The following is a 122,326-nucleotide window of genomic DNA, read 5'->3' as shown; positions in this document are numbered from 1 at the left end:
TTTGATAGGATTGAACAATTTAGAGCAATGTTTGGATTAGATGTTGCACTACATGAAGGTCCGATTATCCTCGACCTCGACAATGACTGACTATGTTCTCTTTTTGCATGTAAACGACCCATTTTTTTAGGCCTGTGAGCATCTAATTTATGTAATAAAACTATAGATGTAATTATTTGATATGATGTATTTCTATTTTGTTGTTACTTGTAAAGATTGAGTATATGTGAAGTGAAACAGAATTTTGATGGGAAATATAATTTAAAAAAGTTTGATCTCTATTCGGTACCACACTATCGGTTTGAATAAAGCAGTTTCGGTGTGTACCTACCGAGTGGTCAATGCAAATTTTGGTGCAGGGGTACTGAACAGAGATTGATAAATTTAAAGTGTTTATTCAATACCCCTGCACTAAAATTTGCATTGACAACTTTGTAGGTACTTACCAAATACATTGTACAAAATTCAGTACTGGATTACCGAACAGACCTAAAAACTGTTAAAAAAAATACGACTCGATCCATACAACTTATAGAAACATCAAAATTATATTTAGCATTGTATCCGACCTCCTTTTTGTATTAGACACCCAAGGTGGATTTCTCCTTGTTGATGTGTCGGTACCCGACATCTCATTTTTCCTCATCTTTGACTGCGTGTTGTAAATGACCTTTATTGTTGGTGGGGTTTAACTTTAAAAGACACTTTCACCTAAGGTCTAAGGGATCTCCCCTTGTTGATGTGTTGGTACCCTACATATCATCTTTCCTCATCCTTAACCGCGCATTGTAAATGATCTTTATTGTTGTAGCATTGCATTGATCTCTTTGCTTGATTGCTTGGAGAATGTGTCTTGAACTAACTTATGTCATTATCATATTAGACAATAGTTGCTTCTCACTGGGTAATAGTTTCCCAACAAATGAATGCCTGGCAATAACGGGATTGTGGGAACCACATATCATTTTGATCTTCCACTGATCATCGTTTGGTAGTTTCATACCTCTCACAGAAAAAGAGCATCTGCATATCTTAGTATCCGATCGTCTATCAGATTTTTCATCTTCACCCATTTTGGACCCTCTACAAGTTCCACCCATCTCGCAACCAAAGAATATTCTAGGGTTCTTACCCTGTTGATGATCTGATCTTGAGACTATTAGGATAGTCCCAATAGTCCTACCAGTTTCTTTAACCCATCTACATAGGTCATCTCGACTATGAAACATCTCATCCGATTCAAAGTATCTCGTATGATCGATTATTGCAGGTGCATTGACATTGTTGATGAAGTGAAACAATTAGTAAATAATAAAAATAATTTTAAAAAAAGTCAATTTTGTTCAGTATCTACATACTGTCATTTTTCAAACACATTCAGTAAGTACATATCGAACATGTTTGAACAAATTCAGTAGTACTGGGGTACCGAACAAATTCTTGTAAGTTTTCTAGTTATGTTCGATACCCCTGCATCGAACTTTGCAAGGTAGACTTATTATGTACGTACCGAGTCTAATAAAGTACGTTCAATATGTATCTACTGATTGAATATCTTATCAATCTATTTGGTATGTACCTACTGAATCTGGTCTTCCACATTGCATCTGAACCTATCGAATGGTACTGGAAAAAAATGATTGTTTCTTTATTAACATTTGTTGCAAATGTTAATAATAAATGAAAATGAAAAAGATTTCATCTCATTATGTTCTTTGGTCATTCCTTAAGAGATAAAACTATAAAAAAACTAAATAAAAAGAAGAAGATGAATCGTAAAATGCCAATAATACTTACCTCCATTGATTTATGCTGTTATCCACGCAAAAAACGGGAGAAATTTATTGGTTTCAATCGGTGGGAGTGACGGATTTTTTTTTGTTATCGATGGGATTTAGGTATACATCCGTTAGTAACTGAAGGTGGGTATAATGTGTAATAACAAAAGGGTAAAGGGTAATTTAGATATTTTTTATTTTACAAAATTCACTTAGAATGGGTGCAATGAGTCATTTCGGTGTGTACAATGAGAGTGTCCCTTGTCCTTATAGGGACCATTTGAAATATAATTTCATCAAATACTTAAAATAATTCAAAGCTTTGAAAAAAAGTGTTCTTTCCTTGAAATGACCCCTTTGACGATAATGATGATCTACCTCATCAAAGATATGAATGGTGCTTTGGTTAAGGAAACATTTTTTTTTTCAAAGCTTCAAATGACACTTTAAAGGGTTTTTCGGTATTTAATGAATAAGGTTTCAAAAGGTCTTTGTAAGAATAGTATTTTAAAAATGGACCTTTTGGTCTATTTTTTAAAAATATGAAAAATTACTTAAAGGACCCTGGTAGAGGGACTTTTTTCTAGATAGTCCATAAGTTTTGGGCGGCATCTTAATAGTCCATTTAGTAAAATTTTCTTTTCTTAATAGTCCTTGAACCTAATCTCTTGTTATAATATTTTTGAAATACCCAAACTACCATTTTTCTCATCTTCTAAACATAGTTGGATTTTCCAACGGTGATTGCATCCATTTTTGACAAATTTTGATCGTGAAGGACAAATGGAGAATGATATACTCTTAATTTTGAACATTTAAATGTATTTTTTATTTTTATTTCGATGATTTATAAAACAAAGTAAAAACAAAGTTGAGAAGCTAAATTTTTTTTGTGATTACGCTGGAACTTTTGATTTAAGTGTCCATTTCACAACTATGATGTATGCATTTTGGATATTTTGAGAAGATTTACCCAATATTGAAGTTGAAAAAATGAAAAAAATCTGGATCACATTTACAGTGTCGAGTTCGACGGTTTTCTTATGAAAGTAATGTCAAACTTGACAGTGATTAAACATGTCTAAAACCGTTGAGTTTGACAATATTAATATTTTGAGTTCAATGATAATTATTGATGAACTTGGTGTCTTTAAGCATGTTTAATTACAGTCGAACCCAGCTGTAGAAAGTTGTGAGTTCAACCATAAAAATGTTGAACTCGACAATAAAAAGTTGTTGAGCTCGAAAATAAAAATGTTGAATACGACAATAAAAGGTGGTGAATTCAACACACTAAGTGGTGAGCTCGACAATAAAAATGTTGAACTCTACAATAAAAAGTAGTGAACTTGACACTAAGTAGTAAACTCAACAATTGAAGTGTTGAAATCAAAGATGTAGTGAACTCGACATTGTAAATGTTATCCATATTTTTTTCCTTTTTTTTTATGATTTTGATATTGGGTAAATCTTCTCGAAATACCCATAATGCATATATCATAGTTGTGAAATGGACACTTGAATCAAAAGTTAAGACTTAATCATGAAAAAAATTAGAATCTCTACTTTGTTCTTCATTTTTTATTTATTTATAATTTGTTGAAATAATATATATATATATATATATATATATATACCCTTAGTTTTACCACACACTTTAACAAACGCGTTTTGTCTTACATGGGTTAGAAGTTTCGGAATGAGCTGATTTTTGGTGAGGATGATCTCTATGGTGAGGAGATCATCCTCACCAAAAATCAGCTCATTCCAAAACTTCTAACCCCATCAAAATTGATTTACAAAAAATGGACGATCCACGATTTTCCAACGTATAAACATGGGGCTAAACATTTCGGAATGGGCTGATTTTTGGGGAGGATGATCTTCTAATCATAGAGATCATCCTCACCAAAAATCAACTCATTCCAAAACTTCTAACCCATGTAGGACAAAAACGTTTGTTAAAGTGTGTGGTAAAACTTAGGGTGCTGAACATTTCCCATATATATATATATATATATATATATATATATATATATTATATATATATATATATAAATGTTCAAAATTAAAAGTATATCATTCTCCATTCGTCGTTCACTATAAAAAATCGTTGGAAATGATCACTATCGCTGTTGGAAAACCTAACTATGTGAAGAAGATGAGAAAAAGGTATTTTGGGTATTTCAAAAAAAATTATAAAGAGAGATGAGGATCAAGGACTATTAAGAAAAGAAAAGTCACTAAATGAACTACTAAGATACTGCCCAAAACTTAAGGACTATTTAGGAAAAAGTCCCTTCACCAAAGTCCTATAAGTAATTTTCCCTAAAAAATATGGCCTTCGCGGTCATTTTCCGTAACTACTATGTATTTCTATGGCCATTCTCTTTTGTTGGACATGATGGTTATCACTCAATGTTTTTTGCTTACTTCGAATGACATGTTTCGGTTTTATTTCTGTTACAAGTATCTATTTAGGGAGCAAACAGAACTTTATCCCTGCTTTCTTTTGAGAAGATTAAAAGTGATATTTTTTTTGGGTTTAGGATACATTCGCAACTAGAGTATTTTTGTTTATTAGTTAGGATTCTATTCATTTGGATCCCTTCTAAAATAATTTTATGAACTTCATTTATAAAAAATAAAAATAAAAGATTTTAATGAACCTTATGATTCCTAAAAATGATCACAAATCTTGCAGATTTTGTTTGGGCCTACATTGTGATATAATTTTATCTTATGTGGAAGCTTCCTCAATTCCCCCTACTCAATATCTTTGGATTTGTCTTAATTTCTTGAAGGAATCTACATAAGTTGAGTGTAAGTGGGACTGTATTCCCATTCTTATTTTCTTGATTTTTTTTTTCTGCTATAAGAAACCTCATGTTAATGTGGGGACTATTGGACATGTTGATCATGGGAAAACTACTCTTAACTGCTGCAATAACGAAGGCTTAATGTTGTTGATATGCTGTTGAAATTTTATCATATCTGTTTGGTTTGGTTTTTCCTGAATGAGAGTGTATTGAGTATGGGGTTTTTATAGTATCTGACGCATGGTATGAACTATGAAGCTTATACGTGCTATTCTTTTATTTATGATTATGCTTTAATCATGTGAAGTGTTTAATTGATTCTTCTGCAATAATTTTTTCTCAGGTACTAGCAGAAGAAGGCAAAGCTAAGGTTGTTGCTTTTGATGAAATTGATAAGGCTCCTGAGGAGAAAAAAGAGAGGAATTACCATTACAAAGGTTAGACTATCAGTTAACTCAATGATATTAGTTTATCATGCCATTGAGTAACTGAGAATTTTCCTAACTTTAATCTATCATTGACACAATTTTATTCCACTAGTAATGAGGCCCTTCTCACACAAGATTGAAGTAAGAAATAGGTAGCAAAATGAGTGGGATAGGTTTGCAGAATCTTTAGGGTATAGATCTTTGGTAGAACAAATTCTCAAGAAGGATACCACCATAGAGTGGAGGTATTTACGTGCATTTTGGTGTAGATAAGATTTAATGTTGAATCATTTAACCATCTCAAGACGGTGTTTCGTTACCAATATAGTCTGCACGAAACCCATGAGGAATGAGTCCTTTTTTTTTACTAGTAAAGATAATTTATTGAAAAAAGAAAGTGAAAGGGAGGCTGAGGTGATCAGCCTGAGAATACGAGGAAGCAAAAGCAAAAAAAAAAAAAAAAAACCAACAAGGACTCTCAACCTGACCCTACCATCTTACGAGAAAGTCTTCAAAGAAAACTCCCCTAAACTTTTTAAAAGGTTTACACCAGTAGAATAACAGAGCCAATCAAGAAACAATAAAATCCTGCATAGAGAACTCCTTCCCTTTAAAAATACATCTGTTTCTCTCCTTCCAAATGCTCCATCAAATGACGAAAGAGACCAAGCACCACAATGTCTGCTTAGATTTGGAAAACAGTCTTCCCCAATATAAACAGGAACCAAAAAGAGAACTGATAGAGAAAGGGAGACACCCCTCCACTCCAAATAACGACATAAAATGCGTCCAAATCTGACTAGCGAACAGACAATGGATGAGCACATGATTTGTCCATTCCCCATTATTCTTACACATAGCACAGAAATTAGGAGAAACAAACCCCTGCCTTATAAGCAGACGTCGTGAATCTGGAACTGAATTTCCTCAAGATTTTGGTATGTTGCACTAGGGTTGGTGTTTATAAGCCGTGGGATTTGCATGTGCCATGTTGTGAAGTGGCCACTTCTGGGACTCAAAACAACCCTGGGGTTGTGATCCTGAACAACTCCTACCATACTTGAAGGCCTCAATCTCTGCTAAGAATCTCTCAAGTTCCATTATGAAAACCATATGAACTAATATTCTTCATTTAGCAAAAAAAAAAATAAATAAATAAATATGAACTATTCTTATTTCCATTGGGGGGAAGAAGCATTACTGCATATAACAAATACAAATTAGAAAATAAAAAATAATAATTTACAGTACAATGAGATCCTATATGCGTCGAAAATTTAGCTACTATTTTCAATTACTCACACAATATGAATACTAGAAGCCATTTATTTTTTAGCCCAAAATGGATTCGATGTAACCGTAAAGCATACTTCTATACACAACTTTTACTTGAGTATCATGTCCCTGAATTTTACTCATTCTCCAACAATTGTAGTGCTGTGTCAACGAGCGAGTGGATTGTTATGCTATGCCGACTTAGTCCAATAATACCAGAGAAAACATTGAAATTCTCTAACTCTGATGTGGTCTCTGTTACACTCTGAAGTTCCTTCACCATTCCAAGTTCCTTGAAAATATGAATGTGTTTTTCTTTGTCTCTCATCATCCAAATCACTAGCTCAATTGCAAACCGTCTTATTCTTGGAACCTTGATTGCTGGGTATTGGTAATGTTTCATAATCTGGACTAGTTTTGTCACCAATTCGATCTCCGTAATGCCAGTTTTTTCAAACATGATGCTTGTTTCTTCAGAATTCATGAATCTGAAACCCTGTGCTGCTAACCCAAGCATCACTTCTTGTAATTTGTTCTCTTCTGACATTATTGCCTGAAGAACCTGAGGAGAGAAGGAACAAAAAATCATAATTGACACCTCCTAACTGTGAAAAAACGAAACAGCAAAGAAGAAAAAAATTGCACAAAACACAAGGATTTACGTGTTTCGACAGTGTGCCTATGTCCACAGATCAGATCAAGAATAATTATTATTTTCTTTCAAGTTTTACAGTCCTAGAGATCTCTATTTATAAAACTGGGGGTTGCTAAAATGTGTCTATCTCCCCCCACAATAGAAACCCCCCAAAAAATAAAAATCCTTTAGAAAATATTACATAGTTTCCTTTTTCGTAACCCTAAAAAATTTGGTCTGGGGGCTCCATTCCCAAGCCCCTAGGATGGGGGCACTGCCCCCTTCACCCCCACCCTGGCAGGCGTCACTCCCCCCTGCACCCCTGCAACTCAGCATACCACCAACATAATACAAAACATTTACACAACACTATGTTCAATTTTAGGCTGCTAATAAAGAATGGGAAATAAAAAAATTTTGTTAAAGAGAACTCACAATGGGTGCAGCAGTAGTGACTGCCCTTAACTTGATGAAGCAACCAGGTCCACCATACGCACATAGATTCCGTAAAATTCTTGCTGAATTTTTACGGAGGACCGGTTTCTCCAATGCCGCGACAAGCTTTGCCACCATATCCAATTTCAATATCCGATGACAATTTCTCTCACTCTCAAATGCCAGCATTGCAAGTGCTTCTCCAGCAACAACTCTCACATGATTCTGACTTTCTGGCATTCCCTCCTTAAAGAAAATGTAGAATAGTTCTTTTAGAATTCCTCCCGTGCTTCCGATCCTCTCTGTTGCATCCTCTTCCAATGCTAAACAAGTTAAAATCTCAATTCCCAACTTTTGCAGCAGTGGGTGGTTCCCACCATACCGTAAAATGTCTCTGATGTTGCTGATCGTAAATACAATCTCCGAAATCTCTTGGCGGAGAAGCTTCCCCGTGGTGCCTGTCGTGCTCACGAGCATCTTCACAAGTTGGAGCGATCGTTTCACTGTCATAATTTGAGATTGTGTTACACTTTCATCCCGCAACGACCTCTCTCCTGCTTGCGTGAAATCAATAATCTTTGGTAAGAGGCCTCTTGTGTTCCCAATCTTTCCACAATTATCGTGATCACGGGCAAGTTTTTTCAGAATGAGAAGACCCAAATGATTAAACGTTGAAAACTCGTAATTTTCATGGTCGCAGATGACGTGTTTTTGGCAGATTTCATCAGCTTCACTTGTCGAACTCCTGTTGTTGTAGAGTAACGATGATATTGATTCCATTGCACCGGGGATTCCGGCAACCCGGAGAGAATTTTGCTTTTTTCCGGCTAGTTTTGACAAGATTTCTGCAGCTGATAGTCGAATTTCTTCCTCTTGTGTATCCTTCCAATTCAATATCTCAACCAATCTTTCCATAACAGATATAGAGATCCCAATCTTCTGAAGTGTATCATCAGAAAACCTCTCATTTGTCGCAAACTTTCGCAGAATTCTGGCTCCAGTGAGCTGCTCATCATAGGAATCAGAAGACAAGAGTTCCATTCCAAAAGAAACCAAATCCATTTTCAAGCCATCGAAGATGCTTCCATTAACACATTTTGAATATGCATCATAAAAGAACCTTTTGATTGAATTCATACCCGAAGGTCCGAACTGACACTCTTTGTTTACTTCTTCCAACAATTTATAAAAGATAACGTTGCACTCCCAATACACTTTCTCCAATAGAAACAACATAGCTTCAGAGAAGGCCAATCCATAGAAAATATTCAGAGCAGAATTCCGATTCCTCTTGTCAGAATCACTTTTGCTTACTTCCCCAAAGTTCTGCTTGATAAGCTTGATCAGAGACAATGTTACGCAGGCCGAGGCCGATAACAATTGAAGCCAATAGAGAACCTTACTGACGTTTCTCGATAGAAAAACCCATCTTCCATATGGAAGCAGAGGGACATCTGACGTTTCCCATGTCCTCGTTGGCGATTTTTGGTGAATCCGATTGCTGGGGTTTTCAATGTGGGTTCTCTGTGTTATCTCTCTATTGTGGTGGCTTTGCGGTCGAATTGTGATAATTGGCCTGAACATTGACTTTATGGTTTGAAGGAAGAAGTGTGAGCTGGATTTCAGTGCTCGAAAACTATTTATCCCAGCATCCGTTAGTGACCAAGTTGCCTGGTGTTGCCATTCAAGTTCATGACTCCTACTGAAAATTCTTGCCCCCTCGATTAGAAGTATTGTAGTAATGAACCAGAAATCAGTTTTGTCTAGAGTAATGGCGAAGCCACCGAGAAGAACGACGGTTGCCCATATGAACCCTAAGGTTCCTAGACCACTTGCAATTTTTTCAAGAACCGCTAGCCGAAGAGCAAACAACGTCAGCTTCTTTTCTGGTGCTGGTACAGTTGGTGTCTTTCGAGAACCCGAATTGCCATTGCTACTGTCTATCTTTTCAATTGGGTTGGTAACCTCTCTCCGGGGTTCAAATATGGTGGCGGAACCCCAGTTGTCGCTGGTCTGCTTGTGCTCGATGATCTGCAATCGAACACTCCCATCGCCTTCTATCGATTTAGGATCCCCATGATCCATTTTTGCCTGATTTTCACCACTTAATTGGTAATAACTTATTGAGACTATAGGGATATGGGTTCTTTAGTTCATATGATTGAAGAAAAACCTGCAGAGATCAACTCAATTATTATCAGAAGTTGGATGGATGTCAAGAAATTTGTGTTGGGCAGAAGAAAGAGTTGATGTTAAGGGAAGATAATTGACTTGTTGAGACTAGAGAGAAATGGGTTCTTTCAAGATTGAAAAAAGAGATGAAGAGATCAACTGAATTATAGTTAGAAGTTGGTGAGATTTCAGGAAATATTTGTTGAGATGAAAAAGAAGAAAGATTTTAATGTTAGGGAAAGATGATGAACATGAGGAAAATTGGGCTTGGCATTTATGGTGTGGGAATTAGGAGAAAGAGTAAGGGCAAGTTGCTTCTAATATCTTAGAATGTTTGTGTTGCTATTGTGGTGTTTGTTGTCATTTTTATAACTTGGGGAAGGGGTTTTTGTTTTGCTGTGTCTTGGGTGTTTCTCTTATCTTTTCTGCTTGACTTTTAAGTATGTGGGTGTCTTTGTGTTATTGAGTGAATCAAACTAAAACTCAAAAGCCTCTTTTACCCTAAACTAAAAAGAGAAACTATATTCTGTTTCACCTTTTTTTATTTTTTCTCCCATCATTCTCTCTTTATTTGAACAGACTCATTCTTAAAATGACAGTTATGCCCCTTAATTAAGAAATGGGTGATCTAGACATACAATGTGAATATTTGAGATATCCTGTACTGTATAATATTTGACCTCAGTTTTCTCTAAATAGGCTAATAGAAAATGACCTAAATACCCAAATGTTCAAATTGTAACAAAATATTGTTGATTTTTCTTCCCAAAACCATTCATCTTCAACTTATTGGGTAAATTTTTTTATCCTACTCTTCAACCTTGCAATTCTGTCTATTACACCCGTCCTCCTCAACCTTGAGATTCTACCTAGTTCATTCTCAAGAATAATGTAAGATTTTTGAAGAAGAAGAAGATACAATTTTGGAAAGAAAAATCAAGAGTTTTCTTCAGGAGAAGAAGGAAAAGTTGTAATAGATGGATGGAAGGTGTTAAATAGATTAAAAATAATTTACCGTAGAGATTGGAGAGCTAGAAGATGGCTGGTTTATGGAAGAAAAGTCAAGGATTTTTAGTTGAAGATGAGGGCACTTATGTCATTTTCCATTGGTCAGTAAGAGAAGACCCAAATTAAAAAGGCATTTATCAATTTAAAAACATGGCCTCAAATATTCACAAGGGGTATGTCTAAATGACCTTTTTGTTTTTAATATTTTTTCTTTCTTTATTTGAACAAACCCATTCTTAAAATGACAAATATACCCTTTGTCGATGTTTTAGGTGGCTAAAAACCTTACTACCCTACTATATTTATTTAAAAAAAAAATTTATGAGGGAATAATGGTAATATAAAGATATTGCTTGTGTTTTGTTTTGTTTTTTTTTTTTTTTTTTTGACTCCTTTGATCTTCCTATGTTTTGTTCTTTAGAAGGCATTGACTTTTATATTTTATTTGTATATTGACTTGGTCAATTAAGTCAAATATCTAATAGCTATTATTTAACACTAGTTGCATTGCTTTCTTATCTATTATTCCAAGTTGGAATAATTTGAATTCGTTTGAAACATATCATTACTTAATTAATTTGATCACGTTACCGATTGATTATCGATCAATGTACATTTTTATTCAATTTAAGTTGTGTTTGGATTGAGAGAAGTGACGAGAAGAGAAACTCAATTTCTCTCCATTGTGTTTGGATTGACAGGATAGAACTTAGGACAATTTTGGGATTTTAAAATTTCTTAAAAGAGATTTGGGGGCAGAATTGGTATTATAATATATTTTAAAAGAGTTTATCTCCATTTATCTTTTTTTTTTTTTGACATTTTATTTCTTTCAAAAAAGACCCATTTGTGTTACAAGCCGATAAATAACCAATCAGGCTCATTTTCTGGTGTGTTGGTTCATCAAGATGTGAGCCTTAAAAAAAAAAAAAAGAGTGCCACATGTCATGAAAAGGAGTGGAAAAGTACCATTGCAACCCAACTTCTGGGAGTATAGTAAATGAATTCAAAGAATATAGAACATTATTTTATTTTTAATAAATTAAATAAACTTATTTGAGTCTTCCCTCCTGGGCCTCTCGTTGTGGATATTTGCTGTCTGTGTGCAAGTCAAGTCTTGCTTATCGTCCATCGGTGTGGAATTATTTCTTGCAAGCGAAAGGTCTGTGGGGCCCTTTTTCTTTGTGTACGGAAAGGTCCACCTGTCATAATATCTATTTAAATTTTTTTATTTTTTTTTGTCACACTTATTAAAAGAGGGATGTCATGGTGCTCGGCCCCTTGCGAGGCATCTTACAGCTTCACCCTGGTCCACTTGTGTAAATCAATCTGCACCATTGATTGGTTAAAGATGATCATCTTGTGGCCTCATTTTTCAAATATATTTAAGTTAATGGTATGTTAGAATATAATTTCGAAAACATTGACAACCAATTAGGAATCATAATCGATTTGACGTTATCCCGTCGTGGGGGTACTCATAGATACCCAAAGTCTATCTGTTTCGTTATTTCATTTTATATTATAGATGGTTGAAGGTTTTCTTATTTTTTTAAATTAATAAATATTATATAAAAATTATAAAAATTAAATAAATAAGTATATGACATTATTCACGTTTTCATGTAAAATATTTTATTTCAACTTAAAATGAACTTAAAAAAAAAAAAATCATATTTTTACGATTACAAAGTGTAACTATCTTGTTCTTGAGGGGATTTTCTTGTTTTGCTTGTTGGAATGATTTGTAAAAAGACATTTTCTCCTATTTTGTTATAGAAAAAGATTTGCTACTTTAGTTCTTCGTTTTTTTTTCTTCAAGAAATTGCAATTTTTTGTGATCTCAAATTCCATTCCAGCTATATTGAAGTCAAAATCATAATCGAATATTTGATAAATCCAATTCTAAGTACCCAAAGGAACATTGACACCCTAGATAGTGTGGAGGATCAGCTCATCACCAATGCCAAGAATCAGATTTTTTTTTTTTTTTTCATAATTGACCCCCATAGATTCCAAGTTGGATGTGTATGCTTTACATCAAATTAGATGTAAGACATTGATGCAGCGTGAAGCATTCAATTGATTAATAAGAAAGACAAAAGGAGGCCTAATATTGATCCGTACGGATGACTTGTGCCAAATGTTCCTGCACTTGGACAAGTTACATATCTGTATTATTAGGTTATAAAATTAATAAAATAAAAATATATTACATTAAAAGGTCGGGATACGTTACTTATGACAAATGATTGATGAGAAAATACATGATCGTAATTACTCGAATACAATATCCAACAGTTGAGATTTATGCATATCTTGAAAACACATATATCAAAAATACTTTTTGATGATAAATCTCAATTATTCAATTTTGTGTTTTATCGATTGAGATCATGTGTTTTTTTTTCATGAGTCAAGGGATCCTGACCTTTAATTAAAAGGAATAATAATCAGTGGTCAAGACAATAGAAATTATATTGTGGGGGTGAATTACCATTTCATAAACTGAAAATGAGTTATTTACAATTCCAGCCCATTATTCATTTTAATTACCAATAAGTGAGCAGTCATGTTTTCGTTAAAATAAAAAAAATCAGAACGAATTGACTATTTCACAGCTTTAAAGTTAAACCTTTGAAATAGTCACTTTAAATTCGTTATCATTCACGTTTTGATCATTAAAATGAACAGTGAATTAGCCAGAATCATAAATTCGTCAAAAGTTGATTACTTTTCGGTAGATATCTCTATATTATATGCTTTTGGCACCAACTCTTTATAATTAACTTTGTCAAGAAAAGGATTGGTGGGACTGGGGAAATTATTCTTAGATATTAACCCAATCAAGTTTACCACGTAAGCGTAATAGACTTACTTATGAAGAAAAAAAACACGAAGTTGGTATCCTGACCCCATCATCATCATCATCATCGTGAATATCGTTAAGTCTTATTTATTCTAAAAATTTAGAAATCGTTGAACAAGACGTGTTCCTCTATATATTTTATATGAAGTTATGTCTTATCTACTGTCATTAGCTCAGATACATAACCCTTTGGAAGGTTGTCCTATTTTTTTTTAGTGTACGGCTTTGAAGCAGCCAACCTGTTTCAAAATTCTCAAAATGATGATATATGCCCTCTACGTTTTTTTTAAAATATTTATATTTATAATACCTCCTTATTTTTCTAAAATTGATGATATGATCCCTTGACCTTGGTCTTCTCTTATAAATTAATGAAAAATGGCATCAATGCTATCATTGTCATCATATCTAAGAGGTTGAACATGATCAATTTTAGAAATAAAAATAAAAATAAAAACTATAAGTCGTTTTTCGTTAGTTGATTATAGAAGATTAAGGTAAAGGGCGTGCCACCAAATTGAAAACATAGAGTATATTCACCCAAACATGGAAGAGAAACGTGTTGTGTAAAAGGATGGTTCTACCAAAACTTTGAAGCGAGTTGGCCACTTCAAAGTGTTTTTTTTTTTTAAATAAATTAGTCGTGGTAATCTGACTCCCCCACGTCGCATACTCAAAGTACTCTCCTGGTGTGACATGTGCTAGAACCATAAATCTTTTGCCTTGGGATACACATCCCCATAAATATGTGCAGTTGTGTATCTTGAGGCAAAAAAAGAAATATTATTTTAGCACATGCCACATCAGGAGAGTATTTTGAGTATGCTACATGGGGGAGTTAAAAAATCATTACTCTTTTAAAATTTACAAGTTATATGATCAAACCATCTCAATCGATTCTTTTTTAATTTTTGTCTATTGAGACCTATGTTACCTAGTTTATTCGTTTGGAACTTACTTGGCATGATTTTAAAAATTGTTTGAGACTGAGATGACTTGCCCACATCATCTTGTATCGTTCATGAACGAGCGGAATTTCCAATATCAACCTTCAGATTGACTCATCTGAAATATGATATAACTTGGCAAATATTTTTGAAAACTCAGGTTAAGTCAACCAGGTGTCGATTTTTATGCAATCTTGTGACTTAGCATTACCTTATTATCTAGAAAGAAAAATTATAGTTATTCTAATAAAAACTATATTAATAAATAATTTTAAACTGAGTCAAATGGTTTATCTATTTGAGACCAAATGACTTAGGCAAATCAATTTGAATCAATAGCGGATGATGCCCCTTTTCTCCTTTTTTTTGTTTCAGGAGGTGGTAGAGGTCTTGGGTAGAATGGTTGCTAAAGAGGTGGAAAATGGAGATTTGAAGGGGTTTAACCATGGTACTAGTGATCCTTTGGTTACTCAGTTACAATTCGTGGATGATACATTAGTTTTTTTGGATGTAGATATTAAACAGGTAAGACATCGAGGAGGATTAATGTGTTGCTTTGAAGTAGTATCCAGGTTGCCAGTCAATCTTCAAAAGAGCAAGGTCTTTTCAATGGGACAAGTGGTTGATGTGGACTTTCTTGCAGCGTTGCTAAGGTGTCAAGTGAGTGTTCTCCATGCATCTTATTTGGGCCTCCCCTTGGGGCCCCCTTATAAGAGTAAAAGCATTTGGGAATCCGTCATAGAAAAAGTAACTAGAAGATTAAGCTCTTTGTGAGTGAATTCTCTCTCTAAGGGTGGTAAACTAACATTGATTAAGAGCATTTGTTTAGCATCTTAGTTTACTACTTGTCTTTATTCTCGATTCCTAGAAGTGTGGAGTTAAGACTGGATAAGTTATTTGGAGACTTCTTGTGGCATGATAAGAAGGGTAGAAGTAAATTACATTTGGTTAGCTGAAAAAATGTGTGTATGATTAAGAACTAAGGGGTCTTGGGTTTAGGAAGTTGGGCATTTTAGTGAGGACCCTTTGGGTTGGAGAGTGGTGTTGCTAAAAATCTTTTTGGGTGTGGCATGTTGAAGTGTATCTTAAAGATTCTTCATCAGTTTAAAAGAAGAATCACTTTCAAAGTGGGGAAGGGAGACGGAGAAGGTTTTGGGAGGATGCTTGGTGCGGGGGAGGCCCTTTGAGGGATAGATTTCCAAGATTGTACAATATTTCTAGGAAGAGATACCTCCTGGTAGCTAACTTTCGAGTGCTAGATCGAGGAACCACAGGGTGGGACGTGGGGTTTAGGAGTCTTTGAGCAATTGGGAGGTGTTGGAGGTCATAGGGTTTATGGGTCACCTTGATACGATGTTACGTAGCTTTTCGGTGGAAGACTCGAGATTATGGGTTCCTAATAGCAAATACATGTTTTTTATTACAGACTTCTACAAAGATCTCACTAGAAGTGGAGACCCATCTTTTCCTTATGTTGTTGTTTGGGGACCTAGGGTGACTTCCAAGATAGCGTTCTTTGTGTTGGTTTGTTGTGTGGGAAAGGATTCAAATGCTAGACCTGTTGAGGAAAAGGGGCTTTTGTGGTTCTAATGATTGTTGTATGTGTATGAATGACGAGGAGACTAACCATTTGTTTATTCATTGAGTGGAAGCCACTTAGGTATGGGCTCATTTAAGCTATTTGTTTGGGGTGGATTAGTGCGGGCACAATTAGCGATCTTCTTGGGGAATGGATTCAAGTAGGGGTGAGCTTCCATCATTCTAAGAGATTATTATGGAGTTTAACACTGTTCACGATCTTGTGGGGCATTTGGATAGTTAGAAATGTTTTAACTTTTGAAGAGATCAGGAATTTGAATCATGAGTTGGTCCTCGATTCTTGATTTTTTATTCTCTTGGTGCAAAGTCTTCAAAAAATTAAAAGAGGTGTTCTTCGAGGATTTTTTGGTCCAGTGAGACTGTATTTGTAATCTCTCTTCTGTTTAGCTTGTTGTTTTTCTTTCCTTTATGTTTTAAGTTGGGTCAACTCGACCTCTATTTTCTATTTTTCTTTCCTTTTATCAATCAAACAAGAAAAAAGAAAAAATGGATTTTGTGGCGTCCCGCCAAACGCTAACACAAATCCCCATATCAAATATCGAGGTACTAGGTGGCACCTCAAAATTTTGGCATGGTCTCCTCTGTTTATGTTAGCATTCCAAAGCGATTCAACCTGCACCTGATAAACGGCATACAGTCCTGCATATATATTTACAAAATATAATATTAGCGGAAGCCTATATACATCTAATAACGTACGAAAGATCAGAGTGCGAAATAATAACCAGAATACAGGATTTTACAAATATTTCTCACTCTAACAAAAGTCCTAACGTTTAGAACAAAATCTATTATACTCCTTGACAAATCGACCCACTAGGGGGTGTAGCCCTAGTACTCACCAGGTGACGAACTCTGGTTGTCTATCTGACCCACCAGATAATCCTCACTCGTGCTCTATACCTGTCTCGCCAAGCTTTGAATCTGAGACTAAAAAAAATGGAGAAGGAAAGGGTGAGTAACAATGGTTACCCAGTAAAGAAACAAACAATTTCTGCCAATAACCCCTCCTAACATGAACGAATAAGCATACTGAATCATTTTAAAATAATCAAAGTTTTACAGAAAAAAATTACGATTAACTGGTACATATAGCCAGGGATGAGCAACTAAACACTTTAAAACTCACATTACATCGATCAACATTACTCACTATAACATTCTCTTTTATACAAATCTAATTGATCAAATGGAAACATTAAACATGTATTTCATTTTATATATCAAAATAAGACAACAGATACATAATACACTATGGTGGAGTGTTGGAATTAAATAGTTAGGTTTCACGACTGGATCGCTCCTAGTCGGGACATGATATTACAATTCTTCTATGGCTTTTAGTTCCTGATTTTGTGGCCGGTCGTTGCACTTACCACGCTTGGTTGACCATTTATCCGGCTCAGGCTGACCGTTTGACGTGACCGTAAGCAATGGGTCTCTTTTCAATGTGTCAGAACGTTCGACTATTATAGATTGTTAGTGATTACTGACTAATCATCTTCGTCTATGTCTATCAGGGGGGCATGTGATTCCCAAATATACAAACCATTCGTATACAACCACCTTTACAGTACAAGTTCACTGGTAAAGATAGAGAGGAATAAATTCGGATTCCAGTTATGACTCCACTCTCATATGCGTCCCATACCACGTATAAGCTTGGTGGTCCCTACCGTACATCCTATGACAGTACACCACTCCGGATGATATGACGTACTATCCCTTCAGGCATTCACAGATTCTTTAAAAGCTCACAAAATAGCTACATATATATATTATTTTTATTTGAAAACAAAAGAAAAATTAATAATACAAAGTTGAGAATGGATATCCAGTTTCCTACCATGCAAGTGTGGCCACCCGGCCTAAAATAAATAACATAGCAGAAATGTAAATAGCGCCTCGCGCTAACAGAAATTTAAATAAACATGCAACCAACAATATTATCCCTGGATATCTGTTCACCAACCTATACATAACACAACAATGTGAAATGCAAACATCACCCCTCGGGTGTGACTCTGACATTTTACCGTTTCATACCCTTTTTCCCTTTTTCCAATTTTTACAGTTTTTAATCTCTTCAATAAGATATCCATTTTTTGATATTCATCAACTCAATATGAGTTCATTGAATATTAAATCACATTTTCCAACTATAGAATTTATTTTTATCAATAATATTGAAAAAGAATACAAATTTTATATCAAAACGGGGTCCGAACAGTGCACAAGACCCAATTTATGGAAATAACCCGTCAAAATACCTTACCCACGTATAATTTGTTAAAAATACAATTAAACATATCAAACATGCAATTTTTGGCGTGAATTTTTAAATAACAAAAGAATTCTATATTTTAGAAACACATCAAAAAAAATTTCGATAAAATCTTAAATGCAATTTTAACAATCTACGATTACTAATAGAAATTGAAAGTTCCTTACAATCTCTAGGCGAAAGGATCAAAACGTGTAAGCGGAAATCGAGGTGATTGGCACGGAAAGCGAGACTGATCAAACTTCGAAGGGGCTGATTTTCGAAATCGACCTGGTGGTTTCGAAGATCTCGATGTGCTCGTCCCTTCTCCCTTCTGAGGCGGAGGACGCTTTGACCCTGAAACGGATGAAATTCGAGGTCGAAGTTACGAAATCTCCGTATACACGTACGACTAATTTTCAACGATATCGGGTGAAAAAGAAAGTGAAACGAAAAAAGGTTTGGTGGGTTTTGTAGATGTCGAGGCTGCGAACGTTTCTCCCTTCTGCGTCGGTCGTCGGTGAGCCGTTTGCAAGAGATCTGAGGTGGAAGTTTTAAAAAAAAAAAAAAATTTTTTTTTAAACGTTGGTTGTTGGACGGTTGGAGAAGACGAAGTAATAAGAAAAAAATTAAAATTTTATTTATATAAAATTTGGGACAAAATCAGTATTTTGTCTATTGTTTTGATCGACGATAACTTGACCGTCCGGACTCCAAAACTGACAAATGAATACTCTATTTCATCTAATTTTTCGTTCCGGATCTAATGGTATGGTCAATTTCTACAAATTCTATCTCTAACAAAAATTTACATTTTTGGCTTGAGGTGACCCCTAAATTTGACGTCGTTTTCGTTTTTGATGATAATTCGACTTCCTGATATCCAAAAATGACAAATAAATAGTCTATATTCAATAATTTTTCGTTAAAAACCAAATGGTATAATCGAATCTTAATAATTCTTGATCTAACAAAAAGTCATTATTTTAGCCTGGTTTGACCCGATAATCGAGGATTTTGCAACTTTTATATTTAGACTCGCATTTGAGCGTGCTTACAGGCTAAAGTATGTTTTTCGATCATTTTGAATCCAATGATTAGGTCAGATTCTATTAAAAATGATCAGAAATATCCTAAAATTTTACTCCTATGTCCCACTTTCAAGATTTTATCAAAATTTTAATATTTATTTTTCCTCGAGATATGAATCAAGAACTCGGGGTTTTACAGATTTGCAAATTGGTAAGGTTTACTATATTCGACAAATCTAATATAAATCATCATGCGAACTCATTAGCTTATACCGGTTAACAATTCCACTTAGTAGAAATGAATCTAGTAACATAGATTGAAACTTACATTTCCACGATATTTAGTTTTAGAGTTGGGATCCATAGACTCATGAAAGTGAACTCATATATTCATACACAATCTTGACCATTACATATGAAATCCAACAATTGAGATTTATCTTAGAGATTTGTAATATATTAAGGGACACATCTTTTATCCCAACCGTAGGATCTCACATATACATTGTCGGGATTGTGTGTGAACATATGAGTTCACTTTTCATGATTATAAGGATCCCGACCCTTATTTTTAATGTCATCTTTTGGACCTGTAGCTAGTTCATCTCAACATTTTGATGTTGATTGTGCTTGATATACATGTATCAACATATCGCTTCTATTATCCAACATTCAACTTCATAAAACTTAAAGTGAATCAATGCTACCGCAAAAAAAAAAAAAAACGAGTCAATTGTGAAATGAAATCTAATTAATAGGCTTTGTATATCAACTTTAAACTGAATATGGTTACGATTATTAGTTGTTTTTCTGTGAGAAAACTAGTAGTAAGTTACACAAAAAATAATAATTGATATTTTCTTTTTCACGTGCAATGAAAGTCAACTATAACCCAAAATGAGACATTCGAGTTAAAAGGTCCTAAAAGAGAGAGATAAAAAAAAACAAAAAAACAAAATCCTAAATACATTTGAAATAAACTGAGACAAAGATGATTTCACACATGTTGATACCAAGACTTAGGTACAAAACCTGCCCTTACCTACTTATCACTGACTTGTCAAACATAAAAAAGACTTCTAGACATATTTGATTGGAATAACAAGACTAACTTAGCTAATACCATTGTTTTAAGACACTATTTCATCTCCATGGATCCAAATTGCTAATCTAAATCATATCCTCGAAGATGAGATAAACCATTTAACTCAATTTACTTAATATATATTTATATGTAAATTTTTTATTTTTTATTTTTTATTTTTAGATAATAAATATTTAAATTATATAAATTAATTATTTTAATAAAAATATACAAAATCTGGTTGATTTGGCAGATAATATTTTCAAAATATCGATCAAACAAGACAATGTGTGGGACAATTCCTGCTTGTCCTTGAGCGATACCTAGAAGACTCAGGATGAGTTGCGTCGGTCTCGGATGAGATTTGAAGCTATGGCCAGCACCATATTTTTGGAAAAGACTCCATGAAAATCGTAACGAAGACTACAAAAGTTCACTCTTTTTGGCATTGTCATCCACTCCTTAAAAAACCACATCAACTGCCACAAAAGTAAGCTTAATTCATCCACCAAGGATTTCCAAACTCTAAATCAACAAAATATTACTTCTAACCATTTTACCATTTCTTGCTCATGCCAGGCTTAGTGTCGCAATTTCCATTATGGTTGCAGCCATGAAGAAAATCTCATTCACACTTGTATCCAGAATTTCTTATAATTTCCTTTTCCTTGAAACCCCAACTTGGTAGAAATATCGAAAAATATGGCCAATAGTGTCTCTTAAATTATTAACTGTCCATGACAGATAAACCAGCCCAAATTCATGTTAGAGAATAAGATGTATTAAGGTGCATGAGATACACTGTATATCATCACAAATAGGTGGTTGTGATGGAGATTGATATATTTAGAATATAAGAATTAGTATTTTCTATATTAAGAGTGATTAGTAAGTAAAATGCACTTGATGTATCAAGTTTCAAGAAAATTGAAGGAGCCAAGGAGAATCACTCACAAACACACAAGATTTATGTGGTTTGATAGTTTCCCTACGTCCACAGATCAAATCGAACTCTAATCACCATATTCTTGGAAGTTATAGTCCTAAAGATCTCTAGAAAATAAGAATAAGAAAAAAAATTCTTCATCTTTTCCAAAGAAAAACCGTAGACAACTTTTCCAAGAAAATATAGGGACTCACAAACAATGTTAGGAGACAACATTTGTCCTGGGTGAGTTAAAAGTTTTAGAATGAGCTGATTTTTTATGGGATGATACTCTCACCATAGATTTCATACTCAAAATATTAGCCCTATCTGAACTTTTAAGTCATATTGGACAAAGTTTGTCTCTTAATGTTATATATATATATATATATATATATATAGAGAGAGAGAGAGAGGGAGGCGTTCGACACAAAACATTTTGACAAACATTTTGGCAAACATTTTTAAGCCGTCGGATATAACGCAAATGAACAGATCAAATTCAATTTAATTGTCGATCGGTTTAAGTTATAAAATTATAACATAATTACAGCGCCACCCTTCTTCTTTTCTGTAATTAGTGCGAAGTCCCTCTCTCTTTAAAATCATTTTGAAAAACCAGAGAGTTTAACACTCTCTCTCTCTCTCTCTCTCTCTCGCGAACTCTCTCATTCTCTCTCGGTCTCTCTCTTGTTCTCGCTCGGTCTTGCTCTCTCTCTCTCTCTCTCATTCTCACTCGGTCTCATGCTCACTTTCTCATTCTCTCTCGGTCTCGTTCTCACTCTCTCATTCTCTCTCGCACGAACGACGAAGATTCCATCTCCCTCGCAGACAGGTACTCTCTCTCTCTCTCACTGTATTAATTTGAGTTCCGATTTGATGAAGACAAAAAATCCGAAATTATTTAGGGCTTTTTTTATCTTCACTTTGGTAAACTAACAATAGACTGTGAACCTAATTGAATAACAATTTAGGTATTAATTTGAGTTTTTGTTTTTTGATTTGTTTGCTTTATAATCCTTGTATGTTTCAAAATCATATGGCCTAATGAGTTGTCAAATAGACTGTGAACCTGATTGAATAATTCCAACAATCACATTTCAAAGAAAACATCTCATAAAGAAGAAGGAAATCAATTTAGACTTGGAAAATCTCAAATGAAAGCTTGGGGGCATTGAGAAAAAATTTGTTTTAGAATTTGATTCAGTGTTTGTTATTGTGGGTTTGTGTGTATTTTTAAATTTCTGGTTTATATCGTTCTTGTATTTTCTTTTTATTTCTTTAAGAAATTCAGATAACTTATATTTCGCTCAAAGTATGATTATAATCTTAACTTATTGCTTTCTTTTTAAGTTCTGAGTTGTTATTTTGATTCATGAATTTAGTTGTCTTTTCCATTTTGTTTTCTGTTTGTCTGAGAAAGAGAAAAAACTCTCTGTTCTGTAATAATTAATGTTTTGGGTTTTGTGTGATTGAGGGGGGTGTAATTAAATAGATAAACGTTAAAGGAGGCTAGAGTGAAAAATGTTAAAATTTATCACTTAAACTTAAAATAGATTTGAGTCGTTAGATCGAACACGATCTAACGACTGAGATTGTCTATGCGGATATGAGTAGCTTTATGCGTATATGGATCCTGATCCATATATACATAATATATATTTAGAATGTATGTACATTGACTTACTTGATTATGTACATACATGAAACGATGGGCAACCTCGCTACAAGAAGAGGTGGTTGCGATAGAACAAGCCATAAGAGAAAACATCAGTAAGACACAGTTTACTCAAACGCTCATATTTTCTTTATAGGAATTATAACAAACTTGGTGAAGTCAAATACTTTTGTGTTTTTGAAACAGAGGACCAGTGACCGAAACTAATGGAATGTGAGAGAGACAAGGAAGATTTGGAAGGTTCGAGTTAAGAGCAAGTTTATGTCGACAACCATAATGTGGCTACCCAAGAGGTAATTTTGGTAAGGAGAATTTATGAGATGAACAAAAGTATACTCGAAACCTCTCTTGAGATAGAGAGCTCTAGAGAACCTTAACTAGTCTGTGGTGAATAAAAAAAGAGGTTCTCTTTTTTTGGTTCAATGGGGTATAGTGAAAAGAGGGAGTAATTTGCTAATAAAGAAAGAGTTAAGTTGAAATGTTGAAGATAAAGGTACTTTAGTCAATTCACATGAATTACTATAGCATTTTGATCTATTTTAGATATATATAAAAAAGTTGCCTGATTTTGCAAATATGCTAAACTTGTGGAATTATTTTGTAAAATGTCCTATATTTAAACTTCAGAGGTTTAAACTCCAATCACCTACATGCAGAGAAAAGAACTTTAATCAAAACAAATCACATTGATCTTTAAGTAAATAAAATGTATTTTATATTGGGAGGTGGGGGGTGGAGGGGGGATTGTCCTCCCTTTTTATCTAGATAATGAAAAGATAAAAAAAAAGGTGAAATAGTAATGTAATGAGTTATCATAATTTGATTATCTTTTGTTATATGCTATTTTTACGTTTCCTTTAGAGAATTGTAAATCCTTTACTTCGGGATACACAAAGACAAAGATTTATGATTTTGTGGAGTGTCAGGTGAGAGAGTATACAAAGAGGGTATAAAAAAGAGCGTCAGATTATCACGATTCTAATGTATTCAATGCCAAGGGCTTTTAATGGATATCGTATGATAGAGAGTTTGAATTGTAAAAGAACCATATAGAGCAAGTCTCTTTGTAATATATTTAAACTTTAAAGGTTTACTTGAAAAATAATTGAGTCACTTATATACAAATAATAGAACTTTAATAAATAAAAAATCGCATTGATCTTTAAGTAAATAAAAGGTATTTTATATCGTTTATAATAGGGAGAAAAGATCAAATAGAAATCTATAAATGAGGAATTCTAATCTGTGTGGGTCCCACACCCCAATGTATGCCCTACCTATTTATTTTCTATATATACAACTAAGATCGATCAATAGTTCTCCGTGAACAATTTTTTTTTTTTTTTTTCTGACGAAGGTGTTTATACCCTAAACACAACTAGAATGTTGGGGAGAGGCAACTAGCCTCTTAGAACACCATATCTCGCCCAAATCCCTTGAATACATGCAATACCCCCACATACCACACATACCAGGTAAGTCAGAACAAATCTTAGTGGGTGGTTAGTGAGGGGGGATTGAACTCAAGATCTCCCCCCTTTTAGGAGGGAGGTCCTGGCCACTACTCCCAACATTTGTCGGTGACTCGACGATTCTTTCTTGACTTTTGGTGGAGACGGGACTCAAAGATTTGACGTGTATTTCTCTGGAGATTGAAACGAATCTAATCATTTTCTCAGCTCGATCTTCGCAAAGGTATTTGTGTGTGTGTGTGTGTGTGTTTATGTTTTTTTTTTTTTTTTTTTAACTTTTAATTTGCCTTAGACCCTCATATGGTGATTATAAAATATTAAATATATGCCTCCTTAATGGTACCATTCTTCTTGGGAGTCATGATACCCCATCTAGCTTACAATGCATGGTATAACAAATATGGCGTCGTTGATGCAAAGTAGATCACGAAAGTGCAGAATCAAAAGAAGAAAGTTATAGTTTGCAACTAATATCAATCTTGTTGATAAACTCATATGCCAATTCATGCATAATAGATCTCGATGGCCCTACATCAAGATCAATAGCTTTTGGCTAATTAATGATTAACAATCGAGATTGTAAGGAAAAACAAATTATTTTCTTCCTAACCATACACAACAGTTAAGATCAACGGGATAGGATGCTCCTGATATGAATGTTAATTAGGATCAAGACTTATCATCTAGGTCAAAGTTACATATGAAAACCGAATTGGGGATAGTCCTGAGAACGTGTCAATCTATGAGTAGAAAAACCGAGGAGACACTTAGAATCTTGAAATTAATCTATAAATATAATTATGTATCTAATTCACTAGATTGTTTTTTAACTTGAGCATTCGATCATCTTTTACATATACATGATAACTAGAAATCCAAGATATCAAAAAATAGGATCAAAGTAATTCATGATATATATTTGAAAATATATGTATTTCGAATAACTAACCCACAATATGGATTTCGCTAATGATTTTCTCACTCGAAATTTTCACTCGGTCAATACTTGGCTGATGTGGCAAAGGATTTGAACCATAAAGTCTTTTCCAAGTCTATGGCTTGGTATCCTTGCCACGTCATTCGAGTATTGATGGAGTGAAAATTTTTAGAGTCGAAAAATCACAGCCTTATGGATTTTGATCTCAATCAATTGGGAGCTAAGAGCAATAATATCATTTCCTTATATTAATAGATATGATCAATCTTGTAATAATGCAAATATGAATACATACAATGAGTAATACTTAGGATAATGAGAATGTCGAAGGAATTATCTAGAAGTGATTAATTCATGTATTTGGATTTGTAAAACCACCAACGATGTAATCCTATCAAAATATATCTAATATTTGGCGTGGTTGGTGACCAGTTGGGCTATTTACAAATTAGATTTCAAAGATATTATTATACACCATTCTCGAGATACCTACCTACCAATATAAATATAGGGGCGTCAATAGGTACCCATTTAACTGAAACCGAACCGAATACCTTGGCTCTAGATCTCTTTTTATTGGAATCGATTAGAGCTGGGTCTAAAATATAACCAAACCAACAGGAACCGAAATCATTAGATTCTATCCAATGGGTACCCATGAGTAATCAGAATCAATTTATTTTGTAATTTCTTTTCATTATATAGATGATTTAAGGCATTTTTTATTTAAGAAATAAATGCATGTTATATACAATTCTTTAATTTTTTATATAAATTATCGATCGAAATTTAAAATGAGTTATTCTTCTAAAAAATTATTACTTTTAACAAAGATAAATTTTTATTTTTGAAAAAAATAATTAATTTATATCTATGATAAATTATAATTAAGCTAACAATTTTGTTGATACTATGTTAATTTTTTGGAAGAAATTTTTTTTATAATGATTTAAAATATTTTTTTTATTATTCAAATTTTGAGAATCAAAATCAATGATACCTGTGATTTTTGGTGGTTTGGATTCTGTTACATTTATTTGAAAATCCGGCCCGAAATTGATAAGAATTAGAACCAACCCATGGACACCCTACCCCTATATAATAAATATAAAGTAATCGAATCTCGAGGTTACTATAATTATATTTTAAAAAATCGAAAATCAAGATGATGTCAGAGTACCTGGTTGTAAAAATCAAAGATAAATCCTAAACTGACTTACTACAACATTGTGTTCAACACTAATCTGACGTGGCAATGTGTACAAAACAATTAATGTTTTCCTCGACATACGTGTAAATACATCTACGGTAAAATGCATACTGCCACGTCAGCCAAATGTTAAATGTAATGTCGCATTACGTCAGTCCTCAAAAATAATGTGCCATGTGGCTTACAAAAGAGACCCTGAGTGGGTTTGAAGAACATGTTTCGGGAGTACAAGATCCTCACTGTTTCTTTTGTATTTAATTAATGCCAACGTTTATTTTCTAAATCCTTCCAATTCGATCTTTCTTCTCTTAAAAGTTTGTCTCGAAAGTCGAAACCCTAGTAATCTCATTTGGAGAAAATCCTGTACGAGAAACCCAAGAACATCAAAATTCAACTCATTTGGACGATTAAATCCTTAATTCGAAGTCAAAGCCAGTCCAATTCCTATAAATATCGAATCTTGCAAGTAAAAAAATACCAAACCAGGGACCCCAATTTCATCCAAATCAACCAAACCAAGTTCAAGACCTCCACTACTGTACTGGATGAACATGGATAGTAGGGTATTCAATGGAAATTCCAAACCCTCTCCTTCAATCACAGTTTCAACCTCTATCACCGATACAGTTAATGGTTCCCACCAATTTAAGATCTCAGGGTACTCTCTTTCAAAGGGACTTGGGATCGGGAAGTACATCGCTTCGGATACTTTCATGGTTGGTGGGTACTCTTGGGCTATCTATTTCTATCCAGATGGGAAGAGTCTTGAAGATAATGGGACGTATGTTTCTTTGTTTATCGCACTTGCGAGCGAGGGGACGGATGTTAGGGCACTTTTCGAATTGACCCTTTTAGATCAGAGTGGGAAGGAACGACACAAGGTGCATAGCCATTTCGGTAGGGCATTGGAGAGCGGACCTTACACGCTCAAATATCGTGGAAGCATGTGGTAAGTTAGGGGTTTTTTAAGCTTTCCAATTGGGCTGGTGTTGAGGTTTTTGAATCGTACATAATTATATTTTTAATTGGGGTTTTAAATTTTCTTTTGAGGTACTTTTTTACCATTTAAATTAGATGCAATTGAATTAAAAAAATAAAAATATATATATTTTCGTTATTGGGAATTAGTATTGTTTTCTTACTTTGTTAATCTTGTGTTTCTTTTTTCATAATTTAAGGGTTTTATGGTTTATTGTATGGGATATTTGGATAACTCAAGACCTTGAGGCATCTGATTGAAAGCACTGTGAAAAAATTCGGTATTTTTTTCTGAAAATTTGAAAAACAAATCATGGAATAAGGGAACAGCTGTTTAAATTGGCAAATCAATAAATAAATTGGCGAGTTCTCGGTTAATCTCCCCCCTCCCCCCTTCAACCTCAAGGGGGTTTGAACCTAGGACGCGGGAACAACACTCCACACGTCTTACGTTATTTCTTTCTATGTAGATCACTTATACAGGGGATGCTGTACATGATCCTTTGATCAAGATTTCGTTATATCCACCAGCGCTACTGTCTCATCTTCCGTTACCCATGTTCACATTGGTGCTTCTTTCGACTCTGTCTTGACCTCCAGGTCTCAGTCTCTAAGAAGTGGAGGGCTAAGCCATGGGAACTGGAATTGTTTTAACAAAATCCATTGGTGCTGGTTCACTAGCGCCAACAGCTGGCTCTGCAACTTTCTACCCTCTTATTAACAATTTTGGGAATCCCGTATAGAGTCTGACCTGGATCATATTGATTCTTTTTTTAATCTCCATACATGCAATTCCCTCAGCACCTGAGGATATTCTCATATTTTTGTTTTTTTGGTACATAAGTCTTGATAAAATCCTGTATTTTTTTATCTTCTTGCTTGCCGGTCCTTTGGGAATTCTTCAAGCTCTAACAGATTCTTCATGTAGCATTCAGACCAAATGACTCTATGAAATTACGTCGATACTTCCACTTATTATGGGTAACGTAGGAGACATCTCTATTTTCCCCCGGGGAATAGAATTAGCACTGCTTTGCTTTCAATTCGCCTCTGACCATCAAATGAAATGTGAATAACCAGTTCTCCTCTCTTTGAAACAAGGGTGTGCTGCATTAAAGTTCCCCCAAGACTCTTGATAGTTGCATATCCCGCATGTAAATTCCACTATGGATCTCTTTTGTAATCTTGATCCTATTCAGGATTTTTCCTTTGTCTGGATTCTTTATTCCATCTAGATTTGTGCCTAAGGTCCCCAAGCTTGGTAGTAAATAGATGCACAATAATTGATAAATAAAAAAATCAGGGATTGGTCTTTATCCATAGGTTTTTGTGATGTGATATGATGTTCATGATGTATGTCAAGTAGGGGGGATTGGGGTTCTGGAATCCGCCAGTTCATGAGTTCCATAACTCAAGCTAAATAATCGACCTCTAAAGCTGAAATGGAATACGTATATTTTGTGTAGAGCTTTCGTTCATGCAGATAGCTACAGGGGGAGGAGGGGGGGGGTATTATTGGATATTTTACGCCTTGTGTTATCATATGGGAGATATTGCTAACTACATATAGGTGGGAGACCACTAAACCCTCCTTTCTAGAATCCACTTTCATCTACAGTTCCACCTACTAATAGGAGACATTAAACTTGTTTGGAATCATAAGAAAGAACATCTAGTAAAAGGGTATTTGACCCTGTTTCCTTGTAGAACTTTTGGAGTTTGTAGAAGCAACTATAGCCCAGTAACCAATTTCATCTCGGGTAAGGTAGGGGTGCAAAGACAGCCAGCAAGTTTGCCTACATCATTGATCAAGGCATACCTCAGCGAGATTTTTTGTGAAGCTCAAGTATTTGAGCCCATAACCGAGGTGGCTTTGCTATTGAGTGGCCTTTTAGAGCTCTTGAATATGTGTAATGGATCATATAATGGGGAAGAACTTCTTATGGCTACACCTGTTTTTAATCTGTGCCCACCACTGCAGTTGATGTGCTGTTTCTTTTAATTAGCCGTTTTATATATATTACTAGAATCTGATTCACTTTTCTAGACTTATTTTTTCCCCAAGTTATACAATGTATATAAGTTTGTGTGTGCGTCGGCGTCCACGCCCAGACGAACATATATGCCCGGTTTCTTACTTCGACATGGTGTAAGTGTAAATTTCACCCTTTGAGATACTTCTTCAGATCCGTTGCCGATACTTAGTATCAGTAGAAAATTTGTATCCTTTTTCATGATATCATTATGTATCAGTCGGATATATTGTGACTATTTCAGCAGTTTTTTATTTTATTTTTACATTTTTGAGTATCTTGCTGCATGCCCGAGTTAACAGGTAGCTTCGCATTGACTGCATAGTGAGTGAACTGGTTGTAGATGATGAATGTAAACATAATAGGTCCAATTGCTCAATCTTGCAGGGGCTATAAACGCTTTTTCAAAAGAACTTCACTCGAGACATCAGACTACCTTAAAGATGATTGCCTCTCAATTCACTGTAGTGTGGGTGTTGTTAAATCACAGACAGAGGGACCTAAGAACTACACCATATCAGTGCCACCTTCTGACATTGGTCAGCATTTTGGGGAACTCCTGGAAAGTGGGAGAGGAACTGATGTGAATTTTGATGTAGACGGTGAGATCTTCACTGCTCACAAGGTAGTGCTTGCTGCTCGTTCACCTGTGTTCAGAGCACAATTTTTCGGTCCAATGAAGGATCAAAATGAGCAGTGTATAAAGGTGGAAGATATAGAGGCTCCAGTTTTCAAGGTTGGTTCAAATTTTCTCAATCTATCGAGAGTGGATTGTGCAATTTTTCTTTCACTTTTCTAACTTATATTATCTAGTTTGCATGCAGATTCTTCTTGTTTTCCTTTCTTAATTTCTCATGATAGCTAGGGCTGCAACTTGGGCGGTTTGGTGCTTGTCAAGTTATATATATTGTTACATGAGGAAATAATATGTATTATACTTTGTTATAATAAAAAATAATAATATGTATTATACAGTAGATTACAAGACTTACCATATGGTCGTCTCATATCTTTTCTATTATTCGTAGGACATGATGGGTGGTCGATTGTTAGGTTTGGGTTTTGCATCATAGAGACTACTCATATATTCTTAGTTTTGTCTTTTGTAAAATTTCTCTTGTAAGTGACTCTAGGAGAAATGCAGATTTTCATTTTCAATTCATTTGGTTGTGATAATTCTCATTTAAACATTTTTCATATGCAATTATCTTATAGTGTGGAAATGTTAACTTGGCAGAAAAACCAGAAAGTCCATGTTCTGTATTGTTTATATTTTCTATAGCTATGCTTCAAGATTTTATAATGAGAATGACTATTTATTTATGCCAAGGTTTGATATAACAATATCAATTACTGAGGTTCTTATTCAACCCTTGAAAATTAATAGTTAATATGCATAACCAAGTATATTAGATCTCTACACAACAGTGGGCTTAGTGCTGTCTTTTTAGATCACCTTGGTTTAATTCTTCTAGCATCCCCAGAGTTCTTAGGTCCAACTCGTCTCCTCCGAAATTGAAAGAAAATGTTTACAAGAGTTAATTAAATTTTCTCTTTCTTCTGGTTGTGTATTTGCAGGCCCTGCTCAATTTCATATACTGGGATGACCTACCTGATATGCAGGTGCTTACTGGTTTGAACTCGAAATGGGCTTCTACATTGATGGGTCAGCATTTGCTTGCCGCGGCTGACCGATATGGACTTGAGAGGCTTAGGTTGTTCTGTGAGGCCAATCTCTGTGAAGACGTTGCCATAAACACGGTGGCAACCACTTTGGCATTGGCAGAACAGCACCATTGCTTCCAGCTGAAAGCTGTGTGTCTCAAATTCGTTGCTTTGCCTGAAAATTTGAGAGGTATTTGCTTCTGCTTTCTTCTGTTAATTTCTTTTTTATCTTATGTGTGAGTAATTTATATGGGGCTTTTGTATGTTAATATTTCAAGGGAAGGATCATCCTCTCCTTGAAGTTATTGTTTCTATTATGGGGCTTTTTCGTATTTTTGGTGTAAATTTTTCAAGGAATTCAAATGAGTCTTTTCTGAAGAAATTTGGGAAGATGGGTTTGGGTTTATAGTATTCAAGTTAATATAGAGAATTAAGGTTTGTTGTGAGTTTATTTCCGAAAATTCCATATCAAATAATGATCATCATGAAGTAACTTCTCTATAATTTGCTTTTAGTTGAAATGGTCCTAACAGTGCTTTCATATGCCCTCTTCTTATTTCCAATTTTGTCTATGTAATATACCATAAAAAGACTGTTGAATTGTTGTTGTTTGCAGCCGTGATGCAGACGGACGGTTTTGAATATTTGAAGACGAGTTGCCCCTCAGTCTTGACCGACCTCTTGGAATATGTAGCAAATGTTGGAGAGCACTCTGTCCTTGCCTGCCGCAATGGGAATGAAGCCAACCTTGACGGCAGTGACCTCAATGGAAGGCGGGTAAAGCCGAGGACATAACAATCAGGTGCTTTGCAGTTTCTCTTGCATTCCCCAACAAGAAGAAAAAGAAAGAAAATGGAAAATAAGCATTATAGGTTTTAGCAAGATTTTTTTGATCAGTAGATTTAGGAATATTTTTCTATAAGTCTCATATTTCCATTTTTTTAAGGGATGTAAAATTAGTGGTTTAATGTTGTTTCATGTATGAAAGTATTCGGAATAAGTCAGCTTTTTCTATAATAATTATTCTCTTGGAGTGCACCCTTTGCTTCAAATTTCAGGAACATATATAAAAAGCTGTGAGTGCATTAAAGGTTCTATTATAAGTCATTGTTTCTTTGTCTGTCTGTGCGAGTAAATTTGATGGAGATATTTAGGGTCTGTTTGTTTGTGAAAGGAAAATGGGGTTTCCTTGGAAATGTGAATTTGTGTGTGATTTCACATTTTTTCTAATGTCATTTTTTCCATCTAAAGTGATTTTTCCCTTAAGCGAAGAAAATATTTTCCCCCTCCAAGCCTAGGAAAATTATTATTTTTCCCATCCTAATGCTAATCTCTCACAAACTAACCCCACCCACCAAAAGTTTAAAAAAAAAAAAAATACATTTTTTATTTTACTTTTTTGACATTTTGTTTTTCCAAGAAATTCATTTTCCCTTGAAAAGGGATTCCATGCATCACGACCAAACCCTTGCAATCATTCTTACCCTAATTATTTGGCGGGGCACCATGAAAATATGAATAAACTCAAATGATTTTGTTATAAAATTAGAGAGCTGCTATTGGCACCAAACTTTTACTTAGTACACTCCAACTAAAAATAAAGAAAATAAGTGAATGGTTGAGAATAACTACAAGCATTTACTTCTAGAAAATATTTCATCATGTTTGAAGTGTGTGTTTAAAATTTTTAACTGGGGGTGTGATAAATGATTTAAGAAATTGGGGTGTAATAAGTAAAAGTAAGGGGTACAAATAGCAGCTCCGTAAAATCACATAAGTGAATGGATGCTACAATCACAAATACCATTCACTTATGGTGTGATTTTATAACAAAATCACTTATGATTTTTGTTCATACTTTTATGGTGCATTAATATCATGACTTTTATTTAGATGTGAACATTTGTATTCAAAAAAGTCCAGAATGTTTCTTTTTATTAATTAATTATTTTTATTCTTACATTTTTGGATGAAATCAAGAAAATCGTTCTTCCCAAGAACCAATGGTTCAAAAAATTTCTGAGAAGAAAACGGTTTCCAATAACCAGCCATCATCATTTTTTATTTTTCTTTTAAATAACTGCCCTTAATTAACACTATTTTAGCTTTTAAAAAAAAACAAGTTTCATCTTGAAATAGTTCTAGCTTTTTTAAAAAAAATTATTCAATCCCTTAATTGATATTTGTTAATCCCTCTCTCTCTCTCTCTCCAAATGAACTGGTCTAGTTCTACTTATCTCGCAATTTTATTGAAATTTCTCTCGGATTCCTTCTTGGTTTTCTTCAATTGATCTCTATTCTAACCATCCCCTAATTGTATCCTTGGAGAGATCTATTAATGCACTTGAAATGATCTTATCAATAATAATATAAAATATTTAACGATACTTTTATTCTAAGAGCCTACAATTTTGAAGAATCTTTATCCCCATCCCAGTAACACGTGCATATCACGTGTCCCTTCCACAGAGAAGTTAATAGGGGAAGCTTCATCATTCCACTTGACAACTCAAGAGTTCAGATATGAACTTTGCCTTGGGACATATTCTACTGAAGTTCAAGGAGAGGAGATATTCTATACCGAGTGTGTGTTTGGTAACCCATTAGAAGTCTGAATGGGAGTGGTCCACCATTAAAATTTCCATTTGTTTTATTTCAGATTTCAGACTTCAAAATTGAAATTCAGAAGATTTCGGATTTTTAGTTTTTAGACTTCAGGCTTCAGAAGTGTTACCAAGCATAGCCGTTGGGTTGTTCACCTCTTATAAGTCCACACCAAATAAATGTGTTTGACAAGATATTTATGGCCATTGGATTTAATCAACCATAAAATCTCAAATTCAACAACCATAAATCACCCTTCAATTTAAGGTATGCTCATATCTGCTCTTTATATATCAATTCGTCAACTTTTTGGACTTTCTCTCATTTTCCTTGAATTTTCAAGTTAAATAATTCTAACTGTGATTATATTTCATCCTTGAAATACTCAAATTGAATAGTTAGGAATCACCAAACAATTATGGTGGATCAAATAATCATGTGGTCTATGTGCAATCACTGAAGAGAAAATGTTTCCGAACAAAAATCAATTTCCAAGGAAAATACTCCCAGCAAGATGTATTTCCTCACACAAAAAAAAAATGCATTATAGTTACGAAAATGTTAAAAGGACAAATGGCTTTTAGTTTTGGGTGTATGAGGGGCAATCATCCCCGAATTGAGAAAATTATTTTCCTGCAAAGATGGGAAAAATCTTCATTGCAGGGAAAATGATTTTTCTGTGAAATGTGCGATCATCCACAAGAAAATCACATTTTCCTGCCAATTTTCTCGTGCAATTATACAAAACCTAAAAGAGGCAGTTTTGAACTTGTTCATTTCATCACAGGTGATGATTCACCGACAGCACAGCCAATTTATCGCAAGTGAATTTCTTTGTTCTGTTTTATTACGTTGGCAAGAAATGAGGCACTTTTCAACCCAAATCCAATGCAACCATACTAAAAATTCTCCTGAACAAATTGTATTATATATTGGAAGTCAACATGTTTGAACACTTGAACCACCTATGTGTGGACATTTCAGGAAGTGATGAATATAGTTAGTAAAATTTGTATGGCGTGGCTCTTACCTGACTTGTAGTAGATTCAGGTCTTGCAATTGCAACAACAATAAACCTACCATCCAAAAACTGAACAAACAAGTCACAATTAATAAAAATGCTTTCTGATTGCCCATGAAGCCAATAAAGAAAACCAACAACATTTGTGCAAGAAACATACCTTTCCGTTCATCTGTTCCATGGCTAATTGGGCAGACTCTTCACTAGTAAACCATACATATGCAAATCCCAAAGATTGTCCACATTTCTTATCTGTTATGATTTTAACTACAAGATGACAACAAAACAATTAGAGAAAGAAAGCAATGGGATTGAAAGAACCTTTTACAACCAATAAGAGTTACCAAGTGGGAATTGCATCCGACAAATTTCCCCACTACAATGATGCTAAATAAGATGGATAGAAATTTCACCTCTATCAACTTTTCCAAAGTGTGAAAATGTCTTAACCAAGCATCCTTCAGTCGTCGAGTGTGGCAACCCTGGATCAATTATCTTGAAGGTTTCATTAACATGGGTTACTAATTGCAAATTTGAAAATGAAGACATTGACTTATAGATGGATAAAGCTATTCATTTGTATCGGGTACATGTCCAAAATGATTCATCATTATCAAGGCATCATCCAAGATTTGGTCGTTTGAATGAATCGTGTTCCTCCATACAATTCTTTCTAAAGCCATGACTTCTGTCAATTCAAGTGTGTTCATCTCTGCTCTCACACAAGACAGAAACTCCAACTTGTATGTTTCTTCTGTCTGGGGTGACCAAACCATCTCAATTGAGTTTCCCTTTAATAATGGATCACTAACTGAAGGTATTCCTGATTCAAAGTGTCCTTTTGGATAGCTGATATAATTTTAGAGTAAAAATAAATCATCCTCTTTATTTCTTCACAGCCCAAAGAAAAGGGCAAAAAAGATGGGTTCTCCACAAGGTTTTATCTCTTTTGTCCAAAATATGACTCCAATTAGACTTAATTGATAAATGATAAAATCCATTTCACAGATAAAAAATAGTTCCTTTGGATAAATAAAAACTAAGGTTGAAATGAACTATTTATAGAATAGTAAGAGACATGGTGTCTCTTGAAAATAGAAGGTTCTAAGAGACATAATGTCCCCCAAAAAAACAAGAGGTGAATTAGAAAATTCAAATTTAAGCTCAAGCCCAACACGTAAATTAGCAAAAGGGCCCGTCGCGCAGTGAAGCCAAATTGTCAAAATTTGCACCCCCCCCCCTATTGCGCGCATTAAGGATTTTTTGAACCAATGGTTTAAATCCTTCTTGAGCCCATGGGCGCGTACGTGGACTTATCCAAGTCTCTCTCTCATATTCACTTAAGTGATATGAGAAATTCAATATAAGAATTAGACAAATTTCTTATTCCTATCCGATGTGGGACTAAAGAGTTTCACTAATAAACTCAATAGTTCTACAAACCACATACAACAAACCGTGGCTAATAGGGGTTGTTTGAAGCCAATTTCTCATTCACCCAAAAAGGATTTTTGACAATAAATAAATGAAATTATTCTCCTCAATGAGAAGAATAAGTTTCCAAGTGGTCAGATCTCAAATAAAATATGGAACCCACTTAAATCGTAGCTCAAAAAGACACCACTTGGTCACAAAAATCTGGAAAATCTGAAGACTTTTTGCAACAATTCCAGCAGAAAACCCTTCCATATAAGCCATCCAACAAACGAATAGCAATTGAATTAAGCCATAAGATTCTCTAACTCTTTTAAATCCTTGAACAAAGGGGTTGGGGTAGTAAATTACACATACTCTTAAAAAAAGGGTTTTCATGTAAAAATTTTTGGAGTATAAAAAATAAATTTATTTAGCAGAAAGCAGGGTTTTCATGTAAATTCCAATAGCTAAGTCCCAACATAGTAAACTTTGCAACAGAACACCCCCATATCGGTCAGGAACAAAGCTTAAAGAAGATAAAATTGAAAAAAAAAAAAAAAAAAACAATCATTCTAACTAAAACTGGAACATAATCATACCCTAAAAACATGTATGAATCTACGGAAGAGTTTGAAGCAAGTGATATGAGCTTTTCAATCACAGAATTAAACAAAGTTAACTCGAAACAATCCAAATAAGTTTTTTTTTTTCTAAAAAAATAAATAGAATTTGATTAAAATCATACCTTTGATGAAGATCCTCGTTGAAGGAGATATCTCATCCTCAGCCGAGTAACCAGAGCTCGCGCTACAACGAAAAATTGGAACAACTGTGTAATGGGGATTAACTGATGCAGAGATAAAAAGTTTGGAAGCTTTTAGAGAAATTGTTTTTTGAATTAGGGCTTTCGAAAATGGGGGATTCTGGATTTCAGATGATCTGTGAAGTAGAAGTGATGAGAATTGAAATCCAGAGGAGATTAAGAAGAGAGCCATTCAAAACCCTAATTTGGAAACCATGGAAGGGAGGGAAGAAATTAGGATTATTATATTTCCTTTACCCGCCAAAAAATTAAATGGATAATTTAGATGTACCCCCTCCATTGTTGGTGAATGTTTGAGAGACCCCCATGAATTCAGGGAGTTGAGAGTTGACACATTCCTTGACCCTAGTCTCTTGTTTGAGACTAATAAAAACTGACCGAAGTACCCTTGTCCATCTTGAAATAGGATTTTGTGACTTTAACAGTTTAACTTAAAACTCTTGTTTGGAGAGGTTTTAAATAAAAGAAGAGATCGTGAAATATATATCACATATATTCATATAAAGATTTTTACTAAACATATTAGGTTTAAATAGAGCTTAAGCTTTGATATTAGGATGGCACTTCGAATAGAGTTTAAGCTTGGATACCATGTTGAAAATATAAGTTGTTATTAATGGGTTTGAATTCAGATTCGTGGTTTGCCACTAAAATATTTTCAGGAATAAGTTGTTATTAATGGGTTCGGCTTATACCAACTTGTAGTTTGATACTATATCAACGAAACTCGTAACACAGGTATAGAACATACTCATTCACGGCGTGGTTCATTCTATATTTATTGCAATGAGTCGCTTACTAGTATATTTTTTAACCCAATCACTAAGATTCAATGAATTTTTTTTATTGGTTTCAGAGTGAAATTTGTATAACAATTCAACAAACCAAAATATGAAGATATAATTTATTTGTTTGATAAATTTGATTATGTCCCCATCTTTCATTTCCCCCTCAAAGACACATTTTAGCTTCTCTTTAAGACATGATTCATCATAGATTAAGAGTCTACTTGAATATTTGTCTTCATCTTTTAGTCGTCACTAAATAAATATTTATAAATAAAAAATTTGCAATTTTTTGGAATGTGAATACTTGATGGCTATGATTTGATTAATATGAAACTTAATCTTGATATGAAAATGATTGTAGCTGTCATTTATTTTTTCAAATATTAGTTGACCTAGATCACTGGGATAAGGCTTTGTTGTTGTACTTTATTTTACATTTTTATTATTTTAATATATATATATATATAATATTTTTAATACTTATTTATATATTTCATATTTAAAATTTGAATTTTTTAGGTAAATATTTGTTTTTTTATAACTCAAAATATTTTAACATTATGATTGTACTTAAACCATCTTTATGTGCTTACATTATGTCAGCCACGTACCAAGACCGTGTGCATTCGTCATTATTCTTATATGTACTAGCAGGTGGCATGTGCAAATGCACATGTATTATAAAGATCTTTTAGTAATTTAAAGTATTTCATCAAGGAGATTTTGAATATAAAATAAAATAAATATATTTATAATTTTAAAAACTGATTGATTAGATTATAAGTTCATGCAATTGGAATTTTATTCATTATTGACGAAAATGACCCTAACAATATTAAATTTAAATGAAAAGGTGAGGGCATTTTTAATCATTTTAATTTTGGTGTCTAAGCACTTTTACTCCACTTTCTCTCATTATAGTAGTCAAGATATGAAAAAAATCAAAATGAATTGAACTAATGTATCTGAGGGCCCAGAGAATCCAAATTGGACTCATTCTAAAGCATGGTTTTAAAACTCGATTTCGCATCTCGTCCCATCCAAGCCCGATACTGACTTGTCTCAGACGAGTTTTCCGGTACGTTTAAGACGTCTCATTCAAAAAAATAAAAAAATTAAACATGAGATATTAAATCTTAGTAAAAAAAGTGACTTGTGAATTGATCTCGTCTAGCTTCGATACCGAGTTAACTCGGGCGATACGTCTCGGTCTCGGGCGATACCTCTCGGTCTTGGACGAGTTTTAAAACCATGTTCTAAAGTGGCGAACTACAAACTACAAATCCAAATTCAAATCGAATAATCAACGAACCAAATAAAATGGATCATTTAATGAAGTGTGTCAAATATTCACCAAATTTTGAGGAAATTATGCCTAAATTTCTCAAAGGCAATTGGAATGTCATTGCACCATCTAAAACTAGTTCCCAATTGCCCAACAAGGCCTACCAAGTTGGTTGATCCGAAGTCCACCTTTCAGACCCAAATAATACGGGTCTTGTCTAGGTATAGTGGTACCCAAACCCGACCATTGGCCCAATTAGGTGAAGGATAACTAGTACCTCACCTAATTACTGCTAAACCTCAGGCACAATGCATGAGTCACCTTTCATGCACCCTTCCAACCAATGTTCTTCAATAATTTAACATATTAAATTTGTTTCTTTTGTCGTTCAAATTTTTTCTACCCTAAAGAAATTGGGGAGGCCAATAAAATGTGACTCATATAGAAGCAATAAAATGAGAAGGCCAAAAAAATGTGACTTAGACTACAAGCATAACTAGAAACAAGGAGGCAGAGTCATTCTCACTTAAGGACCTAAGACCAAACAATTATGGAAAGAGTTAGGCTTGGAGCGCTAACGTTTGCGACAATTTTTCTAATGTTGACACCGAAGATCATGTCAACTCCCCCTCACCCACTTTGCTTCTCGGAATTTGCTTTGGCAAACCAAGCTTGTTCACTATTGCCGATCCACCACGAAGATCTTCCAACAAATACTAAACAACCCAACATAACTCCACAAGTGGCCCATGAAAATCAAGGTGGTGAGCATGAGCATGAGCATGAGCATGAGCATGAACATGAGCACGAACATGGGCACAGGCACAGACACACGCATCGACACCACCACCACCACCACTCGGAGGCAGATTCGGATTGTTGTAAGTGGTTGATGCAGGTGGATTCAATGTGTGTGTGCAACTTGTTGGTACACTTTCCTTTCTTCCTTAGAGGACCTGACCATAGCTACACTGTCAAAGTCGACGACTCGTGCTCTGTGACATATGATTGCCCCAGGACATTTCCTTGACGAGTTATATCGGTAATAAAATTGTTGGGAGTATAAGATTAGTAAATGGAATGTAATTTCTGGCAGGGGAAAGTAAGAATTACTAAGCCTAGTACTATAAAGCTTTTTCTATTATATGAAATTAATTACAACCTTAATAAGGTTTCATGATGCATATTCTGTGGTATGAAAAAATGTTGTCTTGGAAAGGTTTTTGTTGTTGCAATGTGATATCAAATAGGCGGTTTTCAACACAACGAGTTGCCAATTATACATGAAATTGTGGTGCTCAAATAATTCAAATAATTTACGATACAAAGGGAAGACATGCATGCTTGGATTTGTTGTCAAGGATTGGTTTTAATTTTTTTAAGAAATGGAAGGGAATTTAGTCCTTTTTTCTTCATGTTTAGTTTTTGAGGGGTTTATGTTTTTTATTTGAAATTAGCTGATATGGCTTGAAGATGATTGCTTCTAGCAAAGTTTGGTCAAAGATATTAAAATACAAATTGGGACATTAATTTGCTCGGAGGCGCCTTTGCTATTGATGGCACCTAATGTGTAAATTTGAGAACCAGAATCTCAGCGTTCTGACTGTCTTGGAACAACAATAAAATAAAGAGTCATGATAATCTGACTACCCCACTTGACACATGCAATCGACCCTCTTGACGTGACAAGTTCAGAAATCGTAGGTCTGTTTCTCTTAGGATACACAAGTCCCTCGGAATACACATTTTTGTTGGGGGAAGTGCAGTTTTGTCTCCTGAGGCTTACAGATCTATGGTTCCTAACTTGTCATGTCAGGAGAGTCGATTGAGTGTGCCACGTGGGGTAATCAGATTATCATGATTCTAAAATAAAACAATATTAATGAAACTTAACGTTTTAAAAGAGAGAGTCTTTAATTTTTTGATGATGGAGAATATTTTTTAGAAAAATAGCAACTTTTCGGAATGATAACCCAAGAATATGAGCCATAATATTGTTGTAAATCTAGACAACAAAATCGGTCCAATTAGAATCTTGGATAAGATCTGATAAGTAAATGAAATTAGACTAATAGGCCTGAAATCTCTCAATTCCGTCGCCCCTTCTTTTTTCAGAATCAAAGTAATGAAAGTCGAATTAGAGCCATGGTCCAGAAAGCCTTCCTCGTAGAAAATTGGGTCGAGCCAGATAAAAATCACCTTTGTACACCCAAGCCCAATTCAACACGGCCATCAAGCACTCAGGCCTGCGCCAACCTACAAATTTTCTTATATTTATAATTATACATATTAGCATTGCTCCTCTAGCCATGTGTTTGAAACTTGGTAGTCTCATGACTTATCCTATTGTGCATTGGGAAACTTCTGTGGGGTTAGGATGTGCCAGCATACAAATAGCCCATTCCAAAATGCTATGGGGAAAATTTGTAATATCCAAACATATAAAAGTAGGGCCGAGCGATACCTAGCTAGCTCCCAAGCCTTAAACATGAATCAGGCCTAATGGCCAAACCAGATAAGTAAGTGTAGTAATATATCTTTGTTGAACATATCCAAACATCTCAATTGATTTTTTTTCTTTATTATGGTTTATTGGAGTTATTCTTACATTTTTTTTTTCTATTAAACATCTTCATCTTTGTTATACTCAATCTATTAACATTGTGCTTATTGATTACCCAACTTTCAGTTCTATAAAACATGGTTGATCTTATTACCACTTTATAAAATATCCTTTTTAATTTGATTTATAACACTCCAAAAACACACCTCCACTTTAATCACCCAACTTTGATTCCTGTTTGTTAAATCTATCTATCTTTATATATAATGGACATAAAAATAATGAACCTAATCCCTTCAAAATGTTTTTAAACCATCAATTTTTTTTTTATATAATCATAAAGCAGCTATATATGTACAAGTTTTTTTTTTTTTAACGTGAAAGATACATGATTTTTAAACTCGTCCGAGACCGAGACGTATTGCCCGAGTTAACTCGGTATCAGAGTTGAACGAGATCAACTCACAAAGTCATTTTTTGACCGAGTTTTACTTCTCATAGTGTAATTTTTTGAGTTATCTCACGAGACGTCTCAAACGTATCGGAAAACTCGTCCGAGACGACTCGGTAATGGAGCTGAACAAGACGAGACGCAATATCGAGTTTAAAAACCATGGAAAGATGATTTATACATGGAGGTAATAATCCTAAAGCATGAAACTAAATGATGAAAGTTAAAAGCAACACTAAATAATACCTCATCATGAAGCTTGAAAATATATGGTTTGGATAGGTTGCTTTTCCTTTCAAAATAAAACAAAAGCAAGATTTCCGGCATATTAATTGGGTTTGTTTTCAATATGGTAAGCAAGTTGAGGCTACGAGGACTCCACCAATTTCTTTCTCATAATCAAAACGAGGGCCCAACATAAAAATTCTAAATTATATCTAAAACCTTTTGTAACAACTATTTCTACTCGCAAATGATGAGGACCATCTAATCTATGTTGGGGTAAGGTGGACTCAACTGAGTTTTGACTCCACTCGACTCCAATGTCCATCAAGTCCAGTCAAGTTGAAAACTCGCAAATCGACTAAAATGAGTCAAATAAACATATTTTAGATCTATAACTATTTTAGAAATAATTTTAATATTTTAAAATAAATTAATAAGCTGATATTTATGTTTTATTCTTCACAAAAAAATATATATTATACATAGCTGAATAACTCGGTCGAGTTTCTGATTGACTATGCCATTTTTTAACTGATTCGGCCGAGTTGACGAGTTAATTTAGTGAGTTACTTCCAAATACTTTTGGGGATGAGTTACCACAAAATCCAATTTAATTCGAGTTGACTCACTGTGTTCTGAGTCGACTCGACAGTTTGAAAACATAATTGCTATCACTTAAAGTGATCATTTTACAATATTTATATGGATGTGAATCTCTTGGGCTAAGTTGATCAGAAGAAATGCTGAAATTGGGCATTTTTTGGGTTGGGGGGTGTATGGATGAATGTCGCCACCACACCCGAACTGCCGGGCTAGGCACGAGGGTGTGGAACTTGACCGATAGGCCGATCGAATTGCAGATAAGGGTGGGATCCATATTGAAGAAGGGCCACACCATTAAACCAGGGTCATCAAAGAGGCTAAAATGCAAGAACATCTACAAGGCTTACATGCCAAACAGTGGTGGTGGTAGTGGTGGGGGTGGTGGAGGGATGAAGAGGTTGTTATATTACTATGATGAAACATGCCACCCATATGTTTGGATACATGATAGCTTGGGTGATTTCTCAAGGATGGTGAAGCAACAATATATCAGTCTTGAAGACTTGAGAGATTGTTCTGAGATCAGGATCTTTAGAGATCATCACAGAGGTTGCATACTAGTTAGGAAGAAACCAAGGCAAGACTTGTGTTGATTTTGTTTCATTTGTAATTTTTTTTTTCTTTTGGTTTGTTTGTTTGTGAAGTTTTTGGATTTTTGTGTGAAAAGATGTGTTTTGGACACATTTTAACATGGATGTGATGTACCCATGTAGGATAGATACTTCATTTTCAACTAGAAATGTTGTGTCAATTAAGTGCCCAGCAGTGTCTCTGCCATATACCTCATGTAATGCTTGTTTTTACAACAACAACAACAACGACAACGACAACAAACAAAAAAATTTGAAATTTTCTATTGGTTAAAAAAGTTATTTTGGCAAACAAACAGTTAAAACAGGAATTAATGTGGGCATCCCTGTTATTTTGATGAATGGAACTCCATTTTTTGTCTTGGTTTTACCAGATTTTGGACTAGTGAAAAAATATGGTGTTTTGGGGGTGGGGAGTGGATAACTATTTTATTTTCTTAATAAATGCATCCTGTTTTTTCATTTTCACTTTCTTTCTTCTCTGAAGTTAATTTGATTTGAATTTCAACTTGGAATAGCTCTTCAGCTTTAAAGTGACTGATTGTTGGAACAACTAAGAAATTAAAGGTTGGCTATTGTTGGATTGCTGTAATCTGTTCTTCTTCAATCTTTTATTTCTTCTTCTCCTTTTGTTTCATAACCCATTTTGTTTTTTCATTATTTGGTGGTATTTTTTGGTATGAGTTATTAAGGGAGCAACTATTTGCTGATCACAGGCAGTCACCTCTTGCACCTCCCCAACATTCGTAAAAAAAACCTCTTTTTCTAATTCCAAAGAGTTGCACCTGTGTGTGTGTGTGTGTGTGTGTGTGTGTGTTTTGATGGAAAGACTAAGAAGATGAAGTGCAATTTATTTTTTTGGAGTGCAATCGTATCAAAGGGTACCAAGGGAAAAATTTTAGGTGATTGGGTGCAGTCGGTTCGGAGTGGTCTGCAAGTAGTAGCTCCTTTCATCAGTGGTCGCGTTATAAGAAAAAAAGTCTCTGATAATCTGACTCTCTTTTTTGTACACTCCCTTCACAGAACCGTAGATCCTTTACTTTGGGATACACAAGTAAAAATATTTATGATCCTGTGAACTGTCTAGTCAGGAAGAGTACAAAAAAGGGAGTCAGATTATCATTAATCAAGAAAAAATTGTGATTATGTAAGTTCTCTTAAAAAAATTATTATTATTTTTGGTTATTAAAACAACTAATATTAATCAAAAACATTCTTCAGCCAAGCCTTGAAGAAAACAGTCAAGTTTTTAAAGAGGAATTGGATGAAAATGAGTCAATGATTAGAGTGTTTTTAATCATTGTAATGAGGACAACTTTGTTTTATCACTAGAAAGGGCGCCCTATTCATCAAACATATTGGTGCCCCCAAACAACTTTCCAAAAGAAAATAAAGAGCTAGCGATGTTTTGGTTTAAACTTCCAATTGTGTCAAAATGAAAAAAAAAAGGATAACCTCCATAATTCTTAGATGATCTCAAGAAAATCAAGATGGTGCCATAATTCTTATACATAAAAAAAAATAAAAATAAAAAATGTCAGTCAGAGATTAATAACTCAGGGAGCAAAAAAAAAATCAGCTTTGAGTCCTAGAGAAAATAATCAATTTGAACAAAAAAATATAGCAAATCTAATAAATCCTTCCTCCCAAAACATCTTGAATGTCACAAATGAAATCATGGACATCTCCTAGGAATGTGATGTCCATTCTGTGCAAAGGAAAACGGCCCAATCGAGAGAGGAATATTCTTTGAGGATTATGGAAAGTTTATTTGCCTATGCATATACACTAATATGGGTACGTTATCTAACCTTACATGTTAATAATATTCTAGTAGAGTGGTTAAACTGACCTAGTGGTTATCTTACCAAACTAAGTAACTTAAACATAACATACAAACAGAAAAAACTTTGAAGCAGGTAGCCTGCTTCAAAATTTTGAAGAAACTCTCCATTGAATTACACATGACATTTCCAAGGAGGTGTTTCAAATTTTGACGAAAATGTAAGGGGCACGAAATAAATTAAAAACACCACCTGTCTTATAACAAAGAGCTGCCCGTTTCAAAGTCAAACCACATACGATCTGCAACGACGACGCCACCCATAGTTATGAGATGGTCAAACTATGTAGAATATGCTAACACATATCTATTCAGCCAATTGTCAACACCCAAAGTCATGATATTGCCAAAATGATTTGTGATGTACTTAGGTATCCAAACTCTATTATATAGGGATTCATTTGAAGGATAACGTATAAAATTCTCTCGATCTAAGTAAAGTAACCATATTTTATATCCACAACAAAATTAGCAATTTTTAGGACTCTCAACTCATCATTTGGGTTATATGTTTGGTCTTTTATGGTTTAAATGCTTCAAAGAATTATGAGGTTTGTTTTTTAGAATACTTTGTACCAATTCACTCCGATACTAAAATGCAAATAGATACATAGCGAACTAGTTTGTAATACAATTCGCTTTTAAGTTCATAGTGTACAACAAACCACATACCAACAAAGAAAAAATTGTGACAATGTAAGCTCTCTCATAATTTTTTTTTTTTTTTTTAAATAAGTTATAATCACAAAATCTCATTTTACATTAATAGTAAACACTAAAATGCTATATGTACAAAAAAAAAAAAAAAAAAAGCCTAAATTGATCCAAACCAGTCTCGATTCCGCCAAGCCTTCAAAGAACATGCCAAGTTTTTCTTGATTCCACGCGCCAAAGACGTTCAAATTAAATCAGATTGGAGTGTTTTTAATAATTGTAATGAGGAAAACTTTATTTTTTCACTAGGAAGTGCACCCCATTCATCAAACATACATGGGTGCCCCCAATGACTAGCCAAAGAAAATAACAAAGCCTAAAAGTCAACAGCCTAGAGCGATCTATTTCAGGATTAAGGAGTAATTTTTTCATTTAAACTTTCAACTGTTTCAAAATGAAGAAAAAGATGACCTCCATGCATTAGAGTTTGGAATTTAAGTAAAATTAGATGTTTAGATGATCCCAAAATAATAGAGACCCTAATAATATAATTATTATAGCATTTAAAATATATATATATATATATATATATATATATATATATATATATATATATATATATATATTGTTAGTTGGAGATTGATAAGATAGCGATCTGTAGCTAGGACCCTTAAATCATCATTTATATTAAAGAATTGGTGTTTGGTAATTTAAATGCTTAAAAGAGTTTTGAGATTTGTTTTTTTAAGGATTTTGTACCTAAGTTACCGAATTCAGTACTCTAATTAAACTGAACAGCAAACCAGTACGTAGTGAACAAGCTCGTGGTACAGTTTTATTTGTGTAGGTTGGATACAATAAATTAACCAAGTACCAATAAAATTGTGAATCCAATTAATTATTGTAGTTTGGTTTATTGGGTTTGTTGGACTCAATATTACATTTGGACAAGAGTAATGCAGGCCTGACATGGAGATTTACTGCGATTTTCACATTTCTGACGTGGTGGTACGCACATAACTGTAGATGGTTTTTTACTCGTATCTCAAGAAAACACGCCTATGGCTCTATCTAATCCCTTTTTAGTAATTTGGAATATAGAAAAAATTTGAGTTCTATTCGATTTTGGATTGCAAAGATCCAATCTAAAATTCGATAAATGGAAAATATGCGGCATATGCTTTATATGTGCATTATCAGTTTCATTTCAAAAATTCGAAAATAAAAAATTCGACCATATAATAGTGATGTTAATAGTGATGGTGATGATGAAATTGGTGATAGAAATAATGATAGTGGTGATAATAAGGACATTAAGGTTATTGTTCCATTGATTTTTAAAAGAAAATCGAAGTCAAAAGACAAATCATCAATTTGAAAAATTAAGGTTTAATCTCAAATAAAAGTAGAGGGACATATCATTATTTTTTAAAGATAAGAAAGACATTTGTCAATTGTCATGTAAAAACGAGGATTTCTTTAAAATTTTGAAGCATGGCCGTTTCAAAGTCGACTTGTGTTACATGTCACAACTTACAAGTTTACACTTTGTAACATACAACAAATTATTGTAATATTTTTTTTTCATTGAATTGAATTTTATAAAAATTCGTAAAAATACATGTTTTATTCTTTTCAAACTTAAAATCTGTGAACTATTTATAATAATTCAATAATCTGGAGAATAATAGCGAAAAATTCATGATACTTTGATTGAAAAATTCATGAATTTTTCAAGAATTAAACGGGAGATTACTAACATGGATCACATCAACACAGTGAAACAAAGAACTTTCATTTGGACAAACCAAGTAGTCAATAATTATTTGGTGATGGTCAGTTTTGAACTCATATCCAATCAAATTGTGTGCGTTTTTTTTTCTTCTTTTAGCTAGGCAGTCGCCAAATGACAAATTTGGCCACCACACCAAAAGAAGCCCAAAGCTACTAAAGAGTAAAGAGGATGGAAAGAATACTAAAAGTCTTTAGTTACCCTCACTTTACATTCTAATCTTTATAAACGTCATAAGAACACTTTAAGAAAGGCTTTGAAGAAGATGACCGACTATGGGAAAAAAAAAAGTCATTTTTCTTCTCTAAGTAATTGATATTATAAATTATATAATTCAATGGGGGTAGCATTGGTCATTTTACACATTGAATTATCGACCTAACTAAACTATTATTATCTTAATTCAATGCATCTAATCATCAAGTACCTGTGATTATTACTTTTTAATTCTCAAAGTTGAGAGACTATGATTTCCTAACCAATTTGGTAGAAAGAAATAGGTGGGGGAAGAAAAAGCATCTTCCACCTAAACAAAATATGATTCAATAAATTAATTATCTGATCCAATTTTCTTGTTTGTTCCAACTGATTTTGGCTAAAGCTTGGATTGGGTTTCTCCTAATATCGGTCGGAGTGGGACTAATTTGATATCTTATTGATCACAAGTCCATGATGCAGTGGACCTAATACCTTTTATCTTAAGAAGTCAGTAATATTGGATTTGGATCACTACTGAAAATGTAAGAATTGAAGTCCTATTAACAACACCCACTTCTGTTGCTCATTTAATTCTCTAGGACTCAACATCCGTGGATGGAATTAAAGACCAACATCATCACTACTGAAAATGTAAGCCAAACTGGATAATTGGAGCAATTATTCATGTGGGTCTCTCCTGTTTTTTTAGAAAATCAAACTGTGATTGTTGTTATAAAGGGTTTAAAAAGTTAAAAGCTATAACAGTTCCTTAGGTCCACCAACAAAGGCGCTTTGAGATCATCAAAATGAAGCCAGTTTTATTATTATATACCATACAAAAGAGAAAGAGAGGAAGGAAAGGGGAGCACAAGTGTGTGAGGGAAGAAACTTAGGTCAGTCCCAACTCCATAAAGAACATCTGGGGTCTAGTGCTGTTGTTAGGGGATTGGACATCAACCTTTTTCTTGGAATCTAGTGCAGTTTTTATTTTATTTTTAAAAGAGCTGCTATCAACACACCAATTGTTTTACTTATAAGACGCCAATCATATGTAGAAAACCATTTAAATTCACAGAGAAATTTCCGCATGCCAATACACTGTTCATTTTTATTCCTGAAACATGTTTTCTAGCGAGATCATTACTTTTATAATCACCGATCTCGCTGACAAATAACCAGCGAGATCATCACTTTTATTATCAACAATCTCGCTTAGAAATAACCAGCGAGACACAGGTAATGTTAAAGTCAAATACCCAATCAATGAACAGTGTATCAGAACCGGATTTTTGCCATATTCAGTGCACAAAATGGTAATTTACCCAATTTCACAAGGATTGGAGTGTTATAAGTAAAAGTTGGTATGCCAATAGAATCTCTCTTTATCTTAAAAAAGTAAAAAAAAAATCTTTTTTTTTTTTTTTTTTTCCAAACAATGAGATTAACATAGGTTAGAAGTTGGAAAAAAAAAACAGTGGTCAAAAAGCTAATGATCTCTAAGATTCCAAACTTATGGTGTGTGACCAAAGCATCTTCACAAAGATCCAGGCTTTGCAGGTCTTTACAGAAATACATGTTACTATCATTTCCCACACAAAGTGAAAGAATCATGTACAGTAGCTTCCTATGAAAAGACAACAGAAGACTTAGAGTTGAAGGGAGAGGACAAAACAGTATTCCCACCCAACCATTTCAGATTAGTCCTCAATTAGGATCTAGAAAGTAAACAATCACTTTAGACTCAGATGGAAAAAAGAACATAAGAGATTAAGAATTCCAACCAAAAGTAGAGGTGTGCATCATAGGAAAATGGTAAAGAAAGATAAAAATATGAAGACCCAAATCAAATTTCAAACTTTTTTCATCTCTTTTCATATGAAACAAAAGAAATCTAAGTTGGATTCACCAAACCATCAGTTTATCACATTAAAAACACAGATAACTTTTAAGTGAGAGATAACCTTCAATACTTTTTTTTTTTTGGATAGGTAACCTTCAATACCCATAACAGTAGAATAAGTCCAAAACAGAAGATATGGGAAACACCATCTTAATTTCCAAGAAATAAGAGATAGTTACATAGAATTACAACATGAGTGTATCAAACAATTATTTTCTAATGAGAACTATGGGAAGTAAAATGAAGCTGAGACAAAGCTCTGATGATACACAACAAGTGCAGAACTAATTTCAACTAATGTTAATGTCTTAAAATTTTCTACTTTCTTGACGTGTTAAAAGAATCAGTAGAGTTTTATAAGAAACCTTCAGTCTAATCAAGCTTCTAACCAGGCCTAATTCTTTTCTGGCTTCTAACCAGGCCTAATTCTTTTCTGGCCAGGCTTTCCATCTGATCTAAGGGTCCCGCTTGAATCCCCCTCGGATGAAGCTTCCATGGACTTGGTGAAAGAGCACGAAAGGTTGCCATAGAGATCAACTACCCTCCTAATGTTGCTGTTGAGCTCTTTTATCAGACCCACATTTCGGCTCAAGTTGTCGGGGATCTTTGACTCATGGTTTTGGTTAATCTCCTTTATTAGCAACCTGTTATGATCCAATATGTTTTGGACTTGAACAAAGCTCTTCTGGAATGTCTGTACCACCTTGTTATCTACTTGGGTACCATTGCCAAGATCTGATAATGTCTCTCCCTCCATTTTTAGTCAAAATTAAGTCAAGTCAAAACCAGCCACCCTAATTCATAAAACAGAAGAGAAATGAATGTGAGACTACATGCAAAAAATACAGTAATTGATGAGATTTGGTTAAAATGTTTTTTCTTTTCTTTTGGTGTGGATAAGCTGACCCCATATCTTTGGGATAAAGCTTTTGGATACCATCATCTTGTCTGATCTCTACATATACATTAAGAAAACCCCAGAAAAAGATTAGGCATCTAAGCATTGAGCATAGTCACGAATTTCTCCAAATTTTCCTAAAAATCTCTGAATAAGGGACTAGCCGATTAAATTGACTAATTCATTGGTGATCTATTGATCTAATCTGTGCAGGAGCATGGTCACAAATTTTCTCTAAAAATCTCTGAATGAGGGACAAACCGATTAAATCGAGGTTTCAACAAATTAATAGGTGGTCTATTGATTAATAATCGAATATGATAAAAATTTTACCCTTCACCTTAAAATTTTGATTTCTCACCATTAAAATCTCAAGAACAAGATGGGGTTTTAGGGAGGTAGAAGGTGATGTATTTTGGTAAGAATGCCAAAAAACAAAATTGTAATTCCCCCAAATTTTCCCATTTCTTATGAAACTTTCCCGAATTTATCCGAATTGAATCCCAGCCAAATAATTACTGAATCTGAATTTGGTTACTATGTGCATGAGAGACAAATCATGGTTTCCTGGAGAGACCAAGTGGAACAAAGATGAGATTCCTCTTTCTTTTTTTCAATCATGATAAGATACAAGAGTAGATCCATTTTTTCCAAAAAAGGGAACCAAAAATAATAATAATAATAAATAAATAAATAACAAAAAACAAAATTAGTACCAAAGAATAGAGGAAAAAGGGTACCGATACTGCAAAAGAAAAGACAGAAGAGAATATTAAGAAAAACCCATAAATTTAATATTGGGTTTTGCAATCAAGAAATTGAATTTCTGTGGAAATCAGAATTCTGAAACTTAAAATTCAAATTGATTCCAATTGGAAATTCTATTGTTTGGGTTCATTTAAAAATTCTAGAGATTGAAAACTAGTGATTTTATAATTTATTGCTGCCCTAAAAATCAATCAAATTCAAACAGAGATGCAGAAACAAAGTTGAAATCTAGCTCTGATGAAATCTATTTGAAGAAGATTTAGAAGAGTTGGACATAATCTAGGTTAGAAGTCAAATATATCAACAAAACTACCAAAATTTGAATAAATTTACATAGAACACTATATAGTTTACCTGTTATCCTCCAAATCCATAGAAAATTATTGCAAATTTGCAACCAAGACAATAGCAATCAAAAATATATAACACAGAGAGAAAAAGAGAGAGAGAGAGAGATCTTACTTGGTGGAAGATAAATACGAAGATCCTCTGAACGAAGGGAGAGAGAGATCTGCAGAGAGAGAGAGAGAGAGAAAGAGAGAGGTACAATGGTCTTAACCAGAGCAGGCGAATCAATTTAATACAACTGTAAATGGCAGAGTTTTACCGCGGCTGGGGGCTGGGGCACCCCAACACCTAAACTAGGGATGTTAAAATAAATAATAAAATATTATGACCCATGGGCCTTAAAATCCAGCCCAATTTTGGGTCCAATTTCGGTCCAGAGTCGAGACAGACCGAGCCTGGACCTTAATATAAGGTTGTCAATGGATCGGATCAGAGTATCAGACTCGACATCCGATCCATTATGATTAGATTAGATCTGATCTGGATTGAGGATTTGGATTCCGATAAGGATTCTATCCCATAACATTCCGAACTGATATCTTATTGGATCAGTTCTTGATCAAATAATGTCACAATCTAATAGGGACCTAATTTGATAGAATGTGAGAAAGGATATAAATCATATTAAATATATAGGCTTGTTTAGATTTTGTATAACAAAATGGGTATGGCCTGATCCAATTTTTATTGGATCGATTATGGATCTAACATTGAGATTTGATAAAAATGTGATCCGATCCTAATCGAATTGGTACCAAATCAACCCTGATCTGAACCCTATCCATTGATAGCCCTATGACTTAGTTCCTTGTAGAAAACCTTTGATTTTTCTGATCAAAATCATATCATCTTTTGCTTTTGTTTCAAGGAGATAGAATCTTAAAGTTGAAGAGAATGGTAAATTTTTATTTGAAGGTTGAAGATAATTGGTTTACCTATTAGAGGGGACCGAGGTAAAGGGGACATGTCACTAGCTTGAAAATTTTGGGGGAGGGGCGTGGAAGGGTATTTCTTAAGATTGTAATCTAGGCAGGTTGGATGGGTAAACCTAGGCTCAATCGACATAGCAGAACCTTCAACCTGAGCTCAACTCAACCCAACCATCGGGCTTGAGCTCACCAACCCAATCTCAACCTTGATATTCCAAAATTGGGTTGAGCTCAGGTTAGTCCGAGTTAGGTAATTGTGGGTAGGTTGGATGAGTTGACCTCATTAGAAAACCCTACTTTCATTTTGATCAATAAACAAATTTTATACCTTAGAAAAGAAATACAACATTTAAAAAGAAAGAGATGCAAGATATACAAAAGAATATAGCATATCCACATAATTATAGTGCAAAAGCTAGGGAAAAATTAAAATGCATCTACATAAAACCTATAGGAAAAAAAAATTTTAATTTATATTTTGATACATAAATGTAAGTTTTTATTGTCTTTTGATACAGAAATGGTTGACTCATTGCTTCTCATATATCCTTGGTCATGACCAAAATTGCTTAAAGGATCGATCTCATTATTTTTGTTATTTAAAAACTTGGTTGACTCCCAATTTATGGTCAAAAGTAAATTAAAATAGATCAACTTGTTATAAAGTTAATTTTATTGTAGTTCTGAAAGCAACTATGAAGAAATCTACACTGTAACACTTAAAATAGCATGCAATTGGCCCCTGAGAGCTATATATATTATAAAGAGAAGTTTTATATTCTCACTTCATGCAAGAGACTCTCCTTCCATGGCTTCTTCTCCTTCTCCTCTCTCATACCCTTCTCTTCATCTCTCACGCACATGCTCGGACGGTTGGATGTGTTAGTCCTTCATTCCAATCATAAATGATGCTGAAACTCTCCAATATGTGGCCCAAATCTACATACTAAAAGAAGACCTCTCGCATCTATAAAACTTTTCGTCGATCTTGATGACCAATTTATTTGGGTTTGATTGTGATGATAGTTATCCTTCATCTTCTTCACACTCACTCTGCAAGTTGTGGCTCACCCCAATGCTTACTTGCTAGGACCATTAGTTGCCTTGAATGTGGGTCGGCCTCTTTGACAAGGTGCACCAATGATTCATGTGTCGCCATCCCATATAACCCTTATACCATGGAGATAGCTGGATGGGTTCAATCTTGGCTTTCTTTCCACCGTCATCATTTTTCCTGTTTTTAGCTCTTACAATGAAGACAGCCTTGGTCTCTCGCGGAATCAAATTGTAGTACTATCACAACTCACATCGAAATTCAAATTCCCCTCAAAAGTTCACTCTTTGTCAATCATCCTTGTCACATTAGCATCTAACATAGTTAACACAAGAGATAGTGTGTCCGTTGGAGCAATTTTGTGCGGACTGTTGATTCCACTGGGACTTTCACCACCTGTTCAGCATATTCTTTCTTTGTCAGGAAGCTAACAACAAGGATTAGGCCAAGATTGTGTAGAGCAACAAAGTGGTCCTCAAGCATCATTTTATCTTTTGGATATGCTTTAGTGACAGCCTTAAAACCCAAGATTTGTTAGTCAGGAGTGGTAAGCTTAATCAGGCCTATTGTGTGTTTTTTAGCACAAATAAAAAAAATAGAGATCATCTTTTATGCTCATGTCCCTTCACCAAATAGATATGGATCAATGTTCTTAAAAGATCTCTTACTATGAGAACGCATATCTCGTGGGAATCCGAAATTGAGTGGATCACAAGAAATTGGAAGGGTAATGACCCGGCCATTGAGGTCAAAAAATGCAGCTTTTGTGCATTCATCTACCATGTATGGACAAAAAGATACTGGAGAATTTTTCAGAATGAATACTTGCCAGCTACTGAGATCGAAAGACTGATCACTAATGATGTCAATTGAGATTCTCTTATTAAGGCTAAAGGTTGAAGACATGCCTTATTCTAGACAGTTTTTTTTACTCTTGGGCAATTAATGTGACATTCTACCACAAGGAGTGTATTAGGTTCCAGTGAAAAAAACCCCCTTGGGGATGATATGCACTTAATATGGATAGATCGCTTAGAGGACTCTATGGGGGCCAAAGGACCATTATAAGGGATGATCAAGGATCACCTCTAGTAACTCATGCCAGGTGTATTATGGGAGACAATGTTCTAATGCACGAACTTCGAGCTATTAAAGAAGGGTTGAAGTTTGCTATCTCCTTACAAGTTAGCAAGTTGTGTGTGGACCCTAATTCTAAGCTTGTTGTCTAATTTATCTCGGGTCAAACTGTTATGCCTTGGTATGCAAAGAGAATGATCAACTCTATCAAGAAACTCTCAAGGTCATTTCAAGAGGTCAGATTCTCGTTTATCTATAGAGAAACAAACAAGGTGGTAGATTTTTTGGTATCGTGGTTTAAATCTTTTCAAAGTTCAATTTTGTCTCTTTCTGAGTTCCCAACTCAACTGCGTTCCATTGTAAATGAGGATGTCGTGGGCAAATCCTATGTGAGATTGTAACTTTCTTTTGTCGGTTGGGAGTCCGTTAAATATCCCCCATTACCTTCCAAAAAAAAAAAAATTGTCGACTAACTTTTAAATGTTGACATTAATTTGTCCACTATGGATGCTCTAAGGGGGATAAACATCCCATCCACCCTTTTATGTGGGTCCCACTTAATTGCTTTCTCTCTCTATCCTTTCAACTTTATTGTCTTTCCTATTTTCCCCCCTCGCTTCATCCTTTTTTTTTCAGTAATACCCCTCTAATTATTATTTTCTTGTTTTACTCCTTCAAACCCCAAAAAATTTACTAATACATCACCAATTTTATTATTTTTTCTCTTATACCTCACTTAACCCCTAAAAAGAATGCATGTGCCATAGTGTAACGGCCATGTACTTTGACACCTAAAGTTTAGGTGTACCTTGGCCCGGAGTCACCCGGGAGCCCCTATGTAATACTATGTAAGGCTTATTATGAAGTCATGTCAGCCCCCGTACCAGGGCATATCTATTAGCTTAGGGTACATGTCAGTCCCATGCCAAGGCACACTTGTTAGCTTAGTGGCATTTCTGTAATAAGGGAGTATGACCGGCCTTCACTTTTGATGTTTCCTTCTGGAAACCTAGGAAAGACTTAGTTTACTCTTTGTAGAAAGGGTGTCAATGCTCTCCCAATCCCCGGCCTACACCCATGTTGTTGAAGCCTTGAAGTCCAGCTCCGTGGAAGTCCGGGTGTCATAGGATCATCTATTGCTTTTGTAACGCGTTACCCCGTGTAATCAATATTATATCAACAAAGTTGCCTACAAGTTTTACCTCGTGTTGCCTCATTTACTTGTTTGCTAGCTACGTGTGTGTGGTGTACGATCATTTTACAGGCTTGCAAGTGGATTTAACCCCTTGCGCCGCACGACCTCGTTTCGAAAGAATACAGCCGTGACACATAGGCACAAGCAAACTCTAGTATATATATGTTGCATCCAATTGATGTTAATATCTCAAGGTCATTGATCTACACACACCATCAACCCCGTATATATATATATGCATTCAGGTTTTGGTCAAGGTAACCTTCAGAGAGTACTTGATTAGATTAGTATCAAAAGATTCCACAAAGAACGTATACACTTCAACAATTTGTTGCTATCTATCAACTAAAAGATGGCATTGGTGGAACTAGAGTTAAGAGCAATTCCAACCGGGCTTCAATATTGTTAATTTTAGAAATGAAGCCCACGAAGCAAGCTCCAACCAGGCTTCATTTTGAAGTTTAGGGGCTCCAAATCACTGTTCATGATTTTATATGTAGAGCCCCACAGATCTTTGAAGCCCCAGTGTGACGACCATAACATCTGTCACCTAGAGTTAGGTGTAAGCTCGCCCCGAAGTTATCCGGGAACACCCATGTAATAGTATGTAAGGCTCAATATTAAATCATGTCATCCCCCGTGCCAGGGCATATCTGTTAGTTTAGAGGTACATGTCAACCCCGTGCTAGGGCATATCTATTAGTTTAGAGGTACATGTCAACCCCGTACTAGGGCATATCTGTTAGCTTAGTGGTATTTTCGTAATAAGGGAGTATGACCGGCCTCCACTTTTGATGTTTCCTTCTAGAAACCTAAGAAAGGAAAATTATACATATTGTAAGAAAGGTGTCTAATACTTCCCAATCCCCGGCCTATACCCACGTTGATTGAAGCCTTCAAGCCCACCTGCGTGGAAGTCTCGCGTGTCATAGGATCATCTATTGCTTTGTAACGCATCTTTATGCTTTTGTAACACGTTACCACATGTAATCAATATTATATCAACAAAATTACCTCCGGACTTTGCCTTGTGTTACCTCGTTTACTTGTTTACTAACTACGTTTGTGGTGTACGATCATTTTTACAGACTTGCAAATGGATTTGACTTCCTTGCGCCACACGACCTCGCTTCGAAAAAACACGGTCATGACACCCGGGCTCCATCATTGTTCATACTTTATATAAATACCAATTATATCCTTTTATTTATTTATAAATAAAAAACATTTTTACCCTTATTCCTTCATGTAATTTATTTTAAATACCATTTGTGTCCTTTACTAATTTTAAAATATTTTTCTTCATTATTTTAAAAATTAAACCAAACCGATTAATCGATCAAGCTTAATGGAAATTTGTTCTAAACTATATTTGATGGTGAACCACCACTTTTTTGAATTTTTTTTTTCTTTCTAATTGAAATAAATGAAGGTAATTTAGAAATATCTATATATATAGGATGATCCAACCAAATTGAACTAGGGTCCAACCAATATGATAAATTTTACGTGCAAACATTGATTTCATCAATTGGACTGTATTAAGTAAAATTTGGGATGCCAATAACAACTCACTCTTTTTTTTTTTATTTATATATATATAAGAGTGAATAGTATTTTAGAGACGTCAATAGTGATTTGAAACCTGGGATGGTTGGAGTCGAAAAGTATTTTTTTTCAATGCTTTAGACCAATCATAGCATCTACGGTGCTATAACAAAGGTTTTTCTAAGACTACACATCTATAAATGTTACTATAGTGGCATCTGTGTCGCCTTTCAAAGTGTGTTTTGATGTGAATTGAAGAGTATTGCCAATACTCTAGTAGAGCTACGTAATACCAGTAATTATGGATTTTGTCTTATACAAAATGTTGTGCATTTGAGGATTTTCGGAGCCAATTCAAAGGTGTAGGTTTGGGATAATGTGTTATGTCTTGCTTTCATAAATGAAGGATCAAGAACATAAGAAATTCGATTCTATTGGATGACTACCTTGTACAAATTCCATACCGGTTCATTGAGAATTGGCTTCTACTCCTCTCCTATTCAAGAGAACAATCTCACACATCAAAAGTATATCACTTGGCAGGACCAACTATATTAATTTGTTCCAACCAGAACCATAAGCAAGTACAATGCTGCTTTTTCTATAAAAATATATATATATATGAATAATGTAAAGGATCCGGCATACGAATAAAGGATCTATATTAATTATGAAATGGAAATGTATCTCTAACTCATTTACCTCTAAACATCATTCATATTAAACAATAGTACACACTTGAAAGTGGAGATAGTTTTGCCGAATCTGTGACCGTGCCTTATCTTCTAGCTTTGAATTGGTGTGAGGAGTCATATACGAAAAAGATATTGAAGAGATCGACTTGTTTTATTCAATTTCATGATTTTTCCAAATTAATTAGAATAATTTTATCTTGATTTTTTAGCTTTACACGGAAGGGAGAATGCATGTATGAAAGAATCTCATTATCACCCGTGGATGTTGACGAACCATGTAAATTATGTGTTGTACTATTTCAATATATAAGAGTCTTGTTGGAGTGACTTCAAGCTAGAACTTCATGCCACACTTCTTGACGTGAAAGTGGATATGAATCATAGATGCTTTTTAACGTGTATCTCGATGAAAATCATCTAGGTTCCTATACACGCTTTCACATGAAGAAGTGTGATATGATGTTCTAGTCTTAGTGCACTTCAGCATTATTCTTTCAATTCTCCTAAACAATTACTTGTCCTGACACACCTTCAAAATCAAGGATATTCAGCCACGAAGCACAAGCACAGCTTTACATATTAGTGCCACCACTACATGATCGTCACTCATTACTAGAGTAATATATAAGTGGCATTTAAAGCGTGTCTCTTCTCTCTCTCTCTGGCTTGCCAAGTATATCTCTTTACTTCGTTAAGATAACCATCCAATCCACTTTTGCTAAAATGGGCATGAGGACATACACATCATGTCTTTCATGCCCCCAATTCTCGCAACCTCTTTCACACAAAACAACCTGTTTGCCAACTACAAACTACTAAGACAAAACTTCATATGTCCCCACCAAAGTTCACGTTAGCATTCTCCCACGTACCCCCTACTATAAAATACGCACCATGCTCACTACCATCCCCATCTTCTCTTTGTACAACACTTCCATGGCTTCATCTCTACATCTCCTTCTCTTCTCTTCTCTTCTTTGTCTCACTTCTCTCTCTCATGCCATAAGCTCCTCCAAGACGAGTTCGCCGAGTGCACTCGTCTTACCAATCCGTAAAGACGTTCCAACTCACCTCTATGTGGCAGAAATCAAGAAGAGGACCCCACAAGTTTCGGTACCATTAGTGGTTGACCTGAATGGCCAGTTTCTTTGGGTAAATTGTGAGCATCAATACCTCTCAACAACCTACCGTGCCCCCCGGTGTCACTCTTCCCAATGTTCCATAGCCAACACTCACGTGTGTCGCACGTGCTCTTCTAGTCCCCGACCCGGGTGTAACAACAACACGTGCGGACTCCTCCCATTCAACCCGAGAACTCATAAGAGTGGACCCGGTGAACTCGCAGAGGATGTCCTAACCATCCATTCGACAGACGGGTCGAATCCGGGTCGGGTCGTAACCGTACCTCGCTTTCTTTTTGCTTGTGCACCAGCCTTTCTATTACAAGGAAATCTTCCACAAGGTGTTCAAGGGTTCGCTGGACTGGGTCGGACCCCAATTGCACTACCGACCCAACTCGCCTCCAATTTCGGATTCCAACACAAATTCGCTATATGTCTTGGATCAACAAACGGTGTGATTTTCTTTGGTGGTGGGCCTTACATGATGCATCCAGAATTTGACGTCTCAAAAGAACTTAGCCGTACATCACTGATCATCAATCAAAAAGGAGAATACTTCATAGATGTAAGATCAATCAAGGTCAATAACAAGGTGGTCCCACTAAACACAACCTTGTTGTCGATAGACCGACATGGATACGGCGGAACAAAGATTAGTACTGTAGTCCCTCACACTGTTCTAGAAACTTCTATCTTCAAAGCTGTCACCCAAGCTTTTGCTAACGAGCTCCCGTCATCGGTTCCAAGAGTGGCTGCTGTTGCACCATTTGAGCTGTGTTTTAACTCTTCGTCCATCATAAGGTCTAGCTTGGGGCCACGTGTCCCTCCTATAGATCTTGTGTTGCAAAAGAACGATCGTGATTGGAGGATCCTTCGTTCAAATGTGGTGGCTGAAGTAGGAGATGACTTGATGTGTTTGGCTTTTGTTGATGGAGGTTTGCAACCTAGAGCTTCAATCGTTATTGGGGCCCACCAATTGGAGGATAATCTTCTACAGTTTGATCTGACTAGTTCGCGATTAGGGTTTAGTTCTTCGCTCCTGTTTATGAGAACTACATGTGGCAACTTCAACTTTACATCTGAGCCGTAGAGACGGTGGGCCCTTATGATGTTACTTGGGATGATCAGATGAAACGCTGTTCGTTGATCCTCTATAATGTTTATGTAGTTTGTCGTTGTGTCAATAAATGTCCGTCTTCGTGTGTGAGGACTTGGAAGGTGTAAAGCTGACGTTTTGGAACTTTCTTTTGTTGCAGTAATCGTTAATACTTGACGCATGGCTTTCAAACTCGACTATAACGTCTCTTAGTGGAGTCAACTCGAAGACTCGCGAGTTGACTTAGATGAGTTAAATGAATAAATTTAAGGAAAGAGTAGTGCTGGGGTGACACAAATGGAGACACAAAGGTGACAAAATGTGTGGTGTTGTGCACATTACTGTAGATGCTTTTCCGTGAGATACGAGTGAAAAGCATCTACGATTATGTACAGGCTACCACATCAATTTTTTTTGTCACTTTTGTGTTTTCATTTGTATCATTCTAGCATTTTCCTTAAGGGAAAATGCTGAACTAACATTGAAATTGACATTTGGGACATTTCTAATGTGGATGTACCCATAAAACCGTAGATATTTTTCATCGATATACAAGTGAGAAGCATGTATGGTTATGTGCACACCAATGTCAAATGTTATATTTAATGTAATATTAAATACTTGAAAATATTTTTAATAATTATAAGTATTCATATAAGGTGTACCTATACGATTTTTGAGTTCGAAATATTGATTCTACATGGATTGGAGTCGTCACCATTCATTTTTAGGAAATAGGAATGAATGACCACCCGATAATTAATTTTAGAAAGTCAATTTTTTGTAGTGATTTTCATATAAATAAAATACATTGATTTCCCTAAGATCTAGGTAAGGAGTCTATTTAGAAAGTAAGAAAGGTATTAAGCACCACACTTTCTCCACCTTATGTGATAACCTTGAGACATGGTCGATTTTAGAAAAAATGAAAGAAAATGAAGTTTGACCAAATTGGTTTGTCTTTCTTACTTGCAATTGGCATTGATATTGTCCTAGACTATGAGGATCATTTTATTGAGGGAAAAAGGTCCTAATTGATGTCTTGTCTTTAAATCACACATGTTTTGAAGAATATATGATTAATGGTTATGGGCCCATTTTCATAGAGAAAGAGGCCTAATGTCTTTACCTTTGAAAAATATTTCTATAGTGGGTATAAGGGTGAAGAAATCAAAGTTTTCTTTTTGAAAAGTCTTTTATCTTTTTTATTGAGCCAAAATCCAATCTACTGGTGTAGGTGAGGGTGTTCATTACATCTTAAAAAATTTTAACGAAAAATTAAAGAAGAAAGAGAAAATAGAATAAATGAAGGAGAGTAATTACACCATTTTTTTTTTCCTTAACCCTACTTTGTTCTTATCTTTTTTATATTCTTGATGTCTTATCTTTTTTTTTTTCAAAAGATGACTTCTTGATTTTGAGTTTGAGTGTAGAGATTTAGAAGTTGATGGTGTAGAGCTTTTAGATTAGGAAAATAGTGGTTTTAAACTTAAAAATCTGCAAGAGAGAGAGAGAGAGAGAGAGAGTTTGAAAGGTATTGACACTTGAAAGAGGAAGCTCAAACATGAGATTTTTTTAAGAGAGATGGATTTTTTATAGGGGTTTTAAGGAACCTTTGGGGCTATGATGGTCCAAAAAAGAAGATGGGAGAAAATTGCATGAATTTTTGAGACAATTGGATTGGAATTAGATATTTGGGGAAGGTAAAAATGGTAAATGGGATATATGGATCTTTTTTACCTATGTCAAGTAGCTTGGCCCATGTGAATTGGATCTCTTAACCCATGTCAAGGTTGAGTTTGAGTCAAGCTACGGTGAGATGGTTGCTGTTTTGAAGCATGGTTAAGGTGAGGGGTTTGATTTTGGGAGAGTGGTAGTGATAACAAGTGTTCAAAAGGTAAGCATGTGTTAGCTTTTGGTGGGTTAAGTAAGTTGATTAAGAGAAAAGGGTGTGATGTGGTATTAAAGTGGCTTGTGATGGACTTTTGGAGAAAATTATTCGGTTAGATTATGACAAATGGTATGGTGTGGGGGATGGTGATGGTTATGGTGATGATGAGATTGACTTTTGGGAATTGATTATGGTGGTAGCATGTGGCAAAGTGGTTGGAGAGGGCCTTGACATGGGTCAATGGGCTTTGAATGTACCAAAGGGTATTGGGCTTAATCTTTGGACATGGATTGGGTTTTATGGTTTGCAACTTGATTAAAGTGTGGGTTTAATGGATATAAGTCTTGGAATTATGGCTTAGGTTGAAGTTAGGTTAGAGTAGGACTTGGTTGGTATTAAATTTGTTAGGAATGAAAATTAGGCTATCAATTGATGGGAATTGGGTTTGGGCTTGAGAGTAGTGGGCTCGAAAAGTGAATTTGATACGCTTAGGAAGATATTTATGGTGGACTAATTAGCCAATTGTAGCCTTGGGCCTTATATTTTAAATAAGCAATGCACTTTTGAGAAAATGATCCCTCAAGCTCTTTTAAAAAAAACATTTTTTAGACTTTTTTTAATGGGACCCATTCAAATTGGGTATCTACACGAGGCATTAAATATTAATGTATAACTAGAATGTGGCATCAAAATGGCTTATTTGTAATTTAAAATATAAATTAAAGGGTGGTTTTGAAGATTACATAGTAAAAAAAGGATATTTTGTAATTTTGAAATTTTGGGGCGATTGAGTTTTCTTACTTTTTGACAAAAAATGACCCTAATTATATTAAATTTAATTGTTAAAGTGGGGGTATTTTGTAAGAGTCACGGTCCAGAACGGTGTTGTGTTCCTATAGCAACAAACGTTGTCTATGTGGCACTTTTTGTTTGGAGGTAAAACACATAGGGATGCTTTCACAACTTGTTTAGAAACCCTTGTGTTTTAAACACTAACCAAATCTTGCCACATAGACACCATTTATATTCTATAGAAATGAGACACTATTCTGGATCCTAACTCTTTTTATAATTTAAAAAAGTAACCAATTTGATTTTGGGGACGTGTGATATCATTTACCACTTCTGACTTTCCAAAATCAATCTTCTCTCATTATAATAGTAAAGATTATTGGTTTTTACCGAAATGACCCCGATTATATTAATTTTTAACTGTTAAGATGTGGGCATTTTTGAAAACCAAATGTTGGTGTTGAATCACTTTTGACTTTTCAACTCAAGCTTCTCTCATTATAATTAATAGTAAAGATAATGTGTCCCAAGTATTTTATACTTTTTACGTCCAAGTATTTGAAGGATTTTCTTCACACGGAAGAGGTGGTTTTCCCTCACTGGGTACAAATTAAAATCTCTGTTAAAAAAACTAAGATTAACTTATGAAGTTGAGAGTGAAATATTTGATTTTTTGGAATGTAGAATGTCATTTAGCCAGAGAGTATTAACAAGAACTCATTCTTATAAGTCAAAAATGTTGTTCTACAAATGTCGTATTCACGAAAATGGATTTGAAGGTACTCAAAGCACAAATTGAGCTTTGAATGTTTTTATGCTAAACATAATGTGTTAAGAAGTTTGTTGACGATTGGTACGAAAAATATATTTTCAATTGTTATGTTAGTGATGACACAAACAAAGCCGACGCCATGATTTGCTTGTAGTGAGAAAAATTATAGTTAATGGTACAATTGAAGAGCTTGAAGATGAATGGGTTTGAGGAGAAATCCATAGGATTTTGGTTATAAGTTGAAGAAAATGATATTTAGGTCATTTCCAATTAGTCTATGAGAGAAGGCCTAGACAAGAGGCAGTGTCATCTTCAAAAAATTGAAAGGGGCAAAAATTGGAGGGAGGTGATGGGGTGGGGGAAAATGGGCATGTAATTAGTTGAAATTACAAGGATATTTCATAATTTTGTAAGGGCGATTGCGCCCACTAGCTCTGCCCCTAAGCACAATAATCAACACTAATTTGGCATTATCCACAATCTTGAACCAATAACACAAGGATAAGTCGGGGTTTGTGTGATAGCGTAGTATTTCAGAAGTTGACATTTCTTTAATTATTTTTCTAGAATATATGGATAACAATATGGCTAAAGACTTGTTGATCTAAAATTAGTGTAGATTTGGCACATACCTTGACGTGGTAACTTTTCACTGTTGACAACAATGAGTTCAAATATTGTTTAGTATACAATGCATTAGCCAAGTGGTTTAACCTTACTTAAATTAACAAAACTATGGGTACTATGAGTTGGGTAGGATGCAAAATTTCTTTCATTTTGCTAGTCCATCGATCCTCCTAGTGCATAGCCCAATTGATCGTGCATGAATAGATATACACACATATTTACCATTATAATCAACCATAGATGGTCTCCTCGGATTTTTCATAGGGTCTCCTTCAAAGTTTGCTAATCATGATTAACATTGGTTATTGATTTGAATTTTTCATTCCGATTAAGGCCTTTATACAACACTTCTAGCTGGTATCAGTCATTTGATATATGACTGTCGATCGATGGTTGTCTCAAGTTCTTGCTATAAATAGATGGATCGTGTGTCGTTGGACAACAACCTTGACTTTTCCAAATAATGGTAAATAAAAAACATGCACAAGATTGTTATATTGTAGTTAGTATGTGAATGAGGGTTTTGAACCACAGTTGTGGTATGACCAATCAAAGACTTTAACTAACTTAGCAAGTTGGCACCTCCTAAAAAGAGGTGCAACTACTGTTTCAAAAGAGCAACTCAAAATTTAGGGTCTGTTTGTTACAACATTTTTCGACGACATTTTGGCTTTAAGTCAAAGAAGCATGTTTGTTAGCAGCAGCTTTCACTTTACTAGCTTTTGTAGGAAGTCAAATTTTGCATTTTTAGAAGACTCTTGGGACTTGCTTTTGTACAAAAGCAAAATAAAAAAATCATCACGGGAAGAAAAAAAAAGCGTATCAAGTGAAATGTTAAAGTTACCCCTCAATAAACTCACATAAGATTTTATTCGACTTCTTTTCCTCTCTCATTCTACATGTTCCCATGGTCTCACAATGTCACTTGTAGCTCCTCAGGGTCTTCCGAATACATAAAAATAAAATACCTTAACTTGATAGTGCAAGTAAGGATCGATCCTAAGGGAGAAAGATTCATAGTAAATTGAATTAACCTAAAAAAACTATCTAACTTATCTATCTAATTTTCTGAAAAAGATTTTAAAAAAAATTAAAACTAAAAAAATGTGAAATTAAAAAATAAATTAATTGAAAAACTTCTAAGATGGGTAAACCTAAGGAAACTGAATCCATCAAGATTAATTAATTAAAATCAATTTATTTTCAAGTTCTTTTAATAAGTCAAATCTAGAGATCGACTAAGATTCTTAATTCAGAAAATTTAACAATCAAAATTGAATTTTTATAAATCTAATTATTAGTTAAGATCATATTCCCTTTGAAGGTTTTATCATCCGTTGATCATATATCATAATGAGTATTTGATATAATGGATTCTCCCAAAAGTAATGGATCATGTCGAGATGAGTGATAAGGATAGACAAATAAAAAATACTGATGAATCATTTTTATGAAGACAAATCTATGTAAAAAATTATTAACATTTATGAAATTTTAAAATAAAATTAAAATTAAAATTAATAAACATCTTACCTTCATCAATCTCCCTATATTGAGAGATTAGCCAAGACTCATTCTGAGGAACAAGAAAATAAAAAGATTAAAATAAACTTAACTTTTATTGATCTTTGAAATTGAATCTTGAATAATGTTCTCCAACTTGCAAAAAAATAGTACCTAAACTAAAAATAATAAAAGGGGAGAACAAGAGAAGAGAAGAAGATTTTCAAATAAGAGAGAAATAGAGAGATTGGTCTCTATTTATAAAGTCAAATCTTTTTTGGATAAGTTGGATCATAATCAGACTTTGCTTTGCCATGAGTCTGCATGATTAGAAACGTGTACAAAATATCATATTGTGTAATTCTCTGAGTTCATTGCACCACGTGGAGAGTTCACTATGTGTAGACACCCCATTTTTGCATTCGCCTGATTAATCAACTCGTCAACCCAATTGCAATAGTTCCCAATGATGAATGATTATTTCAATACTTTATTTTGTTACTAGATGTGTTTCAGAAATTTGGATGAGGTATCTCAAACTAACAAAACTGTAGAAACCACGCTACACTAGGAAAATATAACCTCAAAAATATAGAAATCATCATCTTGCAGATAAAAAGAACCTTTACGATAAAAATCACTAAAAATGACCAAATTACCAAAATACTCTTAATGCCAAAACATCCCTAGAGCCTACATTACGCTTAGAAAAATCCTTTCAAACATATAAAACAACAAATCGAAATCAAATAAACCATTTCGCCAATTTTCACAAATTTGATAAAATTACGAAAATGCCCCTCATAAAATTCACAACCATTTCGCATAAAAAATTTCATAAATGACACAAACCAATATTCTCATTGAATTCCTTACGAAAAATCGATTCCAAAACATCCTGGAACATTGAAAAATGACTTAAAACGCAAAAAGTCCTCTTCGAGGGTAAACGATAATTTTACAATTTTAATAATTAAAAATTCTGAAATTAATAATTAAAACATTAATTAATGTAAAGTGAAATCCTAATTAAAATTAAAGTCAATCAAGTAAGACTTAAGTCAAAATCTTAAAATCAAGTAAGACTTAAATCAAAACCCTAAATTCTAGTCAATCAAGTGAGACTTAAGTCAAAACCTTAATCAATCTAATAAGACCAAAGTCAAACCCTAACCCTAATAGAATTCTAGTTAAATTCTAAAACTATCTAATGTAATTCTAATTAAACACTAACTCTACCTAATAGAATTCTAATTAAACACTAACTTTATCTAAAATAATTCTAATTAAACTCTAAAACTATTTAAAAGAATTCTAATTAAATTCTAAAACTATCTAAAAGAAATATAATTAAACTTTAAAACTATATAAAAGAAACATAATCTAACACTAACTCTATCTAAAAAGTACTAATATATATATATATAATATATATTATATATATATATATATATATAATATATATATATATAAATAAGGGTCTTTACAACCTATTTTCGTATCAAAAAATAAACCCTAAGAAAAGTAGGTCAAAAAGCTTCCTAGCCTCCTTCAAACCTTAATTTTGAAGCTCTAACTCCTTACCTAACACCCATACCCTAACTTTAGCTCAAAAAACACCCAAAAACCCTTCTAAAACACCTTAAAATCCATTATAAAAAAATCAAAAAACTCATAAATCTAAGAAAAAGATACTTCAACTTGGAGATCTGAAATCAGATCCGGTGACGGGCGAACAACAAGGAAATACAAACGAGGATACTCTTTGCCAGTGCTGAAGGAATTGTTGTAATCCACGAGGTAATCTTCTTTATTATTATTATTATTTGTTGTGTTTTTGGTCTACTGTGCAATGTAATCATTTTTTAGAATTAGTAGAGATCGGCGTTTACCGGGCAGGGTTGGTGCCTAACACCTTCCAACCCCGTAACGTGATCTCCAGACTCGTATTTTCTTTCGTAGATTAGTGTTATTTGCCTTTTAGAGTCAATGTTTGGTTTCTAGACCGTAATAACTATGTGGCGACTCCCAAACCTCAAAAATCAAAAGCGGATCCGCGCACCCCGCAGATAGAAGGCACTTTCACTATGACGTGGTCAAAGTTGGGCATTTGACTCTGGTGTTTAGTGGTTGACTCCAATTCTTGAGTTTATCTACTTATTATGTATCAATCTTTGACTTGGTCTCCTTGAATACTTGTAACACAAATATTATACGAAATTAAATCTCCCAAAAATTAAATTAAACATATAAAATGAGCTAATTATCCTAAAACCCATTAAATTAAATTAAAAACCTATTTTAGGGATTATTTATTAAAAATAAGACTTTAGGTTGGAAATCGTGATAAGTGTCATATGAACATGATGTTAAATCTATATTTTTTTGACACTTATCGCTACACTTTTGCATTTGAAAATTTGGGGGGTTAGGGAACAAACTGAAAATCAACGACATCTTTGCCATCCTAAGTCCGATCATGTAAGTTTTTTATTCATCTTTAATTTCTCAACTTATCTATATTTTAATCGATCTATATCAACTGTAGAAGTTAAGGCATGAACTGAACTCCACGACCAAGTTGTCATTTTGTGATTTTTCATTTGTGGGTGAAGACACGACCTGAATTTTCTTCGTTTTTTGATTTATAGGTTAAGACACAAACTAAACTCCATGGCCAAGTCGTCATTTTGCGATTTGTTACTTCTCTATTCGAAGTATATCTAATAGGTTAGATCCATTATTTGTTAATTTGTTTTCCGTTTTGCTACTTGATTATTCGACGAATCTTTAATTTTATATCGCTCTTTAATCATAAATACATTGTGCTCTCAAAATGTCTATATAGATGATTTTGGGTCAATTGATTTTTTCATATTATCAATGTTTGAAATATGAAAATTTATTAAGAATTGTGTTGGAGCAATTGACAGGACACATATCAGTATACATATTTGGTTTGATGAACAAAACCATTTTCGAATACCTAAAGGCATAACACAAGATGCTATGGTCACTTGCTCATTTGATATCATGTTTACACACGTAATAGATGGTTGGAAGGGTATTACTAATGACTATCGTGTGTTCATCAATATAATTCGTAAGCTAGCAATAGGATTTCCACATTCTTCTGTAAGTTAGAATTTAAATATTAATGATGATATTTTAGATAGAAATGTATAGATTGATCGGTTGTTATTTTTTGTTTTAAGTAAGTAGTAATTGGTTGACTTCAGATATCCCTTGATGGATTGGTTCCTCACACCTTATTAAGATACAACACATCACTTGCAAGATTTTAGGAGAGAGTTGTGGTCGATGACAAAGAAAGAATTATACAATTATATGCATTCATCACAACGTTATTGAACGGAGTTTTGGAGTTTTATAAGCAAAATGGACAATGCTAAAGCCAATGCTTCATTATGAATTTTCCACACTACAAGACATTTTTTTTGTTTGCATGAAACTTCACAACTTCATAAGAAAATATGCAATCATCGATGTTGAGTTCCAACGTTTTGAAGATTAAAAAATTGTGGAAGAAGAAGAAGTCATGCATGAAGAGGTCGGTGATGACTCTCCAATGGTAGATCGTCGACGTTGACTAATCATAGAGAAGACATAATAGTTGATGCATTATATGTAGGGGTGTCAATGGATTGTCGAAATCCAAATTCGAATTCAAAAAATCGGATATTATCCGAAATTTTTGGATATCAGATTCGGATTCGAATAGTTTTGAATATCCGATAGAGTTTGGAATACGGATTCGGATATCGATGAATTCGAATTCGATAATATCCGATCTAAAAAGAATAATAAATAAATATTATTTTATTTTATTTTTAAAATAATTAAAAAAAATTTCGTTTAGGGTTCGAAGTTAGAACTTCTGTCGAACGCTCGAATTGATTACAGAGACCTTAGCCCATCGCCATCGCCCCTCATCGTCTTCAAGACTTCAATGATCTCAACCCCTCGCACTCACGACCTCACTGTCGAAATCTCTCTCAGCGGCTCAGCCTGACAGGCGACAAGTCGACAACCCCTCGCGGTCACGACCTCACCGTCAAAATCTATCTCAGCGGCTCAGCCCCTCATCTACTCACGACCTCACCTCTCTGGCTCTTCTTCACGACCTCAGCCCCTCACTGTCATGGCCTCACCTTCGGCATCAGCGTCGAAATCTCTCTCTCCCTCTCTGAAAGCTCTTAACGACATCGCCAATTAGAACTCGTTGCTGGTAAAAGCCTCCCTCCTACAGATCTTGGAAAGCTGCTTTCCATGGTAGATTTTGTACTCCTTGTGTATTGTTTCCTCGCCCTGTCGCTATGCTCTGATAATGATACCACCTCTAACGCAGCCCAAATCTGAAATCAATAGCAGCCCAAAGAAGTGTTGAACAAGAAGAAAATTAGATAGAAAAGTAAGGAAGAAAAAAAAATTCCATGATTGGAGACCTTGCCCACAAAGTTTACAAATGACTTAACCTTCTGTAAATTAACCAAATCAAAATATTACTTCTTTATTTTACAAAAATAATCTACTTTATAATGACCCACAATATTCTCTTTTATAATGGTAAAGACGACCCCTAATCCAATTAGAAGACCAGCCTAGTTAAAATAATAAAGAATTCCTAAGTTACAATGACTCCTGCATACATCGACTCAAATTTTAAATATAATATTTTTCCAAAGACTTTACCAAATTGATTTATTTGTCTATGATTTATTTGTTTCTGTTTGTTTGTTTCTTTTTTTTCTTTTTTATAGAATTTCAGCTCTACTATTCTCATATTTGACTGAACTATAGAGAGGGGAAACCAAATGGGATTTAGGGCCCGACTTAAATCAATAAATATTCGATCAAGCTCCAATCAAAGTTCCGTTTGACTTCCAAAGGTAAAAAAAAAATGTGTATTTCTTCAATAAATTCCAAGAAGATTCATTTCTTCAAATTTTATACTTTCTGATTATGTTTTTGTTAAATATGTGATTTTTCGTCTAATTGATGATCCATAAAATCCTGTTCTAATTGATAATTGGATTTTATTTTTTATATTTTTTTCATGAGCCTTGATCCCAACTCTATAGAAATAGGTTCACTACCATTTTGTTAATTAGTAGTTTAGATCTTTTGTGTTTTGTTAGATCTCTGAGTTAAGAGGGGATCGAAGCTTCATTTCTTCATGTTTAGATCTTTCTGATTATGTTTTTGTTGAATATTATTATCTTTTATTTGATGATTCAATTAGTAATATAAATAACTAATTAGGATATACATGTTATCGATATTTTGTAGGTTATAAAGAAAATGTCTGATCTATTAGGTAATACAACTCCTAGTGTTGCATCTGCCCCTTCTCCTGTGATTGGTGATGATTATAATGATGATGAACATACAAATAATATGGTTTCATTAACTGATAGTATAGATGAAACATCCTTAAAAACTAAAAGTCAGAAAATGAGATCAAAAGTATGATTAGAATTTGTGTACGTTATAAGAGGACATTTGACGATTCTAGTTTAAAAGGAACTTCACATTTGATGAATCATACAAAGACATGTATGAGAAAATTAGACTTACTTGATCAACTACCTTCTCAATGTAGTCTCACAACAGATCTATAGGCATCTTATCATCAAGAACTCAATTATTCTTATCTGACTTGCCAGTATATAGACAATGATTGGAAATTAAATAATAAAATCATATCTTTTGAATTAATTCAAGGTTCACATTTTGGGAAAAATTTGAGTGGATTTATCAAATCAAAAGTATTAGATTGGAATCTTGATAAAAATATATTTTCAATCATAGTCAATAATGCATCTAATAATGATGTAATGGCAAGAGATCTCAAATATTGGTTATGCTTCAAAGGGATGTTAGCACTTTAATGGTAACTTGTTTCATATAAGATGTAGTGCTCACATTCTAAATTTAATTGTTCAAGATGGACTAAAAGAGATCGATGGAATTTTGAATAAGATTTGAGAAAATGTAAAGTTCATAAAATCTTTTGCATCTAGAGGTCAAAATTTTGTAAGTGCATTAGCCCATATTAGGTTGACTGGAAAATGAGTGTCAAGGGATGTGCCAAACAGATGGAATTCTACCTATTTGATGCTTGATAGTGTTTTGACCGTATGTTCAGCATATGAACAATTAGCAGAGTTGGCTCCTGATTACAAATGTTTACCATCTTCAGAAGAATGGGAAGTAGGGAGAGTTATTTATGATTGTTTTGAGAGTATTTTATAATACTACTCTTCACTTCTCAGGAGTCAAATATCCAACGACTAACTTATATTTTAAAGGTGTATGTGATATTTATGATAACATCATTCAGTAATTTGTCTCTTAGCATGATTATGTGCATCAAATGACCTTCAAAATGATTGAAAAATTTGACAAATATTAGAGTACTAGTAACTTGTTGATGAGCATTGGTGTGATTTTTGATTCATGTTGTAAAATGGAGTTTATTGAGTTTGTGTCTCTAGAATTTACAGGAAAAATGCTGACATGTACATCAATAAAGTTAAAAAATCAATGAATGAATTATACTCCAAGTATGTCATTTCATATGATTCTCGTACTGATTTAGCTAATGGTTCGATTGGATGTGATTTGGGTACAATTGGTGATGAAAATTCTAATACTGGGAACTTAAGAATGCAAGAAGATTTCAACAAATTTATTCAAAAACATTCTCAAAATTTACACCAAGTTCAAAAGACAAAGTCGGATAAATACTTAGATGAATGTTTATTTCCACTGGGTGAAGATAAAAAGAGTTTTGATATATTACTTTGGTGGAAAAGTAATGGTCCGAAGTTTCCTACACTTGCAAGGATGGCTCATGATGTCTTGACAATTCTAGTATCTACTGTAGCATCGGAATCAACATTAAGTAGTGGTGGTAGAATAATCACTGAATCCCATTTTGATATATTAAATTTATATTTTATTGTGCATATCCTTTGTAGACACCCAAATTTGACCGGGCCCTCAACGCAAAATGCCCCAAAAAAATGACATGTTTTTCAAAAAATATAACTTCGGGTGACCATTCACACCCATTTCCAAAAATGAATGGTGGCGACTCCAAAACACCCTAAAGTGGAGGGATATTTCGAAATGATGCAAATCCCCATGTCCACATCCTTCCTACTAATTTTTTTTTTTTTGTAAATGCTATCAATTTTGTTGATTGAGTTTATGTCAATATGGTCCATATGAACTTTTGATATTAGTATTTTTAAAGTTTAAACATTATATATTTTTTGATTTGGTTGATGAATTGTTGTTTACTTTTTTATATGAGTTTCATATGTATGCCTCTAGTTGAAAATTGCTAAAAGTTGAGATCTATAATTGTTTTTTGATAGTTATTGATGTATTTGGATGTCATGGTAGAACTATGTGCTACGACTTGGAGCACATCATGTTTGGTTTGGAAATACATATTAGTACAAAAGTTCTTTGAATTCATTTCTATATAAAGATCTATTACTTACTTTGCGTCCCAAGATGTTCCTTGGGCTCGAACCTTCTTACATGGATTCCTCCTTTGCTAGTTACTTTGCCAAGGAACACAATAAAACTCAACTTTTTACAATGCACAGTCTTTTCTACCGGATCAGGTGAAAAAAATGAAAACCTATAATATCTAGTGAAAGATTTTTCTATAATTGTGTTGGTGTCTTCGTAAACGATCCTAATCTTCGGGTATTAACCTTTTATGTTTCTCTCTTAAAAACTCCTTGGTGGTTATTCAACTCATCGAAAGAATCATGATATCGACACTATGTTCGAGGTGAGGATTTTTGTCAAGCAAAATTAATTTAGATGTTTTGTATTTTAGTTAATATCGACGTATTGGTATTAAACTTACATAAATTCACTTTTTTTACAGTCTGGATCGTCTATGCACACCGCAGTGGCACAGGGCCCATCAGGTGGCTGGGATAGTGTCTTAGACTGTCACGCAAATACCGAACTAGTGGAACAGGTGCAAACGAAAATCTCCAATAGCTAATAAATGACTTTTGTTATAACGTATTGGACCATCTAACATGGTTGAATTGCTTACTTTTTTTATTTTTTTTTTAAAACTAAGTTGGTTGAATTGCTACCTATCTCTTCATAAATTATCTTAATCTTCAGGTATTAACTTTTTATGTTCCTCTCTCTAAAACTGGTCCTGTTACTGTTATCGACCCTAACTTGTTAGATAAAAGTATTTTTGTCAAAAAAATTAATTTAGATATTCTATAAATCTCCATTTATTGGTTTTAATTTAGATATTTTGTTGTTATCCATTCATTGGTTGTAAACCTCCATAAAATTGATGTTTTGTCTTTCGAACTAGTTATCCTATCTCAAGAGGATGAGCTTGAGATCAAGACGAAATGCAAAAGATAATAAGGCAAAATCAACAGTTGCTGCAGTGAATATTTCATCAACCAAAATTAATTTAGATATTATTTTAATATAGTAATCATCAGTTATAAATTTCCATAAAATCACTGTTTTCAGACTACTGGAGATGCTAAAAGAGCCATTATGGTGGAAAGTAGTTTTCAGGCTACTGGAGATGTTAAATAACTCATTATGGCGGGACAAAGTAGTTCTTTCAGGTAATTTGATAAATTGTTGGGGTTGAGATCAAGATTGAGACAAATTGCAAAAGATAATTGTAGATGCAAAAATTTGCTCTACCTTGAGACACTCTTCAACGAGATCCTTGCTCCTCAGGACCTGTAATAGGTCTACTACGACGATCAAGTTAGAATCAGTGCAGTGTTATTGAAGAGTTCTTAAAGTTAAAATTTTTCTCCCTTTTCTCATGAGCTGCTCCTTTCTCTTTATAGGACTCTACTTCTATCATTTTTGTCTGGCAGCCTCGATTTGTTGACCTAGAGCAGTTAACTTACCCTTTGGTTTGTCAACTGCAAGGGTTGTTACAACTACCCTGGCAGTCCTAGAGTAGTTACAACTGATCTGTCGGGGTATGAGTTGTCACATCTGTCAATCAACAGTATAGTTGTCAAATCCGTCTTCCCAACCTATACTAACTTGTGATATCTATGGAGTCTATCCTCTAAACTACTTGATGGGTTGGCACCATCCATATGAGCTACGTGTCAATGCATTCCGAGAATATCTCTCTACAATAATGAAGCAAAACCAACAGTTCCGAGGGTGAGGATTTCATCAAGCAAAATTAATTTAGATATTATGTTAATAACCCCCCATTCATCGAATGTAAAATTTTCATTAAAAAAAATTGTTGTTTTTAGGCTGTTGGAGAAGCTGCAAAACATACTGAGACTTCGTACATCTCAGATCCCTTGGCTAAGAATCTTAATCCAACGATCATCACATTGCAAGGTGAAAAGCTTGCATTGAGCAACAATATACAGGGCTTATCCCTGTTAGCAGCGTGTCACTCAAATGTATCGTGGTATGGTCGTCGTGATACTAATTATGGTCTTGGGCGTGCTCATCTTTGGGGCATGGAAGTGGTTGAAGTTTTAAATGGATGGAGAATCATTGTTTACTATGAATTTGATTTTGGTTTTTGATTAATAAGAACAGGGACATACTTTATTTTATATGCACCAAATTATGTAATTAATAAGGATGAATGTGTGTATGTATTTAATGTGATCTTATATACTTTCTATGTGACTGGAATTTCTCTGTTGATGTCTTCAGGGGAAACTCCATCGAGACAGAGGGGGGGGGGGGTCATGGCCCCACAAAAATTGATGAAGTCTTTATTTTATATACTTATCCTACCTAACAAAAAAGGGTTGGTTATGTATGACACATTCTATGGTCCTTGTCAATAATGAAATAACTAGAAATTTTTTTTTTTCCAGATGATTTTCGGATAATTTTCGAATAGTAAATTTCGGATTCGAATAAGATAATATCATATATCAGATAATTTATTCGGATACAAATTCGAATATTCGTTAGTGATATCCGATCGTATTCAGATTTGAATTTGGATATCACTACAAAAATTCGGATTCAGATATAACACTATCCGATCGGATATCTATCTGTTGACAGCCCTAACTATATGTTTATAATGATAGAGTTTACGATGATATTTTTATTTTTATTGATATGACATCGTCAGGTACGTTGATGTGTTTTTTTTTTGTGACATATTTTATACATTGCACTATATTTTTTAGATAAATTTTATTTGATAAATTGTATGTGTTTGTAGTGTTGAGGTGCATTATGTACCTCATCAACGTTTTTGTGGCAATTCCAAATCCAAGTAGAGATGGGATTTTCAACGAGAAGTCCTGTATAAATAAGGTTTGAGAGAGAGAGAGAGAATGATTCAAAGTCAATGGATGAGACAACATAACAACAAAAATCTGTGATTTTAAAAAAAAAATTACAATTAAATCAAGGATTTTTCAAAAAATCATGAATTAATTTTAAATTTTAGTATTTTTAAGTATTATTTTATCATTTAATATGTGATATATATATTTTTAATACTTCAAAACTTCTTTTTTAATTTATTTGATGTTTTCTTGACTTCATTGATTTTTTGCCAACCCTTTTGCAAAACTTTCTATTGCCTAATTATTCCCGAATCCTGACTTTTTCACTTCATTAGCAAGAGATTCAGTCAACGGGTGTCCTAAATTCTTTATTGATGTGCCATATTAATTATGACATTTTAAGTAAAAGTTGATGTGGCAATAGAAGTTCTCATGTTTTAATTCACTATGTGAAAATACCCTTAATTCAACGGCCCACAATAGTTGAAATTTTCACAATTCGATAGCCTCACATGTCGAAAAAAAAAATTCAACGACTGGAAACCATAGAAAAAATTTTCGTCGGCCTTGAAAACCGTCGAAATATCTAAACTCGACGGCTTTGGACCGTCGAATCTGGCATTGAATTATAAATTCGACAGATTACAACCGTCGAATTACTATAAAGTCTAATCATAAATGATGTTGTTGGTAATTTTGGTTCTATAGGAGGGAATTTAGGAAGAGTTCCAACATGCCATCCCTAGTGGAACCAGCCAACTATGCACCGGTAAGTAATCATAAATTTTAAATTTTAATTTAACTGAAATTGTTGATTCCCTATTAAATAATCGTAAGTGTTTTTAAAATGTTACTCGTTTGAGCTTATTTTCTAAGCCACATTAGTTGAAAGGTGTAGATATAGGACAGAGGATTCTCCTATCTGTGTCTCCAATTTGATTCTTTTCTGCATTTAACATTCACCAGCTATACATCCAACGCAGAGTGCGATACATAGCCTCCTCAATTCGCGGACCAGTAATGGTTGTTCTCACAACATCATCAAGGGCCATTATGATGTCTGCTCCAATCCTATTCTGCAATAATTGTGGGAAGAACATATAAAAATACATGATTCAAACAGGGCAAGACTTCTATTAAATGGAAAATTACTATTTGAAGAACAAAGAGAATAGAAAATTGAAGATCTCATTGAACATTTCAAGAAATATATGTAGTCAACTGCTACAGTTGGACATAAAAGTAGCGATTTTATGCAAACAAGACTTATGTTATGAATCTAGCCTCACCAGATGCAGTTTCAGCCACACAAAATGAATCCTAGGAGTACCCTCAACTTCTTAAAGTCCCCATGACTCACCCCTCAAGAACTCTTGGAGAGAACACAAATAACTTAGAAAGAAGACTTGTATTACTCTCAACTTTGAGTACTTGAGGTGATTCTAATGATGGATACAAATAAGGATCTCTCCTCATCATAAAAACATTCTTCATAAACAAACTCTTATTGGCAAAATAGCCACATAGTATTGGGTGCAAACAAAAGTTGGTCCTGAGTCGGACCAAATAAAACAACGTGCTCCATTGAACCCAGGAGTATCGCGGGCAATTGAATTGACATCCACATCCTCATCCAATGGTTTGCCTTGTAAATAGAGATCCAATATCTTTTGATGACCTCGCAAATCAGGATTTGAAATCAAATGATGAAAGATGCGGGACAAGAAAACTGAGTTCAAAACCAAGAGAAAGATTGACCATGAATTTAGTGTAGAAAAACAGAAGTCAGCTAAATCAGACCAGCTAGTAGAGACCATAAATTTTAAGGTAGTGAATCCTCCGTCAACAACATTACGCCTGCATGGAATAACATTACAAAAAATAGTATAAAAATTAGAAAGCAATAATATTAAAAATGAAATCAATAAATCAAATCCAGATGAATGGTCTTATAATAGTGAACTCAAGGAATGAAAACCATGTTTGGGCCAATCCAATTGAATGGTCTTACAATAGTGAACTCAAGGCCACTCTCAGCAACCTCTCCTAAGCAAGCTTTTTAAGGCATTTAAGATCAAACAACTCATTGGAATAACCTTATTATAATAGAAGTACATATTTTGTGAGAACTAGCTCACCAAATATTAGCCTTTCAATTAGTTGGTTTGCACAGGCATAAGACCACCTCGGTTTCACTATTGGACTGAAAACACAAGGCGAAGAATCTTCTTTGAGTATATAGAAATCTGATTTCTGCTTAGAAGACAAAACAAAACACTTGTGTGTAAGGCCAATATTTCAGCTTAAGTAAAGTCCCCCACTTTTAATCACTCGACATGACAAAGATAAAACATTTCATGGATACACTTAAAAAAGCAACATTTTTTACTTTTGCAATTTAAAAAACTTAAAAATATTGTTTAAGTTAATTTTTAAAAATTAGAACCTTAACTTATCTAATTGTAGGTTTTCCAATCCAAAACCAACTCTCTAATGTTAAACTAGCTAAAACGAATTAAACCATGCATTGATAGCATACTTGTTTTAAGTGATAAAATAGAGAACAACAAGATCATTCAAATCCAGATGCAATTATTAATGACATTTTCTGGATATTTCCATTAAAATTATGCAGGTTAGTGAAAGCTAAGGATGACCATAAAACCTTATTGGCTCTTGAATGGATATACCTTCCATGTATTCTCTATTATATATAACATCAGTCCTCTCTCACCCCAATCAAATTCACCTAATTTGCACACTTAAACATTAAAAAACATACTCACCAAAAAAACAAAGAAAAAAATATACTATAATCAAACAACTGATACAAGGTTGATGTAATGGGTGGTATGATGTCTAAGCATATTTAGGTTCTTTAATTTGCCCATTATCATCTATTGCTGAAAATTAATGTCAAATAAAGGGAATGATCATTGTGTCAACTGTAACTTGACAACTAGGAATTCAAGTTGACATTGGAAAGAAAATACTTAAAGCTTTTCTGTAAATGGGGTTAGTGGCCTAAAAGGTGAAAAAATGGGAATTACCAAGTAACAGAATAAGGAAATACCTTGTTCAAGGGATGGATGTTGGGGGGGGGGGGTCAAGGGACTAAGTTTTGGCGTTCTTTGTGAAGTCAGTGCAGGTTTGGCAATTGCAGTCTGAGAATCAGTTAGTGAAGGTTAAAAATATTTATTTCTTAAATAGGTAGTGCAACTCCTAATGTCACAAAACGAGTGCAACTCTCTTAAAAATCAAGAAAACTCTATCTCTCTCATCCATATTCAAAATACAGATGCAATCCCAATTTTCCAGTTTAATTGATGAATCCAATTCAAATCCAGTTGAATCTATGACACTCAACACAATGAGATAAATCTAAATAATGGGAGATAAAGTTGAAACTCACCAAATCAAATCAAGATCCAAACTCCTCTGTATGTGCTGCTTGGAGCTCAAAGAATGTCTGAGGGGAGATTGTACACATTAGAGAGAGAAATTATAACAAAAGCTATTAAAAAAAATTAACTCAATAGAGGTACGGTGGGGCAACCGACAGTGAGATTTGAGATAGACAAATCAAGGGAAAAAAAGTTTTAAAAACATAATCCTCAATTTTCTTCCAGTCACAATCAAACCTACATTATCCAAAAAATAGAACAAGATGCTAAGTTCCAGATTCAGGTATGAATTCCATGTAAGAGAAGTCTCATTTAACATCAGATAGATAAATCATAAAAATGCATATATATAGAGAATTCAAGATTGAAAATGCAAATCCGTCCTAGAGCATTTGAATCGAAATTATATTAATGGTAGATGAGATCTTAAAATCTCTCCATTTCAGCATCTAACCCCAAAACAGATCTTCGACTCCATTTAAGAAAGCAATCAACAATGCAAAGTGACTAATCAAGATTCTTGGAAATTTCAATAAACAATGATATAAACAACACTCAAATGTTAACTATTGAAGATCATAATTCAACAAAATAGGAAATTTCTTGTGAGAGATTGAAAGAACTTACAGTTGCAAAGCTTTGAGGAACTTATTGTGGTCTTCTTCAATCCAAGGATTTGAGCTTAGTTCTTCGATTTGATCTCCAATCTCGATAAGTGAGATAAAAAAGAGATTGAGAATATTAGGGTTTGAGAGAGATAAGGGAGAAAGAAAAAACTATTTTTGATTCCTCTAGGAGAAAATTCAGGATTGAAAGAGATGAGAGAGGTCAGGGAGAGAAGACATATATAGTTTTTTACTTTTTAGTTGATTTTGTGAGTTTTCGATCGAAACGGGAGATTGAGAAGAAGAGTTGTGAGTTTTCGATGGAAGAGTTGTGAGAAAGAAGAATGAGTTTTTAAGTTTTTTTTTTTTTGTTAAAAAGAAAATTTTGGTGGTTCGTTGGGCTTTGCCCGTCGAATTATTTTGTTGGGCTTAAACGTGGGTTTAGGGCTGCGGAAGATTAACGTGAGACTTGGACCGTCGAATTTAACGTTATATTAGTAGTGAATTTTAGCTTTTTTGAAGTAATGTAAGGAGGGCGCGTTTAATTTAATTTTTTTTTACTATTAAATGGATTATTATTTGGACATTTAGCAAAAAAATTCCATAGGCTTATGGCAATGGCAAAAAAGGGCTACTTTTTTTTTAATAATCAACAACATTCTATTTGCTACAATAATTCATGTTTTTTGACAAAAATGCCCTTCACTGCATCTTCTTCATTCAACCTTTTGTAAATTACAACTTCCTCCCTCCTTCATTTTCAGATTTTTCGAATGAGAGAACTCTCCATTCTCACTTCAAAACCTACTGAATGGCTATTGGAATCATAAAAATAGATTTGACTGTGAGAAACGACCAACATTTTGTTGATCTTGGTGACTCTCGTGTTCCATCCATGATCTATTGGGCATTTTCATCAAATATTATCCTGCTCTTCTCTTTTTTATTTCATTTCTTTTAAAATCCTTTGTATAATTTTATCCTCATAGTTATACAAATAGAAAATGAAAAATGGTAGCAAACATCTGAATAATTTTACCAATTTTTAAGGTCATAGATCATAAAAAATTTGCAGTATCAAGGTTCGACATTAAAATATAACAAAGTTATCGTTGAACTTATACTAATTAATGTACAATCATTGAGGTTCATCGATACAAAAGTTTTATCCAACATTTTATTATAAATTTATTGTTAAACCTCTACAATATTGATCGATACCCTAAATAATTCGTAAATCATTCAAATTTTTGTTACCATTTTTCATTTTCCATTTATATAACTATGAGGATAAAATTATACAAAAGAATTTTAAAAGAAATGAGAAAAAGAGAGAGAGAGAGAAAGAGAGAACATTTGGTGAAAATATTGAATAGATCATTGATGGAATACGAGATTCACCAGGATCAACAAGATGTTAGTCGTTTCTCACAACCGAATCCTTTTTTAGGATTCCAATAGCTATTTGGTTGATTTTGGAGTGAGAAAGGAGAGTTCTCTCTTTTGAAAAATCTAAAAATGAAGAAGGGAGGAAATTGTAAGTTACAAAAGGTTAAATGAATAAGATAAAGTGAATGACATTTTTGTAAGAAAAAATACTAGTTAATGTAGTAAATAAAATATTTTTGAGTATTAAATCAAAAGGTGACCCATTTTTGTCAATCATGCTGGGGTGACACAAAGGTGACAAAATGATGTGGTGTACACACATTATCGTAGATGCTTTTCCGCGAGATATGAGTAAAAAGCATCTAGGGTTATGTGCGCCATCACATCCTTTTTGCCATCTTTGTATCTCCATTTATGTCATTCCAGCATTTTTCATTTTGTCATTGTCATAAACTTACGGATTTTTATTTTTATTTTTGATAAATGTACTTATTATTTTGCAGCTCGAAAATTAGGGGGCACGTAACAAGAAAAACATAGTCTAAGGTGTATTATATAATTTCTCGAAGTTCTGACTTCTGAGAGTCTTGACTCTGACCTTACTTAACTCAAGTCCTGACTCTTCTCCCGTTTCCGTTTCCCCTGCGATCTGAGAGAGAGAAAGACAGAGAGATCTAGAGAGAGAGAGAGAGGATGCATTCGTTTGGTTATCGTGCGAACGCGTTACTGACGTTCGCCGTGACGATACTTGCGGTAGTGTGCGCCATGGCTTCTCTCTCGGACAATCTCAATGTCCCCTCTCCCACAGCTCAAGTCAAGGTCTCTCTCTGTTCGATCTAGTTTGAAATTTGAAACTTGTTGTGTTGGATTATTGTAGATCTGATCAAATTTATTATATATTTGTGCTAGGTTCTCAACATCAACTGGTTTCAGAAGCGACCAAATGGAAACGAGGAGGTGATGATTCTCTCAATCCCCACATTCGTCAACAATTTTTTCTCCTTTTTTCCCTACAAATTTGTTGTACATATAATTATATCCAGTATTGATTAAGTCCTAGGGTTTGGATTTGAGTCTATTCGAAAATTTTCAATTTTTTTTTTTTTTTTTTGTATAAGATCAGAAATTGAGGGATACTTACCTTAATTTGTCCAATTTATGTTATGATCAAAGATCTATTATCCAAATAAACGAGTTGATTCACTCAATAGGGGAGTCTTCCTTCTCAAAATAACCTTTATTTTATCAAGACAATTCTAGTTTTGTTAGAGCTGACTACATCATCTATTTGGCTTTAAATTAAAAATTAAAAATAATAACCTAGTAGGAAGCAAAGTCCTAATTGAAAAAAGCAAGCAAGAAATTAAAGAGCAAATAACACTATAATGTATGGCATCCTAGCATCCTTGCCTTCTTTGCCGATGACTTGTCCTCAAGTCCAAAAATTTGGAGAAGTCATGGTATGTACTGCTCTCAACTTGTAGAGATAATCGGACTTGATGTGTCAACTATCTCATTAAGCAGTGATGGATTATCTTTATCAAAATACTAATCACCCTCCATTAGTAACAATTGTGGATGTTTTTATCCATGCCCGAGTTTGAAAATCTCGTTACAATTAAAACATAAGTCGTTTTTCCGGTGCTCCCTCTATTTTTGATGAGGTAAAACTATGAGCGGGAGGTAATCATGCAGAATGAGTCGAATTTGCAAGTGCGTGCTAGCTTAGTTGGCAAATTCTTTGGGTGATGATACTAGAGACCTGGGTTCAAATCTCACCAGCACTGAGTTACTGAACTCATTAAAAAAGGCTTACCGACAAAAAATGAGTCGAATTTTTTTTAGGGATTTTAGTAGATGAAGTGATTATAGTGGTAGTGTAAAGTAAGACTATCTGTTAGTTGTGCTATTGAATGATAACTCCTCTTCCTGAATTCGTGAGCAGGATGGTGACGGGAGATAAGAAAATATGGGGATTTTATGGAATTTCGTTGGGGATGATTTTGGAATTGGGTAAGGATTAAGGATTTGAGATTGGGTTTACGATTTGGTAAACCCAAAAGGTACATTTTTTTTTTCTCGCAATTACAACAATTTTAGTAGGATAGATGAAAAGGGATTGAAAAGATGAAAATGGTTAAAGATTTGGGATTTTTGGGTTTCAAGAATCAAGAATCAAGAAAATCAAGAATAAAGGATTAAAAGAAAATCAAGAAAAGATGATTCTTGATGGATTCAAGAAAATCAAGAAAAATAAAAGAATAAAAAAAAAATATTAGAAGAAAAAAGAGATATGGATAGAACCTTGGAATCACAACAAGAACGGTGGAGAACTCACTTCACTCTATCAAAGAAACTCATTCTTTCTTCATCAAAATTTTCGTTGTTTATTAATAAAAAAAAATCTTAATACAATCTATGTAAAGAAAATAAATCAAGAATCCTAATCAAACTAAAATACCATATAAATAATACTAATTTTCGTAGTTTTCTCACCTAATTTTTCAAACTCTAATAAACTTAACTACAAGACAAATTAAAGTTACTGAATTGCCCATAAATATCATAAACATCAAAATAAGCCCCAAAAACATGAAAATAAAATCTTAAAATAAAAATCTAAATAAAAACTAAAATCTAATCTTTAAGATTTGATGTCCCCATCACCAATTGCCGATGAGAAGCTAGTTGGTCGAAACAAACATATCTTATACGTAATTTCATCTTTGAAACTACTGACGGAACAATCCATATGTTGTTCTTTCGTTCAATCATGTTTCTGACATAACAAACATTCAAAACGTGTTTGATAATCACTTGGGGATGTGGTTTGTTATAGTTTCGAAAGGGAGTCATGGAAGTCTTCATAAATAGACAAACCAAAGTGTGCTATATCCACACCAACAAACCCATCCCCAATAGGGAGATGTTGTTTTCATACCAATCGAACCAGGGAGTTGCTTCACCTTCATGATAAAGGACACAAACTCAACTTTTTAGTCATCCAATGTATGATGATAGAGAAGAAATTGATCAACCCAAGAGATCCGATTGTGTGGGTTAGAACCATCAAATTTCAGAAATTCTATTTGAGAGTTCGAGGTTGCATAACCGACAAAGGAGGGCGTAGAGGAGCCCAAGAAGAAGAACCCTCGTCCAATGTTCCCATACGAAGTTCTCTCAATTCATTCATTACCAAGCGTTGGAACTTATTTTGATCCTTAGTCATTGCTGTAAAAAACTCCTCCAACTCTTTAAACTGGGTTAAATTATCAACCTTATGTTGTAAATCCTGAAAGAGTTCCTAGTCTTGGCTTGATTTTTCTCTATTTTTTTCACCCATAAGAGTGATACACTAATACTAGTTGTTAAGATCAAGGATCTATTAGGCAAATAAATTAGTTAACTTACTTAATAGGGGAGACGTTCTCCTTAAAATAAACGTTATTTTATCAAAATATTTCTTAGTCTTGTTAGGGTCGATTACATCATCTATAGATAACTTTAAATAAAAAGGAACCTGATAGGAAGCAACATCTTATAGAAAGCAAACTCCTAATTGTAAAAAGGAGGAAATAAACCTATGGGAAACAATTCCCTATAGAAAGCAAATTACACTTCTAGTATATGGCATCCTAACAATTTACTTCACGCAATTGTTTCAATATTTTCCAAGGTTTGGGGAATTGGGTATGGGGTTGGAAATATTTGTCTTGGATATATTAGGAGGAAAATGAGGATGAAAGGAGGACATGTGCAAACCATGTTTTTAAACTCAGCTGAGTCCGATTTGACTTGGGAGAGATGGAATGGAATCAGGAGGATTAAGGTGATTTTTCTCTGTGAATCGGGGATCACATAGACTTGTTTGATCCCCAATTTGAATCGGCCAATTTTTCTATAACTGGGCTGATTTTTTTTTATTTTTTATTTTTTGATAATTTTACCTAGTGGACTGGTTTGGATCTTTTTGCATGTAGTAAATATTTTTGATGAATTTAAATGTTTGTGATCAATATAAAAGGGGCTTTGTGATTGTAGTATCTATAAATCCAGTTTACAACTAAGAAACCATTATGTTGTATGTATGTGTGTGTATGTGTGTGTGTGTGTAGTTTATATCTAAAAACACATTTATGCGTGTGTTGTGTGTAAAGCTAAATGATTTGTATTAAGAGCGACGATCAAGGTGACCCTTGAAAAGAAACAACATAAACATGCTATGTGTGTAATTGATGTCGAATAGGCCTGAACTGGGTTTGACTCTGTCAATCTGATCCCAAAATCTGGTTCTTAAAAGTTAAAGCCATGACACAGATTGTTCTTTACCAAAACAGGGCCAGAAACAACTCATTTTGTTGTAAAATTTTCACTTTTTTTCCCATTTTGTGGCTTCAGTTACTTCACCTTGTCAAATATTACATTCGAGAACTTGAAATAAATGTTGTTTGCCTCTTTAGATTACGTGCTGCTAAAAAGGTTTCCTGCAGGCACGCATGTTTTGTTAATGTTATTTTGTTGATAATGTCCTGTTTTATTTGTTTTTGTTGTGTTATAAATTCTTATTCATTCCCTTTTCTTGTCTATCACACAGGTGAGCTTAACATTGGATATATCAGCAAACTTGCAGTCAATATTTACCTGGAACACGAAACAGGTAACCTATTTATGATATTTCATTTGCATTTTTTTCTCATTAAACTTTTTATTTTTATTTTTTATCTCTGCTGTGGTATCTTAACATGTTTAAGTGCATTTGTTCATATACTGTTTTTTCCTGACATATAATGTCTCTTCTAGTAGAGCAAGAGGATGGCACTTGTAGAGATCTGGTATTCCTATGGAATGATTATAAACACATTATTGATTAGTGTTGGAAACCCTATAATGATGAGTGTGAGGTTTATGCATTGAGGCATGGTGGGTAATCCTAGCCATAGTTAGCAATTCGGTGGACGGGAAAGAAACGGTACGAAAATAAATCGGATACTATTCGGAATAACGATGCATCGGTTCGTTTGAAAATTCGGCGAAAAAAACGCAGTACGGTAAAAATATGATATGATAAAATCATTCGAGAATGATTCGGATCCAACAATTTTTAAAACTTTCAAAAATTCGGATATATATAACATATGATATGACCTAACAATTATAATATACTAATCAAATTATTAATACTTAAATTAAAAATATCTAAAGTAAACAATTCACAATCACATTCATCCAATAAAATATATATTCGCAATTAAAGATTTAATTTTAATTCATCTAATAATCAATGTAAATGAAAAGTATGAAACATAATATACTAATTAATGTCAAAATCATCATGTCACATAACCTAATTAAATTCAAAAAGAAATTTCGTGTTGTTTCTAAAAAGTTATTAATGCGAAGTAGATGGACCAAATAGTTCGTCAAAAAGAATATCTTCACGACTAGGTGTAATTTCATCTTCTTTTTCAAGCTCTTCACGACCATCATCAACGTATTCTGGAAGCTCCCCAAGTTGTTCAAGATTAATTATTTTTGTATCACGTTTTTCAAGATCACCACAATTAGTCTTCATCTTTGAATTCATCCTTATGTAAATCAAATCTTCTAGCATAGAAGGTGTCAATCTATTTCTCCTCTTCGTTTGTGCAGCTTCAAATGCACTCCAATTTCGCTCACATGATGAAGAACTACATGGTTGACTTAAGATACGAATTGCAACCTTTTGAACTATAGGAATTGGTCCACCATTTTGTAACCACCATATACCTATATGTAAGTTAAAAAAAAAAATGAAAAATACATTATTTTCTATTTGTAATTAATAAATAACTTGAAAATAAATGCAATACTTACGAGGGTGAATTGTTTCCATCTGATCTCTTGCTAGAGTAGTAAAAATATCTGAACTTTGAGTATTGTACTCTGTTATTTGTGTACCAAATGCCCTACGCTCATCACTTGTGTCAAACATTTTCTCAACAACAAAAAGTAACCCTTTTCTAACTTCCGGACTATCATATCTAATTTTTCCACTTGACATTAACAACGGATTCAGAAATGCAGCAACCGCATGAACATTATGAATAATATTTGTATCTCTTCTTGAATTAAATAATTCCCACAGTTTTATGTATCTTGATTGATTATTATCACATCGATGCTTTAATGACTCCTTTGCTCTTTCCATCGCTTCATACAGGTATCCCGTAGTTGATCCTTCACCATCAACCAAACGAAGTACTCTAATTATAGGCTCTAGTGCTGAAATCACTTCACTTCCATCGCTCCAAAATGTAGTTCCTTGAATTGTATTTGTTATTTTCTTTGCCATCTCAGAAGTAGAATATTTCATGTTTCTCCACTCAGGTGATGCAATCATTTGGCGCAACTCATCTTCAACTTCTAAAATCGATTGAAGCATTAGAAAATGATATGCAAATCTAGTCTTACAAGGCCTTTTTAACTCTCTTTCTCATCAATGCCAAGACTGTAGTATATTTGTACATGTAATCCACTATTTCTTTTGCATCATCAAAAATCCTTTGTACCCAATCAACTTCCTTATATATATCTTTAAGAAGCAATTGTACTCCATGTGCAGCACATCGTGTTTTATAAATATGTGGATACAATTCCATAACCATTTGACCAGCACTTTCATAGTTAGATGCATTATCCGTGATAATTTGCACAACGTTCTTCGCTCCAATCTCTTCTATGATATTACAAAATAAGTCTCTAAGATACATACCCGTCTTTCTCTCACTTGACTCTTCAAATGATTTTAAAAAGATAGCCCCTTTTGGAGAGTATGCAATCATGTTTATAAAAGATCGTCCTTTCAAATCAGTCCAGCCATCAGACATAAGTGTGCACCCTGATCCCATTCGAACCCAATAATCTTTAATTTCTGAAACATATTGCTCAACTTCTACCTTGGCATTGTGCACTAATTTTGTACGTAAAGTTGAATATGATGGCACTGAATAACCAACACCATAATTTGAAAGAGCCCTGCAGAATTCAATAAATGATGCATCTTGAATAATATTAAATGAAATATTATTCATAAAGAATGCTTGAGCAAGTGCCCTATCTACAAATTCTTTATCTTTCTTGTGACACATTGCTGGTACTGTTGTTTGATGTAAACCCGATGTCGAATCTTGTTCCACAGATTGTGATGAAAATGATGTTGTCTTTCTTTTTTTGTTAAAATCGCCACTCTCTCTAATAGCCAAAAGAGCTGCAGCTTGAACGTCATCTGGTACAGAAGGACAACATGCAATATCCCGCCCTGGTTGTTGAGATAAATGAGACTTCACTCTTGCCACTCCCCCGGGATAATCCTTATTACAAAATTTGCAAATGAAACGTCCTTTTAAATCTTCCGCATATTCCCAAAATTTATCCTTTCTTCTCACCATTTTTTTCTACAATAGTAATACATAATATTAATGGAAGAACCACCTTTATGTTAAAAGTGAGCAACAAACTACCCTTCTAAAAAATTATAAAATAATATAAGTCATTTAAATAATTTCATCCATTAAACATTTCTTTAAACAAGCAATAGGGATTGAGAAGAGAAAATAATATTTATAAAAATCAGACTCCTAGAATGTAACCTTTTAATATTCTTCATCTACAAATTTTGTTTCAAATAAAAAATATGGGTTTTCAATTCTCAAAAGACAAAATAATATTTTTCTTATTAATTAAATATTTGTAATCTCTACTCTCCATCATTAATACATGCACAAAGACAAAGACAAAGAGAACCAATTCTAAAAGAAAAAAAATACTATTTTCTTACATTAAGAAAAAAAATACTATTTTTTTACATTAAAAAAAATACACTAGTTGACACTTAATATTTTTTTCTCATTATTATTTTATTGTATTTTTAATTTTCATTATCAAATTATTGTTTTTAAAAGATTTTTAACTAATTTTTTATTTGAGAAAAAGTGTCCAATAAATTAAAAGTTGTGTCCAATAAATTAATTTTTTATTTGGGAAAAATGCAAGAAAAACAATTTTATCAAATAAATTAATTTTTTATTTGTAAAAAATATAAGAAAAGCAAACATAAGTCTGTGTTAAATAAATAAATTTTTTATTTTAAAAAAAGTATTAGAAAAGTAATCATGATGTTGTCTTATTCACAAGTGTACTCTATATTTTTTAAATTATATTTTTTCAAACAATGTGTACTGACTACTCATTAATGAGGTTAAGTTCTCACCACAAAAGTTTGTTTCTGCAAACAATATTTAATTGATTCGTACTTCTCATTAAATTTGTTTTTAAAATTTTTTTTTTATATGTTGTCGTATTCTCACTCTCTCTACCTAACCCCTTGAAACCCTCTTTTACCACTTTCCTCTGTTTATGTCTTATCCCCCTGACGCATTCATAAACCGCCATTAATACACGCACACGAACACGAACATCATACTCACCACGAAGAAGAGATAGAGAGGAGGAAGACGCACGATGATCAGTTGACTTTGAGAGAGAGAGAGAGAGATTTGAGAGCTTCGCGAGATGCGAGCCAGAGGGTTTCGACGAGAGAGAGACCCCGACTCGAACATACAAACCACGTTAACACACACACCACGAAACAATAGATCTCCAGAGAGAGAGTTGAGGAGAGAGAGAACTACCAAAACCACCCGTTAACACACACAACGAAACAATAGACTTCACAGAGAAGAGAGAGGATGGCGAGGACGAGGAGAGACTCGTCCGAGACCGGAGGAGAGAGAGAGAGGAAATTACCTATGAGTATGCGTGGAGCTAACAGAAGAAATTTCACCGAACGACGAACGACGGACAGCGGACGATCAACGAGTAAACTCCACGGTGGGGGCGATTTTCAAGTTAGGGTTTTTTTCTTTCTTTCTTTTCTTAAGTCTTGAAGAGAGAAGTTGAGAACAAGGAAAGAGAAAGACCAAAAGATTGCGTATTTTAGTATAACGGACGAACAAGTCGCGTTGTAGTCGTTGGGATTCAAAGATCCGCGAATTAATCCGAATCTTTGAATCCAACGGCAATTCTAATCGGGAAGATCAATATACGCCTGATTCGCGTCTGCTTCGCGAATCAATCGCGAATTTGCTAACTATGATCCTAGCATAGACGCTTAAGCCTTGACTCTTCAAGCAGCACATACATGATCTAACATGATGTCGATTTACTTATCACTTCACTCACTTTTATTTTAGTATTTTATATTGATCTGGCGTTCTTCATTTCTTGTCATTTTTAAAGTCTTGCGCTTGCCGAAGATCTCTGCTCTATCTAATGACATCATGAAGCTCATAATTCCACTACTAGTTTCCTTATTTATATGACGTTTTTCCTTTAGTTTCCTTAAGAACCTCTTTCACTTTATTTTAAGACATTGAGCTACTTCATTTCCAATCATTGTAGCCGTTAAGCTCCAAATTTCTTACCTCCTTAATTTAGTTATGTAAGACAACATTAGTTTCCTTTTAAATTCCACCACTTTAATCTTTGGTATAAACTAGAAAATTCTTTATTTTTAATTTTTCTTTTTTTTTTTGTGGGGGAGACTTCCAAGAACTCAGCCCACCTCTATATCTTGCCACCAGTTACTTGTTTCTCTGTCTTCTTCTCTGTTGCCTCAAATTCTGTTTAGTTAGTGAGACTATTTCACATTAATTCTTCAGTCAAAAAGCAATGAATCAAATATATAAGCTACAATGCTTTATAGATTTCCTTAATTCTATCCTTTTAGAAACCTTCATGCTTTCCCTGTCTTTTCCTTATAATTGTAAACATTGTAAACCACTAGCCTATGTTGCATAGTTAGATTCTCCTCTTGAATAACCTTATGGGTTTTTGCATATTCATCTATCGATTCTCCTTGGTATAAAATAATCTGTCAGCCTTTTGTTGGTTCTACTTTTGAAAATTACTAAATGTGTATTCCTCTTTTTGGAAAATGTGTTTACTATCGTATGGTCATATGCCATCTAACAAGTACATTAGAGATCATGGGCCTTTTTCCAATGGGCCATTGAGTAAGGAGGGTCTATTTTAGTGATTAAGAATAGTATTTCTACTTATTTTTATGTTATATTAGTCCATGTTCATATTATAGATGTTTGAGGGAAATTTTGTAACTTTTTCATTCCTTTCTAGTGAATTTCCAATATACTAAAAATTCAAGGGAAATAAAGTCATGGGATTGGTACATAGATGGTATTTTTTATTTGTTATATTTAAGTTGGTTTTGTTTTAAGTTTTGATTAGGGTTTTAAGTCTTATATAAATAATTGTAAAACATTTTTCTCGATTTTTATTATTATTAGAAATTGAATAAAACTAACATGTTTTTCCAAAGATTGGATGTGTGATATGAAGTCATGGCTTTTCTTGGTGTGATTCCAAAATAATTAATCATTTATCTTCATTTTTGATGTAGGACATTTACAATTCTAAGTAGTTTCCTAATTCTATTTGAATTTGTTTCTATTTTCTAGATCTATTAGGATTTCTATTTTCTAGTTACTTTAGGAGTACTATTACTTGTTAGTTTCTATTTTTGCTTAAATTCGTTTTTACTCTTTAGGTTATAATTAAAAGTGCTTAGAATGTCCTAATTGAGTTATAATAGATTTAGATAGTCATTATTATATTATAGATAAATTAGGAAAGTAACTTTTTTACTATTTTATAATGTTTCCAAGTTGTTATTATAGAGTTATGTATATAAGGAGCTCCAAAGAAGAAATTCAATAATGCAATTCAAACATATCAATTAATTTATGTTTTCCTCTCTTAATAATTATTTTCTAGCTCTTTACCTCATTTGCTTCCAAGCTATTGTTTGTTTAGCTGTTGAATCTATTGATTCACCTACTTCCACTACGTCAATTTTTTCCCTCTTCTTGATCTTTTTCTCTTATCCTTTTTTCTTTCTTTCTTGATTTCTTCGTCAGTGTAACTTGCTATCCATAAATTTATTGCCACTATTTTCTTGGCTAAATCCCAGTTTCCCATTAATCTACAACACACAGGGCTTACCGATCTAAACATCTACCCCATGACCTTAACCCTCTATACCCCTGTTAATCCATCAAGAAACCTATGATTCCATCAAGAAGTCCCACCTTCCCACTTTCCTACCTTCCTGCCCCACCAAATAATACCTCGTACCAACACTTTTAATCTTATTTCTACATATCCATATTTGCAAAACTTTGCATTTAGCCTTTCAGTATATAGCCAGTGGGGGATTGTTGAAACCTCCACCATAGCCAATAAAACCCTTTGAGCCTAAAACATTTTTTTGAAGCTCTTGATTGGGTATAAGAAAATGTTCACAGGTATTAGATTGAGACCCTAAGTTAGTTTGGAAGTCCTATCTTCTTTAGGATCCCTCATTTAATATTTGAAAATAGTCTTTTAGGATTGTAAAGTAGCGTAGGAATCATTTTTAATTACTTATTCAATTTTCTTTAATAATCTTTGACAGAATTAGTTTATGTTATGGATTTTATTGTTCTTGATAATTATTCTTGATCTCAAAATAACCACCTTAGGTTTAGTTTGGATCGTTTTGCATCACCGTCCTAAGTTCAAATCACATTTTCCACTTCATTCCTCTGATATTCTAGATTTTCCTTTCATACAAACCCTTTTGAGTCTTCCTGTTAAATATCTTCTCCCCATATGAAATTATTTGAATGAGCCCATCCATGTTTTCCCTTAACTACACACGTTTCCTTCTAATCCAATTTGGGTTCTGAAGCACTAGTTATGAATATCATAGTCTTTTTTAAATACACATGTATTATATTGCTTTCATATTCTCATCTTCTTCTGTCGGTTTTTTTTTAAAACTAAGTTTTGTTGAACTCAGCCAGTTCTTACAAGCGGTGTCTCTTCTCTTCATTTTCCTGTAACTTAAACTAGAGTTTGTATGTGCCTATCGGCACAAGCCTCCTCTTTGGGGTTAAGGGGGTATATAAAGAAAGACGATAAGTTGGAGGGGAACTATTGGAAAGAAGGGGAGAATAGGAAAGACAATAAAATTGGAAGGGTATTATTGGAAAAGGGAGAGAAGAGTAAATGCAATATGTAAAGCTAAAGGGGTATTCTTGAAAAGGGGGAGAAGAGAAAATGGAATAACATTGAAAGTTATATTCGAGATGTATGTGAGATTGAATCTGAACCCCTCTTTGTGTGGAGGTAAACATTAGGAAGGAAACCGTTGTGTAGATGTAATCTCTCTAATAGCATTTTAGCCTTGCCATTTTTTTCTCATCTCCTTCTAACAAATATTATATTACTCATATTTCTACTGTTGAACTTAATTATTTCTTATCAGCAGTGACTATTCCCTTCATTTTCCTGTAACTTAAATGTGAGAGCTAAATATTTTCATCAAACACAAAAACAGATCTCTCCAATAGCATTTTGGTCTTCTTGCCATTTTTTTTTCTCATCACTTTCTAACAAATATTATATTACCTATATTTCCATTGTTGGTTTTGTAGTTAATTCAGAACTTACTGTTTCTAATTCACTCTAATATTGCAGGTTTTCGTCTTTATAGCAGCAGAGTATGAAACCCCACAGAACTCTCTTAATCAGGTAAGCTTCTGTACATCTGATCCATTATGTAATAATGCTGTTAATTCCCTGTTTTATAAGTTCAATGCTGTTAATTCTTTTTCACCACTGGATCTTTTTATAATGTTCCTAATGGTTTTTTGCTTTTCGTAGTTTTTTTCCCGGTAGTTAGTACTTCTTATTTATTGTTTCCACATTTGTGATGAACACTCTTATCTTGTCATCCTTGGGTGCCAGGATCATATGTGATAATGCAAAAATAGTTCTAAAATTATGATGAACTTAATACTTTATAAGGTAGCGGCTGGCATGTGGGATTGATTGCTGCCATGTAGCAAAATTAATAAGGAATAAAGGGGGGCGGGATGCATTACATTCGGTCCCCATGAGTAATTACCCAGAGAGTCAAGCTTGACCTGAAAAGTTTCATCAAACATGGCTAACTTCTGATGCTATCAATGAGTTGTTCATGGGCCTGCTTGTACGTAATGCAAGGTTGTGTCTTCCTACCAAAATTTCGCACTTAAAAGGGCACATAACATGATGTTCTTGATGAGTTTGGAGAAAAGGTTAATGGTATATGTTTATGTTTTAAAAGGGACGGTGTAGTCAAGGCATGGCGGACTGAAGGCGCCTTAATACATGTGAGGCGAGGCAATTTAAGTGAGATGCTCCAAGGCATGCGGCTTGACTACACCTCAGACAAGGTGCAAGGCACACCAGGCGTGCACCTCACTAAAAATGAATCAATTTATTTAATTAATACACTAATTTCAGATTTGATTGTATACTTTTTACATACAAACTAAATTTATTTGGAAAGTTCAATTTTTTACCATTAAAAATTTTTGAATTTTACATTTGGTGATTTTTACGTAGTCCAAGCCCATTAGGACGTAGTTGACTTAGGCCCGATAAGGGTATCCGGCTAATCTAAGGTTGAGACCACCTTTTTAGGGTCTGGTTAGTGCTCAACCAAGCCTGACCATAGTTGTTATGCCGCAGTAGCAACAATTCATATTGTTAGCCTACTTTTACTTCTATTTCTGCTTTTACTACTTTTTCTTCCCTTCTTTTTATTCTCCTTATTCCTCTCTACTTTTCCTTTACCATTGATTATTCTTTTTCTAAAAGTGTTGAATACTTTAACATGTTTGCGAGAACTCTCATTTATACATATTATAATTGTAAAATATCTAGTACCCACAGTTTACTATTTAATTTTTTTATTTTTATAATTTTATTGTGTCTTTCTTTACTCAGGTCTTGTGCCTTGCACCCTTACCTACACTGAGAAAGAATTTGATAAGTTTCCTAATAGGGTTAGAGGGTTCTTGATAGATTTTTGATCTCTCACAAATAAACAAAAAAAAGTTATTGAAACGATGGATTGAAGAACAAGATAGAGGATAAGAAGCAGATTAAAGAAAAAAATTTATAGATTTGCCTTGGAATTACCCCCAATAATTTTCATGGCATCATCACGTGGAATGCACCAACATCCGAACATTAAAAAAAACTGTCTTAACTTTTTTATTCTACTCATAACTCTGAGAAATCAATTCTAATAGCATATATAGTAGAGACTCAAAACCCTACTCTAACATGATTTGAACATCAACTCTTTTGACTTTGAGAAGCCAATTCTGTGTAGAACTGATACCTTATCGGTATTTTGGCCATAACTCTCTCAAAACTCATCAGAATTGCAAAATATTTGACATGACCTAAATAGATTAGGCCATGAACTTTGATGTTCCCATCACAATTGAATAAATTTAATATTTCTATGGTAAAGGGTGTAGATGTGTCTAACACATGTATATGACATGGTGTCAAGGAAGGCAAATTTGTGGAAAATGGAGTGCCAACTCCTGTATCTTTGTAATTGTAGTGATTGTTGACAATGTAAAATCTCTCCATTATCGTTTTAGGACTTGAGCATCATTTTTTCTTAACACATAATGCGGATGGACTAATTAAATATCTGAAGTAAACTAGTGGGTGCAACATTCATTTTCATATATTCAAAATTTTCTTAAGTAGTTTACATAGTATGTGGGGTGTACCGAGTTTGATGCACATTTTTTAGACTACAACTTATGCGCATTATCAGTTTAGCGGCAATATGTCAATGTGAAGGCAGACTGGAACAAGTGGAAGTATGTTGATTTACACTTTACATCAGTGAGTTGGTGAGTTATGAGTAGTATTTCAGTTGCTTTCCAATTGTATGACGGATATTCTGAGTGTGCCAATGTCTGCCGACCTTAAATGTTTGCTACAATGTCTTATTCAAGAAATTGTGATGGCCACGTGGATGATGATTCTATGAGAAGAAATCCCATTTTGTGCCAATGGCAGTGCAACAAAGGATCTTTCGAAAATTGCAACCACGATAATAACATCGAGTCATAGTTCTTAGCTTTAACCATTTACTACTGAGACCAAGCAAGTCTAGTTTTAAACATGTGAGGTTGTCTATCTGGCATGTATATCTCATTGTTGCTTGTTCAATTGAAGGGGGAAGAAAATTATCTGTAACGGTTTAACTGGATTTTGATTTTACATTTGAACAGATTTCACTCTGGGATAAAATCATACCATCTAAAGAGGAAGCAAAGTTTTCGATTCGCACAACAAACAAGTACAGTTTAACTGATCAGGTTCGCCACCTTAGCTTCTTTTTCTTTTCCACAACTCACCATCTAAAGAGGTGGTCTCAGCCTTCTCCTTTAGATCACCGTCGTCATGTTTTTCGCTGTGCAGGGAAGCAATTTGAGGGGAAAAGATTTCAACTTGACAATGCACTGGCATGTTATGCCCAAGACTGGCAAGATGTTTGCTGACAAGATAGTTATGACTGGTTACCGCCTTCCAGAGCAGTACAGATAACAAGGTTGCTTCGACTTTTTTTCCTTCTTGATATAGAAGTTTAGCTAGAACCCTAAAGGGGAAATGAGAGATGGAGATCTTCATTTGGCCTCCTGAATTTTATTGTTGATTTGTTGGATGGATTGCGCTCGGTTGTTAATGTCTCTCTTCATAGTTGGGGGATGGGAAAAAAAAAGATTAAAGACACAAGTTGACATTTAGCATAATTTAGAGTAATCTAAGTAAATTATATATGTTGTTGAAAAATATATAGAAATACCCGTATGAATACCTCTGTCACACGCATCGCCCCCTCTGAAAGTCCTATGTGCAACAGGTTGAGTCGAGGGTCAACCAGAACCTGGAGGGAGGCCCCCAGAAATTCATAGTTTCATGGGGTTTCGAGCACATGACCTACTCTTCCTGAGGAGCTTATCAAGGCTCAGCTTGCCACTAGGCCAACCCCTCGGGGTTGAATACCTGTAGATTATGACCTTCTATGTAAGAGATTAACATAAAATGATTGAAATGCCCTTGGCTTCATCAACTTGTCAAAATCCAAATTTTTTCCCCTAAAAAACACATTATTTTCAACATCTTAAGTATTTAGTTAAAAGTTATTTTGTCTTCTTCAACCATTGTCTTCAACATCCACAGTCTATTGCCAATAACCTTCTTTTTAATTCCTTTCAACACTTACATCTAAACCATCCAAGAAAAAACAATTCTGAAGGAAAATTTGGGATTGTTCATGGTAGGGATGTAAGCTAAACTTGGTCTTCTGTTCCACTCAATTTCGATATCAATCTACCTAAATCTGGAACCTATCATCTACAAAAGGATTTGGTAGGTCTATTAGTAAAAACCGATCTGTTTTGATTCAAAACTGTAGGGCATGGATGGATAAGGTGACTATCGATTTAGATACCTCTCTGATTCATTCTGGATTGACCATGTTCCGGTTCTATAATGGGAGAAAACTCTATATATTAAATTGAATTGTAAACATATCAGATTTGAATCCAAATTGTAGACACCCCAAGTTGACTGAGCCCAACTCAAAAAGGAAAGTGCATTTTAATTTTTTTGGATAAGCGAAAGGAGGGTCCTAAAAGTATTGCTTACCCAACAAAGCCCAATAGCCCTTTCAAGAAACCCATAATCCTAACCCTCCATAACATCCACCCAAGCCTTCTTCAAACCCTCACTAATCCTAGTCCATATCCAAGATAAAAGAACAATCCAAAATCCATTTAATTGGCTCATTGTCCTTCCGAAAAAAGAGCTACTTGATATTCTCTCATTCATCCTCCCTAAACTCATGCTACATGGCAACCTTCTATAAGTCTCAATCCTCAAGGAAGCCACTCATTGGTGGTCCAAAAATCCAACTCCATCAGTGAGTCAACACCCCCTTGAGCAATGACCATTGTACCCACCCATGAAACTAAAGTCAAAAGGAAAAATGCTTAGGTCTGAGATAAATTTGTCAAAAGTTTAGGAAGTTCTCATTTGACCTTCAAAAAGAACTTGCTACACGTCCTTCTTTAATGGGCATATTTTGAAAATTATCCATTATCCATACTTTATGAGATAGTTATCAAAAGCCCAAAGCTCACCTTTCCACATGACACTCTTATATTCATTCTCCTAAAAATACTTTTTGTCTTTTATCATTTGTCCACACTTTTTTACATAATTACATGAGAATTCATCACCACCTTACCACATGTGCTTCTCTCATTTATTCTCAAAATCCACTTTACATTTATCATTCAAATATAATTAAAATCAAATCACATGACCTAACCTGCATGGTTTAGCCAAATGACTTAGTTCTAAAAGCTCCATACCAAGGTCCTTAGGGTTGGACTACATTACCCTCAAAATTTCTATAAAAAAATCTAATGTTTCATGAGAAATCACATGCTCTCAAATCCCAATCTCAACCCTAAACTCTATCCAATTTGCTACTTAACTCTCTTTCAATCTTTTTCTAACCTTAAGTTTTCTCAAAAATGCTTACACTACTCTCTAAGCTTTCATTCTCCACTAACTCTAAAACTTTTCTCTTATCTTATAAAAGTCTTTATTAAAGACTTTAACAAATAATGTGGGGATTAAAGTCCTATTAACCTTATTATCATCCATCATAATGCACACAACTCACATATACGTGGCAATGACGAAGACATGGGTCACCTTTCTTGGGGTTGAAACACAAAGATTCATCAACATTAAATCCCTCTCTCCATGTACACACCTACCTCTCCATGCATTTTTGTTCTTTCTATTCATTATCTTAAAAAAATGGTTAGTCTAAAGGTAACCACCCTCAAATGAACAAGATGAATGTCTAACACCTTTCTTATTTTCTAACCGAACTTTTACCTAGATTTAGATAGATTATGTCAATTTTTCATGAATGAAAATCACTACAAAACTATATTAAAAAGTCAATTTTTCAGCAAACTATCTCTGAGTACCTATTCACACACATTTCTAAAAGAATGATGACGACTCCAAATCATGTGATATTTAAAGTTTTTATAAGAAAATCACATGTCTACACAAATATTGACGTATGAAATTTTTCTTAAGAGGATCCGAGGATGTGTTGTAGTAGTTCTTTGTTGGTGTCACAGAATTTGGGTTTGCTAAGTAAAATTTTGTGTGGCAATAAAAACTCTCTATTATATTAGCCAGCTATGCTCCAAATTTATTGGGTTGATTACGAATCTGACCCGATCCAATTCACTCGCATTAGGCAGCCTAATAGTTCGTCTCTAAACTTGATTTGATTTGATTTGATTTGATTTACATAATATTCGTGGTGTTAAATGGGGTCCACAGAGGCACGTGTCGATCCGTTATGTTGCTCCTAAAAAAACTCGTTGGGCACTAATAGTAACTTAGGTTTAGCCCCTAAAACAGTATGCCACGTGGTACTCCGAAAGTAGAGCCATAACAACATTGTCTAAAATTACAATTATCAGGGGCAAAGTTGTCTGAAGAAAGTGGTCAAGAGCGTGCAAAGTTATTGGTTCCCTCGACGAACCAAATTAAAGTTATTTGAGTTTGGTCATAGAAACATTAATTACTTCTTCTTCGATCGATTCCAAGCCCTAATAAATTTCCCCTTTTTTCTGCAAAAAAAACCCAAAAAAGGTGCGACCTAATCTCGATTTTTCTTCTTTGTTCTCTCAAACTTTGTTTTAATTTTCAGTTTTAAACTGCTTGATAAGTAAAATTTTACATTTTTTAGGGTTTTAATTCGTTGAAGAGAAGCAAGAAATCGAAGTGAATCGGTTGCTAATTGCATCAGAAGGTGAGAATTTGTGATATATAACTCGTGAAAATTTGTTTGTAGATCTGTTGTTATTGTTCTTTAGACTTGAAGCAGTTCTTTGAGTGATAATTTGTTTGGAAGTATTTTGTAAACCCTATAATTTCATCTCTGAAAATGGATTATTTATTTTTGTTATTAACTGTTTGGGTTTCCTTATAATCTTCCATGCAATTTATATTTGTTTTAGATATATTATGATGGGTTAAGAATGCTCAAATATCTATTTTCAGAGCTATTGATTTCGATAAGCAAGGATACAGTTAGTAGTAAGTGTTTGACGCGCCAGATGTACCATTTGGAGACATAGAGGTCTAGATTTTCTGTTATTAGTTAGACAAGTGGGCTTGGGCTGCAGAGGGTAGGATCCTCAATCCTGTGTTTTTTTGAAACAGTGGAGATAAAGGGGGGGATTTGTCAAAGTTTTTTTTGTTTTGCATGTATGTTTGTTTCCATTAGTGTTTTTTTTTTCTTTTACCTGGTTTATTTTGATTTTTAGATGGCAATCAATGTTTCTTTTTATTAATATATCCTTCTAGTTGGTAAAGTTGCTTAAGTCCATGATTTTAATTATTTTTTTCTTTGGTTTATGACAATTATTATGCTATGGCTCATTTTTTTTAAAGTATTAATCACGACCTTTTTGGCCTTCCTAATATGGGTCTACCCCCCTTTGATAGATATGGTTCTAGCCCTTTTAAAGCCTTCATCTACTCTCCATTGTTGGTGCCATCTTTTCTATCTTGTATACTTAATTGTTAGTAGTAAAAAAATGAAAGTATGGAGGCATTTTAGGTAATCTTTATCACTAAAAATAACCAGTTTATTATTTAAGCCCTGTTTTGAAGCTTTTGAAAATTTTCCTTAAGAAGTAATTTCTACTATTTTGGAAAATCTAGCGAATTTTAAGAACTGACGAAATTTCTTTTTGAACTACTATTTTTAAAGAAAAACTTATTTATAGAAAATTTCTAAGCTTCTATACAGGGTATTTAGTAAAAAATTGCTAGTGGCTATCATAGCAATTTGCAATGATCTCGATGGAGCTTTTTAGTGGTTATATTTTTATTTTAAATTGACTTATAACCTGGAAGTTATGGCATTTTAAAAGTTTGAAGAAAAAAAATTAAGAGAGTGGGAGAAGAGAGATGTGGGTGGTTGCAATAAATTGGCATGATAATTTTGTGAAGTCATGATAGCAATATCATAACTTTATAGTATACAAAAATGGTCAAAAGGTTCAATTTCACAAAATTCTTCATTTCGTTTTGTATACACAGCCGCATGTTTATATAAGCCATGTACAAGGAGAGATGACGTATGCATAAGATCCATAAAATTCTAAACATTTTCATTATGTGCCTTGGAAAAGGAAATGTGCCATTTGATTTATATATACGAGTGCATTATTAAGAATAAAGGGAAATAAATTCTCAAAAAGTCCAGTCCTGAACCAAGTTTCTTGGATTTTAATAAAAAAGTATCTCTAATACGTAGTGGATAAGATCTTAGATGAAGATGATGGTCCAAGTAAGGGGATGTTCCATGAGAGGAGATGATGAGTCCTCCAAAAATGGTGTAAATTGGGTTCCATTAGAGAAAAGGACAAGGAGGCCAGAGGGGGGTCCCTCCCTTGTTGTCATAATGTATTATTTATAGGAAAAATTAAAAGATTGAAATGACTTAAATGCCCTTATGAGACACCTCTGTATTTTTTAACCAATGGAAAGCCCCCTTGACTTTAGTCCTTTATTATAGACTAATTAAATTGACTTCAATGCCCTTATGATTTATTTTGCACCATGTACATTTAGCCCCTTGCCTAGCATAGAGGTTGTGACGATCTCTATGACATCCAATCCTTGGTGCAAATCATAGTGACGCACAAGCAAATGAAGTAAAACAAGCACTTGAGAAAGCAAGCAACATCGCACAAGGGTGACGTCACGTTAGAGCGCTAGTACTCATTAGGGTGGTAGAACCTAGAGGCAGAATTGCCTGGGGACTTGCGATTGTAAGTCAAGGCTCTAGGGCTTAGGGATTGTAAGTCAAGGCATTGGGGCCCAACGACTGTAAGTCAAGGCGCTGGGGCCCGACGACTATAAGTTGAGGCGTTGGGGACCAGAGACTGTAAGTCGAGGTGCTGAGGGTCCGACGACTATAAGTCGAGGCGTTGGGGCCCGACGACTGTAAGTCAAGGCGCTGGGGGCCAAAAATCAAGATGCTGGGGCGTGGAGATTGTAAGTCCATGCGTTGGGGCCTGGAGATTGTAAGTCAAGGCGCTTGGGCCCGGAGACTATGAATCAAGACGTTGGGGTCTGACAACTGTAAATCAAGACGTTGGGGCCCGACGACTATAAATCAAGGCATTGGGGCATGGTGACTGTAAGTCAAGGTGTTGGGGCCTAACAATTGTAAGTCAAGGTGTTGGGCATGGCGATTGTAAGTCAAGGCGTTGGGGCCTGACGATTGTAAGTCAAGGCATTAGGCCTGGCGATTGTAAGTCAAGGTGTTGGGGCCTAGTGACTTTAAGTCAAGGCAAAAAAAAAAAGGCAAGATGGATGGATTTTTGAACACTGCGAGCCGAACTAAATTTTGTAGTTGTATCCTGAGATTTTATGCTAGCAGTGGTGATTAGGTCGGGAATGCATCTAAACATCTTCATTTGAGATAATAGCTCCATGGCATCACTCGTCTTTTCAGCATGCACGTAGCTAGAAATCATTGTATTCCAACTAATCAATGGCCTTTCTACAAACTCATTGAAATTAATCTCTAACATCAAATTTGTGACCTAATATTTTCTTTGGAGACTAATCGAAGAATCTGGAGCTCTTTTGACACTTAAGTGATGGCGAGCTGGAGTATTTGAGGTTCAAGATGGAGTCCTCGTTATGAAGCTCAAGTTTAGGGTTATCATGTTTCTCGCTTCGTTTATGCTAAAATGAGAGGTTTTCTGGTTGAAGATCATTGGGAAAAACTTTAGGCTGAGATCCAGATGTTTTGTGGGTCTCTTAAGCTTTAGATTTTGATATCTACTTTGGTTTAAGATTTTGAGTATTTTAGGACCCTAGGTGTTGTAGAATCGAAGAATTGGAATGTGGACGTTCTCTTTAGTTAGTGTTTGAAAATTAAGGCTTGGTTGAAGATGATGTGGACCTGATGAGGTAGAAAGTTGTCGTCTCCTTTAGTGGAACCGGTTTTGGTTGAATCTCTAAACGAATTTTTACAAATTCGGTGGGTTTTTTAAGTTAAAAAAAGGGGGAAAAGTGAAATTATGGTTTTTGTTCATAAGGAAGTGGTTGGTGCGTCTTCTTGCAGATGTTTTGTTTGATGTCGAGATTAGCTGCAGATTTTGTTCTGGTGTTTGCTCTTTGTGTAATTTTTGGGAAAATTTGTTGTTCAATCTGCACAAATGAGACTCTCTTCGTAGCTCATCAAACACGGGAAGGGGAGAAGAGATGCCTGAATTTTGAGTTTTGGCATGCATGAGCGGGTCCTCTTGGTTCTTTACCTGCCATCGGAAGCCGTGTAGTTTACTCTCCCCAGTGGAGTCGTAAAAATGTAGGTGGTGGACAAGGTCTTAGAAGAAGATGATGGTCTAGGTAAGGGGAGGTTCCATGAGAGCCGAGGATGAGTCATCCAAAATGGTGTAAATTAGGGTTCCATCAAAGAAATGGATGAAGAAACTAGAGGGGGTTCCCCCTCCCTTATCGTCGTAATGTATTATTTATAGGCAAAATCAAAAGACCGAAATGTCCTTATGAGACACCTCTGTGTTTTCTAACCAATGGAAAGCCCCCTTCACTTTAGTCCTTTGTTATAGACTAATTAAGATGACTTAAATGCCCTTATGATTCATTTTGCACCATCTACAATCTCAAAGAAAGAAAAAGGTGTAGAAATCTCTTCTTTATAAATGGTTTTATAGATTTGGCTTGAGAAGGTCATCTAGACTAATCATCATGAACAAGAGGTTTTCAAAAGTATACCGTGATGGCCGACCCCAAAGCTTTAGGATAAAGCTTCAATGTAGTTAAGGATACTTTACACAAATGGGAACTTTTCTGTCTAGCTCTTGTATTTTTTATTTTTTTTCCCAAGTATATTTTGTGACACTTCCTGCAGGTTAGTTATCCAGGTAACTGCAGAAGTTCACAAATGAGTTAAAAATTGTAAAGGTAAGTTTCATTCAATAATCAAAAGTCTCCTTATGATTTTATCATAGCATATGTATACAACTATAAAAAGTAACCTAAGTAATAAATCATAACTAGGTGCCTGAAGTCACATGCGTAGTTTCCTAATATTGGCCAAAATATCCATAATTTATCGCTTACAATTCATGACCTTGCCATGTGGTATGGGTGCCAAGTGTCAAGTTGTAAAGCACGGCCTCTGTAAAGTCTAATGGCAGTATTATGACCATACAAATATCAACTTATAGTACAATAACCTTCTAGGTGGTAATCTAGTAATGTGCTGCACATGAAGAAAACTTTAAGTTGAATAGTATGTACCCAAGTTACTTAAGTACGTGGTCACACTTTCATTGGATAAAAATAAAGAAAGGAAAAAACTGGTTCCATTGTACTGCAATAGGAAAATTGCAAGTGCCTAGAAGTGTCATGTTGTGTTGGCACATTTGCACAGCCAAAACATGGAAATTGGAATGTAAACGTACGTGGTCACACTTTCATTGGAGAAAAATAAAGAAAGGAAAAAAACTGGTTCCATTGTACTGCAATAGGAAAATTGCAAGCGCCTAGAAGTTTCATGTTGTGTTGGCACATTGGCACAGCCAAAACATGGAAATTGGAATTAAACATAACTTTGCTTACAATATGCAGTTTTTAATATGAAAAAAACGTAAAATCTCCTCAAAAGTGTAGATTTTCCAACATTTTGTTGTTGTGGTTTCAGATAAATTGTTACCTTCGATCGTCAACTCTATCAGTTACAAGACATACTGATTTGGACCATGTTTCTTCCCCTGTTGGGAGTTAAAACTTGTCCTTGAGTTTAATTGAACAATTTCTCCAATGGACCTGCTATGCTTCTTTCGCTTCTTCACTTTGATTAGTCGTCCTTCCAATCTCGGAGAAGCTAGAAACAATTATAAAAACCATAAGCCTCATCATTGACGATTTTTTATTTATTTTTAGTTCAGTAAAAATGGTTTGATGTAAATCAATGGAGAAATCTATATGCCCTCCAAAAATTATGATTTTTTTTTTAATATACTAGTTGAGCAAATACGGTCTTGGAGATAAAACTTTTCATTGAGTTTAATCGAACAATTTCTCCAATGGATCCACCACTTCCTTTGCATGTGCACTTTGACTAGTAGTCCTTCCAATCTTGGAGAAGTTGGAAACAATGTTAAAAATCATAAATTTCATCGTTGTAGATTATTTATTTATTAGTTCAATATAAACATTTAAATGTAAATCAATGGAGAAATCCGTGTGCCCTCCACAAATTATGATTCTCTTTTGAATCTACTAGCTTAGCCAACGCAATCTTTGAACTAATTTTCCATTTTCCTTCATCAGATTAACAATTCTTTATGCTCTTCGTATTTATTGAAGATTGGTGGTGAGTCCCAATAAACGACAATGGGATCCTCTTCATTTGGGTGTTCATCCAAAATTGAGAATAGTTCCCATTTTATGATATGGTGGTTCAAATTCACTGTAGAACAGACATGATAATGGTGTTACCTTCCATTCTTGATGTTTGAAGCTCTCTGTTGCAGTGTTTCAAGATATTGAGCAACCATCACCATCCATGAAATTTACTCAACTAAAATTGTTCTCTAACCATTCGTGAAAATTTTGAAATAGCAAAGATAACAAATCACACAAAAGATAAAAGGATTTACGTGGTTCGGCAGTGTGCGTCCATGGAATAGAACAAGAACAATCACTATTTTCTCATAAGTTTTACTGCCCTAGAGATCTTTATTTATATAACCGAGACTTGTCAAAATATGTAAAACTCCCGAAAACAGAAACCCCCAAAAATAGAAAATCCTTAAGAAAATATTACACGATTGCCCCTTTTTGTGATCCTTAAAAAAATTTGGCCGGGCCCGCCCACTAATCACCCTGTAGCTCTGCGTAGTGCAACAGAATACAGGACATTACACAACAATCTAACCCTCATAAAAAGCTCTCACTGATGACACTTGGTGCAAGGAATTGGAAGAATGGTTGGGAATAGTAATCAATAAAACTTCGATCATGTGGCAAGCCAAATTTATAAGAGGAAAATCTAGGAAACCTCCTATGTGGTGCTACTCAGTTCATGAAGAAAACTGAAACATCCTAAACACTAAATTTCATTCAATAATCGAAAGTCTTCTTTTCAATGTTACAACATGTTCTGATAAGAAAACAGAATCTTAATACCTTTCTTAAGATTAAACTGATATATGCTAGCCATAAGTTTTTTCATTTAAAACATCAAAATATCACAAAAGTTGTAGAAGAAATGTAGATATTGAAATGAGCTTTTCAGCACATTTGGGGTCTTCTTATTCGGATATCTGAATAAAAAGTATGTCTCTCAGGAATTAGCGATGTCTCGATGTCTAGCTGGTAGGATTTGAGAACATGGACCTTTGTTCTTGGAATCTGTTCATCATATCTTTAATCGTCGGCCATATGATTAAAAGGTCTTGGTTGCAGCAATTGGTTCCGCAGGTCTATAGAGAGTCTAAAGGAATTTATAAGTTTTAAGTTGGAAGATAAAGCAGGTCTTTTAGAGGTACTCAAAGTTGAAGTTTAGAGATTAAAACATATTATAATTTATGAATGTTTAAATGGTTTTGAAAGGAAATGGATGTGTTACTGGTGCTTGCACCATGGCTTTAAAACTCGTCCGAGACCGAGACGTATTGCCCGAGTTAACTCGGTATCGGAGCGGAACGAGACCAACTCACAAAGTCATTTTTTGACCAAGATTTAGGACTCATGTTCAATTTTTTTATTTGTCTCACGAGACATCTTAAACGTATCAGAAAACTCATCCGAGACGACTCGGTATCAGGCCTGGACGAGACGAGACATGAAACGGAGTTTAAAAACCATGGCTTGCACTGAGGCTTGGATTCATGCAATTAGTCTAGTGATCTCTGAAAAAAGAGACCATATCGAGGCCAGGTCTTTTAGAGGTACTCGAAGTTGAAGTTTAGAGATTAAAACATATTATAATTTATGAATGTTTAAATGGTTTTGAAAGGAAATGGATGTGTTACTGGTACTTGCACTGAGGTTTGGATTCATGCAATTAGTCTAGTGATATCTGAAAAAGGAGACCATATTGAGGCACGGTTCAGTGGGATGTGCCAAAAAAAGGAGCTTCTAGAGATTGATTTAGATTCTTCAACGTATCTTTTTCTGCTTGTTTTCCTTCGGTAGTTTTCCTTCAATTATAATGAAATCATGCAAGAGTCAGGCAATGGAAGTAAATACCTATAAAAAAGAAAGAATGAAAAATGGAATGGAAGTAAAGGATGAATGATGCTACTGTTTTTCTTTCTTCCTCTGTTGGTTTCTTGCAAACTAGGAAAATTAAATATGTCACACAAGGCATCTCAAATCCTTCTTCACTGTTTTTAATCCTGTACATGGTTTCCAAAGTTGTGGGATGGATTTTTTTTCTTTTTTTTCTCTTTATTTAATCTAACTCATCTGGAATGCAACTTCATCAAGTCGTTCTTTCTGTATTTTTCTTTTGGCTTATATGCATTAAAGCAGGAACATAAAGGTTTCCTTCTGAGCCTAGTCAGACCCAAATGGATCAGCAAGGGCATGGACAGCCCCCAGTCATGGGAGTGGTTGGCAGTACAGCTCAAATGCCATATGGTGCTAACCCATATCAAGCTAACCAAATGATTGGGTCCACTCCCCCCAGCTCAGTTGTCACATCAGGAGGAACTATGCAGTCTACCGGTCAGCCTGCAGGTTTTGGTGCCTCTCCAGCCCAATACGCACAGCACCAACTTGCTTATCAGCACGTCCACCTACAGCAGCAACAGCAACTCCAGCAACAACTCCAGACCTTCTGGGCTAACCAGTACCAAGAAATCGAGCAGACAACTGACTTCAAGAATCATAGCCTTCCATTGGCAAGGATTAAGAAAATCATGAAAGCTGATGAGGATGTAAGAATGATCTCAGCCGAGGCTCCAGTTATATTTGCTAGGGCCTGTGAGATGTTCATCTTGGAGTTAACACTTCGTTCATGGAATCACACGGAAGAGAACAAACGGAGGACCCTTCAAAAGAATGATATTGCAGCAGCAATCACGAGGACTGATATCTTCGACTTCTTGGTTGACATTGTGCCGAGGGAGGATCTGAAAGATGAGGTACTAGCATCAATCCCTAGAGGAGCTCCCATGCCGGTTGGAGGTCCAGCAGACTCACTTCCTTACTACTATATGCCACCTCAGCATTCACCACAAGTTGGTACTCCTGGTATGATCATGGGTAAGCCCGTGGTTGATCAAGGAATGTATGCCCAGCAGCCTCGTCCTTACATGGCTCAACAGATGTGGCCGCACCCACCGCAACAGCAGCCACAACCGCCTGCAGATTCTTGAGCAAGGAGGGGAGCGGCGATGGCCAGTTAAAATTGGAGGTTGTGTGAGTTGCATAAGTTAGTCCTAATAGTAGTTAATCTGTGAATTTTAGTGAAGGTGAAAATTGGCATGTGGCCTATTTCAACTGGGGTAACAATTTGTGTTTTTATTTATTTTCAGTCATTATGTGGAAATTCACTAAGCTCTGTAATGTATTCTTCTTGAATCAAGTTAATGATACAGAGTTTGATGGATTTCATTCTATTTTTTGGTAGATTTGCTTCAGGGGTTGAGTTTTTTTGTTTCTATCACTCAGTCTCAGTATAATTGACAGAATTGTGTTTTTTTTTTTTGTGTGTGTTTTTTTTAAGTCCGACCAGCCTCAATATCACTCTCACTAAGGGCCCTTGGGCTCAACTTGTGGCATCCAATAAACATGATCCAATGCTTCAGGGGGTTGTGTAGGATAAAATTCTATGAACTTCAAGGAAAAAAAATCCCAAAAAGAATTATTTTTCACCGTTAAAATTCAATTTAAGTTTGGGAATTATGTGGAAGTTTGGTAGCTGCCCATTTTCAAAACCTTGGATCAAGTTCAATAAAATTAGTTTTTGAATTTTTTTTTTTCCCTTTCTGGATCTGAGTTTTTCGAAGCAACTTTGAGGGCTGTGGTGTTGGATTTTGCTAAGGTGATAATCCATTTGAGCAAAATGACCCAGAGTGGTGTTGGATTGCTAAGGTGATAATCCATTTGAGCAAAATGACCCATAATAAGGCTCAAATCTTTACTAAGTAAGGAAAATGTTTCTTGTTTTTTTAAACATTTTATTTTTGTACCAAAAGCCATATCCCAAATATTAGGTGGATTTGGGATTGGTTTCTTCCTTTTGTTTTTCTGTGTATACAAAATTGCATCACAAGGAGCTTATAAGAAATAAGAACTTGAGAGGTAAAATGTGCTGTGTTTCTTTCTAAATTTGTTCAATTGTTTTACACCGACCAGATTGCGTCTTTGGTAATATTTGAAAACAAAACTAGGGAGATTACATAATGAAATAAAACCTAATTTGTTCTTCAGGTCTCTACTAGAAGTACTAAGTTCCTTGGGTGAAATTTGAATTTCTATGCATTGTGACTTGTGAGTGAATATTGTTAGTGAAGGGGAAATTTTTTTCATTGCATGATTCAAGAAGAATACTCTCGTAATAATTTCTACACATTCGATGTATTTTAATCTGTCTTTGAGTATACTAATGGAACTCAGTTACTCTGCACTTGGAGTAATATAAACTACGAGTTGGTAAGAATAAAAAAACTCAGGGAGGGGGTGAGTGACCAAATTCTTTTAAATTTCTTTCTAAATTCATTGCATGGGTGAGACTTAAGTTTTAATTTAGAACAATTAGATGCATTTGCTAGAGGTTGCTGCTGGATGCATCTGACACCTTGCGTCGACAAAGATAGAAAGATAATCCGATAAAATGACTGAATCTGAAATATCATTGCCCTTTGTTCTTGAATAATTTATGCATAAAGTAATCCCTAAAATCCACTTTTCGGAACTTTGCTTTGTTAGGGTTGTGTAGTTTTTAATCGATAGAGTTGTCTCAAGAAATGCAATATAAATAGAAACACGAAAATGGAAATGTTTGCACCTGAGTAGTGCAAGTTATACATGTGAAGTGGTTGTTATTAAATTTCAAATACTACACTTAGATTTGAACAATAGATTCCTGATCTGAGCTCCCCATCATATCTTTGTTACATTTTGAACAAATAATTGTGGTACCCCCCCCACGACCGAAAAAAACGAAGAAAAGAAAACTATTCAATGACTTGAATCAATTAGTTTTATTTATTTTTTCTTTTTTTAACAATTTCATCAAACCAAATCTGACTCTTGGGGAAGAAAACCTGCAAGATCTCCCAATTCTTCAATGTCTTTTGCTAGTTCTTCCACTTTGTCCACCATCTCCATTAACAAAAACACAAAGCTTGCAAGTGCTAGTCCACCATCCTCTAGTGTTCCTAGCTTGGTACCAGATATGACTACATTAAGTTTTAATCTCATATTTTGCAACTTTGAAACCATCAATACTTGTGACCCACTCTTTCTCATCTTCAAGATGCTGTCTCCGAGCTCCCTCAGTGTGCAAGCAAGCATTGTGGCCACTGCTTCACTTGGTTCCTTGACAGACAATCTCAGGGGCATTGATGATGGCTACAAATAAATACATAATTTGGATTTAGTAAGATTAAGGGTGGAATCACATTTAAGGCTTGTTTGGATCTTTATTTTTGTGCATAAAAGGTTGTCCTTCGAAAAAAGAATTTTGATAAAATTATTTTGTATCTTTGAACATGAAAATATGATTTATGGATTCTTCCTTCAATTTTAGAAAACTCCATCTACACCATGGGTTTAAAACTCGTTCTGACGTCTCATCTCGTCCATGAAGAGGCCGAGTCGTCTCGGATGAGTTTTCGATACGTTTGAGACATCTCGTTCAACAATGAGAAAAATGAACGTGGGTTTTAAATCTCGTTCGATACATTGACTTGTCTGTCCGTCTCATTGCTGGGCAATACCGAGACAACTCGGCGATACATCTCGGTCTCGGACGAGTTTTGAAACCATGATCTACACTAACCTTTTGCCAAGATCTTTACATATTCTCCCTCTGAGTAGTCTAAAAACACCTCTCTCTCTCTCTCTCCTTCTCTTTTGCTCTCTAACGAAGGAAATATTTATGTCCTTTTAAGAGAGAATATGCATGTAATAAAGTTAGGTGTAGATGGAGTTTTCTACTTTTCTTCACAAGGTTCTCTGAATTTTTTTTGGAAAATTAAGAAAAAATTCAGTGAATAAGTGGATTAATTTATCAAATTAATTGGTGAATAGTTGAATTGAAAGAAAAAAAAAAGTTTTTCTGAACTTAGTTAAAACAAAATTCATTCCTTTTCTGGACCAAAAATGGAGATTATTAATTAATCTTAATTAAGAATTCTTATTTCTTACTTTTCATGAATAAACATTGGTACCTACCTGTCTAGGAGATTGCAGACATCCTTTAAGTGAATGAATGGAAGCAGCCAAGTCCCTCAGCAATTCCCCAATTTGTAGGTATTTTTCCCATGGATAAGTGAACCCAAATTTTCCATGCCATGGTTCCCATCTTGCAAATTTTGCCTGAATAATATAAAGCAAAACATAGTTCTTGGTTGTTAGTTTAGTCAAATCTATTGATATTTTAAATTTTACACTTAGGAATGTTGTCAGCAGACCCACTCAACTACATTCACTTTAGTTTGATGTGGGTCTAAAAAGATTTTGACAAGATCAAGAAAAAACAAAAAACATATTAGTGGGTCAGTTTGGACTCTAATTTCTCATTTACTCAAATGGTCCTCTTGACCAATCAAGTCATGACCACTTTATATAGACATGGGACCTACAACCCATTTAAAAGTTGGTTATTGCAGACCTATTCCTTATATAAATCCATATATTTCTATAATAAAATGAATACTACCATAACAAGAAGGATGGGTGGTTGAAATTTTCTCAAAAAAGTATAGATTAAGTTACTAATGGAAGGAATTATACCAGAGTATCATCCTTGGACTTCGAGTGTAGCACCGATATGTATCCATTGAAATTGTCGATTCCCTGATCGTCCTTTTCAGCTACCGGTTTGAAGTATACGCTTAAGCATCCTACAAAATGGATAAGTGAATTTGTTTAAGGGTAAAAAGAAAAAAATCTTATTGAAGAGAAGGGGAAGTAGAGATTACAAACTTGAAATTTAATTTGCAATTATGAAAGAAATTCTGTTTTAATACTTAATACTAGGTACCGATTTTTTCTATTAGAATTATCAGTATGTTTTGAACTGAAGATAAACTAAGTAAATAAAAAAAAATTGGAGAGAATTACAAAAAGGGTATATACCCATTTTTTGTTGATAGCTAATTTTCTTTATATATATATATATAAAAAAAAAAAAAAGAGGTATGAACTTTGCAAAAATTACAGAACAGGTATGGAAAAAATAATTACAAAAATGGATACATACGTATATTCATAAGTCACTTTTTTTACGAAAAAGGTTGAGCATGAATGTCTTTAAAATAAATAAATAAATAAATACAAGTGGTGAACCCTGATCTTAATCAAGGTGTGACTTTTGATCTAGACGTCCATTTAACTATTATTATTATTATTATTATTATAAACCCGTTTCTGTAATTTTTACAAAGTTCATACCCCGTTTCCATAAAACACCCAACCCAATTCGAGAAAACTCACCTTCAATGGATCGAGCAAGATCGTTGAATTTGGAGGCTATGGAGGAATGAAGTTCATCACTACTCCACACAGGGAAGACGAATAAGCTCATGAAAATGCAGATAGCAAAACCTATACCGATCGTCAAGAGACGCTCACGAGCTAAGTCCATGACCTTTTCACCACGAATACCAGATACTACGACCAGATTGAAAGTGAGGATGAAGATCACGACTCCATAGTCATATTTTCTATTGATGCTTGGAACCATCCTAGAGTATGATGCTGCTGCACCTGAAATATATATCCATGTTGAAAACATTAGCATTAAGATTAGTTAATTTAGGCCTAAGATTACTGATTTCGACTTAAATTTAGCAAAAATTAAAATTAAAATGATGTTAATCTTAAGAAAACTAGAAGCTTTTAATTATTTTAGCTCTTTAGTTGTAGCAAATGAAAAAAAAAATTATGCATTTTCCTTATTATTGTTATTATCTAATATGATTCACCACTAATTAAGTGATATATATTTGAATTATGTTTACTCCAATTATAGTAAGCCATCTTCCTTTATGGGAGCGCGACGTACTTTTTGTAAGATAAAAGGGATAATATTGGAGGTTTTATTTTTTTTATTTAGGGAGAATAAAAAAAAAAAAAACAGATGATGTTAGAATTGCTACTTACATAATTAACACAATTTTGCGAGAACACCCTAATATTATTTGAAGTGTCAAGAGATGAAGGTGCCACTTCGATGAGGTGATAAAGTTTATATAAATGATAATATATGCTACAAACTGGGGATCGAAATCCCACCTTCACAAGCATCTATCAAAATAAAAATAATGAGCTTATAATAATTTCCACAACCACCTTTTGCATACATGTTCTATCGTTCCGAATGAAAAAAATTAATAAATATATTACAAGGTACAAATAATCATCTTATTTTTCAGGTCAATTTCAAAAGAGAAAAGCTAGCTCTCAAGAAACTGGTTATGAGAGTGAATGGTTGAGGAAGAAATCAAAGGTTGATTGTTATCGACTTACTATCACATCTGCTCCCTTTATTCTTTTTTTATTAGGATCAAAGAACCTTTTTTGTGTGGGTATTCTCATTTGACATGTTAGTTAATTTCATTAATTAATGTGTGATAAAAATATTTGTGTAGAAATATGTAAAATCTCTACAAGTACATGTAAAATTCACTTACTAAAGAAAAATACTGATATGCCAACAGCGATGGGCCTACTAATCCCCCCAAGTCCTTCAGCTAAATTTGCTGCTAGACACCCCAACAGACCACCTAAAATAGTGCCCACACCGCGGTTCAGTCCCTTACTAAGCGTAGCACCTGATACACATTGTCATGTTTGCAATGTTAATAAATAGCCCGCAAAAAGCATTATATATAAATAATAACAAAAAAAAAAATTCTCTATAAGAATGAAGTTTGAATTAAAAAAATCTAGCAGTACTAGATACAAAAATAGCACAAAGAGAAGTGACTACAACAGTCCTCTCACCTGCAGAGAACTCGAAAATGACTACAACAGTCATAATAGTCCACATAGCGTTTTCTCCCACCATGTCATAAAGAGAAGTGAGAAGATATAAAAGAGAAGCCAAAACCAGAGCGATTCCGACCTTGAAACTGTGAATCAGTTGTTTGGAGTCATGTGTGTCTTTCTTGTGTAGACCACGAATAAGTGAAGAAAGAGAGGATTGAATCCTCTTGTTATTGCTTAGAGAAGCTTCATTCTCATTTGGAATTGGTACTACCGTTGAATTCATGAGTGACATTTTTCTTCTAATTTTCACACTTCTCTTTGCTTTGTTGTTTTGAAGGTGTGTGGAGACTTGAGAGTAACCAAGTATATATACACAACAACAACAATTCCATGAGAGATGAAGTGGGGTAGGGCGTAGTTGGTAATTATGATTCTAAATTATAGCTTTGTTTAGTTAAGAAATATAAGCATAAAGCCACAAATAATATTTATGCACTGTGAAAGGTAAAAAATACACAGGTTTTCCCTCCAGAGCCTGAACTCCATCAATATTCGTTATTCGAGATTCACGAAACATCTAGACAATAGAAATAGCGGGATCATTGCACTTAAGAGATGGATTAACATCTCGAATAGGCTTGAATCGAGAGTAAAAGGCCTAGATCATAGCAGAGTGCGCCTACTTTTTACGGGTGGCAAAATGCATGGTCCGAAAAGACCAAGACATGGCATATATGCACTACACTTGCACCAACGAGAACCAACCTCCATAAGTGTCAACAACCATATCTGACACGCGTCCTATGATATATGAAGATCTACAAAGTTAGGAAATGACACCAGACAAAAGTGATGCGACAATAGAGATACGGTCAAGTATCATAATGATATACCTAAGAAGGCTGAGACCTATAAAAGGGCCCTTTTACAAATAAATGACCAAGTATGAGACTTCTGAAAATGAGAGTCAAAACTCTTTTATATTCTAAACTAACGTGATCGTTGGAGTGTTGCTTGTAGATGAGACTCTGTATGAATTCCGAGGAGACAAGATTAAGTAGGGAAGTGGGAGCCTAACAAACTTTGGACCTCAGATGCACTATCTTATGCTCAAAGAAAAAATTAATATTTTATTTCTTTGATATTGTCTTGATTAGGACAAAAATTGAGATTGTCTAGGCTTACACAATACGTATAAGACATTCTCTAAACATTTAATATTTCTAAACCAATTTTCGTTCTAGTCTCATCCAAGATATTTAGAAATGGCACATCATTTTAAAGTATGATGTTGATACTTGAATCAAATGTTATAGTCAAATCACTACGACCCACAAGTTGGTTTATTGACAACACTTCTAGTCGAGCCAAATATTTCCATATTGGAAAATTATATATATAGGGTCCCGTTCAACGCCCTACACTTTACCCTACGTGTTTTGTCCTACATGGGTTAGAAGTTTTGGAATAGGCTGATTTTTGGTGAGGATGATCTCTATCTCATTTCAAAACTTCTAACCCCATAAAAAATGGTTTACAAAAAATGGACGGTCCACGATTTTTCAACTTGTAAACATGGGGCTAGAAATTTCGGAATGAACTGATTTTTGGTGAGGAAGATTTTCTAACCATAGAGATCATCCTCACAAAAAACCAGCCCATTCCAAAACTTCTAACCAATGTAGGACAAAACACGTTGGGCAAAACATAGGGTAAATAGTAGGGTGTTGAACATTTCCCATATATATATTATATATATATATATATATATATATGTATATAATTTTGGAAAATGCTGAATTAATATTATAATTGACATTGTTTCACACATTGCTGACAGAGATGTGTATGTAGAGCCATAGATGTGTTTCATTGAGATACGAGTAAGAAGCATTTATGGTTATGTGCACACAAATGTGTGAAACGATGTCAATTTTAAAGTTACTCCAACGCGCATGGCTCGATAATTTTTGTATTTAATTAGTAAATATATGAACCAGCATTGAGTCCAAAGAGGCCAATGTGTCATCATAATCTCCGATTTTTTGTCATATGGTGGATACTTGATCTTGTTATCAAAGTTTAAATGGTTGTAATTTCATCTTAAATGGAATGCTCTACACATAATCAAGTATATGTATGTATGCTCACAACAAGAACATGACTACACGAAACCCATAGAGTCTTAGGCCCAGATGAAATGGAATTATAAATATTTGGTGGGGCCTAATGGAATTGAACTATAAATAATAAGTAGCGCCAATGATCGAAGGGTCTCAAAAAAGTGAGGCCAGGGCATTGAAAGATGATATTATGGGAATAGTTTGAGTTTCAACTTGCTATTAGCGCACATACTCCTTTGTAATGTCCTTACGTGTTAAACGGGTAATTAATTTGAGTGCTGATTTTGTAACTTAACTTGACAGGATATTTCAAAAACTCACCAACATGACAAATGCAAGAATCATAGATTTTTTTCCTCTGTACAAAATCATATATGTTTTTCCTCAAGATACATTGAAAAACATATACGGTTCTGTGCACATCACCACATCAACAATATGTTGAATATAGTGTTGTAGGAAGTCAGTGTAGAACGGCTCTAATTTTAGAGGTGGTAGTTAGTCATTTTTACATATGTATGTATGTATATGTATTTATATTCAAATTTACACATTATAAAGGATATGGAGAATATTTTCATTTGGGGATCTATTACTAAAATGATGATGTACTTAAAAAAAAAAAAAAAAAAAGAGCACACATGGTCATGACTCATGACTAAAAGACAAAAGAAGGTAGAGATAAGTGGAGTCGTAAGATAAGAAAATGGAGTTATTTTGTATAAGCGAAGCAATGACACGACACCACCATCACAAAGTGCGTTTATGTGTTGCGCCACCGACTTATGTCTTTCGGCATTATTATTGTAACGTGATATTAATGCTACGTGGGGGCTCTTAATGGATTGGATTCGGATCGGTCCATACTAGAGCTAAAACCAATCCAATAATAATCGAATTGGATTTGGATTCTAATATAATATTGGGTTAGATCCGTATCGACCAAATATTTATAGGATCCAAACCCAACCTGATAATAAATTGGATTGGAATTAAAAAGATAAGATCAGAAAAATATAATATAAATAGAGGTGGCCTTCTATTACCATTCTGGTATTGAATTATGAGGTCAAATAATCCATTATTTCAAAACAAAATAAGTAATTTGCATAAACAAAGATATATATATATATAACCCCTACATTTCGATTAAAGCTTTTAATTCCCACACCCCATCATCACCAATATTTCGTCATAGAAACTTTAAACCATTTTATTGGAACCGATTAGAGTTGGACCTCTTGAAACTAAATTGATTAAAAACCAAATCCGATAGAAATCAAAGAGAATTGAGAATTATAATCATTTAAAGAGAAAATATTTTAATTTGAAAATGGTACTAGAACTAATTAAGAAAGTTTAACGGTTTTGGTTCCTTTACGAACCGGACCAGAACTGATCGACCCATTGACTGACACCCCTGATTGGATGTTCTAACCATGATTATATTCATTGAGCAGGCACTATTATATAATAGTGATGCACCATTTTTAAAGTGGGTGAAGGTGAAGGTGAAGGTGAAGGCTTTGATGAGGATGACCAGCAATTAATTAATAGCGATGCATATTGCATCATAAAATCGATATGATCTTTTTAAAAATACCTAACGAAGTGGGCCCACCTGATGAATTCTTTGATTTATTGTCTTTCCATATCTCTAATTTGGGCTAGTGAGCCGCCTGGGGGTATACGTATTGGTGGGGAAATTCTCTCTCAAATCATGTGTGGAGGCACCTCCCATTCCTGTGTGCAACCTAAATGTTCAAATATATCACATTTTTTATTATTATTATTTATCTCTTTGTAATTAATAATTATAATTAATTATAAAAGTTTAACTAAAATAAAGCAGGATACTTAGAGCTACTTTTTAAGAGAGAGAGAGAGAGAGAGAGAGATTCTATTGGCACACCCTACAAGTCAATTGTAGGTAAAAAGTTTTACATTACAACCCCCCAGACTCGTATCTCGAGAATGATGTTTCTATTGTTCATTGTAAAAAAAATCTCAAATTTAGGAGAGATTCCTATATCAAGACCCTCCGATGATTAAATTAATAAGAAATCATGAATGATTGAATTAGAGAATGAGTCAAAAAAGTCATCTACCTATGTTATGAACCTCTTATTTATAGATTGCGAGAGTCCATATCTTTTAGATAATCTTTCTTATGAAAATTTACCAGTTATTCAGTATCCTTGTCTGACTAAGATCTTCCATTCTTAACTTCTTTCATTCATGTTTTATTAAAATTCTTTCTAACAGTAATCACCTACTAATATGATCCGAGAATATTATTAAGATTAGAATCCTAAGATTGCATAAAATCTTCGATTGGATTCTAAAAGATTTTCTTACTATTTTCTTGTTTTTCTCTCAATGAATTGACTACTCAATTGTGCTCAGTTGAGTGCTTTAGATTTTGCCACAAATTGCTTAGATTGAGCCTTTTCAAGGATTTAGTTAAGTTGATACATGGGTGTCTTGATTAAACCACTTATCCGTTGAATGCGTTTAATGACTTTAGTGACAAAACAAGTATTTTACTTGACGCGGTCTTCTCATACGTTTTTATGGCCTCATGGAAGTTTCTAATTGATCCACACAATTAGACATAATTATACACACCTACGCCACCTTTTACTTAAAACACACTAACCCTTTGGAAATTAAACGATTGTTTACATATAGATTGGTGTGTTATAAATAAATATTTCAGTGTTAATGGAAGTTCTCTTTTATAATTTTAGGTTTGAAATAAGAGCCTTGCTAATGACTTGAAATAACTCTTGGAATAACATTGGATTGTGTAAAGAACCATTGATTGTCCTCGAGTGTATAACACTCATATCTCACGAGAAATAGTCACATCTATAGCTTTCTGTTCACTCTACATTAGTGTAATATTACTTTGAGTGTTATTTCAAGCCACTTTAGCATTTTTCATAACATAAATGCATGAATAATGATGAATGCACTCGGTTGGGTATGCAATTGGCGTGGCAAGGGCACAGAACAACACATCTTTTCATGAATATCCCGATAAAAAAGATCTATGGTTCTGTGCCTTTGCCATGTCAGCCGCATACCCAATCGCATACCAAAACAGTGTGCATTCATCACAACTCTAAATGTATTTACGGATGATTAAACATGTGACGAGATGGTAAAATTAAAATTTTTTTTTTTACCAAATTCTGAAATTTTCACAAATTCATTCCAATCATCATCCACATTCATTGATAGATACCCTAAGTGGATCTTTTTGCTATCAAATCATGTTTACCTACCCTTGGCGTGCACATAAACTTTGTTAGGATTTTTATGAGAGGTATACATAATCATCATTCTCACTCTAAATAGTTGTGACCATGTCCCTAGCTTTGATTTGTGATCTCGATCTTTTTGACTAGCACTAAGGTAATCCAAGCCTTCTCTTTCATGAAGCGAGACTGTGTATGATAAATATCCCAACTTTGGACCATCCTTTAAGTGCCATTGTTCGACGTTTCCTAACCCTAAAAATACCATTTTTAGTGGATTCATACATACGTGAATAATATATGATACTTGACTTTTAGATAGAATTTGACGAAAATAACACAAAGATGAAAAAAAAATTATCTTTTGAATGGATTCAGCCCATCCCACTCGAAAAATAAGAAATGGGGATTAAACTTTTGATACTGAGTTTGCAAAGTAGGGTGGGTTCTATCCCACAAAAGATGAAAATTTTATATTGTTCATTTAAATCATTTTTAACATTTTTATGGTTCGAAGAATTACCTCATAAGTGTGGAGTAAAAGAAATTATTATATTTATCCAACCCATTGCTCAAACCCAAGACTAGTAAAGATTTGATAATTGATTAGGTTTGGGTTAAGACCCAGCCCAGCTCTCTATGATAAGTTGGGTTGGAGCAAAAAAAAAATTGACCCAACCTGACCCGATCCATGGACAGCCCCATGTTGATGAGTAAAGTAGCTTTTAAAATTAGGTTAGATTGCTATAAAGAAGAGAGATTGGGACTTTAGTGGTCTCTTGGAAGGAGAGAATGCAAGGTATATTTTTTTTGGTGGGGTTGTTGGCTTTGATAGTGGAGAGAAAAGAACTAAAGACACAGACGTTTTGTCCTTCTTTGTGTTGCGGATTCTGGCCGTACGTACGCACCCGTACCTTCTCCTTGATGATTTGTTTACTAAACAAAATGAAGAATGTGGGGGAGGTGTGAGCGCGTGTGGTCTATTTTCTATCTTAGTCGACACGGTACTTGTCTCCCACGTCCCAGGAGGATACGTATTCCACTTTGATTTCTCAAAACGCGTGGAGCACAAAAATAAAAATAAAAAATAGAAAAATTCAAATCATGTAGTTTTAAACTCGTTGATTCGACTAAAAACTCATTTGAATTGACTCAATTCAATTGAGTTTTAAGATGATTCAGCTCTAAATTCGATGAAACCAACTCACTAGGTTAATTTGGAAAATAGTCTCATTAACTTGGTCTGAGTTAGCTCAAAAATTCATCAAGTTGGGTTAGAAACTTGATCGAGTTAATTGATTATATATGATAATATAATTCGCCCATACCTACAACATATGTATCTTATTTGGATTTAACAGGATAAAAAATTAAAAGATATTATTAAAAAATATCTTTGAGATTAAGGGGATAAAAAAGAAAAATAATAAAGTTATAGAGGTATTATTACAAAAGAAGGTAAAGAGACACAAACAAAATCTTTAAAATTAAAAGGATAAAAGAGAAAATATGATAAAATTGGATGTATATTATTAAAAAAGAAAAAGAGAAGAGGAAGGACAATAAAATTAAAGAAATGAAAAGAAAAGACACAAAAACAAATAAGATGGACACCCAAAACTCTGTAACTAGATGAGATGTTTGTTTGCCACAAACTGTTAATGGATGGGACA

At 34.2% G+C, this 122,326-nt stretch overlaps 10 protein-coding genes and 1 pseudogene across 14 annotated transcripts; 6 read left to right on the top strand and 5 right to left on the bottom strand.

Annotated features, from left to right (window-relative positions):
• Positions 1 to 6,214: 6,214 nt before the first annotated feature.
• Positions 6,215 to 9,887, bottom strand: LOC147404514 (uncharacterized). The gene is made up of 2 exons (XM_086440521.1): positions 7,370 to 9,887; positions 6,215 to 6,862 (listed from the first exon to the last, which is right to left on the bottom strand). Exons 1-2 carry the CDS (start codon positions 9,452 to 9,454, stop codon positions 6,437 to 6,439), a joined length of 2,511 nt encoding a protein of 836 aa, XP_086296647.1. The 5' UTR covers positions 9,455 to 9,887; the 3' UTR covers positions 6,215 to 6,436.
• Positions 9,888 to 26,842: 16,955 nt separating this feature from the next.
• LOC147404513 (BTB/POZ and MATH domain-containing protein 2-like) lies at positions 26,843 to 32,278 on the top strand. Its single transcript, XM_086440520.1, has 4 exons — positions 26,843 to 27,513; positions 29,963 to 30,311; positions 31,154 to 31,430; positions 31,857 to 32,278. Exons 1-4 carry the CDS (start codon positions 27,110 to 27,112, stop codon positions 32,033 to 32,035), a joined length of 1,209 nt encoding a protein of 402 aa, XP_086296646.1. The 5' UTR covers positions 26,843 to 27,109; the 3' UTR covers positions 32,036 to 32,278.
• A 2,448-nt stretch (positions 32,279 to 34,726) lies between these two features.
• On the bottom strand, positions 34,727 to 37,323 carry LOC147404512 (organelle RRM domain-containing protein 6, chloroplastic-like). 3 transcript variants are annotated; one of them, XM_086440518.1, is made up of 4 exons: positions 37,027 to 37,323; positions 35,279 to 35,360; positions 35,026 to 35,132; positions 34,727 to 34,934 (listed from the first exon to the last, which is right to left on the bottom strand). In XM_086440518.1, exons 1-4 carry the CDS (start codon positions 37,060 to 37,062, stop codon positions 34,845 to 34,847), a joined length of 315 nt encoding a protein of 104 aa, XP_086296644.1. In that variant the 5' UTR covers positions 37,063 to 37,323; the 3' UTR covers positions 34,727 to 34,844. The 3 variants fall into 3 exon arrangements, with proteins under 3 accessions (XP_086296644.1, XP_086296643.1, XP_086296642.1); XM_086440517.1 differs by having other exon boundaries at positions 34,727 to 34,920; positions 35,279 to 35,347; positions 37,027 to 37,320; XM_086440516.1 differs by having other exon boundaries at positions 35,279 to 35,347; positions 37,027 to 37,318.
• Positions 37,324 to 39,712: 2,389 nt separating this feature from the next.
• On the top strand, positions 39,713 to 40,354 carry LOC147404511 (Tetratricopeptide repeat (TPR)-like superfamily protein). Its single transcript, XM_086437748.1, has one exon. It carries the CDS (start codon positions 39,728 to 39,730, stop codon positions 40,205 to 40,207), a length of 480 nt encoding a protein of 159 aa, XP_086293874.1. The 5' UTR covers positions 39,713 to 39,727; the 3' UTR covers positions 40,208 to 40,354.
• Positions 40,355 to 43,131: 2,777 nt separating this feature from the next.
• On the top strand, positions 43,132 to 43,770 carry LOC147404510 (RING zinc finger protein). Its single transcript, XM_086437747.1, has one exon. It carries the CDS (start codon positions 43,157 to 43,159, stop codon positions 43,610 to 43,612), a length of 456 nt encoding a protein of 151 aa, XP_086293873.1. The 5' UTR covers positions 43,132 to 43,156; the 3' UTR covers positions 43,613 to 43,770.
• A 6,362-nt stretch (positions 43,771 to 50,132) lies between these two features.
• LOC147404509 (protein ELF4-LIKE 4-like) lies at positions 50,133 to 52,288 on the bottom strand. 2 transcript variants are annotated; one of them, XM_086440514.1, is made up of 2 exons: positions 52,125 to 52,288; positions 50,133 to 50,790 (listed from the first exon to the last, which is right to left on the bottom strand). In XM_086440514.1, the coding sequence occupies exon 2, from the start codon at positions 50,751 to 50,753 to the stop codon at positions 50,409 to 50,411; it is 345 nt and encodes a 114-aa protein (XP_086296640.1). In that variant the 5' UTR covers positions 50,754 to 50,790; positions 52,125 to 52,288; the 3' UTR covers positions 50,133 to 50,408. The 2 variants fall into 2 exon arrangements, with proteins under 2 accessions (XP_086296640.1, XP_086296641.1); XM_086440515.1 differs by lacking the exon at positions 52,125 to 52,288 and adding an exon at positions 52,017 to 52,100.
• A 7,123-nt stretch (positions 52,289 to 59,411) lies between these two features.
• On the top strand, positions 59,412 to 60,902 carry LOC147404508 (gamma conglutin 1-like). The gene has a single exon (XM_086440513.1). The coding sequence runs from the start codon at positions 59,445 to 59,447 to the stop codon at positions 60,717 to 60,719; it is 1,275 nt and encodes a 424-aa protein (XP_086296639.1). The 5' UTR covers positions 59,412 to 59,444; the 3' UTR covers positions 60,720 to 60,902.
• A 21,732-nt stretch (positions 60,903 to 82,634) lies between these two features.
• On the top strand, positions 82,635 to 97,779 carry LOC147404506 (signal peptidase complex subunit 3B-like). The gene is made up of 6 exons (XM_086440512.1): positions 82,635 to 82,861; positions 82,952 to 82,999; positions 86,637 to 86,699; positions 94,619 to 94,672; positions 97,231 to 97,317; positions 97,421 to 97,779. Exons 1-6 carry the CDS (start codon positions 82,736 to 82,738, stop codon positions 97,544 to 97,546), a joined length of 504 nt encoding a protein of 167 aa, XP_086296638.1. The 5' UTR covers positions 82,635 to 82,735; the 3' UTR covers positions 97,547 to 97,779.
• On the bottom strand, positions 87,276 to 88,508 carry LOC147404507 (uncharacterized). Its single transcript, XM_086440511.1, has 2 exons — positions 87,896 to 88,508; positions 87,276 to 87,808 (listed from the first exon to the last, which is right to left on the bottom strand). The coding sequence occupies exons 1-2, from the start codon at positions 88,461 to 88,463 to the stop codon at positions 87,432 to 87,434; spliced, it is 945 nt and encodes a 314-aa protein (XP_086296637.1). The 5' UTR covers positions 88,464 to 88,508; the 3' UTR covers positions 87,276 to 87,431.
• A 2,766-nt stretch (positions 97,780 to 100,545) lies between the features above and the next one.
• On the top strand, positions 100,546 to 109,725 carry LOC147404505 (nuclear transcription factor Y subunit C-3 pseudogene; annotated as a pseudogene). The gene is made up of 3 exons (XR_015177811.1): positions 100,546 to 100,693; positions 100,791 to 100,853; positions 108,635 to 109,725. The product of XR_015177811.1 is annotated as a nuclear transcription factor Y subunit C-3 pseudogene (transcript).
• Positions 109,726 to 111,214: 1,489 nt separating this feature from the next.
• Positions 111,215 to 115,584, bottom strand: LOC147404504 (aluminum-activated malate transporter 12-like). The gene is made up of 6 exons (XM_086437746.1): positions 115,283 to 115,584; positions 114,970 to 115,110; positions 113,771 to 114,043; positions 113,069 to 113,178; positions 112,508 to 112,651; positions 111,215 to 111,682 (listed from the first exon to the last, which is right to left on the bottom strand). The coding sequence occupies exons 1-6, from the start codon at positions 115,557 to 115,559 to the stop codon at positions 111,344 to 111,346; spliced, it is 1,284 nt and encodes a 427-aa protein (XP_086293872.1). The 5' UTR covers positions 115,560 to 115,584; the 3' UTR covers positions 111,215 to 111,343.
• Between the last annotated feature and the right edge of the window lie 6,742 nt (positions 115,585 to 122,326).

Source organism: Akebia trifoliata, chromosome 4 (genome assembly GCF_017979445.1).
Source record: "Akebia trifoliata isolate Shusen 1 chromosome 4, ASM1797944v1, whole genome shotgun sequence".
NCBI classification, from domain to species: Eukaryota; Viridiplantae; Streptophyta; class Magnoliopsida; order Ranunculales; family Lardizabalaceae; genus Akebia; species Akebia trifoliata.
Note: the sequence above shows the minus strand (reverse complement) of the source record. Positions and strands in the feature narration are given on the sequence as shown.

Bases quoted from the DNA above. Each gene is read 5' to 3' on its own strand.
- LOC147404514 (XM_086440521.1), bottom strand. From the start codon at position 9,454: ATGGATCATGGGGATCCTAAATCGATAGAAGGCGATGGGAGTGTTCGA. The intron at 6,863-7,369 runs GTGAGTTCTCTT...TTCTCTCCTCAG, and splicing joins TCACTACTGCTGCACCCATT to GTTCTTCAGGCAATAATGTC.
- LOC147404513 (XM_086440520.1), top strand. From the start codon at position 27,110: ATGAACATGGATAGTAGGGTATTCAATGGAAATTCCAAACCCTCTCCT. The intron at 27,514-29,962 runs GTAAGTTAGGGG...TCAATCTTGCAG, and splicing joins AAATATCGTGGAAGCATGTG to GGGCTATAAACGCTTTTTCA. The intron at 31,431-31,856 runs GTATTTGCTTCT...TGTTGTTTGCAG, and splicing joins TTTGCCTGAAAATTTGAGAG to CCGTGATGCAGACGGACGGT.
- LOC147404512 (XM_086440516.1), bottom strand. From the start codon at position 37,276: ATGGCTCTCTTCTTAATCTCCTCTGGATTTCAATTCTCATCACTTCTA. The intron at 35,133-35,278 runs GTGAAATTTCTA...GTCATCTTGTAG, and splicing joins CTTTGGAAAAGTTGATAGAG to TTAAAATCATAACAGATAAG. The intron at 34,935-35,025 runs GTATGTTTCTTG...TTGTTTGTTCAG, and splicing joins TGGAACAGATGAACGGAAAG to TTTTTGGATGGTAGGTTTAT.
- LOC147404511 (XM_086437748.1), top strand. From the start codon at position 39,728: ATGGAAAGAGTTAGGCTTGGAGCGCTAACGTTTGCGACAATTTTTCTA.
- LOC147404510 (XM_086437747.1), top strand. From the start codon at position 43,157: ATGCTGAAATTGGGCATTTTTTGGGTTGGGGGGTGTATGGATGAATGT.
- LOC147404509 (XM_086440514.1), bottom strand. From the start codon at position 50,753: ATGGAGGGAGAGACATTATCAGATCTTGGCAATGGTACCCAAGTAGAT.
- LOC147404508 (XM_086440513.1), top strand. From the start codon at position 59,445: ATGGCTTCATCTCTACATCTCCTTCTCTTCTCTTCTCTTCTTTGTCTC.
- LOC147404506 (XM_086440512.1), top strand. From the start codon at position 82,736: ATGCATTCGTTTGGTTATCGTGCGAACGCGTTACTGACGTTCGCCGTG. The intron at 82,862-82,951 runs GTCTCTCTCTGT...TATTTGTGCTAG, and splicing joins CTCCCACAGCTCAAGTCAAG to GTTCTCAACATCAACTGGTT. The intron at 83,000-86,636 runs GTGATGATTCTC...TCTATCACACAG, and splicing joins GACCAAATGGAAACGAGGAG to GTGAGCTTAACATTGGATAT.
- LOC147404507 (XM_086440511.1), bottom strand. From the start codon at position 88,463: ATGCTTCAATCGATTTTAGAAGTTGAAGATGAGTTGCGCCAAATGATT. The intron at 87,809-87,895 runs GTAAGTATTGCA...ACTTACATATAG, and splicing joins GATGGAAACAATTCACCCTC to GTATATGGTGGTTACAAAAT.
- LOC147404504 (XM_086437746.1), bottom strand. From the start codon at position 115,559: ATGTCACTCATGAATTCAACGGTAGTACCAATTCCAAATGAGAATGAA. The intron at 114,044-114,969 runs GTAAGTGAATTT...TATATATTTCAG, and splicing joins CATATCAGTATTTTTCTTTA to GTGCAGCAGCATCATACTCT. The intron at 112,652-113,068 runs GTATAATTCCTT...TATATTATTCAG, and splicing joins AGTCCAAGGATGATACTCTG to GCAAAATTTGCAAGATGGGA.